General features: G+C 43.9%; 6 protein-coding genes across 9 annotated transcripts; 4 read left to right on the forward strand and 2 right to left on the reverse strand.

Annotated features, from left to right (window-relative positions):
- The first annotated feature begins 13,068 nt into the window (after positions 1-13,068).
- On the forward strand, positions 13,069-34,533 carry LOC124006991 (complement component C6-like). The gene is made up of 18 exons (XM_046317218.1): positions 13,069-13,225; positions 15,922-16,122; positions 26,141-26,297; positions 26,393-26,534; positions 26,638-26,779; positions 26,964-27,108; positions 27,201-27,410; positions 27,675-27,915; positions 28,024-28,146; positions 28,312-28,478; positions 28,701-28,926; positions 29,175-29,343; positions 31,810-31,924; positions 32,511-32,643; positions 32,855-33,049; positions 33,220-33,307; positions 33,524-33,765; positions 33,971-34,533. Exons 2-18 carry the CDS (start codon positions 15,977-15,979, stop codon positions 34,153-34,155), a joined length of 2,826 nt encoding a protein of 941 aa, XP_046173174.1. The 5' UTR covers positions 13,069-13,225; positions 15,922-15,976; the 3' UTR covers positions 34,156-34,533.
- Positions 34,534-54,823: 20,290 nt separating this feature from the next.
- Positions 54,824-65,336, reverse strand: LOC124007305 (succinyl-CoA:3-ketoacid coenzyme A transferase 1, mitochondrial-like). Its single transcript, XM_046317772.1, has 17 exons — positions 65,181-65,336; positions 63,101-63,227; positions 62,774-62,864; positions 62,502-62,637; positions 62,176-62,325; positions 61,897-62,003; positions 61,604-61,664; positions 61,370-61,477; positions 61,150-61,264; positions 56,454-56,548; positions 56,275-56,323; positions 56,055-56,127; positions 55,869-55,944; positions 55,689-55,778; positions 55,504-55,584; positions 55,310-55,411; positions 54,824-55,179 (listed from the first exon to the last, which is right to left on the reverse strand). Exons 1-17 carry the CDS (start codon positions 65,277-65,279, stop codon positions 55,144-55,146), a joined length of 1,596 nt encoding a protein of 531 aa, XP_046173728.1. The 5' UTR covers positions 65,280-65,336; the 3' UTR covers positions 54,824-55,143.
- Positions 65,337-67,709: 2,373 nt separating this feature from the next.
- LOC124006843 (growth hormone receptor-like) lies at positions 67,710-95,178 on the forward strand. 2 transcript variants are annotated; one of them, XM_046317034.1, is made up of 9 exons: positions 67,710-67,981; positions 81,634-81,726; positions 87,275-87,416; positions 87,593-87,762; positions 91,828-92,006; positions 92,828-92,972; positions 93,081-93,171; positions 93,291-93,360; positions 93,481-95,178. In XM_046317034.1, the coding sequence occupies exons 2-9, from the start codon at positions 81,636-81,638 to the stop codon at positions 94,387-94,389; spliced, it is 1,797 nt and encodes a 598-aa protein (XP_046172990.1). In that variant the 5' UTR covers positions 67,710-67,981; positions 81,634-81,635; the 3' UTR covers positions 94,390-95,178. The 2 variants fall into 2 exon arrangements, with proteins under 2 accessions (XP_046172990.1, XP_046172991.1); XM_046317035.1 differs by lacking the exon at positions 67,710-67,981 and adding an exon at positions 74,852-75,743.
- Positions 95,179-111,351: 16,173 nt separating this feature from the next.
- Positions 111,352-116,553, forward strand: LOC124007476 (serine/threonine-protein kinase NIM1-like). 3 transcript variants are annotated; one of them, XM_046318080.1, is made up of 4 exons: positions 111,352-111,712; positions 114,365-114,705; positions 114,876-115,144; positions 115,307-116,553. In XM_046318080.1, exons 2-4 carry the CDS (start codon positions 114,399-114,401, stop codon positions 116,060-116,062), a joined length of 1,332 nt encoding a protein of 443 aa, XP_046174036.1. In that variant the 5' UTR covers positions 111,352-111,712; positions 114,365-114,398; the 3' UTR covers positions 116,063-116,553. The 3 variants fall into 3 exon arrangements, with proteins under 3 accessions (XP_046174036.1, XP_046174037.1, XP_046174038.1); XM_046318081.1 differs by having other exon boundaries at positions 114,365-114,675; XM_046318082.1 differs by having other exon boundaries at positions 114,365-114,615.
- A 1,624-nt stretch (positions 116,554-118,177) lies between these two features.
- Positions 118,178-119,643, reverse strand: LOC124007199 (growth arrest and DNA damage-inducible protein GADD45 gamma-like). The gene is made up of 3 exons (XM_046317589.1): positions 119,442-119,643; positions 119,129-119,336; positions 118,178-119,011 (listed from the first exon to the last, which is right to left on the reverse strand). Exons 1-3 carry the CDS (start codon positions 119,582-119,584, stop codon positions 118,898-118,900), a joined length of 465 nt encoding a protein of 154 aa, XP_046173545.1. The 5' UTR covers positions 119,585-119,643; the 3' UTR covers positions 118,178-118,897.
- A 1,656-nt stretch (positions 119,644-121,299) lies between these two features.
- Positions 121,300-123,873, forward strand: LOC124006633 (growth arrest and DNA damage-inducible protein GADD45 gamma-like). Its single transcript, XM_046316683.1, has 4 exons — positions 121,300-121,351; positions 122,555-122,714; positions 122,848-123,055; positions 123,158-123,873. The coding sequence occupies exons 1-4, from the start codon at positions 121,300-121,302 to the stop codon at positions 123,269-123,271; spliced, it is 534 nt and encodes a 177-aa protein (XP_046172639.1). The 3' UTR covers positions 123,272-123,873.
- Positions 123,874-144,179: the final 20,306 nt, after the last annotated feature.

Below are 144,179 nucleotides of genomic sequence, written 5' to 3' on the forward strand. Positions count from 1 at the left end.
GAAACAACCCCTAGTCCCTACTGCCCAGTCTAGACACTTGTGTAGATCTGAGAGAGATTGATGGGTGGTGACATCAGTTACCCTCTGATAGGCTTGATGGAATTTTGGTGGTATTGCTTACACCTGTCCAATTCTCTCAGATCTCCACAAGTGTCTAGGGGTAGGGGCTTTGGTTTTATATAATGTTTCGATTTCTATTCAACAAGGAATAAACAGGTCGTTTTCGCGTTCCCGATTGTTCAGTTTTAACTCGGAAAACATTAGATCAAAATGTACACGAACCGTAATCTTACCTCGGGATTCTTGAGTAAACGTTGACATGATGTAGGCTAATTATCTTGACCACCTAATTATCTTGACCACCGTAACAACACGGACACCAAAATGTTCTGTCAATCTTCGAGATCAACATTCAGTCCCACACTGTTACGATCAACTAGGAGTGGTGGGTGAAATCAGGCGCAGAGAGCAGGGTTCAGTCTTTCTTTCAAATGTATTCCCCAGCGCAACAAAACAGTCACGCCAACACACAGGGCGTATATAAGTTGCCAGTCCAAACAACAGGACGAAATAGTCCGAAGAATAAATAGACAAATAACTCACACCATCAAACACAGACTAACACAAACAAGCCCGCACAAATACCCAGCGGGCCTAGTGCCCTTAAATACCCTACAAACAAACCCTAATACAAAACAGGTGTACCCAATTACCCAATAACCCAAAACAAACGGAAAGGGAATCGATGGTAGCTAATAGGCCAGCGACGACGACCGCCGAGCACCGTCTGAACAGGAAGAGGCACCATCTTCGGCAAGGTTCGTGACAGTACCCCCCCCCCTGACGCACGGCTCCCGCAGCGCGCTGACCCCGGCCTCGAGGACGACCCGGAGGATGTGGCGCAGGGCTTTCCGGGTGGAGGCGATGGAAATCCCTCAAGAGGGAAGGATCTAAAATGTCCCTCCCCGGTACCCAGCACCTCTCCTCCGGACCATACCCCTCCCAGTCCACAAGGTACTGCAGGCCCCTCACCCGGCGTCTCGAGTCCAGAATAGCTCGTACTGTGTATGCCGGGGACCCCTCGATGTCCAGAGGGGGTGGAGGGACCTCTGGTACCTCACTGTCTTGTAGGGGACCAGCTACCACCGGCCTGAGGAGAGACACATGAAACGAGGGGTTAATACGATAATAAGAGGGAAGCTGCAATCTATAACACACCTCGTTTATCCTCCTCAGGACTTTAAATGGCCCCACACACTGCGGCTCCAGCTTCCGGCAGGGCAGGCGGAGGGGCAGGTTTCGGGTCGAGAGCCAAACCCTGTCCCCTGGTGCGAACACCGGGGCCTCGCTGCGGTGGCGGTCAGCGTCTCTCTTCTGCTGTTCACTGGCCTGCCTGAGAGAATCCTGGACTGCCCGCCAGGTCTCTCTAGAGCGCTGTACCCACTCCTCCACCGCAGGTGCCTCGGTCTGACTCTGATGCCACGGAGCCAGGACCGGCTGGTAGCCCAGTACGCATTCGAATGGCGACATATTCGTGGATGAATGCCGAAGAGAGTTCTGGGCTAACTCTGCCCACGGGATGTACCTCGCCCATTCTCCTGGCCGGTCCTGGCAATACGACCTCAGAAACCTGCCCACTTCCTGGTTTACTCTTTCCACCTGCCCATTACTTTCGGAGTGATAACCAGAGGTAAGGCTGACCGAGATCCCCAGACGCTCCATAAACGCTTTCCAACCCCGAGACGTGAACTGGGGAACCCGATCGGAGACGATATCCTCTGGAACCCCATAGTGCCGGAAGACGTGGGTAAATAGAGCCTCTGCAGTCTGTAGGGCCGTAGGGAGACCAGGCAATGGGAGGAGACGGCAGGACTTAGGAGGAAGATCAGTAAGGAAATCTACCGAGAGATGGGACCATGGCCGTTGTGGAACCGGGAGGGGCTGTAACTTCCCTCTAGGAAGGTGCCTAGGAGCCTTACTCTGGGCGCATACCGAACAGGAAGAGACATAGAGCCTCACATCCCTAGCTAAGGTGGGCCACCAGTATTTCCCCCTACGACCCCGCACTGTCCTATCAATCCCCGGATGACCCACAGATGGTAGTGTGTGGGCCCACCGAATCAACTTATTTATTGAGATTTAAATGTTTTTTTAGAGTGAAGTACATCGAAAAAATCAAGAGAAAACTGCAAGACTCAATAGAAGACAAAACAAGGAACAAACTAAACAAGACAGGCTTTTGAAAAATTAACTATTTTTTTCATAAAATTGTACAGTTATCTTAGCTAGGTGAATTGCTAGCAGAATTGTTTACTTGTTGCTAAGCAGTTGCTAGGGACTCTCCTGGAAGAAGCTAGCTAGCTTACAAAGAATAACAACAAAAAATATCTAGTTAACAGAAGAAAGGAAGACAAAATAAGGACAAAAGAAGGACAGAAGAAAAAGGAAAAGAAAGAGGACAACAAAGTGAAACAGTCAGCACTTCTATTGCAACTTCGTATTTCGTCGTCCTAACGTAGTCTACACTGCTATCTGCCCAGCAGCTAGCCAGCTAGCAAACGTCCACCGTCTACCGAATAGCAGCACTGTAGAAACTATTACACTCAACTGAACGACTTGATTAGTGTAGTGTTAGCTAGCTACATAGTTGTCTTTGCTGTCTTCGTATCCAAAATAATTGTGTAGTTTAGAGCGTGTAGTCTTAGAGTGATTATCTTAATTTACCGAGGTTAGCTAGCCAGCTATTTGTCGTCCTTAACGTAGGAGACACTGCTAGCTAGCCAACAGCTAACCAACGTCTACTGAATAGAACTTCCGCACTCAACAACCCGGTCGCATTCCGCTTCGCTCCACAGGTAGTATCACATTTTTCATTTCATTTCATTACAGCACAACGGTTTGATTTGTTTGATCGTAGCTAGCTACATAGCTAGCTACATAGCCGTCTGTGTATCAAAGATAATTGTGTAGTTTAGAGCGATTTTCTAGGTTAGCTAGCCAGCTATTGTCGTTCTTTTAACGCAACGTAACGTAATCAACACTGCTAGCTAGCCAGCTAGCCCCCGAATAGCAGCACTGTAGAAACTACTACACTCAACGGAACGACTTGATTAGTGTAGTGTCAACAACGCAGCCACTGTCAGCTAGCCTACAAAGTCAACAACGCAGCCACTGCCAGCTAGCCTACTTCAGCAGTACTGTATCATTTTTAATAATTTTAGTCAATAAGATTCTTGCTACGTAAGCTTAACTTTCTGAACATTCGAGACGTGTAGTCCACTTGTCATCCCAATCTCCTTGCATTAGCGTAGCCTCTTCTGTAGCCTGTCAACTATGTGTCTGTCTATCCCTGTTCTCTCCTCTCTGCACAGACCATACAAACGCTCCACACCGCGTGGCCGCTGCCACCCTAATCTGGTGGTCCCAGCGCGCACGACCCACGTGGAGTTCCAGGTCTCCGGTAGCCTCTGGAACTGCCGATCTGCAGCCAACAAGGCAGAGTTCATCTCAGCCTATGCCTCCCTCCAGTCCCTCGACTTCTTGGCACTGACAGAAACATGGATCACCACAGATAACACTGCTACTCCTACTGCTCTCTCTTCGTCCGCCCACGTGTTCTCGCACACCCCGAGAGCTTCTGGTCAGCGGGGTGGTGGCATAGGGATCCTTATCTCTCCCATGTGGTCATTCTCTCTTTCTCCCCTTACCCATCTGTCTATCGCCTCCTTTGAATTTCATGCTGTCACAGTTACCAGCCCTTTCAAGCTTAACATCCTTATCATTTATCGCCCTCCAGGTCCCCTCGGAGAGTTCATCAATGAGCTTGATGCCTTGATAAGCTCCTTTCCTGAGGACGGCTCACCTCTCACAGTTCTGGGCGACTTTAACCTCCCCACGTCTACCTTTGACTCATTCCTCTCTGCCTCCTTCTTTCCACTCCTCTCCTCTTTTGACCTCACCCTCTCACCTTCCCCCCTACTCACAAGGCAGGCAATACGCTCGACCTCATCTTTACTAGATGCTGTTCTTCCACTAACCTCATTGCAACTCCCCTCCAAGTCTCCGACCACTACCTTGTATCCTTTTCCCTCTCGCTCTCATCCAACACTTCCCACACTGCCCCTACTCGGATGGTATCGCGCCGTCCCAACCTTCGCTCTCTCTCCCCCGCTACTCTCTCCTCTTCCATCCTATCATCTCTTCCCTCTGCTCAAACCTTCTCCAACCTATCTCCTGATTCTGCCTCCTCAACCCTCCTCTCCTCCCTTTCTGCATCCTTTGACTCTCTATGTCCCCTATCTTCCAGGCCGGCTCGGTCCTCCCCTCCCGCTCCGTGGCTTGACGACTCAATGCGAGCTCACAGAACAGGGCTCCGGAAGGCCGAGCGGAAATGGAGGAAAACTCGCCTCCCTGCGGACCTGGCATCCTTTCACTCCCTCCTCTCTACATTTTCCTCCTCTGTCTCTGCTGCTAAAGCCACTTTCTACCACTCTAAATTCCAAGCATCTGCCTCTAACCCTAGGAAGCTCTTTGCCACATTCTCCTCCCTCCTGAATCCTCCTCCCCCCCCTCCTCCCTCTCTGCAGATGACTTCGTCAACCATTTTGAAAAGAAGATCGACGACATCCGATCATCGTTTGCTAAGTCAAACAACACCGCTGGTTCTGCTCACACTGCCCTACCCTGTGCTCTGACCTCTTTCTCCCCTCTATCTCCAGATGAAATCTCGCGTCTTGTGACGGCCGGCCGCCCAACAACCTGCCCGCTCGACCCTATCCCCTCCTCTCTTCTCCAGACCATTTCCGGAGACCTTCTCCCTTACCTCACCTCGCTCATCAACTTATCCCTGACCGCTGGCTACGTCCCTTCCGTCTTCAAGAGAGCGAGAGTTGCACCCCTTCTGAAAAAACCTACATTCGATCCCTCCGATGTCAACAACTACAGACCAGTATCCCTTCTTTCTTTTCTCTCCAAAACTCTTGAACGTGCCGTCCTTGGTCAGCTCTCCCGCTATCTCTCTCAGAATGACCTTCTTGATCCAAATCAGTCAGGTTTCAAGACTAGTCATTCAACTGAGACTGCTCTTCTCTGTATCACGGAGGCGCTCCGCACCGCTAAAGCTAACTCTCTCTCCTCTGCTCTCATCCTTCTAGACCTATCGGCTGCCTTCGATACTGTGAACCATCAGATCCTCCTCTCCACCCTCTCCGAGTTGGGCATCTCCGGCGCGGCCCACGCTTGGATTGCGTCCTACCTGACAGGTCGCTCCTACCAGGTGGCGTGGCGAGAATCTGTCTCCTCACCACGCGCTCTCACCACTGGTGTCCCCCAGGGCTCTGTTCTAGGCCCTCTCCTATTCTCGCTATACACCAAGTCACTTGGCTCTGTCATAACCTCACATGGTCTCTCCTATCATTGCTATGCAGACGACACACAATTAATCTTCTCCTTTCCCCCTTCTGATGACCAGGTGGCGAATCGCATCTCTGCATGTCTGGCAGACATATCAGTGTGGATGACGGATCACCACCTCAAGCTGAACTTCGGCAAGACGGAGCTGCTCTTCCTCCCGGGGAAGGACTGCCCGTTCCATGATCTCGCCATCACGGTTGACAACTCCATTGTGTCCTCCTCCCAGAGCGCTAAGAACCTTGGCGTGATCCTGGACAACAAACTGTCGTTCTCAACTAACATCAAGGCGGTGGCCCGTTCCTGTAGGTTCATGCTCTACAACATCCGCAGAGTACGACCCTGCCTCACACAGGAAGCGGCGCAGGTCCTAATCCAGGCACTTGTCATCTCCCGTCTGGATTACTGCAACTCGCTGTTGGCTGGGCTCCCTGCCTGTGCCATTAAACCCCTACAACTCATCCAGAACGCCGCAGCCCGTCTAGTGTTCAACCTTCCCAAGTTCTCTCACGTCACCCCGCTCCTCCGCTCTCTCCACTGGCTTCCAGTTGAAGCTCGCATCCGCTACAAGACCATGGTGCTTGCCTACGGAGCTGTGAGGGGAACGGCACCTCAGTACCTCCAGGCTCTGATCAGGCCCTACACCCAAATAAGGGCACTGCGTTCATCCACCTCTGGCCTGCTCGCCTCCCTACCACTGAGGAAGTACAGTTCCCGCTCAGCTCAGTCAAAACTGTTCGCTGCTCTGGCTCCCCAATGGTGGAACAAACTCCCTCATGACGCCAGGACAGCGGAGTCAATCACCACCTTCCGGAGACACCTGAAACCCCACCTCTTTAAGGAATACCTAGGATAGGATAAAGTAATCCTTCTCACCCCCCTTAAAATATTTAGATGCACTATTGTAAAGTGGTTGTTCCACTGGATGTCATAAGGTGAATGCACCAATTTGTAAGTCGCTCTGGATAAGAGCGTCTGCTAAATGACTTAAATGTAAATGTAAATGTAACTTATCACGGACACCAAGCGGTACGTAACTTCTACCAGTCGGACACTGTGTAGGCGCAGGTTCAACCCTCAACGCCCGCTCGATGTCCGTGTCCACCTCCCATACCACTGGGGCCACCAGCCGAGAGGCTGGAAGGATGGGAGTGGGTTCGATGGATCGGTCCTCGGTGTCATAGAGACGGGACAGCGCGTCGGCCTTAGTGTTGAGGGAACCTGGTCTGTAAGAGATCGTAAATCTAAAACGTGTAAAGAACATGGCCCACGCTGTTCGAATATACTCCAGATTACGGTGGTCAGTCCAGATGAGAAAGGGGTGTTTAGCCCCCTCTAGCCAGTGTTTCCACACCTTCAGGGCTTTTACCATAGCTAGTAACTCTCGGTCCCCCACATCATAGTTCCGCTCCGCCGGACCCAGCTTCTTAGAAAAGAAAGCGCAGGGACAGAGCTTCCGTGGCGTGCCCGAGTGCTGAGACAGCACGGCTCCAACCCCAGCCTCGGACGCATCCACCTCCACTGTGAATGCTAACGAAGGGTCCGGATGCGCCAACACGGGAGCCCCAGTGAACAGTGCCTTCAACGGGTTGAAGGCTCCATCAGCCTCTGCTGACCACTGCAAACGCACCGGCCCCCCCTTCAGCAGTGAGGTAATGGGCGCCGCTACTTGGCCAAAACCCCGGATAAACCTCCGGTAGTAATTGGCAAACCCTAAAAACCGCTGCACCTCCTTTACCGTGGTCGGAGTCGGACAATTACGCACGGCGTTAACGCGGTCACACTCCATCATCATCCCCGAGCTGGAAATGCGATAACCCAGGAAGGAAACGGCTGGTTTGGAGAACACACATTTCTCAGCCTTGACGTATAGGTCATGCTCCAGCAGTCGCCCAAGAACCCTGCGCACCAGGGAAACATGCGCGGCGCGTGTGGTAGAATAAATCAAGATGACATCAATATAGACTATCACACCCTGCCTGTGCAAGTCCCTGAGAATCTCATCTACAAAGGATTGGAAGACGGCTGGAGCATTCTTCAACCCATACGGCATGACGAGGTACTCATAGTGGCCTGATGTGGTACTAAACGCTGTTTTCCACTCATCTCCTCCCCGAATACGCACCAGATTATACGCGTTCCTGAGGTCCCGTTTTGTGAAGAAACACGCTCCGTGGAATGATACCACCGCCGTAGCGATGAGAGGTAGCGGATAACTGAAACCCACTGTGATCGAATTGAGACCTCGATAATCAATGCACGGACGCAGACCTCCCTCCCTTTTCCTCACAAAAAAGAAACTCGAGGAGACGGGTGACATGGAGGGCCGAATGTACCTCTGTCTCAGAGCTTCCGTGACATATGTTTCCATAGCCAGCGTCTCCTCCTGTGACAGTGGGTACACATGACTCCGGGGAAGTGCAGCGTTCTCCTGGAGGTTTATCACGCAATCCCACCATCGATGGGGTGGTAATTTGGTCGCCCTCTACTAAAAGCGATAGCCAAATCGGCATTTTCTGGGGGAATGCGCACGGTGGAAACCTGGTCTGGACTCTCCACCGTTGTGGCACCGATGGAAACTCCTATATACCTCTCTGAACACTTGTCTGACCACCCCTTAAGAGCCCCCTGTTTCCAGGAAATAAGGGGATTGTGAATAGCCAGCCAGGAACCCTCAACACTACCGGAAACCCAGGTGAATCAATAAGGTAAAAACTGATCCTCTCCCTATGATTCCCCTGCGTTACCATGTCCAGCGGATTCGTGACCTCTCTGACCAGCCCTGACCCTAACGGTCGGCTATCTAAGGAGTGCACGGGGACAGGTGGGTCTATCTGCACTAACGGAATACCCAATTTAAGGGCGAGTCCACGATCCATAAAACTCCCAGCTGCGCCTGAATCGACTAGCGCCTTATGCTGAAGAGAGGGGAAAAACGCAATATTTTTTTTTTACAAAAACATGTGACCAACAGGGAGCTCTGGGTGAGTTTGGTGCTTACTCACCTGGGGTGGCCGAGGAGTGTTCCGCCGACCCTCTCGACTCCCAGAGGGACTCCTCCAACACCGGTCCGAAGTGTGTCCTCTCCGTCCACAATAGGAGCAGGAGGAGCCCCCTCTGATCCCCCTAGATGCAGCTCCTCCCAACTCCATCGGAGTGGGAGTGGGAGAGCTGGAAGGTGGAATTAACAGGACCCCTTCTGAACGCCCGCGGGCAGCTAGCAGGTTGTCCAATCGAATAGACATGTCTATTAGTCCATCCAGGGAGAGAGTTGTGTCCCTGCAAGCTAGCTCCCGGCGGACGTCTTCCCGGAGACTACACCGGTAATGGTCCATCAGGGCCCTGTCATTCCACCCAGCACCAGCAGCTAGGGTCCTAAAATCCAACACGAAGTCCTGTACGCTCCTCGTCTCCTGTCTGAGGTGGAACAGTCGCTCACCCGCCGCTTTAACCTCTGGTAGATGATCGAACACAGCTCGGAAACGGCGGGTGAACTCCAGGTAGTTGTCCCGAGCCGAGTCTGGACTGTTCCAGACCGTGTTAGCCTAGTCCAGGGCCCTGCCCGTTAAACAGGAGATGAGGAGGCTCACACTCTCCTCACCCGAGGGAGCCGGACGCACGGTAGCCAGGTAGAGCTCTAGCTGGAGCAAAACTCCCTGGCACCCAGCCACCGCTCCATCGTACTCCCTCGGGGGGGAGAGACGCAGTGCGCCGGACCCAGAGGACGACGTAGGTGGAGTAGGTGGTGTCGGCAGTGGGGGAGCTGGGGTAGACGTCGGTAGACCACTCCTCTCCCATCGTTAGATCCTCTCCATCATCTGGTCCATCGGGGTACCAATCCGATGGAGGACCACTGTGTGGTGATGGACGTGCTCCTCCATAGTGGGGAGAGGGGTGGTCGCTACTCCTGCTGATTCCATTTCTGAAGGTGCGGGCTTCTGTTACGATCAACTAGGAGTGGTGGGTGGAATCAGGCGCAGAGAGCAGGGTTCAGTCTTTCTTTCAAATGTATTCCCCAGCGCAACAAAACAGTCACGCCAACACACAGGGCGTATATAAGTTGCCAGTCCAAACAACAGGACAAAATAGTCCGGAGAATAAATACACGAATAACTCACACCATCAAACACAGAGTAACACAAACAAGCCCGCACAAATACCCAGCGGGCCTAGTGCCCTTAAATACCCTACAAACAAACCCTAATACAAAACAGGTGTACCCAATTACCCAATAACCCAAAACAAACGGAAAGGGAATCGATGGTAGCTAATAGGCCAGCGACGACGACAGCCGAGCAACGCCCGAACAGGAAGAGGCACCATCTTCGGCAAGATTCGTGACACACACATTGGCTGTTGTTAAATTGTGGGCGGTATCACACAAGCTCTTTATCCTTTAGTGAATCAGCTGATGTTGAGAGAAAATGTCCCCATGTAGCTGAACAGCTAGATATCAAATGCGCATCGAACAACTATTATCCAGTAATTATTGAAGAACCCCTTTAATTAAAGACAGTATTGATTTTTGTTTTATTAATCATGTTAAAGCTCCTCTTTATGTTAGAAGCATTGGATTTTGCAATCACATACAGTACATTATTTTGGATATGTCTGCCCATTAAAACTGTTTTCACACCGTAACATAGGGAAATAGAAAATGTTACGAGGTTACAGTACACTTCCGAGATCTCCGGACAAAAAAAAGAATCTGACAGCAATATCCAGAAATTTCATAGGATCAAGTTGAATGTGTAATTCATTTGTTAAATGCTTAGTATATGATGTAACATCAAATAACAGTATCATCAATGTAAGGAAAGAAAGGTAGTGTTTTATGTCACATGATTTTTGCCAAGACTGCAAGCATGAGAGGATTTCAACATAGGTTTGGATTCAAAGCATGAATTATATTGAATGTACTGTTGAAGTCATTAGCCAAATACATTAAAACTCAGTTTTACACAATTCCTGACATTTAATCCTACTAACAATTCCCTGTTTTAGGTCAGTTAGGATCACCACTTTATTTTAAGAATGTGAAATGTCAGAATAATAGTAGAGAGAATTATTTATTTCAGCTTTCATTTCTTTCATCACATTCACAGTGGGTCAGAAGTTTACATACACTAAATTAGTATTTGGTAGCATTGCCTATACATTTTTTAACTTGGGTCAAACGTTTTGGGTAACCTTCCACAAGCTTCCCACAATAAGTTGGGTGAATTTTGGCCCATTAATCCTGACAGAGCTGGTGTAACTGAGTCAGGTTTGTAGGCCTCCTTGCTCTCACACGCTTTTTCAGTTCTACCCACAAATTTTCTACGGGATTGAGGTCAGGGCTTTGTGATGGCCACTCCTATAACTTGACTTTGTTGTCCTTAAGCCATTTTTCCACAACTTTGGCAGTATGCTTGGGGTCATTGTCCATTTGGAAGACCCATTTGCGACCAAGCTTTAACTTCCTGACTAAGGTCTTGAGATGTTGCTTCAATATATCCACATAATTTTCTTACCTCATGATGCCATCTATTTTATGAGTACACCAGTCCCTCCTGCAGCAAAGCACCCCCACAACATGATGCTGCCACCGCTGTGCTTCACGGTTGGGATGGTGTTCCCCTTTTTCCTCCAAACATAACGATGGTCATTATGGCCAAACTGTTCTATTTTTGTTTCATCAGACCAGAGTACATTTCTCCAAAAAGTATGATCTTTGTCCACATGTGCAGTTGCAAACCGTAGTCTCGCTTTTTTATAACGGTTATGGAGCAGTGGATTCTTCCTTGCTGAGTGGCCTTTCAGGTTATGTTGATATAGGACTTGTTTTACTGTGGATATAGATAAGTTTGTACCTGTTCCCTCCAGCATCTTCACAAGGTCCTTTGCTGTTGTTCGGGATTGATTTGCACTTTTTGCACCAAAGTACATTCATCTCTAGGAGACTAATATCGCTCTTCCTGAGCGATATGATGGCTGCGTGGTCCCATGGTGTTTATACTTGCGTACTATTGTTTCTACAGATGAACGTGGTACCTTCAGGCGTTTGGAAATTGCTCCCAAGGAGGAATCAGACTTGTGGAGGTCTAAAACCTCCGACTTCAACTCTATCTATGTTCCCCTTTTGTATGTTAGTATATTCACATGACAAAAATTGCAAATGATTCATTAATGACTTTGTAACAGTTCCAAACAGTTGGCCACTACAATAAATGCTCACACTTACCCTAGTTTATATAAAGATCCATTTACTGTAGTGTTTTTGCATACTTTAGTATACTGTAGTATTTACTGCAGTGTTTTTGCAGACTGTAGTATACTGTAGTATTTTCTGTATTGGTTTTGCAGACAGCAGTATACTGCAGTATTTACTGTAGTGTTTATGCGGACTGTACTGTAGCGTACTGCAGTATTTACTGTAGTGCTTTTGCAGACATTTCTATAGTATTTACTATAGTAATATTGTTTTAATATATTTGACATAGAAGTGGATGCTTTCTCTTTGATTAAAACTACTGGAGAAATACTAAAAGAGCTAATTTTCGATAACCTGTAGGTAGGCAAGACTGGGTTCTGAATGGCTAGTTCAGAGCTTCTGCTCTTTATACAGTATAGTCTATACTTGGCACATAGATTTCTCACTTATGGGTGGCACAAATTGGGATATGGTGGACGGAAATGGGCAGGTATATGCAAATTAAATACTGTTGTATATACTATAGTTTTAAAAAACTGTTTACTTCAGTGTTTTTTGTGTGGATAATACTAGTATTTACTATAGTATTCTACAGTATACTACAAAATGTTGCAATAAGTACTACACATTATCAAGGGATACAACAGTGTGTATACAGTGTGTGTAGTGTTCTACAGTATATTCTACAGTACTGTAGTATTCTATAGTAAAGTGTTGTATTTTTCATGTGGGCAATGATGGAGAGAAATTGTGGATACTTACAGAGCTATAAAAATCATCACAGCATGAAACCCTTTTCATTTGTATCAGTGTTACAGGAATGCAGTGTCTGATTCATGAACTCTCTCTTTCGACACTCTTTCTAGGACTATGTGAAAGGGTGGGGTGTCAACAGGGGGAGAGTTAACCTTTTGCTGCAGTGGGCTAAATCAGTCTCACACAAAGTGATTGATGGTAGTCTTAAACAAATCTACATTGAAACAAAAGTACACACATGGTTATGGGCTTAAAGATATACAGAGAGTTAAATGTATTCAATTTTGAGGTTGCATTCCAATATTACACTTTATCTACATCACAGAACAATGAAATATATCAAAACTGTTTGACGTAGAAACACCAGATTTTTGTCAACAAAAAATGTGATCCTTAAGAGGGTTTTAAGAACATTCCACCCATGAGGCGAACGAGGACGCTTGAAGTCATTGACTGCGGGAAAGGGTTTACAAGGAGTTGTAGAGAGGACTTACAGCTGGTACTTATTACCGGAATCTGACATTTCCAGACACTTTTTCCAGTAACAGGACAGGATGGAGAGTTGCGAAAGGATGGTTTGGAAGACTTGAGATACAGAACTTTGAACTTTGTGTTGAAATTGCTTAGCCTTCAGTCTTTTCGGTGTATATTCCTAGGCTGGGTTCATGGCTGTTACAGGAAGGGGGTTTCCTGGTTAAGAGGTAGGCAAGTCAAATAACCAATCGTTTTCACAGTCCGATTCCCTTGGGAGATTATTTAGGGAGGTATATGAAGTAGTTCCCCTCAAGCTATTGAACATAAACATACTCACATGCACACACACTCTTGCAGAGCTCAGGATCTAGTGGCCGAGGAGTCAACACTGTGGTGAGTCAGAATTAGTTTGAATTGTATTGACAATCTGGGGACAGTATCTAGACCTCATAGTTTTGCAAAACTATGGATTATATATGAGGAGGAATTTAACCCTTGATGCCTACATTCTAATTTACTTTCAAGCAGATGCGGACTCGAGCCATATGACTTGGACTAGTGCTGAGCAATTAACCAACATTTCTGTTATTTTCGTTTTTTAATGAACGAATTGACAAAATTATTTGAATTCCATGTTGTTGTTCTGTGAGCTGGATGCACAGTTTCTGCAGAGATAAATCAGATCAAGCCCCGAACTGTGCGATGCAATATGGAGTTTTATTTTACAACAGGCCAATATTGTACATAGTTTAGCGCAGAAAACGTGGCAATTAACAATAATGTGCATAATCCACTGCGTGCCAGTTTACTTGTCCGGTCAGTTTACTTGTCCGGTCAGTTTACTTGTCCGGTGGAGCAGACATGGAGACGGATAGAAGAGAGAACTTGCAATCAAGAGGGATAGAAAGCAATTGCTTCGCTAGTTATCACTACCTGAAAATACATGATATAAGCGATTGATAGTTGGTATTAATCAGTCATAAAAGTATGCCTTATTTACTTTGAAGAACTACTAAAGTAGTGATTTTGTCAGACAGCACAGGCAGCAGCTCTATGAGATGATGACTTGGAAAGAAATAATGAAGTCATCAAACTAAACAAATATTTGATTAAAATAAAATAATGTGAATAAATGATGATTAACATGTGATAAGCCGTAATGGGTAGTCACTACCATCATGGGACTTTTATTAAATGTTTATTCTGTTCTTACAGCATTCAACCCACATAATGTAACAAAAAAAAAAGTATTGAAAACAAAAACGGATCATTTTTTAATAATCTAAACGAAACCAAACCGACCTCAAAAAGCACTAATCGCTCAGCACTAACTTGGACTCACAAATTTGTCGACTTGGGACTCGACTTGACAGAACATAAAATAACTTGAGACTTGACTTGGACTTGGAGCCTCAAGACTCAAGATTATCTGGCCTGGTATTGTAACGTTTTGTCACTCATTTTGTGGCACAGAGTTTCTGTGGATTACTCTCCAAGCAGCCAGAGACAATAGCTGCAGCATCGCCCTTGCAACAAAAAAACTGCAACAGACTGGCTCGTGAAATGTACACAGCCCTCTTATATGACCCCCCCGGGGGTTGGGGAGGGGGCTGGGGTATGCAGATTTAAAAAAATGTCCACGCTACATACATAAATATTAAAGGCCCAGTGCACTACTTTTGTAAAACTTTTTTTTTTAATTGGAGGGCTGAGGGTGCTGAGGGTTCACAGCACCCTCAGCAGCCCTACTTCCCACATCTATGCCATGTACTGTTTATTGTAACACTTAGAAATGTCTGTTTCATGTTTGATACTATACATTTTTATTTAAAAATGTTCTCTGACTGGGCTTGATGTTTATTGTGCACATGAAGGTTCACAAGACTCATGAGCTAGAAGTTATGTTTATTTAATTCATTGTATGGTTTCCTCATAGATTGAACACTCATCTTTATATCTGTGCCACTATAGCATCTGTGACAGCACCATTGAAGCTCAAACCAACAGGAATCCCTACCAAGTTTACTACTTAGACTACTTTAAAATGGCGGAAGCAGGGTGGAAGCCCTGAATGCACCGGCCATGCTAAAGCGGCTTTTTGGCCACTAGTGGCCCCTATCATTCTCTATGGGTTTTCTTTGTTCATATTTCCCAGGTTATGTCGGAATTTCATGTGTCTGTGTCCTATATCTCTGTCATTCTGGTTATGCTAATAGGAGCGCATGTGCCTCAGTCCATATATAAATAGGCTAGTATGTTGAATAAGAGAAAAGTGTTGTTCCAAGTATGAATTGTGATGAAATGTCATTAATAATAATGAAGTCTAATGTACCAATGTAATAATGGATGTGGAAATTGCCTTTTACATTGTAGAACCAGTTTAATGGTTGTAATTGCCAATTGGGTAATTGTATGGTCCTGGGAGGGGATAAGTGCTTATATGTACCTGTTTGAGCTCCTGTTAGACCCGTTCAATTTGGTTTCTCAAGGGGAGACTGTGCAGTCTTGCCATCTACCTGTGTCTGTTCAGATAGGACAGGCTAAGCTTGATACAGAGGCTATTTCTTTTGGGCCATGTACATTTGGTAAATCTACTTATATATTTTGTATAATATGAAGCTTTCACCATTGGATCACTAAGACCTGTAAATAAATCTACACTCTGAGCACGTCAACCTGCCTCGCCTTCTGCAGATGTCACACACTTGCGACTGCAACAAGGAACCTATTTTACAATTGCATCATCAATTACATTTTGTAGACAAAATAATGAAAAGGGTTGTCTGGTAACCTCAATAAATAGACAATGATTTGTAGTTGAACAAGTCATTGCATGTATAGATAATTTTTACATGTGACTCGACTCAGCTTAGAATGCACGACTTGCACTTGACTCGAGACTCTACTACTTGGGACTCGACTTGAGACTGATCTTGTGACTTGAGACTTGCTTGTGACTCGAATAATAGTTACTTATTCCCACCTCTGGTATCATGTGGGATGAAGTGCATGGATTTCATTGAGTGTGCCTGGATGTAAATCCTGCTCAACTATCTATTTCCTCCTCCACCTCATCTTTCTCCATCCAGTTCTTTCAGAAGTGTCCTGACCAGAGTGTGAGCTGTTCCTGGACCATCCTTCTCCATGGACCGTACCAACAGTCTCCTGGTACTGCTGCATGTCCTGGGTTCAGTTACGGTCAGCCTGGGCTGCTTCTGTGACCACTACGCCTGGAGCTCATGGTCCATCTGCACCAGAACCTGCAACTACGGGACCCAGGAGCGCCGCAGGTAAAATACACAACTTAGTATGAGCAGAGAGATAGCACAGAACTAAATGGTAACTTTACATGAAGTAAAGTTGTGGGGCTTGCTTTATCTCTGTCCAAGTATTTTTATGGTAGTGGAAGAAGCTGAAATGTTTTACTGTACTATTTAAAGTAAAGTAGTTGCATACTGTATAGTCAAAGTAACGTTTTGTTGGTTGGTCTGATTACTTTGATATACTACTATATAAACCTTATTACTTTGGATTGTTGGGAACTTAGATCACAAAAATGCATAAACTACAGTTGATGCGTTTGAACACTGAAAGAAGACATACAGATGCAGGATCTTAGTTTGCTACAGCATGAAAATAATTGTGCAGCAACAGCAAATGTGAATTATTATGTGGTTTCTAATTAATGGGCAATTTTTGTAGGGGTTGATACATTTTTCATTGAGGCAAATAATTACATTTTAAGTGGAAATGACAAACTTTAGGGATCCTTTTTAAACCTTGAATACAATGCAAGTTTGCTTTTCTGCTGTGCAGGAAAATTCTCTGCAACAAAAGAATAATCAAATTAAGATCCTACATCTATCTGTATGACAATGTGATCTTCTGTCAGAAGATGGGAATAATAGGCAGGATTATGTGCACAACACTCTTAGCAAAGCAACTCTGAATCATTAATGCTGTGGGTTTCAGATAAATAGATGCATGATTTACTTTTGTAAAACATTCAGTGTAAATGAAGTTTAATTTGAGTTCAAATCAAATCAACATTTATTTGTCACATACACATGGTTAGCAGATGTTAATGCGAGTGTAGCAAAATGCTTGTGCTTCTAGTTCCGACAATGCAGTCATATCCAACGAGTAATCTAACCTAACAGCGGTTGAATGACGATGTAATGATTAGAACTTTTTAGGCTATTTGGGGAGAGAAATATGATTGTTGCATCTAGTGATTATAGCTTTTTTAAAGTATTTTTGTGGTAGTTGAAGAACTGTGTACAATGGGTTGGTATGTAGACCTACTGATAGCTAGTTGTAGTTCTATCTAATAAATAAACTCTTTAGACTAACAGTGAAAAGTACATTTCCTGAAGAAAATGTGGTGTGCTTGCTAGCTTATGTTAAAGTATGCATGGTTTTGAAATGGTATAGTAGTGTTAGTGTCTGCAAGAGCAATGGTGGTGACTGTTTTTATTTTTTATTGAACCTTTATTTAACTAGGCAAGTCAGTTAAGAACAAACTATTATTTTGCAATGACGGCATACCGCGGCCAACCCCTCCCCACTGCGTCACTCGGGAGCCCAATAGTTGAAAAAGTAAGTTGACTAACATATTGATTGATTGATTGATTGATTGATTGATTGGTTGGTTGAGATGAATGGGCAGCCTGCACATGTGAAAGTTAGTTTGGTGTCTCTTGCTTGAACGGTTCAAGAGTTACAATTATTGTTCGTGGGTATTACAGTATATGCATGTGTATGCACACTGATGGTGGGAGGTTTATGACCCCCATAAATACCTTTCCACTTTTATCTCTCTCTCTACTTTATAGAGTTGACTCTTGTAAAGCCTTTGTTAACATAGAAAGAAAGAGTCTGGTGACATCAAAAGGTGGGAAACTGAACCATATTTCGGTAATCCAACCATTTGAAAATATACGTTGGTACTTAATGAATAGGATGTCAGATCAGTTGATGTCTGAGACATGATTACTGATGATAGGACGACATAAACTGTATCTTGGAAAATCAGATTCACATGGAATTGTAGTGCAATTTAAATGTTTAAATATAAAACTATTTGTGAAAAGAAGAAATGTAATTTTAGCTTCTGAAATGAGAGAATGGTTTGACACTCTGCTCACTCAGAGGCCTCGTCCAAGTGAACAGATATGGGTTGTAAAACAATGAAACACGCCCTTCTTTCACCACTATATAAACCCGTTGATGAAAATTCAACTTTCTGTTCCATGGACGTGCGGACTTGCGGTCCCCACGTTGAAGGAACAAAGGTCACATACAGAACTAAGTCAACCTCAGCGTGAGATCTGGTTGAACGAAAAGAACCTAACGAAATTAGGATCGAATTTCAACGTAAAGATGACGATCCACACGCCGAAAGGATGAATTTCGACTATACCAGCCAGAATATAGCATGAGCTTAAAAGTATGGCAACTTGGTATGAACTTTGAACTCTTATTCACTAAAGAAGTGATACCCTCTCCGCCCGTTAAACGTGGGCTAGGAGAGGACGGACAGAGTATCCATTCTACCACGCTCCAGTTCACCACTACACATTCTTCAGAGGACATGAGATCCATGCTGGACCATCCGGCCTTCCATCTACGAACAACCGATCGAAGCGCAGCTCAGAGAAAATATTTATTGCATTTTCCTTTTTCAAATGGGCGGTAATTTAGAATGCATGAGATACTGTATTTATGATAGCATAGCTGCCTACGGTCCGATAGAGACACAAAACCTTTTTGTTCCTCAGTCTTCCCGCTCTTTCACTCAAACCCAACTCCCTTTCTTAGTGTAACCAGCCTTCATATCTGTTCCGTCCGCTAGGGACGTTTTCCTTTATGACATAATTTGTAATCAACATATAATACATTCTGTGTATATGTAATTCTGTGTGATTATTTAGGTATTTAGTAAATAAATAATTAAACCAAATTTTGCATTGCTGAATCAACTTGTTAGCCAGGGTTCGTGAAGATAACCAAGAATTTACAACTTTCAGATGAGACTGAATAAAGTGACGATTAAATATTGACTGCTACTGATGTAAAGTAAAAGATTACTAGGTCTTTAAGAGTTTCTTCGGAAGATAACAGCTCTATAAACATTCTTTCATTGTTACTTCGACTTTCCAGTTAATTACATTTACATGATAAGCTTAATCAGGTAATATTAATTACAGAGAAATGATTTTATAGAATAGCATGTCATATCACTTAATCCGGCATAGCCAAAGACACGACAACATTTAAGAAGTTATAAATTATAGTGCAGATAAGAGCTAGACCAGAGCTAGCTAGCTACACCCAGGACCAGAACTGAATCTGATCTGCTAGCTTGTGACATGACTTACTTCATCTGTAATGAAAGCAGTTGATGGGGTACTAAAACAGCTTTACCTCTTGATTAGTAGAAGCGATTCCTGATATTTTCTCAGATTTGAAATGCAGAGAAGTTCAGGAAGAATTCATACGCTGCACATTTTTGTCTGTCTTGTTGGGGGAGTGGTCAAAACTGCAGTTGTTTGGAAAAAGTTAGGAAACAATTTTTTTAATGCAGTTACTAAAACAGATATGGTTAGATTGGTTAGATTGGTAGCAGATATTTTTGTTCTGACGACAGATTTTAATAGCAGAGAAGGAGACATACCCTTTAACTTTTTGTCTAACTTGTTGTGAAATTGGTCAACATTTCAGCTGTCTATAAAAAGTTACAGAAAATGTTGCTGATGCTGTTATTAAAACTGCTGTAACATTTGATCCATTCCAGATAATTCTGTTCTAATTTCAGATTTGAATAGCAGTGAAGGAGACCAAGATGTCATATCCTCAAACCTTTTGTCTACGTTTTTGGCAAAGTGGTAAAAGTAGCTGATTTGTATCAAAAGTTACATTTTTTAATTTACAGTGAATGGAATGTTGGAAGAGATGATGTCACAATGGGACCTTTAGAATGTTGAGGGAATCCCATGAAAGTGGATGGACAAAAAGAAAGATTTTAAAAATTCTGACTTAAAAGATATCAAAATGTTGTATGTCTGCACACTGGTCCAGACCAGTCTACACATAAAGTTAAACAGTGTTTCTAGCTTAACCCTTGTGTAGTCTTAACATTCTGTATACTCCCCTTGACATAAGGGTAAAAAATGACCCCCCCCTCACTAAACCCTAAAATATAGCAGCTTAATTTAATTTTAAACCCCAAATCTATTTTGCATGAAGAAACAACCTGTCATTCATCAAAACTTTGTGAATATCTGGGTTTTCCCTCTTCACAATGCAGAGACTGCATTTAATCAGTGAACATCACTTGTTTTTATTACAACACACCTGTCATGATTGTTTTCTCTACTAAAGTAGAGGTTTATTATTATTATTATAGCTAAAGGTACTGCATAGGTGTAAACATTTTTTTTTGCCAAAGATAGCACTTGTATAGCCTAAGAAAGTAGAAGAAATGTGCAGAAAGTAGTTTTGAATGCCTTTTATTGAAGGTAAACAATAACAGTCTTGAACGTTTTTGGCAACATAGTGATATATACTTATATACTGTACAATGAGGAATTAATCTGCAAAGTACTAGTCTTAATTTTTTTTAAACCATTGCTCCCACCCACAAGTGGTATAAACAACAACAATAAATAAGAATAAAATAAGATAATTGATACAAAACAAAACCATGAAGAACATAAATCAAGGACAGTATGCAAGTGTGTGTGCATGGACTTTGCAGATGTATTTCTCACATGTTCAGCACATAGTATTTATTATACAGTCCTTCTTTGGGGGGAAGAATTGGCATCTCCTCCTCTTGCTTGCCCCAGCTGCAACCTCAGGTGGATCAGGACAAGATTAATCCCCCTGAACAGCTTTCACAAGCGCTGCAGAGGCTGCTGTGTGGGGGAGGCGCTCCCTTCTTTGAATGTGTGGTGTTACAAGTGCCTTTCCCAGCTGCTCCAGGAACACCACCCTCTTGTTCTCCTTATCAGGCATCCAGGTAGCGTTGATTTTGTTCCATATTATGAAGGCATTGTATGAGGACACATCATGGTCCTTCTCTAGCTCAGTTGGTAGAGCATGGCGCTTGTAACGCCAGGGTAGTGGGTTCGATCCCCGGGACCACCCATACATAGAATGTATGCACACATGACTGTAAGTCGCTTTGGATAAAAGCATCTGCTAAATAGCATATATTATTATTATTATTATTATATTATTATTAATGAGGTTATGGAAGATGACCATGGGCCAGCTGGCAGTCATCCTCCTGCAGCTGTAAGATCCAATCACCTTGTCCAGGTTGTCCACGCCTCGTTTGTTGTGGTTACAATCCAGATTTGATGGCTGGCTTCCTGTCCTCGCGATCACTGATCTCAGCCATTTTGTGCAGTGTGCTCAGGAGGACCACATTCTTGTTCCTCTTTGGGAGATAAGACACTAGAGTGGTGGTGGGGTGAAGGCAAAATTTGAATTTTGAGACAACACAAGAGTAGTAGTGTATTAAATAACAACAATAATAATAATATTTATTAAAAAATCAGAGTATGATGAAGATTTACAGTTTAGCATGTCCCATCTAATAACAAATTCAGAGTTAGCCTACAATTATAAGACTTTTGTATTTGATTTTAAATAGCCTAGTAATTGGGCTTTTAAAAAATATGTTCATGATTAACAGGCTGACACATTGCCTTTAGCTACAGAATATCCCACCACCATGTATTTCCAGATCCTCCCCTCCCCAGGGGCCGTTTAATTAAATATTTTTTGCTGTAAAAATATGTTACTGTCGATGTTCACAAACAGATTTCATTTGGTTTCCCAAATTAAGCAGTGGGTAGTTGCAGGAACAGGGTTAGAGAGACCATAGGCGGAATATCACCTCACATCTGCAAAATAACCGAAGTAGCCTACCAACATGCCGGATGGACATGAGTGAAACGAACCCTGCGGGAAAGTGGCCTCCGTTGCAAAAGGATGACGTATTTTTTCTCTTGCTAATGGACCATTCTAAATCTAAACAAATTGTACATATTAGTAAAGACAAGATTAAATTTAAATTGAGAATAGTCTGATGGATGAAAATATGATCACTTGAGGAGAGAACAACGTGTGCAGCAAGGAACAAAGCACAAGCTGTTTTTTTCCGACTTTCTCAAATCATCGATAGCCTAGTCATAATGCAGCCCATATATCATAATTTATAAGGCATTCTATGGTTTGCAACATTCACAACTTAAGTTGCCAAATAACTCTAAATCTAGCATATAGATAGAACCTGTTTCAAATTATCACTTTCACGCTCAGGGAATGGAAAAAAAATATTATTTATATTTTATTCAGCTAAATTCATTTAAATTATTGATACTATAAAATCATATAATGTAAAATAATGTCAAAGGCACTTATAAGCATTTCTTGTCTGCTAAACAAGCCTATAGTATTCAGTGCATTCGGAAAGTATTCAGACCCCTTGACTGTGTCCACATTTGTTACATTACAGCCCTATTTTAAAATGTATTAAATAAATAAATAAATAAAAAATCCTCATCAATCTACGCACAATATCCTATAATGGCAAAAACAGGTTTTTAGACATTTTTGCAAATGTGTTAAAAATACATTTAAAAACTAAGAAAACTGAAGTATTCAGAACATTTCATATGAGACTCGAAATTGAGCTCAGCTGCATCCTGTTTCCATTGATCAACCTTGAGATGTTTCTACAACTTGATTGGAATCTACCTGTGGTGAATGTAATTGTTTTGACATGATTTGGAAAGGCACACAGCTGTCTATGTATACAGTTGAAATCGGAAGTTTACATACACTTAGGTTGGAGTCATTAAAACTCGTTTTTCAACCACTCCACAAATTTCTTTGTTAACAAGCTTTAGTTTTGGCAAGTCAGTTAGGACATCTACTTTGTGCATGACACAAGTAATTTTTCCAACAATTGTTTACAGACAGATTATTTCACTTATAATTCACTGTATCACATTTTCAGTGGGTCAGAAGTTTACATACACTAAGTTGACTGTCTTTAAACAGCTTGGAAAATTCCAGAAAATTATGTCATGGCTTTAGAAGCTTCTGATAGGCTAATTGGCATTATTTGAGTTAGTTTGAGATGTACCTGTGGATGTATTTCAAGGCCTACCTTCAAACTCAGTGCCTCTTTGCATGACATCATGGGAAAATCAAAAGAAATCAGCCAAGACCTCAGAAAAAAAATGTAGACCTCCACGTCTGGTTCATTTACATTTACATTTACATTTAAGTCATTTAGCAGACGCTCTTATCCAGAGCGACTTACAAATTGGTGCATGCACCTTATGACATCCAGTGGAACAGCCACTTTACAATAGTGCATCTAAATATTTTAAGGGGGGGAGGGAGGGGTGAGAAGGATTACTTTATCCTATCCTAGGTATTCCTTAAAGAGGTGGGGTTTCAGGTGTCTCCGGAAGGTGGTGATTGACTCCGCTGTCCTGGCGTCGTGAGGGAGTTTGTTCCACCATTGGGGAGCCAGAGCAGCGAACAGTTTTGACTGGGCTGAGCGGGAACTGTACTTCCTCAGTGGTAGGGAGGCGAGCAGGCCAGAGGTGGATGAACGCAGTGCCCTTATTTGGGTGTAGGGCCTGATCAGAGCCTGGAGGTACTGAGGTGCCGTTCCCCTCACAGCTCCGTAGGCAAGCACCATGGTCTTGTAGCGGATGCGAGCTTCAACTGGAAGCCAGTGGAGAGAGCGGAGGAGCGGGGTGACGTGAGAGAACTTGGGAAGGTTGAACACTAGACGGGCTGCGGCGTTCTGGATGAGTTGTAGGGGTTTAATGGCACAGGCAGGGAGCCCAGCCAACAGCGAGTTGCAGTAATCCAGACGGGAGATGACAAGTGCCTGGATTAGGACCTGCGCCGCTTCCTGTGTGAGGCAGGGTCGTACTCTGCGGATGTTGTAGAGCATGAACCTACAGGAACGGGCCACCGCCTTGATGTTAGTTGAGAACGACAGGGTGTTGTCCAGGATCACGCCAAGGTTCTTAGCGCTCTGGGAGGAGGACACAATGGAGTTGTCAACCGTGATGGCGAGATCATGGAACGGGCAGTCCTTCCCCGGGAGGAAGAGCAGCTCCGTCTTGCCGAAGTTCAGCTTGAGGTGGTGATCCGTCATCCACACTGATATGTCTGCCAGACATGCAGAGATGCGATTCGCCACCTGTGGAGCGAAGCGAAGCGTTCATCCTTGGGAGCAATTTCCAAATGCTTGAAGGTACCACGTTTATCTGTACAAACAATAGTATGCAAGTATAAACACCATGGGACCACGCAGCTGTCAAACCGCTCAGTAAGGAGACACATTCTGTGTCCTAGAGAAAAACATACTTTGGTGCAAAAAGTGCAAATCAATCTCAGAACAACAGCAAAGGACCTTGTGAAGATGCGGGAGGAAACAGGTACAAAAGTATCTGTATCCACAGTAAAACGAGTCCTATATCGACATAACCTGAGAGGCCACTCAGCAAGGCAGAAGCCACTGCTCCAAAACGGCCATAAAAAAGCCAGACTACAGTTTGCAACTGCATATGGGGACAAAGATCGTACTTTTTGTAGAAATGTCTTATTGTCTGATGAAACAAAAGTATAACTGTTTGGCCATAATGACCATCGTTATGTTTGGAGGAAAAAGGGGGAGGCTTGCAAGCCGAAAAACACCATCCCAACCGTGAAGCACGGGGGTGGCAGCATCATGTTGTGGGGATGCTTTGCTGCAGGAGGGACTGGTGCACTTCTCAAAATAGATGGCTTCATGAGGAAAGGAAATTATGTGGATTTATTGAAGCAAAACCTCAAGACATCAGTCAGGAAGTTAAAGCTTGGTCACAAATGGACAATGACCAATGTTGTGGCAAAATGGCTTAAGGACAACAAAGGTATTGGAGTGGCCATCACAAAGCCCTGACCTCAATTCCATGGAAAATTTGTGGGCAGGACTAAAAAGCGTGTGCGAGCAAGGATGCCTACAAACCTGACTCAGTTACACCAGCTCTGTCAGGATTAATGGGCCAAAATTCACCCAATTTATTGTCGGAAGCTTGTGCAAGGCTACCCAAAACATTTGACCAAAGTTTTTTTTTAAGTATAGGCAATGCTACCAAATACTAATTGAGTGTGTGTAAACTTCTGACCTATTGGGAATGTGATGAAAGAAATAAAAACTGAAAAAAATCATTCTCTCCTATTATTCTGACATTTCACATTCTTAAAATAAAGTGGTGATCCTAACTGACCTAAGACAGGGAATTGTTAGTAAGATTAAATGTCAGGAATTGTGAAAAACTCAGTTTAAATGTATTTGGCTAAGGTGTATGTAAACTTCCGACTTCAACTGTACGTTGTTACGGTAATGAGTGAAGAGGTGTGGAGTCAGGCGCAGAGAGCAAAAGATCTGGGAAAAACAACACGCTTTAATGTCCCGGAAACATAACATGTACAAAAGTGGAAACACAAATGAACAGAAATATAAACGGACAGCGTGAAACCCAAATGCCAACAAAATACACTCAACCAACAAAACAGACGAACAAGCCCGCACGAAACAGAAGCGGGCTAAACAGACTATATATAACCCTATCCTAACAACCAAACTAGAAACAGGTGCTACCAATTAGACAAAACTAAACGAACACAGAACAACGGATCGGCGATAGCTAGTAGACCGGCGACGACGACCGCCGAGCGCCACCCGAACAAGAAGGGGAGTCACCTTCGGTAATATTCGTGACATACGTGTTCGTGAGAGACTCAAGTTCCCACCGAGGGGTTAAGTTAGTGTGTAGCCCAAATGGTTCAGAAGTTGGTAGATCAGATGTACCGACTTCAGACGAGTCCTGCAGATCCGGACGGGCGACATCAGGGGATGTAGTGGATTGAGACGCAGCCCATGCAAAGAACCAGATATCTCTAGCTTTATTTTGGTATTATGTTAACTCGATTTCCACGGGGCCGCAGACATTGACTATTGTCATTGTTTTACTATAATAAGTCAGAAGTATGTCAAATATTTTAAAGTGGGATTTTTGCTTCACAAGCCCCATAAATGACATAAAGGAAGGATATTTTACTGTAAGTGATTTATGATTAATGTGTATAATTTTGAGGTCAGTTGGCCAAAAGCTCCTTTTGCGTTTCAGCGTTTCCATGACCATCTCAGTTTTAAACAAACCTCTTTTGAAATACAATAGAATACAACTTTCTGTGTTTTCACAATTCCCTCCTCTGCAGGAGTATCCGATATGATGACTATTACTGGAAGAATAGCTGTGAGCAGCTGTGCCAAAAGCATGAGAGTCGGGCATGTAACGTCCAGGCCTGCTTCATCCACTGTCAACTCACTGATTGGGCCAACTGGTCTGGGTGCTCCCCGTGTGCCAAAAAACAGGCAAGTGAAAGAATATACACACACAGAGACACACAGACAGAAATACACACACACACTTCCACCGTCTGTCTCTGACCAGTTTTCTGATGTTGTAGTTAAGGACTCGGTCACTGCTAAGGCCTTCCCAGTTTGGAGGCGTGGAGTGCGATGCTGTTCTGACAGAAGACAGAGCGTGTTACCCATCAAAAGAGTGCAAGATGGAAACACTCAACTGCAAAGAGTTTCAGTGTGGCAATGGTGAACAGTCACATATTAACCTACTACATATACGGTATAGACAAAATACTGCATGTGCACATTTAAACAAAACTCTGCTCATGTACATTTCCCCTTGTCGCAGGTCGCTGTATCAGCTCCAAACTAACATGCAATAAACAGAACGACTGTGGGGACAACTCGGATGAAAAGAACTGTGATGAATTCAAAATAGTGTGTCCTGTTGAGAAGAGAGTGGTCCCTGGAGCTGACCTCATAGGAAACGGGTAGGTTAAAGGTCAAAGGCCAGCATAAGACATTCCCTGGAGCAGTGGTCAATGTCACAGTAGATGTTTAGCAGTAGTCAGTGAATACAGAGCAGGACTGCTTCATGCAATTCTCTGATACTTTAAGAAAAGTAACGTAACTTCAGGGTTAATGCTGCTCGCTTCTGTTACTTTCCTATTTTAGGTTTGATGCCATGGCAGAGACTAAGAGGGGGGCGGTACTGGATAACATGTTCATGGGCGACACCTGCAACCTTAACAGGAGCAGAGGCAGCAGCTACAGGCTGTACTACCGCGTCCCAGCCAATGTAGAAAGCTTTGAGATCAAGGTACAGTACTAATGCATAGAGATCTCATCTTATTCTATTCCCCATGTTTGACTAGTCTGGGATCAGATCTAGTTGTGGTTCTGCTTCCACAGGTCGAGATCCCAGATGACTTTAAACAGGAACCCCAGCCAGTCTACAGTGAGACCGTCAACCTGGCCTCCCCACCAGTCTCTACCAGAAGTCATTCCTCCAGTGGTGACTCTAGTTCCATCTGGGTCCCGATCTTCTTCTTTCGTTCCAGACGCCACCACCAATCCAACACAGGCACATTCAAGCAGGCTATTTCAGCTTCAAAGAAGACGGCAAGCTGCATCTACAGTATATGCACTCTCACATATTCACAATCACACATACAAACATAAACACCCTGATCACAGTATTGCAACGTAGTGGTAGACCTTGAAGTAGAGGTTTCCCTCAATCACAGATCTAAGATCACATTACCATACCCTCTATCCAAGCAGTAGGACTGGCATTTACTGTGAGGCAGGCATACAATCACAGCGTTTCAAAGCTGGGAAGGTAACACTGACGTTATGATTACGTAATCTCACCCTGTTCTGCAGGACTCCCAGTTCTTCCGAGTGCACCAGGTGTTACCTGTATCCAGATTCAGGGTGAAGGATTCAGACCTGTACCTGACAGAGCCCTTCTTACAGTTTCTGACCAGCCTGCCCCTGGAGTACAACTATGCCCTCTACAGGGAGATCTTCAAGCACTTTGGGACCCACTACTTCGCCTCCGGAACCTTAGGGGGACACTATGATCTGCTTTACCAATACAGCAGACTGGAGCTTAAGAACAGTGGTACGAGAGCACAGCCTTGTAGTCAAAAGGAGGCACAATACCCACTGCTAGTGCATTGTTCTCTCTGATTTCATAAATTGTTCATTTTTTTGTGTTTCATTGTCACAGGTTTAACAGAAGAGCATACCAAAGGATGCCTAAAGTCTGAGTCGAGCATGTCTATAATAATATACTCGCAAAGTTCAAATGTTGTAAGATGCTCCGACAATACAATGACTCAAAAACATGAAGGTTGGTTTTTCTAATTACCGTTACAGACAAATTGAACATTCAAGATAGACCACCTAGCTCTAGTCGTCTTGACTTTTCACTTGTTCGGTTTCATTAAGTATCTCTCTCAATAGTTTTGTTGAGACCTGGCTCTTCACCCTTTGCTGTTACTTCTGTGTTGGTCAGGCTCTTTTGTGCAGTCGTCAGAGAAGTCTTTCTCCATGGTGCGTGGAGGCAGGGTCGGGGAGGCTGCAGCCCTGGCCTGGGAGCGGAAAGGGGCTGCCCCTGACAGCACCACTTATAAGAACTGGGCCAAATCACTCATAGACAACCCTGCTGTTGTGGAATACGAGGTCAGAACTCCCTCCGTGGAATATAATGAAATAGGATGGAAACAATGAATCCAGTTCATTCATTGATTGTGTATGATTGGCTGTGATATAGTGAATCCATACCGTCTTTTTGAGATACTGTCGGTTTATAACAGCTCTTTCCTAAGACATAAAACATGTCACTTCTTGTGAGAAATTGGTCACTTCTTGTGAGAAATTGGTCTCCTTCCTATCTGTCTCCAGCTGCTGCCCATCATCAATCTGGTCAAGGGGATCCCATGTGCTGCCACCAAAAGAAGGCACCTGACCAGAGCTCTGGTGGAGTACCTGGAGGACTTTGACTCCTGCAAGTGTGCCCCCTGCCCTAACAATGCCCGTGCCGTCCTTTCTGGCACAGACTGTCAGTGCATCTGCCAGACGGGCACCTATGGGCCCAACTGTGAGCAACGGGCACAAGACTACACCTCAGGTACACAGCAGCACCCACTCACTCACTGATATACACATTTTTATACAGGATGAGGATTGTGTATAGTCCCTGTTGTGTATTGCACAGTCATTTGACAGTGCTCAGTATGGTTGACTGACACCAGACACTGCTGAATGTGGTTTGACTCCTGGTGATTAGTACACACCAAACAGTGCTGAATGTGGTTTGGCTTCTGGTCTGTAAACACCAGGCAGGTCTGAGTGTGGTTTGCTGTGTGGTTTCCTCAGAGGCAGTAGATGGTTACTGGAGCTGCTGGGGGACATGGAGTGCCTGTGATGCATCCATGAAGAGACATCGTACCAGAGAGTGCAACAACCCCGCTCCCCTGAGGGGGGGAAAACTCTGCCAGGGACCGGCCAGACAGGAGGAGGGATGCTTCATCTCCATTTTCCAAGAGTAAGAGAGACTGACATGTTTAAGCCTTGAGACAATTGAGATGTGGATTGTGTATTTGTGCTTTCATAGTGAGAATGGGCAAGACAAAAGATTTAAGTTCCTTTGAACGGGGTATGGACGTGAGCTGCCCAGTGACGCGAACCTACCAGACGAGCTAAATGCCTTTTATGCTCACTTAGAGGCAAGCAACACTGAAGCAGGCACGAGAGCTGGATGACTGTGTGATAACGCTCTTGGTAGCCAATATGAATGCTCTTGGTAGCCGATGTGAACAAAACCTTTAAACAAGTCAACATTCACAAAGGCTATGGGCCAGACGGATCACCAGGACATGTACTCAAAGCATGCCTGGACCAACTGTCAGGTTTCTTCACTGACATTTTCAATCTATCCTTGACCGAGTTTGTAATACCTACATGTTTCAAGCAGACCACCATAGTCCCTGTGCCAAAGGAAGCGAAGGTAACCTGCCTAAATGAATACCGCCCCGTGGCACTCACGTCGTTAGCCATGAAGTGCTTTGAAAGGCTGGTCATGGCTCACATCAACAGCATCCTCCCAGACACCCTAGACCCACTCCAATTTGCATACCGCCCCAACAGATCCACAGATGATGCAATCTCAATCGCACTCCACACTGCCCTTTCTCACCTGGACAAAAGGAACACCTATGTGAGAATGCTGTTCATTGACTACAGCTCAGATTTCAACACCATAGTGCCCACGAAGCTCATCACTAAGCTATGGACTCTGGGACTAAACACCTCCCTCTGCAACTGGATTCTGTTCTTCCTGATGGGCTGCCCCCAGGTGGTAAGAGCCCATCAACAACACATCTGCCACGCTGATCCTTAACACTGGGGTTTCTCAGGGGTGTGTACTTAGTCCCCTCCTGTATTCCCTGTTCACCCACAACTGCGTGGCCAAACACGACACCATCATTAAGTTTTCTGACGACACAACAGTGGTAGGCCTGATCACCGACAACAATGAGACGGCCTATAGGGAGAAGGTCAGAGAACTGGCAGTGTTGTGCCAGGACAACAACCTCTCCCTCAATGTGAGCAAGACAAAGGAGTTGATTGTGGACTACAGGAAAAGGCGGGCTGAACAGGCCTCCATTAACATCGAAGGGGCTGGAGTGGAGCGGGTCAAGAGTTTCAAGTTCCTTGGTGTCCACTTCACCAATGAACTATCATGGTCCAAACATACCAAGACAGTCATGAAGAGGGCACAACAAAACCTTTTCCCCATCAGGAGACTGAAAAGATTTGGCATGGGTGCCCAGATCCTCAAAAGGTTCTACAGCTGCACCATCGAGAGTAAACACCAGGCAGGTCTGAGTGTGGTTGCATCACTGACTGGTTGCATCACCGCCTGGTATGAGAACTGCTCGGCATCTGACCGTTAGGAGCTACAGAGGGTAGTGCGAACGGCCCAATACATCACTGGGGCCAAGCTTCCTGCCATCCAGGACCTATATAATAGGCAGTGTCAGAGGAAAGCCCATAAAATTGTCAGAGACTCCAGTCACCCAAGTTATAGACCTGTTTTTTCTGCTACCGCACGGCAAGCGGTACCGGAGCGCAAAGTCTAGGACCAAAAGGCTCCTCAACAGCTTTTACCCCCAAGTCATAAGACTGCTGAACAATTCAATTCATAGAATCGCCACCAGACAATTTACATTGACCTCCCCCACCCCCCCTCCCTTTTGTACACTCACTGTTTGTTTGTTACCTATGCATAGTCACTTCGCCCCCACCTACATGTACAGATAACCTTAACTAGCCTCTACCCCTGCACACTAACTCTGTACCAGTACCCACTGTATATTGGGTTATTGTTATTCTTATTGTGTTACTTTTATTATTACTTTTTATTTTAGTCTACTTGGTCAATATTTTATTCTTGAACTGCACTGTTAGTTAAGGGTTTGTAAGTAAGCATTTCACGGTAAAGTCTAGTTGTTGGATTTGGTAGTAGGTGCCAGGCGCACCGGTTTGTGTCAAGAATTGCAACGCTGCTGGGTATTTCACGCTCAACAGTTTCCCGTGTGTATCAAAATGATCCACCACCCAAAGGACATCCAGCCAACTTGACGCCTGTGGGAAGCATTGGAGTCAACATGGACCAGCATCCCCGTGGAATGCTTTCGACAGCTTGTAGAATCCATGCCCCGGCGAATTGAGGCCGTTTTGAGGGAAAAAAGGCAGGGTGCAACTCAATATTAGAAAGGTGTTCCTAATGTTTGGTATACCCAGTGTATATTGAAAGCAGGTGTGGTTCCAGTGTTCATTAATACACGTTATGTTAGTGTTTCCTTTATTTTGGCAGTTACCTGTACATACCACTCCAGTAAAATAGAATTGATCAGGAAGAGTGTTGGTCTTCTAGATAAAAACGTACTGTTGATTTATATACCTTAGTGCATTTCTGATTTTCTGTTGGTCTGTCTTTTCTCCGCAGGCAAAATGTATGTGTTAATGATGAGGACTTTGCCACAGAGGGGCGGGCGGAGGGCTTGCCTCCCGGCGTGGAGGGCTGTCCAAGACCCAAGCGTCCTGCCAACAGTCACCTCAGGGTAGACACAAGCTAACAACACTAGCTGCTAACAAAGCTAACAGAGACAGAGCTCACTAAAGATCTCTGAAAGAGTGATATTTCCAAAGACTCTGGGCCAGCTCTCAGTGATGTCACAGTCGTAGTGACCTTTACCTGTTTATACCCTTATTAACATCTTCTTTTTCTTCATTTCGTCTCTCTCTCTCTCTCTCTCAGGGGCTTTATTGGCATGGTAAAGAATTACATTGCCAAAGAAAGTGAAATAAACAATGATAAATAAACAATAAGCATTACACACACAAACATTTTCAAAGAAATGTTTGACATGTTATATTGTTAACTACAGTGTTGTAACAATGTGCAAATAGCTTTTCTTAGTTTGGGGTCAGTCACAGTGGTCAGATATTCTGCCACTGTGTACTCTTAATTCTTTCCCTCATGATTTGGTTGGGTCTAATTATCCTGGGGCTCTGTGGTATCTGTTTGGATTTTTTAACAGAGCCCCAGAACCAGCTGGCTGAGGGGCCTCTTCTCTAGGTTCATCTCTCTGCAGGTTAGGGCTTTATGATGGAAGGTTTGGTCTCTCTCTGTCTTCTCAATGTCAGAAAGATAAGCGTTACTATGAGTTTGGCGACATGGAGGAGTTCCTGTGCTTCACAGGGTTTGAAATGGAAGGTTACCAGTTCATCAACTGTCGCCCTGACGGGACCTGGACCCCTCCCACAGGGATGTGCATCAGTAAGTCTGTCCTCTTAGGAACAATCCCTGCATAGTATGCAGACAGAAGGAATAACACTCTGTCCATAGCAAACCTCTTTTGTATGGAAAGACTTTGGAATCCATGTTTTGCCAATAGTATAATATATATATATATATATATATATATATATATTTATTTATTTATTTTCATGTCAAACCAGTCTTGTTGAGTATTTGTCCTCCATCTTAGGGAAGGTGTGCTCCCCGCCTGCCGTGCCTGAGGGTATGACTCTGTACCCCTCCAAGAAGGAGTACAAGGTGGACCACTCCGTGGGACTTGAATGCACGGAGAGAGGCATGGTTCCGTCAGAACAGGGCTTCTACACCTGTGCCAAGAGTCTAACCTGGGAGCCTCCACTTCCTAAAGACCTGCACTGCAAAATAGGTAGTCTGTCTCAAATGGACTTTGAAGAAACATTAGAGGGATGTTGTTGGAAAGTTGGCATCCTTTTAAAGACCTCATAGAGTTTTTCGACAATCAAGTGGAGATCACATGATTGACAATATAATTCAATTACGTAATTGGATGTTTGTCCTGTCAATGTGTCTGTCCAGATAAGCCATTTGTTCCTGACAATCAATGTGGGAGAGGAGAGAGGCACGTTGGTTCCAAATGTATCTGCGTGGCACGTGAGACATGCCAGTGAGCACTTTTACCTATCAATCATAATTAAGTCATGAACAATTGAATATTAATGGATTTTTAATTGCCTTTTAACATTAGCTAAACACATGCATCTGAAGGCCACCATAATAATTTGGTTCCCGAATCAGTCTGTTCATCTAGATTTGTCCTCTTCTTGGACTGACTAATGATTTCCATGTCTGCGTGTGCTCCACCTGTGTGTGTGTATTGCAGCCCATACAAAACTGAGTTCTGCATCTTCAATGCTGAAGTTGGCAGTGGTGTGATGATGTCTTACTGTGGTTTCCACTCGGGCCGTTGCCATGGTGACCAGCTCTTCTTCATGAATGTGGGCCCGTGTGACGAGGATGTGGTCAGCCTGGACTGGGCCAAGTTCAGGGTCAGCATGGCTGCCAAGAGCTCAGTCCAGGAGCCCTGCGACTCTGACACCTGCTATGAGTGGGAGAGCTGCACTGGTATGACTGACTGACCACAGATTCCCTCTCAGATTTAGATAGCACTTGACCACTTCATCTGAAATAACCTAATCTGCAAAGAGTTAACTAGTTTACATGCAATAAAATTAATTATGTTTCAAGGATGAATGTGTCGATAGGGTTTCAACATAGCAAAATCATTTCATATACCTGTGCTCTTTCCCTTTTGTCTTTGTGCAATCAGAGTCCAAACAGTGTCTGTGTAAAGTTCCCCGGGACTGTCCAAAGGAGGGAGAACACATGTTCTGTGTGAAGCTGCTGAAGACCCAGAGCAAGAGGAGTGTGAATCTGTGTTTCATGGCTGCCATCAAGTGTAGAAAGATGGAGTTTGAGATTCTCAACGAAGGCCTGTGTGAAGAGTCCACATAACCAGGTCCTAGTGTAGCTTTCCTCTTCCTGTATTCTATCACTCTCTCCCTCTGCATTATATCATACAGCACAACTGTAAAGATGGACGTTCTGAAGGAGCTGATTTTTGTCCCGTTTGAATTGCAGCTTTGTTCAACTTAATTTGTTTTACAATCTAGTTTGAAGTTCATTTCTTTGCATGTTATTTTGTACTTGTATGTCTTTTTTATAGCATTTTATGACTATTTGCTTGTGTTGTTATGATATCAAATATACTTTGGCAAAATGTGGTGTTTAAATTAAGTTAACAAAAACAAATATGTTTGTATCCAATATTTTATTTACAACAAGTTGCAACTACATGTAACTGCCAAAAATAAAGGAAACACCAACATAGTGTCTTAATAGTGTCACGTGTGTTCCCTCTCAGGCCTCTAGGTCACCAGGCTGCTCTTTTGGGCGAACACCTGTTAAGCACATAATACACTAACCTGGACTCCATCACCTCCTTGATTACCTGCCCTTTATATGTCACTCCCGTTGGTTTCTTCCCCAGTCGGCATTGTTCCTGTTTCATGTCGGTGCGCTGTTTGTGGTTCTTGTTTTGTTCATTTATTTATTAACTGTATTCACTCCCTGAACTTGCTTCCCGACTCTCAGCATACATCGTTACCAATAGAGTGTCGGGTCACCAGAACGGCTTCAATGCGCATTAACATAGGTTCTGGAACTCTATTGGGGGGACACCATTCTTCAATGAGAAATTCCATTATTTTGTGTTTTGTAGATGGTGGTGGAAAGCCCTGCCTCAGCGACTGCGCCAGAATCTCCGTAAAATGGGCATGATACACGAGCACAGGATGCCGTGTGGTGAAACATTGCTTGCCTTCCATTGGAATGAATGGGAAGCAATGAGAAGAGGGGACCTGTGGGCGGTGCGGTGAAAAATATACACTTTTCTCAACTTTATGCAAATCACAAGCGGCGACCGCTGGGCGATGACCAATCATATCGAGTGGTTCCCGTGACAAATTTGACCCTATGTGACCCAAGGCTGGAGACTTTTTTTCAACAAAGATGGATGACAAAAATACTAGGATGGAAGCAAATGTAAGTGATTATAATGTCATAACGAATCATATGAGAAATGTACAGTTGACAGGTATGTGTTAATGTAGAGACAAACGATTATAATAATAATATAATAATAATAATAATATATGCCATTTAGCAGACGCTTTTATCCAAAGCGACTTACAGTCATGTGTGCATACATTCTACGTATGGGTGGTCCCGGGATCGAACCCACTACCCTGGCGTTACAAGCGCCATGCTCTACCAACTGAGCTACAGAAGGACCCCATTTTTTTATCATGAAGTTAAATTGACGAAAATCGTGATTTAGCAAGCTAGCTGACTTGCTAACATTAGCTAGCTGGCTAGCTTTATGGGTGTTGTTTTAGGGAATCCTGAAACAACCAGCAAACCAGGCTTTCATCTTGTGACATTGGAGGTATAGAATCTAGCTAGCTAAAGCATTTACTGCAAATTGAATGTACAATTTTGTAAGCTTGCCTTGCTGATATTTGCCATGCAATGCAGATAGATGAAATAATCTAGCTTGCTATGTTCTTGCTTTTTGAGCAGTGCAGGATAAAAATGTCTGTATGCCTATGGATGTGTAGCTATCTATCTAGCTGATCTGTGTATGGACACAAACGTTTGGTATACCTAGCAATGAACCTCAGCTTTCGTAGCCAGATGTATCAACTTCAAAACAGTCTGAATGACATTAATGAAGCCTATGGATTGAGTAGAATATAATATAACTTTGTGAAAGGATGCAAGTCGCATATACATGTAGTTATTACCATGCATGATATCGGCACATTGTAGCCTGTACATTTAATATATTCACCTAACCGACTTTGTCGGACATCTACTTTGTGCATGACACAAGTCATTTTTCCAACAATTGTTTACAGACATTATTTCACTTATAATTCACTGTATCACAATTCTAGTGGGTCAGATGTTTACATACACTAAGTTGACTGTGACTTTAAGCAGCTTGGAAAATTCCAGAAAATGGCATCATGGCTTTAGAAGCTTCTGATAGGCTTCTAAAAGTTACTTAACAAGAAATTTGTGGAGTGGTTGAAAAACGACTTTAATGACTCCAACCTAAGTGCATGTAAACTTCCAACTTCAACGGTATGTATTACAATTCCACACTTCAACAATGTTTACCAATCTTGGTCCTGGGACATCAATGATTACATATTGTAACTAATAGACTAGAAACAGGATTTAACTAGTTAAGTGAACATTTACTCCTGAACCTATTTAGGATAGATATAACAACGGGGTTAAACTCTGATTGACTCAAGACATTTCAGCTTTAAAAAAATAAATAGTTATTTGAAAAGAATTCTAAAAACACTATTCCACTTTGACATTATGGGGTATTGTGTGAAGATCAGTGACACTGACACTCCATTTAAAGTTCAGGCTGTAACACAAAATGTGGAAAAAGTCAAGGGGTGTGAATACTTTCTGAAGGTACTGTCCATAGAATAAATGTTTTCTTTGGCATCACCTTCCATTAAAAAAGGATCAAATACATTCTCACATCATACACATTTAATCCAGTCAGTCCATGTTGCATACACATAAAAACAGAGGACTCTAATACATTCACTCACAACCGACCGCTGTCCCAAGATCATAGGAAATCCCAGAACGTAGTGTCTATACTGTAATAAACTCACAGTTGCTGTCAAACTCCAACCGCCCCACAGTTGTTACTGACTAGTTAGATATTAATTTTCCAGTGACCATACAATTTCTGTACTTACAGCATTTATATAAAATCATTTCAGGTTTTTGCTTTGGCTGACCTTATTTTTTTCATTGACATTTGTCAATAAAACTAATGAATGCAACTATATCGGTCAAATAGTTTCTATTCTGCTTGTGGCCCTGGAACGAAAAACTGTGAGACACTTTATTGTCAGGATAAATACGGGCTGGACATGTAGATAAATTAGTCAGTTCACGGCTTGAGCGGAGGGAGCTGGTCAAATGGTAGCGATGGAGTCTGCTGCTGATATTGTAAAGGGCAAGTCTGGGAACCAGCCGGAGTCATATAGCCACTGGACTTCTCGCCTTCCACTCTGTGAAGCACACACTTGGGGGATGCCTCAGCGGCTCTTGGCTACAGAAATGTCACCACACAATTCATAATAGTGTCCAGTTGTCTATGAGCCTTATGCCTCAGCACTGTATTACTCCAACTCCCATTCCTCTTATGCTTCAAGAGAGTGTCATGATTGTCGTAAGCATTCTCAGACCAAAGCGCAGCGCGATATGGGTTCCACGTATTTTATTCTAAGTGAACCGCACAACAAAACAATAAAAAATTAACTAAACTTGACGTTCTGGAGTGCTCACAGGCAACAACACAAAAACAAGATCCCACAAAAAAAACAGTGGGGAAATGGCTGCCTAAATATGATCCCCAATCAGAGACGACGCTAAACAGCTGCCTCTGATTGGGAACCATACCAAGCCAACATAGAAATAAATAACCTAGATTACCCACCCTAGTCACACCCCGAACTAACCAAAATAGAGAATAAAAAGGCTCTCTATGTTCAGGGGGTGACAGCGAGTCCTCACATGACTGATAAGTTTATCAAATTCGATGACAGCTGCTAGGTCAGGTTTCCTCACTGTAAATGTTGTAGGTCTGGCACTTAACAGGACCTGTGTTCTGTGGGCAGCCCACACAAGGGAGGCCCCCCCTCGTCTTAACATTTGACCCTGAGAACAGGATCCCCATGACAACCAGCAGCTACAGCTCCCATGGATCACCCCTTATAAAACCAATAGCCAAAATATCACAATTACAATCATTATGCATAAATGTACAACTACATACATTGATCTGAAATCCTGCTGGCCAAGTGTCAGGTGGAAGTGGCGATAGGAACAATAGTGCCAGTGAACAAAATATGAAACAACCCTAAATTACATGAAGTGTGCAATTTGGCTGCTCTCTGAGTGCAACTTTCACAGCCAGGGCCTGAGGTGCCAGACCTGCAGACACATTTAGAATGTGCTGGCCTTCCGAGTGGCGCAGCGGTCTAAGGCATTGCATCGCAGTGCTAGATGCGCCACTACAGTTCCTGGTTCGATCCTGGGCGGCTGTGCTGCAACCGGCCGTGACTGGGATACGGCGCACAATTGGCCCAACGTTTTCTAGGTTAGGGGAGGGTTTGGCCGGCTGGGATGTCCTTGTCCCATCGCACTCTAGCGACTCCTTGTGGCGGCCAGGCGCATGGACACTGACTTCAGGTCGCAAGCTGTACGGTGGGCATACATTGGTGGGCTGGCTTCAGGGTTAAGCGAGCAGTGTGTCAAGAAGCAGTGCGGCTTGGCGTGGTTGTGTTTTTCGGAGGACACATGGCTCTCAACCTTCGCCTCTCCAGAGTCCGTACAGGAGTTGCAGCGATGGGCCAAGACTAACTACCAATTGGATATCACGAAATTGGGGATGAAAACAAAAAAGGGGTTAAAAAGTACAATAATAATCAAATGTACACTGTTCCAGTTATAGCAGGGGCTGCCCGTTGTTGTGGCAGGGCGGCAGTGGCAGGGATGTTCTTCTGCCAGGTACTCCGCTGTAGCTCTCATGAGAAGGAGCTTCTTCAGCCCAGCATAATGCACCTCCTTCTCCAGCTCATACATAGGTTGTAGCTACGCTCGTAAAAATAAAGGTGCAAGTTGGAACCAAATAAAGGTTATTGAGAGCGATGTCATAGGGGAACCATTTTAGAGTGAGGGTGTCTGAAGAACCATAAACCATCAAAAAACAGAAATGTTTCAGACCTTCAAAACCAGAATTTAATAGCCCTGCTGTAGGGTTTTAAGCATTATTTGCATATTTCCCAGGGTGCCTTTCAAGTGAATTTGAGTTACCAGTACCATCCATGACTGTGCTCGCTAGTGTCAGAGACATGGTTGTTGTATTCATTTTCAGTCCTATGGCCTTCATCACGTGAAATCCTAGGTTAGTTATATCATTCAAATTAAATTCTTTAAGACAAGACATGTTTCAACAAGGCCTTCTTTTGAGATGATAGTTTTACCTTAATACAGTGGTCCGATTTGAATCCAGACAGTCTTAATGATTGCCAGGGTTGGAAAGACTAAAATATGCTACTACCTTAAACATCAAAACTGGAAAAACCATTTCAGTAACAGTTGCAATAAGTCCAACAGATGGGAATAGTTAAATAAAAATGTGTATGGTTAATTAATCAATGTACATACAAAAACATAGACATTGAAACAAAACAAAAATAATCTGCAATAGAGCATGCTGGAAAATATAACGATGGGCATGGCTTTGGTTCAACTCTGGTTATTAACACCAACACTGTTGTTATTTTACACCACTGAGTGTTAATTGAACTCTTGAATCAACACTATAAATGTTACACTGAAAACATTAGTTAACACTGGTAAATGTATGTGTGCTATGAAAGAGACATCTGCAGGCATCTACAGTATGTATTTCAAGAATTCTGAAGAACAAATGCCATGTCAAGAATCCCACACTTAATGCAAAGTTTCTTTATTGGGCAAAAGTTCCTTAAAAGCTGGGAAGAATCTTTATATTTATTTTAAGTTTACAATATGGGTGGACATGATATAGTATAACATGTCATCCCGTCAAAAGTTTGTTTATTTATATATATATATATATATATATAAACAAACAATGACAAAAAAGGTTAGAATGATAGGAGATGGATGCTCGTTGGATACGGCAGGGCTTGCAAACCATTACAGACTACAAAGGGAAGCACAGCTGAGAGCTGCCCAGTGACACGAGCCAACCAGATGAGCAAAACTACTTCTAAGCTGGCTTCGAGGCAAATAACACTAACATGCATGAGAGCACCAGCTGTTCTGGAAGACTGTGTGATCACGCTCTCTGCAGCCGATGTGAGTAAGACCTTCAAACAGGTTAACATTCACAAGGCCGCAGGATCAGACGGATTACCCGGAGGTGTACTGCGAGCATGCGCTGACCAACTGGAAAGTGTCTTCACTGACATTGTCAATCTCTCCCTGTCCGAGTCTGTAATACCAACATATTTTAAGCAGACAACCATAGTCTCTGTGCCCAAGAAAACTAAGGTAACCTGCCTAAACGTCTACCGACCTGTAGCACTCACATCTGTAGCCATGAAATGCTTTGAAAGGCTGGTCATTGGCTCACATCAACACCATTACCCCAGAAACCCTAGACGCACTCCAATTTACATTCTGCTCCAACAGATCCACAGATGGTGCAATCTCTATTGTACTCCACCCTGCCCTTTCCCACCTGGACAAAAGGAACACTTATTTGAGAATGCTATTAATTGACTACACCTCAACATTTCAATACCATAGTGCCCTCAAAGATCATCAATAAGCTGAGGTCCCTGGGACTAAACACCTCCCTCTCTAACTGGATCCTGGACTTCCTGACGTGCCGCCCCCAGGTGGTAAGGGTAGGGAACAACATCCGCCACACTGATCCTCAACACAGGGGCCCTCAGGGGTGCGTGCTCAGTCCCCTCCTGTACTCCCTGTTCACTCATGACTGCACGGCCAATCACGACTCCAACACCATCATTACATTTGCCGATGACACAACAGTGATAGGCCTGATCACCGGCAACGACGAGACGGCTTATAGGGAGGAGGTCAGAGACCTGGCCGTGTGGTGCCAGGACAACAACAGCTCCCTCAAGGTGAACAAGGCAAAGGAGATTATTGTGGACTCCAGGAAAGAGGCCCGAGCACTCTCCCATTCTCATTGATGGGGCTGCAGTGGAGCAGGTTGAGAGCCTCCAGTTCCTTGGTGTCCACATCACCAACAAACTAACATGGTCCAAGCACACCAAGACAGTATTGAAGAGGGCACGACAAAACCTATTCCCCCTCAGGAGATTTGGCATGGGTCCTCAGATCCACAAAAGGTTCTACAGCTGCACCGTCGAGAGCATCCTGACTGGTTGCATCACTGCCTGGTATGGCAACTGCTCGGCCTCCGACCGCAAGGCACTACAGAGGGTAGTGCGAACGGCCCAGTACATCACTAGGGCCTAGCTTCCTGCGATCCAGGACCTCTATACCAGGCCGTGTCAGAGGAAGGACCTAAAAATTGTCAAAGATTCCAGCCACCCTAGTCATAGACTGTTCTCTCTGCTACCACACAGCAAGCAGTACCGGAGTGCCAAGTCTCGGTCCAAGAGGCTTCTAAACAGATTCTACCCCAAGCCATAAGACTTCTGAACACCTGCATGTACATTCTACCTCAAATAACCGGTGCCCCCGCACTGTGACTCTGTATCGGTACCCCCCCCTGTAAATGGTCTCGCTATTGTTATTTCACTGCTACTCTTTAAATTACTTGTTACTTTTATCTGTATTTTTTTTAACTGCATTGATGGTTAGGGGCTCATAAGTTAGCATTTCACTAAGGTCTACACCTGTTGTATTCGGTGCATGTGACCAATAAAATTGTATTTGATTATGCTACCTTCATGTTGATGACCCAAGGGATGTACTAGACAGAGCAGACCCACTGGTCTGTCCATTGGCCTCTGGGTCCTCCAGGTCCAGGACCCTCTGACCAGCTATGGAGGACGTGTCTCCACCGATGACATAGGTCTTAACTTCTTGGTGACAGGGGGGCAGTATTAAGGAGCTTGGATGAATAAGGTGCCCAGAGTAAACTGCCTGCTACTCTGTCCCAGATGCTAATATATGCATATTATTAGTAGTATTGGATAGAAAACTCTGAAGTTTCTAAAACTGTTTGAATGATGTCTGTGAGTATAACAGCACTCATGTGGCAGGCGAAAACCTGAGAAAAATCCAACCAGGAAGTGGGAAATCTGAGGTTTGTAGTTTTTCAACTCTTTACCATTCCAATATACAGTGTAAATGGGGTCATATTGCACTTCCTAAGGCTTCCACTAGATGTCAACAGTCTTTAGAACTTTCTTTCAGGCTTCTACTATGAAGGGGGAGAGAATGAGAGGGGATTGAGCCATGTGTCTGGAAGAGTGCCACAGGCTCGTGAGGTGTGGTCACGAGAGAGTTCGCTCTCGTTCCATTGCTTTTCTGCAGACAATGGAATTCTCCAGTTGGAACATTATTGAAGATTTATGATAAAAACATCTTAAAGATTGATTCTATACTTAGTTTGACAAGTTTCTATGACCTGTAATATAACTCTTTGAACTTTTCGTCCGACTGGACCTGAACGCGCATTTGGATTTGTTTACCAAACGCCCTAACAAAAGAAGCTATTTGGATATAAATTATGAACTTTATCGAACAAATCAAACATTTATTGTGGAACTGGGATTCCTGGGAGTGCATTCTGATGAAGATCATCAAAGGTAAGTGAATATTTATAATGCTATTTCTGACTTCTTTTGACTACACAATATCTAATATATATAATGTAATATAATGGCGGGTATCTTTTTGGCTGCTTTGTTGTCTGAACGCTGAACTCAGATTATTGCATGGTTTGCTTTTTCAGTAATACTTTTTTGAAATCTGACACAGCAGTTGCATTAACTTCATGCGTTGAGCAATCCCGTATCCGGGAGAGTGATCATAGCCTCAAGCTCATTACCATAACGCAACGTTAACTATTCATGAAAATCGCAAATTAAATGAAAGAAATATATTCACTCACAAGCTTAGCCTTTTGTTAACAACACTGTCATCTCAGATTTTCAAAATCTGCTAGCATAGCATTAAGCCTAGCATTCAGCAGGCAACATTTTCACAAAAACAAGAAAAGCATTCAAATAAAATAATTTACCTTTGAAGAACTTCAGATGTTTTCAATGAGGAGACTCTCAGTTAGATAGCAAATGTTATTATTGTTAATATTATTTGTGTAGGAGAAACTCACATTTGGCTAAGAAAAATCCCAGAAAATTCAGTCATTACAACGCCAAAGTATTTTCCAAATTAACTCCTATTCTCGCTATACACCAAGTCACTTGGCTCTGTCATAACCTCACATGGTCTCTCCTATCATTGCTATGCAGACGACACACAATTAATCTTCTCCTTTCCCCCTTCTGATGACCAGGTGGCGAATCGCATCTCTGCATGTCTGGCAGACATATCAGTGTGGATGACGGATCACCACCTCAAGCTGAACTTCGGCAAGACGGAGCTGCTCTTCCTCCCGGGGAAGGACTGCCCGTTCCATGATCTCGCCATCACGGTTGACAACTCCATTGTGTCCTCCTCCCAGAGCGCTAAGAACCTTGGCGTGATCCTGGACAACACCCTGTCGTTCTCAACTAACATCAAGGCGGTGGCCCGTTCCTGTAGGTTCATGCTCTACAACATCCGCAGAGTACGACCCTGCCTCACACAGGAAGCGGCACAGGTCCTAATCCAGGCACTTGTCATCTCCCGTCTGGATTACTGCAACTCGCTGTTGGCTGGGCTCCCTGCCTGTGCCATTAAACCCCTACAACTCATCCAGAACGCCGCAGCCCGTCTAGTGTTCAACCTTCCCAAGTTCTCTCACGTCACCCCGCTCCTCCGCTCTCTCCACTGGCTTCCAGTTGAAGCTCGCATCCGCTACAAGACCATGGTGCTTGCCTACGGAGCTGTGAGGGGAACGGCACCTCAGTACCTCCAGGCTCTGATCAGGCCCTACACCCAAATAAGGGCACTGCGTTCATCCACCTCTGGCCTGCTCGCCTCCCTACCACTGAGGAAGTACAGTTCCCGCTCAGCCCAGTCAAAACTGTTCGCTGCTCTGGCTCCCCAATGGTGGAACAAACTCCCTCACGACGCCAGGACAGCGGAGTCAATCACCACCTTCCGGAGACACCTGAAACCCCACCTCTTTAAGGAATACCTAGGATAGGATAAAGTAATCCTTCTCACCCCCCCCTCCCCCCCTTAAAATATTTAGATGCACTATTGTAAAGTGGTTGTTCCACTGGATGTCATAAGGTGAATGCACCAATTTGTAAGTCGCTCTGGATAAGAGCGTCTGCTAAATGACTTAAATGTAAAATGTAAATGTAAACTCCATAATATCGATAGAAACATGGCAAACGTTGTTTAGAATCAATCCTCAAGGTGTTTTTCACATATCTATTCGATGATAAATCATTCGTGGCAGTTGGGTTTCTCCTCGGAAGCAAATGGAAAAATACACGCAGCTGGAGATTACGCAATAATTGCGACAGAGGACACCAAGCGAGCACCTGGTCGATGTAGTGTAAAATGGTAAATCTTCCAATGATATGCCTACAAATACGTCACAATGCTGCAGACGCCTTGGGGAAACGACAGAAAGTATAAGCTCATTCCTGGCGCATTCACAGCCATATAAGGAGACATTGGAACACAGCGCCTTCAAAATCTGGGGCACTTCCTGTTTGAAATTTCATCTTGGTTTCGCCTGTAGGATCAGTTCTGTGGCACTCACAGATAATATCTTTGCAGTTTTGGAAACGTCAGAGTGTTTTCTTTCCAAAGCTGTCAATTATATGCATAGTCGAGCATCTTTTCGTGACAAAATATCTTGTTTAAAACGGGAACGTTTTTTTATCCAAAAATTAAAAGAGCGCCCCCTATATCGAAGAAGTTAAGGAGTATATCTCTAATTCCATGTATAACACTTTTATTTTCATCAACATTTATGAGTATATCTGTAAATATATGTGGCTCTCTGTTATGCAGGTGAATGAGGACCCAAAAGCGACTTAACAGAAACAGAGTCTTTATTCCAGTCTTTAACAAAAACGATAATCCTGGAATCTCTCAGGTAAAGTCAAAACAGGAAAACTGAAATCCTCTAGTCAGTAGAGGGGAACAAATGGAGATGCGACCACAGACTGCAGGTCGCTTCGGGAAGGCGCAGGCCTTAGCTGAACTAGACACCTGCTCACACGCAGCATCTGAAGAAGGCAAAAACACGACGGAACAAGAACACAGCACAGCAAACATCAAACAAGGATCCGACAAGGACAGAAGCGGAAAACAGAGGGAGAAATAGGGACTCTAATCAGAGGGCAAAATAGGGGACAGGTGTGAAAGAGTAAATGAGGTAGTTAGGAGAATGAGGAACAGCTGGGAGCAGGAACGGAACGATAGAGAGAGAGAGCGAGAGAGGGAGAGAGGGAGGGGGAGAGAGAGGGATAGAAAGAGGGAAAGAACCTAATAAGACCAGCAGAGGGAAACGAATAGAAGGGGAAGCACAAGGACAAGACATGACAATATATGACAAAACATGACAGTACCCCCCCACTCACCGAGCGCCTCCTGGCGCACTCGAGGAGGAACCCTGGCGGCAACGGAGGAAATCATTGATCAACAAACGGTCCAGCACGTCCCGAGAAAGAACCCAACTCCTCTCCTCAGGACCGTAACGGGAGACGATGAAGAGGGAATCTAGGGCTATTACTCTTATAAAATGAGACACGGGTAGAGAACTGTAAGCGTTAGAGCAATCAGGACCAAACAGGCCAGGAGAGTAACAACTAGGGACAGACTGAGACACAGCAAGGCTAAGACCAGGAACAGGAGAGAGGCGGTGGCTGTGGACAGACTGAGACACAGCAAGTGCAGGAGCAGGACCAGGAGAGATGCGGTGGCAGGGGACAGACCGAGACCCAGCAAGGCCAGGAGCAGAAGCAGAAAAAAAGTTACCGGACTTATTCTGTGCGCAGTCCGAACAAGCAGCCACGAAACGGCGCATGTCACGCTCCTCAGTAGGCCACCAAAACCGCTGGCGAATAGAAGCAAGCGTACCCCGAACGCCGGGGTGGCCAGCTAACTTGGCAGAGGGAGCCCACTGAAGAACAGCCAGACGAGTAGAGACAGGAACGAAAAGAAGGTTACTAGGACAAGCGCGCGGCGACGGAGTGTGAGTGAGTGCTTGCTTGACCTGTCTCTCAATTCCCCAGACATTCAACCCGACAACACGCCCCTCAGGGAGAATCCCCTCGGGGTCGGTAGACGCTACAGAAGAACTGAAGAGACGGAATAAAGTATCAGGCTTGGTGTTCTTAGTACCCGGGCGATAAGAAATCACGAACTCGAAACGATCGAAAAACAACGCCCAACGAGCTTGACGCGCATTGAGTCGTTTGGCAGAACGGATGTACTCAAGGTTCTTTTGGTCAGTCCAAACGACAAAAGGAACGGTCGCCCCCTCCAACCACTGTCGCCATTCGCCTAGGGCTAAACGGATGGCGAGCAGTTCGCGGTTAGCCACATCATAGTTACGTTCCGACGGCGACAGGCGATGAGAAAAATACGCGCAAGGGTGGACTCCATCGTCAGTATGGGAGCGCTGGGACAGAATGGCTCCCACGCCCACCCCGACGCGTCTACCTCGACAATGAACTGTTTAGTGACGTCAGGTGCAACAAGGATAGGAGCGGATGCAAAACGCTTCTTGAGGAGATCAGTACAACAATCATACGACCGGTGAGGAGGAAGGGAGGTGGCTCTAGACCGACTGAAGACCGTGCGCAGATCATGATATTCCTCCGGCCCTCCTGTCAAATCACCAGGTTCCTCCTGTGAAGAGGGAGCAGAAGAAACAGGAGGAATAGCAGACATTAAACATTTCACATGACAAGAAACGTTCCAGGAAAGGATAGAATTACTAGACCAATCAAAAGAAGGATTATGACACACTAGCCAGGGATGACCCAAAACAACAGGTGTAAAAGGTGAACAAAAAATCAAAAAAGAAATGGTCTCACTATGGTTACCAGATACTGTGAGGGTTAAAGGTAGTGTTTCACATAATATACTGGGGAAAGGACTACCATCCAAGGCGAACATGACCGTGGGCTCCCCTAACTGTCTGAGAGGAATGTCATGTTCCCGAGCCCAGGCTTCGTCCATAAAACAGCCCTCCGCCCCAGAGTCTATTAATGCACAGCAGGAAGCTGCCGATCCGGTCCAGCGTAGATGGACCGGCAAGGTAGTACAGGTACTTGACGGAGAGGACAGAGTAGTAGCGCTTATCAGTCGCCCTCCGCTTACTGATGAGCTCTGGCCTTTAACTGGACATGAAATGACAAAATGACCAGCGGAACCGCAATAGAGACAGAGGTGGTTGGTGATTCTTCGTTCCCTCTCCTTAGTCGAGATGCGAATACCCCCCAGCTGCATGGGCTCAACACCTGAGTCAGTGGGGAAAGATGGTAGTGTCGGGGAGAGGGGGGACACAGTTAACGCGAGCTCTCTTCCATGAGCTCGGTGACGAAGATCTACCCGTCGTTCAATGCGAATAGCGAGTTCAATCAAAGAATCCACGCTGGATGGAACCTCCCGGGAGAGAATCTCATCCTTAACCTTAGCGTGGAGTCCCTCCAGAAAACGAGCGAGCAACGCCTGCTCGTTCCAGTTACTGGAGGCAGCAAGAGTGCGAAACTCTATAGAGTAATCCGTTATGGATCGATTACCTTGACATAGGGAAGACAGGGACCAGGAAGCTTCTTTCCCAAAAACAGAACGATCAAAAACCCGTATCATCTCCTCTTTAAAGTTCTGATACTCGTTAGTACACTCAGCCCTTGCCTCCCAGATAGCTGTGCCCCACTCCCGAGCCCGTCCAGTAAGGAGTGATATGACGTAGGCGATCCGAGCAATACCCCTGGAGTACGTGTGGGGCTGGAGAGAGAACACTATATCACACTGGGTAAGGAACGAGCGACATTCAGTAGGCTCCCCAGAGTAGCACGGTGGGTTATTAATTCTGGGCTCCGGAGACCCGGAAGCCCAGGAGGTAACCGGTGGATCGAGGCGGAGATTGTGAATCTCCTCCGAGAGGCCGGAGACTTGGGCGGCCAGGGTCTCAACGGCATGTCGAGCAGCAGACAATTCCTGTTCGTGTCTGCCTAGCATCGCTCCCTGGAACTCGACAGCAGAGTAGAGAGAATGCGTAGTCGCTGGGTCCATTCTTGGTCGGATCCTTCTGTAATGCTGGTGAATGAGGACCCAAAAGCGACTTAACAGAAACAGAGTCTTTATTCCAGTCTTTAACAAAAACGATAATCCTGGAATCTCTCAGGTAAAGTCAAAACAGGAAAACTGAAATCCTCTAGTCAGTAGAGGGGAACAAATGGAGATGCGACCACAGACTGCAGGTCGCTTCGGGAAGGCGCAGGCCGTAGCTGAACTAGACACCTGCTCACACGCAGCATCTGAAGAAGGCAAAAACACGACGGAACAAGAACACAGCATAGCAAACATCAAACAAGGATCCGACAAGGACAGAAGCGGAAAACAGAGGGAGAAATAGGGACTCTAATCAGAGGGCAAAATAGGGGACAGGTGCGAAAGAGTAAATGAGGTAGTTAGGAGAATGAGGAACAGCTGGGAGCAGGAACGGAACGATAGAGAGAGAGAGAGCGAGAGGGAGAGAGGGAGGGGGGAGAGAGAGGGATAGAAAGAGGGAAAGAACCTAATAAGACCAGCAGAGGGAAACGAATAGAAGGGGAAGCACAAGGACAAGACATGACAATATATGACAAAACATGACACTCTCTGCACAATCACCGCAAGTTTTAGAACTACTGAACGTAACGCGCCAATGCAAAATTATAAATATGCACTTTAGCGAACAAAACATACATGTATTGTGTAACATGAAGTCCTATGAGTGTCATCTGATGAAGATCATCAAAGGTTAGTGATTAATTTAATATCTTTGTGCTTTTTGTGACTCCTCTGTTTTTCTGTGACTTGGTGGTGACCTAACATAATTGTTTGTGGTGCTTTCACTGTAAAGCTTTTTTGAAATCAGACACTGTGGCTGGATTAATGAGAATTTTATCTTTAAAATGGTGTAAAATACTTGTGTGCTTGAGGAATTTTAATTATGAGATTTTTGTTGTTTTGAATTTGGCACCCTGCACATTCACTGGCTATTGGCGAGGTGGGACGCTACCGTCCTCTGAAGACAGGATCATGGTATGCTAGGCTCTACTTGCAGAAGGCAACATTTTCACTGAAAATAAGAAAAGCAATCTAATTAAATAATTTACCTTTGAAGAACTTCGGATGTTTTCACTCAGGAGACTCCCAGTTAGATAGCAAATGTTCCTTTTTTCCAAAAATATTATTTTTGTAGGCGAAATAGCTCCCGTTTGTTCATCATGCTTGGCTGAGAAATCGACCGGAAAATGCTATCACTACAACGCCAAACTTTTTTCAAAATTAGCTCCATAATATCGACAGAAACATGGCAAACGTTGTTTAGAATCAATCCTCAAGGTGTTTTTAACATATATATTCGATAATATATCCGTCGAGGCAATTGGTTTCTCATAAGAAGCGATTGGAAAAATGGCTACCTCAGTATTTTACGCAAGATTTTCTGCGGGAGACATCAGGTGACCACTTGCTAAATGTGGTCCCTTACAGCTATTCTTCAACAGAAATGCGTAAAAAGACGTCACAATGCTGTAGACACCTTGGGGAATACGTAGAAAACATAAGCTCATTCGTAGGAGTCATTGGCATGAGGCGGTTTCAAAAAATGTGGCACTTCCTGATTGGATTTTTCTGGGTTTCGCCTGTAACATCAGTTCTTTTGCACTCACAGACAATATCTTTGCAGTTTTGGAAACGTCAGAGTGTTTTCTATCCAAGGCCACAAGGCATATGAACTAACAGGTTGTAGAGTAAAACAATGTAACTATCACAACACATAGGGTGTAATAAAGCTTTTATTCTGGCTTGGCTTCTCCAGTGATTTTACCCACGCACCACTACTTCTCAGTACATACTGAATGTGAGGGAGACAGAAGAGTAACCAAATCAGACAGAGCAGAGTCACATCAAAGTTCAACTTGGAGAAATAATGACATTAAACACAGTCAGAGTGATAGTAATATATGCTGTTGAGAGTATATAGTAACGTTTACTGTATAGGTCAGCTCCTTACCTTCATGAGGCACATGACAGAGACAGACAGGTGTTTTCAACTGGCCCATCTCATATAGCCAGTAAGGAGAGAGAACTCAATAGCACTCCGAGTTCAGGAATTTCCTCAATGGAGAAATCTATTTCCCCCACATGTCCTTGATGCGTAATGAATGAGATACCTTGTGTGGCCCTGTACCCGCAACAAAACAAAATTGAATATTGATATCCATTTTGCCATTAGCTTTTATTCCTTTCTAGTAAAAGTATTGGTGGTGTGTTGAAGACCACTCCTCTGCAGATTAACTAATTGGTCCAGGCCACACCCCTTCCCTCTATAAGTGTTCCCACATCTGTTGTCAATCCCAAATCACCACTCCTCAGCCTTTTTCTCACACCTCACTTTGCCATAAAACACCCTTTCCACTCCTGAACACAGCATATCCTTTCATAGCATAGTTTATTTCCTTCCCTTTTGTGTGTGAAACAATCAGTAAGTGCCTTGTTATATTAGCAGAATGTTTATATGGAAGTGCTATTGCTAAATATATATTATTAGGCTTTCTGAAGGATTCGGCACTTTCAAATTGTGTTAATCTGTTCATTTTTTAAACGTAGATGCAGGGAGTCAGGAAGCAAGTGCAGTTAGAGCTTAATGACTAAGAACATTGAACTATACGAAACTAGAATGGCGTCTAAGCATGGAAGCAAACAGAATGTGCCTGGTGGGAGATAACAATAGAGTGCTATATAAAGAGGAAGTAATCGGGGAGGTCCAGTTGTGCCTAATAAGGTGCAGGTGTGCATAAGGATGGGTTGCCAGGACTGGCGGTTAGTAAACCGGCGATGCCGAGCGCCGAAGAGGGGGATCGGGAGTGTACGTGACAGTACCCCAGGCTCCAGCAGCAGAACGACGATGGATGAGAAATGTGCCGGTCCAGAAGGAAATCTCGGATGATGTTGGGCTCAAGAATGTCATCCACTGGAACCCAACACCGGACCATACCCCTCCCAGTCCAACAGGTACTGGAACCAACCCCCACAACGTCTGGAGTTGCTATATAGAGGGGAAGTAATCAGGGAAATTAAGTCCAAGTGCTAGAAAATTCTAGCCCCTTTGGGTGCTGCCATAGTTACATTTAGAAGTGCCAATCCAAGAAGGCTCAAGGTCATTGGCCACAGATAAAATTACATCAAATCACATATGTAAAGTAGCTTTGCTTGGACTGATCACATCAACATCGTACTTTCAAAATCTTAGCTATCAGTCATGAATCAAGTCGACAACCTACTGGCAAATCCTTTTTAATCCTTGTCATATGAAGAGAAATTAAAGCTAAAATGTATCCGTGCTCATCAGCCATTGGGCAAACATTACACAAGTTGGAAATTGCAAATTCAACAGTGGTTTGGAAGGAATCAGTGTCAGTGGCTAACTGCAAGCAAAGCAATCACTAGCCTGCTATTCAGTGGAGTGGCTGTGTGGTCCCAAATTTGGGACGTTAAAATGGTAAACATTCAACATTGGCCATGCTGTCAATGAAGCATGATTTGTGCCGCGCTCAAAACAATTTTAACTCGGAACTGAGAGAACTTGACCTCAGTGAGTTCAAGACCACTGGGAAGTTGGGAATGAACGAGCTCCGATTGGGAAAATACGTTTTGAATGGTCATCCATTTCGGAATTGTAAATCCAGCCTCTCTATCTAGAGCTATGAGCTGAAGATTAATGACATCATGATTCGACCTTGTTTTTTCAGAGTTACCAGTTGTTTTGAAAGCACCATAAATCCAGAGAATGCCAGACTTTGACAATTTGCCCACGAAGGACCACTGTGCCACCTTCCTGTGAGCACAGCACAACCAGGTGAGTGCAAAATAGTATTGTATGCTGCTGTATAAATTATTCAATTTACCAGGGAGATATGTATATACTGTAGCTAAGAAAGTCATACAAAGTGTGGTGGTGCGCAGGTAGTTTTAGAGAAACGTAATCATCGAATATTGTACGAGCGTTCATTGTCTGCTTATATGCCCCACTCCTCAATTTCGCAATTTGGTTGTGCATCAGCAGTTATACTCTTGTCACTGGCAGCCACTTAAGTTTGATCTAAACTTGAAGTAATCATGTCCGACTAGCGACTGGGCACACAGGGCACGTGTCCAGGGGCCCTGACTTTCCCTATTGACTAACAGAATCCTTCTCACTCAGATATTCTATTAACGTGGCATAAATCATGTCTGGAAAAAGCATAACATTTGTTATAAAATTGCAAGGTTTCTCTGCCCCATGGCAAAGGTGTAGAATTGCAGGAAATTCATTTTTTAAAACACATTATCCCCACTTTTAAGAGGGGGGGCCACTAAAACTAATGTTTTGCTGCAAAGGGGCAACCAAATCTCGCATGGAGCCCCCAAAAGGATAATCGGCTCTCAGTTGATTACATATTTACTTCCTGTTTATTCACCTGGCACTACTTGGTTCATGCACTTTGATGTTGCTTTGCCCCTGACATGTACACTGCTCAAAAAAATAAAGGGACCACTAAAATAACACATCCTAGATCTGAATGAATGAAATATTCATATTAAATACTTTTTTTACATAGTTGAATGTGCTGACAACAAAATCACACAAATTATCAATGGAAATCAAATGTATCAACCCATGGAGGTCTGGATTTGGAGTCACACTCAAAATTAAAGTGGAAAACCACACTACAGGCTGATCCAACTTTGATGTAATGTCCTTAAAACAAGTCAAAATGAGGCTCAGTAGTGTGTGTGGCCTCCACGTGCCTGTATGACCTCCCTACAATGCCTGGACATGCTCCTGATGAGGTGGCGGATGGTCTCCTGAGGGATCTCCTCCCAGACCTGGACTAAAGCATCCGCCAACTCCTGGACAGTCTGTGGTGCAACGTGGCGTTGGTGGATGGAGCTCAATGATGTGCTCAATTGGATTCAGGTCTGGGGAACGGGGGGCCAGTCCATAGCATCAATGCCTTCCTCTTGCAGGAACTGCTGACACACTCCAGCCACATGAGGTCTAGCATTGTCTTGCATTAGGAGGAACCCAGGGCCAACCGCACCAGCATATGGTCTCACAAGGGGTCTGAGGATCTCATCTCTGTACCTAACGGCAGTCATGCTACCTCTGGCGAGCACATGGAGGGCTGTGCGGCCCCCCAAAGAAATGCCACCCCACACCATGACTGACGCACCGCCAAACCAGTCATGCTGGAGGATGTTGCAGGCAGCAGACCGTTCTCCATGGCGTCTCCAGACTGTCACGTCTGTCACATGTGCTCAGTGTGAACCTGCTTTCATCTGTCAAGAGCACAGGGCGCCAGTGGCGAATTTGCCAATCTTGGTGTTCTCTGGCAAATGCCAAACCTCCTGCACGGTGTTGGGCTGTAAGCACAACCCCCACCTGTGGACGTCGGGCCCTCATGGAGTCTGTTTCTGACCGTTTGAGCAGACACATGCACATTTGTGGCCTGCTGGAGGTCATTTTGCAGGGCTCTGGCAGTGCTCCTCCTGCTCCTACGTGCACAAAGGCGGAGGTAGCGGTCCTGCTGCTGGGTTGTTGCCCTCCTACGGCCTCCTCCACGTCTCCTGATGTACTGGCCTGTTTCCTGGTAGGGCCTCCATGCTCTGGACACTACGCTGACAGACACAGCAAACCTTCTTGTCACATCTCGCATTGATGTGCCATCCTGGATGAGCTGCACTACCTGAGCCTGTTGTGTGGGTTGTAGACTCCGTCTCATACTACCACTAGAGTGAAAGCACCGCCAGCATTCGAAAGTGACCAAAACATCAGCCAGGAAGCATAGGAACTGAGAAGTGGTCTGTGGTCCCACCTGCAGAACCACTTCTTTATTGGGGGTGTCTTGCTAAATGCCTATAATTTACACCTGTTGTATATTTCATTTGCACAACAGCATGTGAAATTTATTGTCAATCAGTGTTGCTTCCTAAGTGGACAGTTTGATTTCACAGAAGTGTGATTGATTTGGAGTTACATTGTGTTGTTTAAGTGTTCCCTTTATTTTTTTGAGCAGTGTATTTTCTCTCTTCCTCCTAGATCCTACCTACCGGCCTTACATTCCAACAGAACCCAGGCGCAAATCACCACCCCGCTTTTCTGAGTAGGGAACAGGTTGCGTAACAATTGTTTTTCCTGGTTGAGCCTCTCTGCGCCGCACCATTAGTGCAAAGGTCACAATCCTGAATTTACCCAAGTTAGACACATTGTATGAGTTTGACTACCCCAGATGCTCTCAATTGTATATAACGTATGATATCATGCAGACAATACATCCCTGTGCCATCTGCTGCTGTAGCCACTTTAAACTATGCCACTTTGTTTACATACCCTACATTTACTCATCTCATATGTATATACTGTACTCGATACCATCTTCTGCATCTTGCCTATGCCGTTCTGTACCATCACTCATTCATATCTTTATGTACATATTCTTTATCCCTTTACACTTGTGTGTATAAGGTAGTAGTTTTGGAATTGTTAGATTACTCGTTGGTTATTACTGCATTGTCGGGACTAGAAGCACAAGCATTTCGCTACACTCGCATTAACATCTGCTAACCATGTGTATGTGACAAATGAATTTGATATCATCCCATCCTGAACCAAAAAAAACACTTAGCACTTGAGTGTCTCTGTAAAATTATGAAACTCAAACAAATTTAGTTATGCCATTTTAAGAGTAAAACAATCTGCCATGGATCATACCATATACAGCTTGGAATGACCAGTCATTGCATTGTAGACCTAGACTTCAGCAAGCTGATTCTATTGTAAGTCGCAGGCACGTTGTAGCCGACTGACTCTTAACTGTCAATACCTTCAAGTCTGCTGGTCTATTTATACCTCTCTCCCAGAGTTGATGTATGCATGCATTTGTAGCACTATGGTCACGTGGAATGTTAAAAGAAGGATTCTGTGCAATGCAGAAAGATTTGGAGTCACTGGGTTCAGATCTGCTGCATTGGTCTTAGATTTGGGGACACCTATCAAGAAACACAAACAGTGATCAGAGTTGAGTCATTATAATGGAAGCACAGAACATTCAGTGTTGAGTTAATGAGTCAGTAGTTATTCCATTATTCATCTGAGCTATGATGGGTTTGTCAAACTCACAGCAAAATATGTGCCAGTGCAAGCTGTGATGTCATCAGGAGTCAGCCCCTCCCAGATCTCTATGAGAGTGAGGCCGCTGGCCTTGTCAACATCAAAAACTGCCTGGGGGGGAGAGAGTGTAAGCCACTGCATACAGGGAGAGGAGATTGACACTGCCTGCAGCTGACAAGCCAAACTTTATTTAAAAAGCTCACCTTTTCAGTGATGATCCTATCCACACACTGCTTCCCGGTCAGTGGGAGAGTACAACTCTCCAGGATTTTGTGTTTGTCCCCCTTAAGTTTGTAAGGAGAAAAGGTTTACTATAGGGTACACTCCTATAGTGTAGTAAGGTCTAAAACCATATGTAGGAAGCACCAGAGGTAGTGTCATTTTGTACCTTAGCAGAATGCTCCATGGTCACCACCACTTTGGTTCCTGCACTTGCCACTAGGTCCATAGCCCCTCCCATTCCTTTCACCATCTTTCCCTTTGGAAGTCAATGAAGAGAGCATACACATGTTGAAACATTATATACACGTATTCCTACGATCGGCCAGGGTGAGAGACATGATCATACCGGGATCATCCAGTTGGCCAGGTCCCCATACTTAGACACCTGCATGGCCCCCAACATGGTCAGGTCAATGTGGCCACTGAAAGTAGAGTTGGTTCATGTTACCTTCAGCTACTCCAAAGGAAAAAGTGATACAACGGTTAGTGGAGCTAAAGATCGGGGAGTACAGTAGGTTGTTTGAGCACTCACCCCCTGATCATAGCAAATGATTCATCACTGGAGAAAAACGCGGCTCCAGGAACCACCGTTACAACCTCTTTACCTAAATAACACAAACAGAGACTGGGTAGGAGGGTAAAGGCCAGGAAAGATGTTCCCAGAAAGCTTTGATTTGAGGATAGCATGTCCAACCAAAGACTTTCTACAACTTTGTAGGTGTGGTGTTGACGTATGTGCTTGCTGTACGCACCTGCATTGATAAGGTCTGGGTCTACCTCACTTTCGGTGGGATAAGGACCCTTTTTATAATTCACAGACAAAACAACAAAATGACACACACACACAGGGCTTTGTCAAAGAGAGGGTGCCCACTTTCCTGAATGCACTTTCTACTTGTATCTGTAAATCTAACAGTTTAATATGGCTCACCAGGCCCAGAAGTCCATTCTCACTCTGTAGGTGCACAGTGATGTCAGAGTTGATGAAGTTGCTGGCCAGCATCGGGATCCCAATACCGAGGTTTGCTGAAGATGCTGTAGTCAAGGGACCTATTAATAACCAATCACATCCACCACGTCTACATATTGTATATACCTAGGGCTGTTTGGTGACCACACCGGCAGCCATGAGTCATGAAGGCAGTCAAATTCCACGTTTAGTCATGGTAATTAGGCTGCCCCAAGCTCTGATGCTGCTAATGGTCATTAGTAGTCTACCAAACTTGCTAACTGCCTGGTACTTTGAACTCTACTGTTCCTCTAATCGCTCTGACATCAATGCAAATGTAATCAAAGATATAATAAAACTTCATGTGAGCCCATGAGCTCATGTTGCGCAACATTTCTATAGGCTATGCAATTGCATGAGAAAACAGGAGTGATGGCCTCAGCTTTCTATATTTATTTCCCAACTTTCCCTCTATTAAGCACATTGGCTACCTGGCTGGCATGAAAATGAACCACGGGAAAAAGTGTCCTAAATTCGATGTTTAAGTGCATAGATTACATGTATCCCTATGTAGCCTATCACTTGTGAATGATATATTTTCACTTGTGAATTTTACATTTACATTTAAGTCATTTAGCAGACGCTCTTATCCAGAGCGACTTACAAATTGGTGCATTCACCTTATGACATCCAGTGGAACAGCCACTTTACAATAGTGCATCTAAATATTTTAAGGGGGGGGGGGGGGGTTTCAGGTGTCTCCGGAAGGTGGTGATTGACTCCGCTGTCCTGGCGTCGTGAGGGAGTTTGTTCCACCATTGGGGAGCCAGAGCAGCGAACAGTTTTGACTGGGCTGAGCGGGAACTGTACTTCATCAGTGGTAGGGAGGCGAGCAGGCCAGAGGTGGATGAACGCAGTGCCCTTATTTGGGTGTAGGGCCTGATCAGAGCCTGGAGGTACTGAGGTGCCGTTCCTCTCACAGCTCCGTAGGCAAGCACCATGGTCTTGTAGCGGATGCGAGCTTCAACTGGAAGCCAGTGGAGAGAGCGGAGGAGCGGGGTGACGTGAGAGAACTTGGGAAGGTTGAACACTAGACGGGCTGCGGCGTTCTGGATGAGTTGTAGGGGTTTAATGGCACAGGCAGGGAGCCCAGCCAACAGCGAGTTGCAGTAATCCAGACGGGAGATGATAAGTGCCTGGATTAGGACCTGCGCCGCTTCCTGTGTGAGGCAGGGTCGTACTCTGCGGATGTTGTAGAGCATGAACCTACAGGAACGGGCCACCGCCTTGATGTTAGTTGAGAACGACAGGGTGTTGTCCAGGATCACGCCAAGGTTCTTAGCGCTCTGGGAGGAGGACACAATGAAGTTGTCAACCGTGATGGCGAGATCATGGAACGGGCAGTCCTTCCCCGGGAGGAAGAGCAGCTCCGTCTTGCCGAAGTTCAGCTTGAGGTGGTGATCCGTCATCCACACTGATATGTCTGCCAGACATGCAGAGATGCGATTCGCCACCTGGTCATCAGAAGGGGGAAAGGAGAAGATTAATTGTGTGTCGTCAGCATAGCAATGATAGGAGAGACCATGTGAGGTTATGACAGAGCCAAGTGACTTGGTGTATAGCGAGAATAGGAGAGGGCCTAGAACAGAGCCCTGGGGGACACCAGTGGTGAGAGCGCGTGGTGAGGAGACAGATTCTCGCCACGCCACCTGGTAGGAGCGACCTGTCAGGTAGGATGCAATCCAAGCGTGGGCCGCGCCGGAGATGCCCAACTCGGAGAGGGTGGAGAGGAGGATCTGATGGTTTACAGTATCGAAGGCAGCCGATAGGTCTAGAAGGATGAGAGCAGAGGAGAGAGAGTTAGCTTTAGCGGTGCGGAGCGCCTCCGTGATACAGAGAAGAGCAGTCTCAGTTGAATGACTAGTCTTGAAACCTGACTGATTTGGATCAAGAAGGTCATTCTGAGAGAGATAGTGAATGATGCCCAGCTTAAGGCAAGAAACAATGCTTTTTTTTGCGACTTCTTCGAATCATATACGCACACCTCATGTCGCCTAATTTTGAAAAGGTTTGTATCACAACTAAAGAGTTTCAAGTTTGGAGAAGAATTTACCTTAAAAATGCACTTTTTAGTATAATAAAAGCATTATATGCATAATCGCATTTGCGGAAACCTCTCACTAAACATCAACAAAACTAAGAAGATGATTGTGGACTCGCAGTGGAGAAGGTGGAAAGCGTACACATCACTGACAAACTGAAAATGTCCACCCACACAGACAGTGTGGTGAAGAAGGCGCAACAGCGCGTCTGGGTGAAGAAGGCGCAAGAGCGCCTCTTCAACAGCAGGAGGCTAAAGAAATTTGGCTTAACACCTAAAACCCTCTCAAACTTTTACAGATGCACAATTGAGAGTGTCCTGTCGGGCTGTATCACCACCTCGTAAGGCAACTGCACCGCCCACAACTGCAAAACTCCAGCTGATGGTGCGATCTGCCCAACGCATCACCGGGGGCAAACGCCCTGCACTCCAGGACACCTACAGCACCCGATGCCATAGTAAGGCAAAAAAAAATCATCAAGGACATCAACCACCCGAGCTACTGCCTGTTCACCCCACTATCATCCAGAAGGTGAGGTCAGTACAGGTGTATCAAAGCTGGGACCGAGAGACTGAAAAACAGCTTCTATCTCAAGGCCATCAGACTGCTAAACAGCCATCACTAGCATATTAGAGGCGGCTGCCTATAGACATATGTATTAGGAATCACTGGTCACTTTTAGAAATGGATCACTAGCCACTTTAATAATGTTCCGTATCTAGCATTACTCAGCTTATATGTATAAACTGCACTCCACATTTTTCTACGGTATCTTAGTCACTTAAAAACAAAATGCATATTGCATCACCCATCTCATATGTATATACTGTATTGTATTCTATACTACACCGCTCTCCAGCACATCCGAGGCTGCTGCCTATAGACATAGATTAGGGATCACTGGCCACTTTTAGAAATGGATCACTAGCAACTTTAATGTCTCCGTATCTTGCATTACTCATCTCATATGTATAAACTGTACTCTGTACTATTCTACGGTATCTTAGTCACTTTAATTGTATGTAAATATTGTGTCACCCATCTCATACTGTATTCTATACTACGCCACTGTATCTTAGTCCAATGTCACTCTGACATATATGTATATATGCTTAATCCATTCCTTACTTAGATTTACATGTATTTTGGGGTATATGTTGTGAAACTGTTAGACATTAGTTGTTAGATATTACTGCACTGTTGGAGCTAGAAGCACAAGCATTTCACTACACCCACAATAATATCTGCTAAACACGTGTATGTGACCAATAAATTTGATTTTGATAAGGGTGTTTTCGCGCTAATGGAACATTCGAGCATATAGCCTACTTGCCGTGTGAGCATTGCTGCGCTTATAATGTGAAGAAATAGCCTAATAGTTTATCAACATTTTCTGCCACGTTCTGATCTGTTTGGTCCACCACATTGTGTAATTTTTTATTTAATTTATTTAGGATCTATTGCATTTTACAGCTGTTCCAGACTATCTTTGGAATATTTATTTCTCACACAGAATAGGTCAACATTTGTACTATGGGGGATAGTCAATTGACATAGGCTAGTGCTTTTGCTGTTTAGTTAGGCCTTTCTCATCTTGTTGGCTGCTGAAAAGTAAATGTGGACAGTTATTCCAATATGAATCTCAGAATTGGATAAGGACGTGCACAGTTGCGTCCCTGATGTATCCGTCTTCAATTGTAGCCTGTATGAAAGACCCGATCAGTGATGGAGAGCCATGTGAGTGAGAGGTGCTTCAGAGCATGCAGCACTCAGGGAGAAGAGCACGCAGCACTCAGGGAGAAGGGCACAACGGCCACTGGCCACAAAAGGCATGGATTTGTTTAGGATGCATTACTGCCACAAAGGGGATGACGCCGGGAAATTCAAGGCATCGTCAAATTGTGAATGAGAGACTGAAGTGTGAACAGCCTGCGCAAATAAACAGAGCAGAGGTCATGAGCTCATGTCTTTCAAAATTAAGCATATAGATACCTATTTCTTTGTTAACCGCTCAACACAGAATAGCCGCATGTGCACACTCCCTGAATCGTTTGGAGAAAATATCCTTTCAATGTAATCCAGCTATGTTCAATTGTATTCTTCATACTATAAAATAATGCCACGGAAATCTAAGCTAATCTTGTCTGCTAAATGAACTAGCGTAGCCCACAGCTATATCGAATAGCCAGATCAGGACCTACCATAAGGACAACTCAGAGTATGCTATTCTGTTCTTCTGAAATAGAACATTTTCTTCATATCCTGTTTCTTTAGAACTGTCTAAAATAAAGAATGGATTTATTGTGAAGGTATAGGCTATATTACATGGCTTTATTAGACTTTTTCCAAATGTATATTTGCTAAAGGTCTGCATCAGTGGCTTGTAGGCTGTGTGCAAGCCAGGAGATGCTAAATGTGTTTGCTAATTAACTGTCAATTACCGTGAGACCGACCATTTATTTGCTTGACAATTACCGTCTGAGGAAATTTTGTGACCGCCATAGCCCTATATGTACCTCACGTTTCAATATCAATCCACACTGTTCCCTCCAGCCCTGATCCTGTGTAAAGGATACCATACATCCCATCCTGGAACTCCAGTGCTGCCCTCCTGATGATCCTCTCTCGGAGCAGGTCTGCCTTCCTCTTGGGTTTGGGTGTCTCCATAGAGCCTTTCTGGACCGTTCTCTTCTGCACAGTGAACAGGGATTATTGCCAATCAATTGTACAGAGAAAACAACCGATTCCTCGTTACCTACCACCAACAGACTGACAGACACAGACAGGCAGGCTTACCTCTATCCTCTTCTCATAGACTGCCCCCTTCACAATCCTGTCAACATAGATGCTGGGGACATGGATATCTTCTGGAGCAAAGGTCCCCACATCTACAATCTCTTCTACCTAAGGCAGTAGTAACCGAAGACGCAGGTTGGGTATAAAAGTCTGGTGTAAGGTTCTGTAAACTCTTAGGCCACACATGATAGTTGAACAAGCTGTTAATTGAAACTGGTTCATTGACATGCTAACCTCCACTACGGTGACTTTAGCTGCTTTACACATGGGCTGGTTGAAGTTTCGTGCTGTTTTTCTATAGAAAGACAAAGACAGTATCATGAACTGTTTATTGTATGCTGATATGCTAAGTAGAGTCAGTGCATTAACTATATAATCATTCACAGTGGCAGTCGTTGTCCGTTGTAATTGATTTTGAATGTTAGCACAAGCAGTGGCGCAACATCATGCTAGGAAATGCTGACCTCTTGTGGAGTTTGAATATAACACGTTCTTATGATTGTTGTTGAAAAATCAGCCATCCCCACCTGAACACAATGTTACCGGCTCGATCAGCTTTCCAGGCCTTGATCAAAGCAAAGTCCCCTGTGATTGCTCTCTCCATGACATAGTGGATGCCATTGAACTCCCTCACCTGTGAGATAATGACATCACATGTGTCAGGGTCAGGAGTAAAAGCTGAGCTGACCCCATAGTGTCCACCTCTATCTCTCTAATATTACCCGGTCTTTCTTGGAGGGAAAAAGTCAATTATTCTGGGTAAATAAAGGTTCAATATGAATATATGTGTTTGTGTTTTTGCATACCTCTCTCTTCTTGCTAGCGATGGCCACACTGCCGTCTGTGTTGTATTTGATGGGTGAGCCTCCCTCCTGGATCAGTGTGCCATACCCAGTGGGCGTGAAGAAGGCAGGGACCCCAGCACCGCCGGCACGTACCCTCTCTGCCAGGGTACCCTTCAGTAGATGTATGGTATAAGAAAGTCATAACACGATCTAACACGAAGGCTATAACAAGATACAAAAATGTTATAACAAACGTGTTATAGCGAGAATGACAGGCAAATCTATTTTTCATTACAAACCAGATGGAGAAAATACTTTAGAGTGACACACAGTCATTCGAGTCTAACCTGAGGCGTTAGCTCCACCTCCAGTTCCCCTGAAAGGTACTGTCTCTCAAACTCTGCATTCTCCCCAACGTAGGAGGAAATCATCCGCTTGATCTGCTTGGTCCTCAGCAGCAGACCAAGACCAAAATTATCCACACTGCACACACACACGAGAGTTTCATCCACACGAGAATAACACAAACACATTTCTATCTTGCTTAGATACACATGCACAAAAACAAATATACTCAAAGGCACTCGCACACACACTCATTTTGTAGTAGCCTAATTACCCAGCGTTGTTGCTGACTGCTGTGATATCTTTCACTCCAGTCTTCAATAAACTCCCAATCAGATTCTCGGGTATTCCACACAAACCAAACCCTGGAAAACATTCAGAAGAATACATTAAACTCTGAATGATCCTATACATTACCCAAACTAATGTACAAACGCAAACATGGAATGTTAATGATTAGCGCTTAAACAAATATGACATATTATTTTCCCAGAAGCAGAAGATATTTATGAGGTTTGAAATGCAAAACGTTTGAATTTGACATTTGACTAAAGCATAACTATGTGATGAAAAAGGCCTGAGAGTAGGTACAGTATGCTACCTCCGACTAGTAGAGTGGAGCCATCTGGGATGTCTTTCACTGCCTCTGTGGGATCGGTAAAGAAGCGGGCATTCCTGGGGCAGGAGGTGGAGAAGCAACAGCCACACACCCGAGGGTGAGGAACACACTGAAATAACCACATGACAATTTGGACAAGGACATCACAGTAAACCTGGATTTTTACCAGTGAATCAATAGAGTTAGTTCAATCCCCCTCAATGAAATGGATACAAATTTGCATGTTGTTATTTCGTGCCCCCATTTTGTCAGGGGAAAAAGGTATGTTAGAGTTGTGTCAAAAATGGTTAATTCAAAGTGATTCATGTAGCACTGTGCCTGGTTTCTCTCATGGACTAGGATTCATTCTAGAATAAAAACTTGTAAAAAATCTTGTAGGTTTCCTACTTGATTTATTCTAATGCTCTCCACTTGAAAGTTCTCATCCATAAGAACTCTGAGTGACCCATCCACAGTATTATAGCACTCAAATCAAGTTTCTTTGTCACGTGCGGAGAATCCAACAGGTGTAGACCTTACAGTGAAATGCTTACTTACAGGCTCTAACCAATAGTGCGAAAAAAAGGTGTGTCTGTGTGTGTGTGTGTTTAGGTAAGTAAAGTAAAGAAAGAAAAAAAGATAAATAAAACACTCCCACATACAGAGCATTCGGAAAGTATTCAGACCCCTTGACTTTTTTAAAATTCTAAAATGGATGGAGGATGGATGGAGGATGGAGTCCTATAGGTTCCTTTAGGCAAACTCTAAGCGGGCTGTCATGAGCCTTTTACTAAGAAATGTTTTTTGTCTGGCCACTCTACCATAAAGGCCTGATTGATGGAGTGCTGGAGAAATGGTTGTCCTTCTGGAAGGTTCTCCCATCTCCAAAGAGGAACTCTGGAGCTCTGTCAGAGTGACCATCGGATTCTTGGTCACCTCCCTGACCAAGGCCCTTCTCCCGATTGCTCAGTTTGGCCGGGCAGCCATCTCTAGGAAGAGTATTGGTGGTTCCAAACTTCTTCCATTAAGAATGATGTAGGCCACTGTGTTCTTGGGGACCTTCAATGCTGCATAAATGTTTTGGTACCCTTCCCCAGATCTGTGCCTCGACACAATCCTGTCTCGGAGCTCCACGGACAATTCCTTTGACCTCATGGCTTGGTTTTTGCTCCGACATGCACTGTCAACTGTGGGACCTTATATAGACAGGTGTGTGCCTTTCCAATTTTATTTTTTTATTTAATATTTAACCTTTTTAACTAGAAAAGTCCGTTAAGAACACATTGTTATTTACAATGAAGGCCTACAAAAAGGCAAAGGCCACCTGCGGGGACTGGGGCCTGGGATTAAAAATACAAATATAAATATAGGACAAAACACACATCACAACGAGACAACACAACACTACATGAAGAGAGAACTAAGACAACAACATAGCAAGGCAGCAACACATGATGACACAGCATGGTAGCAACACAACATAACAACAACATGGTAGCAACACAACATGGTAGCAGCACAAAACATGGTACAAACATTATTGGACACAGACAACAGCACAAAGGGCAATAAGGTAGAGACAATACACACAAAGCAGCCACAACGGTCAGTAAGAGTGTCCATGATTGAATGTAGAGATTGAGATAACTGTCCAGTTTGAGTGTTTGTTGCAGCTCGTTCCAGTCGCTAGCTGGGAAAATAATCTAATGTGCAACAATTTCTAAAAACCTGTTTTCACTTCGTCATTATGGGGTATTGTGTGTAGATTGATGACGGGAAGGGAAAAAAATATTTAATCAATTTTAGAATAAGGCTGTAAGGTAACCAAATGTGGAAAAGGGGAAGGGGTCCAAAATCTTTCCATATGTACTTCAGAGACAAGAATAAAACATTTGAGGTTCAGAACAGTTCCACACCATTAAAGAGTATAAATAGTCACAATTTAGCACACAATCGTTACATTGTATATGGAGCAATACAATACTAGCTTGATATACTGGATTAATAAACAACATTTTACCTAATGTTCAGGTTTATTATACACATAACACAAATTGTGTTAAAATTATAAAGTTATTCCTACCTTGCCATACTGCATAGACAGTACTCCTTTTTGTCTTCTCACTGAAGATATATTTCTATGAAATTGCTCTGATTTTGACAGAATTCTGAAGGACGCCATTTTCGGAATCTGTCTGTCAGTCCTTCAGAAAACTGAGTGTTGGAGGTTTGCAGTACAGGTCATTCCCCCTGGGCCCAGTCAACAATCAGGCCAGGAGGGGTGGGGGCATCCCTGGAGTGACTGAGAAATTGACCAATTAAAAGTGATACTGCTTATTAGTACCATACTGACCAAAAGTTTTAAATGTAGGCTTTCAAAGCACCTCGCGAAAGGGTAAGTCCCTGTTTCCCCCACATTCAAGTGAAAACCTAAAAAGGCATGAGACCAGGTAGCATAATCACAGGATCAACATGGAAGACCACATTTTGAGAAGAATTTCAAGCTTTCAATTCCAAACTTTGTTAGAGAGAGAGACTGTCTATTTATAAGAGCATGTGCATGGAGGGTTGTCACATCCTGACCATAGAAAGCCTTTATTTTCTATGATAGAGTAGGTCAAGTTTTGTCTAGTTTATATTTTCTATGTGGGGTTCTAGTTTGTATTTTCTATGTTGGTGTATTGGTATGATTCCCAATTAGAGGCAGCTGGCTATCGTTGTCTCTTGTGGGGGATCATATTTAAGTGTCATTTTTTCCACCCATGTGTTATGGGATATTGTTTGGAGCACTTTGCACCTCTGTAGTCACGGTTTGTTTATTGTTTTGTTAAGTTTCACTATTAATAAAGCATGTGGAACTCTACATTCGCTGCGCCTTGGTCCGACCATTATTACGAACATTGTGACAAGGGTAGGGAGTCTCACTTGACAGACTTCAGAGAATGAGTTGAGTCAGGGGCTCACATGCCAAACACTCTCTCTAGAGCCAATGAGATAATGACTCTGAACAGTGGGGGCAGATTTGTGAAGGAATACATCTTTAGACCCTATCTTTTAGATAATAGAACCTCTCCCAGGGCTGAGTGCCATGAAAGGAGAATGTATTCCATCTACCGTAATTTGAGGAACCTAGACATAGACTTACCACAGCTGCTGTGATTTGTTTGTTAAAGGGAAAAAAAGTCAAAACCATATGTTACTTTCAATAACATAATCCCTCAACCAACCAACCAACATAGAAAAACATGGAAACCATTTCAAGTTGTATGAACAAAATACACATGGTATACACTTCCTGCTAAATGTTTGTCTTGCAGTTGTGAGTGCACTTCAGTGTGCCGGCTATGCCCACTCTAGTAGGTGAGACTGGGGGTTCAAAAATATGGACTCATCCCCTCCTTATAACCTAACATTGAATAGGTAAAAGTGAGTATTCCACTTCATTGAACTCTTCAATCCATACTGCGAGGAAAATGTACATGGAAATAGGGTCCTAAAATCAATGGATGGGCCTTACATGCCCCATAGCCACCACATGTGCGTCTGTGAGAGCGGACATTGAAGAGGTCATAGACTACTTACAGACGAACAAGAAAAACAACTTGCACAATCTCGAAAGGCGGTTCCGTAAAATAATGCAGGACAATTGTCAACGGGTGTAAATTATGACAAAGGTTTATTTTCATGACTGAACTGTAGGGTATGTAATTTTTGTGCGTAAAATGCGTAAACAACTTCTCCGAAATTATGGTCTTGCCTGTTATGTTAAATATTTACCAGCTGGTGGCGCTTTCACGATGCCACAGAGTGGTAGATTCGATTATGCTGAGCAGTGGGGCACCCGTTTATGGACCGGACTAATGCAGGATTTTGTAGGGAGCCGTAGTCTGAAAAAAAGTACAGCTATCGTAAAAATATATATTATTTTACTGCAACCAACCACAGGAGCCTGCTCACAATATTCAAAATACACCGGAGAGCATATTTTTTTCCCCACAGATTATCAATAGTTTTAAAAGAAACATGGCTGTGGTATAAAACAAGCAGACACTGTATTCCTAGTCGGCAGGGCCACAATTTGGGCAGCATGCGGGCCAAATATAGAACGGCTTGTTGTGGCCATAGACATATAATCGATTGAAGGGTTTTGGAACCTCTTTACCTGCCAATTTGACTGTTAAACTAACGGGTACACTTGCAATGGCTGCCATTGATATATCTTAATCTGGTTTTGGACTCGTGAAAACATGTTGAGGGAGGCACTCCCTTCTCAAATCGAACACTAGCATAATCTGCACAGCTCGGTTGTGTTGTCAACAAAGCAGCATGGTGCATAGTCCAGAAACATACATCTGTTTGAATTTTCAAACTAGTTTTCATTGGGGGACGTTATCAAAAGCATTCACTTTTGCATGTGAAAACACTGAATCCTACTCATTACTGCACGTGATTAAATAGGCCTATATCACTTATGTTGTAGGGCCACATCCCGTTTGTTTTTAACCAATTTCGCCTGCTTTGAACTGGACACCTGGCTCACGAACGAATACAATTTACTTTCAACCGGTGCCTCATACGTTTACCCGGCCAGATTAATCGAATCCCCTTAATGGCAGCAGTAAATGCTCGCAGAGCGCGCAGCCACAGATTGACAGAATTGATTCAAGGGGAAGAGTGTACGAGAAAGAGAAAGCTATGCGTCTTGCTACAATATGTCATTTTTGGAATATAGTAACGTTTAAATGTTGAGTTTGGGGATTTTTTTCCACCAAGGCGTGACCGTTTTTGGTGATGGTCTAGTAGATTGCAGTCCGTGGTTGAGACGAGTGTTCCGCTTGATCAAGTCTTGAAGAAACCAGCAGCGTTTTACAACTCGCTTATACAGTGAGTAGACACCAGCCGCACTATTGTTCTTTGCTAACCGGGCTAGTACAGTGATTTCTCAAACATATCTGCCATAGAACTACACAGCTGATTCAAATAACCAACTTGTCTTCAAGCTTTGATGATTTGAATCAGCTGTGTAGTTACAGGGCAAAAGAACATAACGTGCACCAGGAGGGCCCCAGGGCCGAGTTTGGGAAACCCTGGTCTACTAGGCCTATCCTACTGTTAAGATTATAATATTTTGTTCTTCACGGTAGGCTATATACAATCTTTACTGCATATGTGCACGTTCTGTTAATTTAAAGGCAAATGGCTAAATTTCAAAACAATATCTCAATGTAATAAGCATATGAACTGGTCAATTCAATTATTCCAAAGTCAAAATGGTCCTGTGTAGCTCAGTTGGTAGAGCATGGCGCTTGTAACGCCAGGGTAGTGGGTTCGATCCCCGGGACCACCCATACGTAGAATGTATGCACACATGACTGTAAGTCGCTTTGGATAAAAGCGTCTGCTAAATGGCATATATTATTATATTATTATTATAAAATCCTGTAGACCTACGTATAAAATGTGTGCAAAAAAGTAAATAGGTGAAGCAATGACAAGTCACGTTTTGTATTCATAATTGTAGCCTACACCAAACGAAATCAAATAACACATGTGGAGGCCTCACAAGAAGAGTTGACACTGCCAAAGTAAATGATGAGTATTAGGACTTTTCCACAACAGTATTCACCTATTACACTGTCTTCATTTATATCCATTGATAAATGGTAACGCTCTGATTCAGCTTTGCATGTAATACCTTGAACTCCTCAGATGGAGACTGAAACACATGACTGTCCTCATATAAAACTAAGAAAGTAATGTTTGTTGAAGAAGTAAGATATCAACAATCTGTCTAAATGATCATTTACCTCATGTGTATGTATTAAGGAAATAAGATGTGCCATCTCAAACATACTAAAATATCAATAGAATATGAATGTGTCCATTAAAATCATCAAATTCACTCTGATTGACATAATTACTTTTCTAATCAAAAGGTCTTATCCACTTTTGAACATGTGTTATTGTCTGCCACCCTCTTTAGTGTAATTGTCCATTGGGCCCTTTGCCAGACAGTTAAAAATAAATTAAAACACTCATTGGTGTTATTACTAAGGATTTGTACTGGTGTTTATTGTTTACCCATTCTGTCTCCTGTGGGATTCTAGATTGAGGAGAGAGAGTACAGCATGCAATGGCTCACACTGTCTGTTGATGAATACAGAAAATAAACACATCCAAATTTAAGTTTTCTGCTTATGGTCACCATGAAGGGAGTTATATTTACCATTAGTTCACATGACAGGTAATTGTGTGTAGTATGTATTAGGGGTTTCTGACTTGTTGTGAATAAAAGTCTGAGCGTGATGATGTAGTTCACCGTTGTGGGTCTGATTCCCCGGTGGGACCAATATGGGAAGAAGTACAAACATGTATATACTCACTACTGTGAGGCCCTCTGGATAAGAGTGAATGCTAAATTACTAAAACATATTTTTTGTATTTTTATGGATAGGCATTTACAATAGTAAAACATATTACTTATTGAGTTTCTATTGTTATTATACAACAAGAAGACAACAAGAAGTGTCATAGTACACCACACCTAAAATATGTACGCTATTTAGACCATTGTGTTATTGTGGCGTTAGTGCCCCATTCTCCTTTCCTTCCCCACGCCCCTCCCATATCCTCTCCCCCTCGATCGGACCCTGTTTCCCAGATAGTCTTTCAGTGAAAACAAACACATACAAATCTATTTGTCGTTTAAGATTAACATCTTCCACTCTGCGGCAGTTTCTTAAAGACTGATATGTTTTGGTTGGCATACAGCAATAGTGATTGAAGAATAATGAGAGGATTGTTGTTTAAGAAGAACGCCTATATTTTCCATAGAGCGGGGGAAATAACTTGAATCGGGCCAGGATGTAGGATGGTTTTATTTCACAAAACAAGTGCTGGACACAACCCAGCCCAGAGTCTTTGGCTGCAGATCTTGAATGTCATGTTCAGCAGTGGACTGTTGACTTTGTCAAGTTTCGTAACGCGACCGAACGGTCAAACTCAATACCCCCAGGAAAACCAGGAATTGTGGACAACGCTCACACTACTGAGTCACTCGTTGTCCGTGACATCAGATAGGCGTGTGCCCCTTCGCTAAGCCCGGCGTCTAAATGTTTCTGCAACCAACCGCAGCACTCCCAGTGGATAGCAACGGTCGTCGAGTTCAACGCCTCCGACATGTTGATGTTTAAATCCCATGAAAGCCAGTGAGGGCTATAAAAGAGTTTTGCTTTGACTTTTTTTTTGTTGCTTTGATTGACTTCAGAGCCATTCAGCTAGCTACACTGTTACAGATTTTAACCAGGTTCCGGTGAAGCAATTGTAATGACAGTCCACATTTAACATTTACATTTAAGTCATTTAGCAGATGCTCTTATCCAGAGCGACTTACAAATTGGTGCATTCACCTTATGACATCCAGTGGAACAACCACTTTACAATAGTGCATCTAAATATTTCAAGGGGGGGGAGGGGGGGTGAGAAGGATTACTTTATCCTATCCTAGGTATTCCTTAAAGAGGTGGGGTTTCAGGTCCACCACAAGATACCCAAGAGTTTCTTGATCAGCCAGGGGTAGTTGTGTTGAATTTAGATGTGTATTAGACACACCGTTTTTGTGATCATTGTGAAGGTATTTCGCCAGCGGTTGAATGGAATTGGGCATTCCGGGAAAATGTTGTCGGAGGTTGCAACAGTAACTAAGGGGGGGCTGGGCTTAGCGAAGGGTACATTTAAAATACCTCAACTGTGTTCGAATACCAATATACTAGCATACTGTATACTACATACTATATACAACTAGTTAATTTGAGTATACCATAAACAAACAGTATTCTTTCAGTTGAGTATACCTGTGCTTCATCTGTCTACCGGAAGTTTATGCTGTTGCTATGCAACTTCTTGCTAGTTTGTTAGCATAAGAAATACTAGCTAGACATCTTATGACTTCATTGTAGTAACAATGTCCATTGAGAATGCACAACACATATACCGCTAAGAATGACGTGAATAATCAAGTCAATAAATGTTGGGTAGTTTAGTTGGATAGCATATTGTAATGAAACAGCAGGGAGCCGGTCTCGAACCCTGGACCTTCGAGCCCAAGGTCCGGCGTACTATCGACTGTGCTGCAAAAGCATGCTTGTGCGGCAGGGTTGATTTTCACGCTTATAAACCCAGGGTCCTTACAATATAGTTAATATACTGGCAAGTTTGATGTGTTAGTGGCCAACTAACGTTACCCGTACATACAAGCAACTGCTGTAATGCTATGCGGTTCATAAGGCTGGCGACTGTGGCGTAGCTAACAAATTAACATAAAGTGTAACTTAATTTATTTAAAAAGTAATTACTTTATTACGTTGCTCAACATTTTCTTGACATTTGTCATAAAATACATTTTATAGTAAAAGCAATTTGTATCCACTGTAGGTTCTCTTTAACCCTAATCAAGCGCACCTGATACTAATAATTACCTGGTTGATAAGCTGAATCAGGTTAGTTACAAGTGGGGTTGGAGCGAAAACCTACAGGAAGGTAGCTCTCCAGGAACAGGGTTGGAGAGCCCTGGTTTAAAGTGACTAGAGATCCATTTATTGATATGATCAGTGACTGGGTCTCAATGTAGGCAGCAGCCTCTCTGAGTTAGTGATGGCTGTTTATCAGTCTGATGGCTATGAGATAGGGGCTGTTTTTCAGTCTCTCGGTCCCAGCTTTGATGCACCTGTACTGACCTCGCCATACGGATGGTAGCGGTGTGAACAGGCAGTGGCTCGGGTGGTTGTTGTCCTTGATTAAAATGTTGTCCTTCCTATGGCATCGGGTGCTGTAGGCGTCATGGAGGGCAGGTAGTTTTCCCCTGGTGATCAAATCAAATGTATTTATATAGCCCTTTGTACATCAGCTGATATCTCCAGAGTGCTGTACAGAAACCCAGCCTAAAACCCCAAACAGCAAGCAATGCAGGTGTAGAAGCACGGTGGCTAGGAAAAACTCCCTAGGAAGGACAAAACCTAGGAAGAAACCTAGAGAGGAACCAGGCTATGAGGGGTGGCCAGTCCTCTTCTGGCTGTGCCGGGTGGAGATTATAACAGAACATGGCCAAGATGTTCAAATGCTGGTGCTTGCCTACGGAGCTGTGAGGGGAACGGCACCTCAGTACCTCCAGGCTCTGATCAGGCCCTACACCCAAACAAGGGCACTGCGTTCATCCACCTCTGGCCTGCTCGCCTCCCTACCACTGAGGAAGTACAGCTCCCGCTCAGCCCAGTCAAAACTGTTCGCTGCCCTGGCCCCCCCAATGGTGGAACAAACTCCCTCACGACGCCAGGACAGCAGAGTCAATCACCACCTTCCGGAGACACCTGAAACCCCACCTCTTTAAGGAATACCTAGGATAGGATAAGTAATCCCTCTCACCCCCCCCCCTTAAGATTTAGATGCACTATTGTAAAGTGACTGTTCCACTGGATGTCATAAGGTGAATGCACCAATTTGTAAGTCGCTCTGGATAAGAGCGTCTGCTAAATGATTTAAATGTAAATGTAAATGTTCATAAATGACCAGTGTAACAGTATAATTTTAAACCGTCCCCTCGCCCATACCCGGGGCGCGAACCAGGGACCTTCTGCACACATCAACAACAGTCACCCACGAAGCATCGTTACCCATCACTCCATAAAAGCCGCGGCCCTTGCAGAGCAAGGGGAACTACTACTTCAAGGTCTCAGAGCAAGTGACGTAACTGATTGAAACGCTATTTTAGCGCGCACCGCTAACTAAGCCAGCCATTTCACATCCGTTACATTACATTTACATTTAAGTCATTTAGCAGACGCTACACCAGCATGGTCAAATAATAATAATCACAGTAGTTGTCGAGGGTGCAGCAAGTCAGCACCTTAGGAGTAAAATGTCAGTTGGCTTTTCATAGCTGATCATTAAGAGTATCTCTACCACTCCTGCTGTCTCTAGAGAGTTGAAAACAGCAGGTCTGGGACAGGTAGCATGTCCGGTGAACAGGTCAGGATTCCATAGCCACAGGCAGAACAGTTGAAACTGGAGCAGCAGCACGGCCAGGTGGACTGGGGACAGCAAGGAGTCATCATGCCAGGTAGTCCTGAGACATGGTCCTAGGTCTCAGGTCCTCCGAGATTGAGAAAGAAAAAGAGAATTAGAGAGAGCATACTTAAATTCACACAGGACACCGGATAAGACAGGAGAAGTACTCCAGATATAACAAACTGACCCTATCCTCCAGACACATGAACTACTGCAGCATAAATACTGGAGGCTGAGACAGGAGGGGTCAGGAGACACTGTGGCCCCATCCGATGATACCCCCAGACAGGGCCAAACAGGAAGGATATAAACCCACCCATTTTGCCAAAGCATAGCCCCCACACCACTAGAGGGATATCTTCAACCACCAACTTACCATCCTGAGACAGGGCTGAGTATATCCCACAAAGATCTCCGCAGAGATCAGAGGACAAATCATTCACAGAGACAAACTGATTTCTTTCCGACAGATAAGATCTAAACCAGGTCAGAACTTGTAGACCAATTTGGGTTTCCAATCTCTCCAAAAGAATGTGGTGATCGATGGTATCAAACGCAGCACTAAGGTCTAGGAGCACGAGGACAGATACAGAGCCTCGGTCTGATGCCATTAAAAGGTCATTTACCACCTTCACAAGTGCAGTCTCAGTGCTATGATGGGGTCTAAAACCAGACTAAAGCATTTCATATACATTGTTTGTCTTCAGGATGGCAGTGAGTTGCTGCCAACAGCTGCCAACAGCTTTTTCTAAAAGTATTTAGAGGAATGGAAGATTCGATATAGGCTGATTTCTGGGTCAAGGTTTGGCTTTTTCAAGAGAGGCTTGGTGATGCATTGTGCGGACCTCACAAACCTCTGGAGAGCCTTGCGGTTGAGGGCGGTGCAGTTGCCGTGATACAGCTCGACAGGATGCTCTCAATTGTGCATCTGTAGAAATTTGTCAGGGTTTTGGGTGATGAGACAAATTTCTTCAGCCTCCTAAGGTTGAAGATGCGCTGTTGTGCCTTCTTCACCACCCTGCCTGTGGAGGTGGACCATTTCAGTTTGTCTGTGATGTGTACGCAGAGGAACTTAAAACTTTCCACCTTCTTTACTGCTGTCCCTTCGATGTGGATAGGGGGGTGCTCCCTCTGCTGTTTCCTGAAGTCCACAATCTTCTCCTTTGTTTTGTTGACGTTGAGTGAGAGGTTATTTTCCTGACACCACACTCCGAGTGCCCTCACCTCCTCCCTGTAGGCTGTCTCGTCGTTGTTGGTAATCAAGTCCACTACTGTTGTCGTCTGCAAACTTGATGATTGAGTTGGAGTCGTGCATGGCCACGCAGTCGTGTGTGAACAGGGAGTACAGGAGGGGGCTGAACACGCACCCTTGTTGGGGCCCCAGTGTTGAGGGTCAGCGAAGTGGAGATGTTGTTTCCTACCTTCACCACCTGTGGGGCGGCCCGTCAAATTCCAGGACCCAATTGCACAGGGTGGGGTTGAGACCCAGGACCTCCAGCTTGATGATGAGCTTGAAGGGTACTATGGTATTGAATGCTGAGCTGTCATCAATGAACAGCATTCTTACATAGGTATTCCTCTTGTCCAGATGGGATAGGGCAGTGTGCAGTGTGAAGGAGATTACATCGTCTGTGGACCTGTTGGGGCGGTATGCAAACTGAAGTGGGTCTAGGATGGCCGGTAAGATGGAGGTGATATGATCCTTGACTAGTCTCTCAAAGCACTTCATGATGACAGAAGTGAGTGCTAGTCATTTAGTTCAGTTATCTTTGCCTTCTTGGGTTCAGGAACAATGCTGTGACTGTGGCCCTGTATTATCCTCAAAGCGGGCAAAAAAGGTGTTTAGTTTGTCTGGAAGCGTGATGTCGGTGTCCGTCACTACAGACTGGGGTTCAATCCCAGACTGTTTCACAGCTGGCCGGGAGTCCCGTAGGGCGGCGCACAATTGGCCCAGCTTCGCCCGGTTTGGCCGGGGGTTTTTCTTGGCTCAATGTGCTCTAGCAAATCCTAACTTCAGTCATCAGTTAAATTGTTTATCCTCCTACACATTGATGCGTCTGGCTTCCGGGTTAAGCGAGCAGGTTTTAAGAAGCACCGCGGCTTGGCGTGTCATGTTTCAGAGAATGCATGACTCGACCTTAGCCTCTTTCGAGCCCGTTGGTGAGTTGCAGCAATGAGACAAGATCGTACCTACCAATTGGATATCACGAAGAAAAAAAACAACCTAGTTTGTATAATTTTGTATTAATTATTGTGTAGTTTGTATAACTTCTTCGGCATGATATACTCCTCTGTTTATATTCACATTTACTATCAGGCAGAATACCAAGGAAAAATGTGAACTGCTTTTCTTTTTCGGATCTCCCTTGGAGTTTCCAGTTACTATATACACTGAGTTTTCCAAACCGTAGGAACAACTTTTGCCTTCAGAACAGCCTCATTTCTACAGGCATGGACACTACAAGATGTTAAAAGCGTTCAACAGGGATGCTGCTTCCCACAGTTCCGTCAAGTCGGATGGATGTCCTTTGGGTGGTGGACCATTCTTGATACACACAGGAAACTGTTGACTGAAAAAACCCAGGTTGGCATCTGCTACCATACCATGTTCAAAGGCACTTAAGTATTTTCTTGCCCATTCACCCTCTGAATGGCACACATACACAATCCATGTCTCAAATCTTAAAAATCCTTATTTAGCATGTCTCCTCCCCTTCATCTACACTGATTGAAGTGGATTGAACAAGTGACATCAATAAGGGATTATAGCTTTCACCTGGTCAGTCTATGTCATTGAAAGAGCAGGTGTTCTCAATGCTTTGTATACTCTGTGTATAGTGGGAGAGCAGTCTGTTTCATGGAAGCTCGGAGTTCAAACTTCAAGAATGTAACATAATATTTAGACGGAACAATGGGCTCAAATTCAGCAAATGATATGTTGAGACCTAGAAGAATAGTGTCATGCAGGTGAAAGAGGACCCAAAAGCGACTTGGCGAAAACAGAGTCTTTAATCCAGTAAAGTAAATACAAACAAAAAACACAACTTTCACTCGAAATGACGAGGACAAACTGGAGACTCGATCTTGAACAGCAGGTGAACAGCAGGTTGCCTCGGGAAGGCACTTGAACCAGACAGACTCAGACACCTGCTCACCACGCAGCATCTGAGGAAAACACGACACGACAGGGCGATACACAAACACAGCACGGTGAATTCTAGACAAGGAACCGACAGGACAGGAACGGAACACAAAGGAAGAAATAGGGACTCTAATCAGGGGAAAGGATCGGGAACAGGTGTGGGAAGACTAAATGATTGATTAGGGGAATAGGAACAGCTGGGAGCAGGAACAGAACGATAGAGAGAAGAGAGAGCGAGAGAGTGAGAGAGGGAGGGGAGAGAGAGGGATAGAAAGAGGGAAAGAACCTAATAAGACCAGCAGAGGGAAACGAATAGAATGGGAAGCACAGGGACAAGACAAGATAATAAATGACAAAACATGACAGTACCCCCACTCACCGAGCGCCTCCTGGCGCACTCGAGGAGGAATCCTGGCGGCAACGGAGGAAATCATCAATGAGTGAACGGTCCAGCACGTCCCGAGACGGAACCCAACTCCTCTCCTCAGGACCGTAACCCTCCCAATCCACTAAGTATTGGTGACCCCGTCCCCGAGAACGCATGTCCATGATCTTATGTACCTTGTAAATAGGTGCGCTCTCGACAAGGACGGGAGGGGGAGGAAGACGAACGGGGTGCGAAGAAAGGGCTTGACACAGGAGACATGGAAGACAGGATGGACGCGACGAAGATGTCGCGGAAGAAGCAGTCGCACAGCGACAGGATTGACGACCTGGGAGACACGGAACGGACCAATGAACCGCGGAGTCAACTTACGAGAAGCTGTCGTAAGAGGAAGGTTGCGAGTGGAAAGCCACACTCTCTGGCCGCAACAATACCTTGGACTCTTAATCCTGCGTTTATTGGCGGCTCTCACAGTCTGTGCCCTGTAACGGCAAAGTGCAGACCTCACCCTCCTCCAGGTGCGCTCACAACGTTGGACAAACGCTTGAGCGGAGGGAACGCTGGACTCGGCAAGCTGGGATGAGAACAGAGGAGGCTGGTAACCCAGACTACTCTGAAACGGAGATAACCCGGTAGCAGACGAAGGAAGCGAATTGTGAGCGTATTCTGCCCAGGGGAGCTGTTCTGCCCAAGACGCAGGGTTTCTGAAAGAAAGGCTGCGTAGTATGCGACCAATCGTCTGATTGGCCCTCTCTGCTTGACCGTTAGACTGGGGATGAAACCCGGAAGAGAGACTGACGGACGCACCAATCAAACGACAGAACTCCCTCCAAAACTGTGACGTGAATTGCGGGCCTCTGTCTGAAACGGCGTCTAACGGGAGGCCATGAATTCTGAATACATTCTCGATAATGATTTGTGCCGTCTCCTTAGCGGAAGGAAGTTTAGCGAGGGGAATGAAATGTGCCGCCTTAGAGAACCTATCGACAACCGTAAGAATCACAGTCTTCCCCGCAGACAAAGGCAGACCGGTAATGAAGTCTAGGGCGATGTGAGACCATGGTCGAGAAGGAATGGGGAGCGGTCTGAGACGACCGGCAGGAGGAGAGTTACCCGACTTAGTCTGCGCGCAGTCCGAACAAGCAGCCACGAAACGGCGCGTGTCACGCTCCTGAGTCGGCCACCAAAAGCGCTGGCGAATAGACGCAAGAGTGCCTCGAACACCGGGATGACCAGCTAACTTGGCAGAGTGAGCCCACTGAAGAACAGCCAGACGAGTGGAAACAGGAACGAAAAGGAGGTTACTAGGAAAAGCGCGCGGCGACGCAGTGTGCGTGAGTGCTTGCTTAACCTGTCTTTCAATTCCCCAGACTGTTAACCCGACAACACGCCCATAAGGAAGAATCCCCTCGGGATCAGTAGAAGCCACAGAAGAACTAAACAGACGGGATAAGGCATCAGGCTTGGTGTTCTTGCTACCCGGACGGTAAGAAATCACAAACTCGAAACGAGCGAAAAACAACGCCCAACGAGCTTGACGGGCATTAAGTCGTTTGGCAGAACGGATGTACTCAAGGTTCTTATGGTCTGTCCAAACGACAAAAGGAACGGTCGCCCCCTCCAACCACTGTCGCCATTCGCCTAGGGCTAAGCGGATGGCGAGCAGTTCACGGTTACCCACATCATAGTTGCGCTCAGATGGCGACAGGCGATGAGAAAAATAAGCGCAAGGATGAACCTTATCGTCAGACTGGAAGCGCTGGGATAGAATGGCTCCCACGCCTACCTCTGAAGCGTCAACCTCGACAATGAATTGTCTAGTGACGTCAGGAGTAACGAGGATAGGAGCGGACGTAAAACGTTCTTTTAGAAGATCAAAAGCTCCCTGGGCGGAACCGGACCACTTAAAACACGTCTTGACAGAAGTAAGAGCTGTGAGAGGGGCAGCAACTTGACCGAAATTACGAATGAAACGCCGATAGAAATTAGCGAAACCTAAAAAGCGCTGCAACTCGACACGTGACCTTGGAACGGGCCAATCACTGACAGCTTGGACCTTAGCGGAATCCATCTGAATGCCTTCAGCGGAAATAACGGAACCGAGAAAAGTAACGGAGGAGACATGAAAAGAGCACTTCTCAGACTTTACGTAGAGACAATTCTCTAAAAGGCGCTGTAGAACACGTCGAACGTGCTGAACATGAATCTCGAGTGACGGAGAAAAAATCAGGATATCGTCAAGATAGACAAAAACAAAGATGTTCAGCATGTCTCTCAGAACATCATTAACTAATGCCTGAAAAACAGCTGGCGCATTGGCGAGACCAAACGGCAGAACCCGGTACTCAAAATGCCCTAACGGAGTGTTAAACGCCGTTTTCCACTCGTCCCCCTCTCTGATGCGCACGAGATGGTAAGCGTTACGAAGGTCCAACTTAGTAAAGCACCTGGCTCCCTGCAGAATCTCGAAGGCTGATGACATAAGGGGAAGCGGATAACGATTCTTAACCGTTATGTCATTCAGCCCTCGATAATCCACGCAGGGGCGCAGAGTACCGTCCTTCTTCTTAACAAAAAAGAACCCCGCCCCGGCCGGAGAGGAAGAAGGCACTATGGTACCGGCGTCAAGAGACACAGACAAATAATCCTCGAGAGCCTTACGTTCGGGAGCCGACAGAGAGTATAGTCTACCCCGAGGAGGAGTGGTCCCCGGAAGGAGATCAATACTACAATCATACGACCGGTGAGGAGGAAGGGAGTTGGCTCGGGACCGACTGAAGACCGTGCGCAGATCATGATATTCCTCCGGCACTCCTGTCAAATCGCCAGGTTCCTCCTGAGAAGTAGGGACAGAAGAAACACTTCACATGACAAGAAACGTTCCAGGATAGGATAGAATTACTAGACCAATTAATAGAAGGATTATGACATACTAGCCAGGGATGACCCAAAACAACAGGTGTAAACGGTGAACGAAAAATCAAAAAAGAAATAGTCTCACTGTGGTTACCAGATACTGTGAGGGTTAAAGGTAGTGTCTCAAATCTGATACTGGGAAGATGACTACCATCTAAGGCGAACATGGGCGTAGGCTTCTCTAACTCTCTGAAAGGAATGTCATGTTTCCGAACCCATGCTTCGTCCATGAAACAACCCTCAGCCCCAGAGTCTATCAAGGCACTACATGTAGCACCCGAACCGGTCCAGCGTAGATGGACCGACAAAGTAGTACAGGATCTTGATGGAGAGACTTGAGTAGTTGCGCTCACCTGTAGCCCTCCGCTTACAGATGAGCTCTGGCTTTTACTGGACATGAATTAACAAAATGTCCAGCAACTCCGCAATAGAGGCACAGGCGGTTGGTGATCCTCCGTTCCCTCTCCTTAGTCGAGATGCGAATCCCTCCCAGCTGCATGGGCTCAGACTCTGAGCCAGAGGAGGGAGATGGTTGCGATGCGGAGCAGGGAAACACCGTTGATGCGAGCTCTCTTCCACGAGCCCGGTGACGAAGATCTACCCGTCGTTCTATGCGGATGGCGAGAGCAATCAAAGAGTCCACATCTGAAGGAACCTCCCGGGAGAGAATCTCATCCTTAACCACTGCGTGGAGTCCCTCCAGAAAACGAGCGAGCAGCGCCGGCTCGTTCCACTCACTAGAGGCAGCAAGAGTGCGAAACTCAATAGAATAATCCGTTATGGACCGTTCACCTTGGCATAAGGAAGCCAGGGCCCTAGAAGCCTCCCTACCAAAAACTGAACGGTCAAAAACCCGAATCATCTCCTCTTTAAAGTTCTGGAACCTGTTAGAGCAATCAGCCCTTGCCTCCCAGATAGCTGTGCCCCATTCTCGAGCCCGGCCAGTAAGGAGTGAAATGACGTAAGCAACCCGAGCTCTCTCTCTAGAGTATGTGTTGGGTTGAGAGAGAACACAATCTCACACTGCGTGAGAAAGGAGCGGCACTCAGTGGGCTGCCCGGAGTAGCAAGGTGGGTTATTAACCCTAGGTTCTGGAGGCTCGGCAGGCCAGGAAGTAACAGGTGGCACGAGACGTAGACTCTGGAACTGTCCAGAGAGGTCGGAAACCTGAGCGGCCAGGTTCTCCACGGCATGGCGAGCAGCAGACAATTCCTGCTCGTGTCTGCCGAGCATGGCTCCTTGGATCTCGACGGCAGTGTAACGAGCGTCTGAAGTCGCTGGGTCCATTCCTTGGTCGGTTCCTTCTGTCATGCAGGTGAAAGAGGACCCAAAAGCGACTTGGCGAAAACAGAGTCTTTAATCCAGTAAAGTAAATACAAACAAAAAACACAACTTTCACTCGAAATGACGAGGACAAACTGGAGACTCGATCTTGAACAGCAGGTGAACAGCAGGTTGCCTCGGGAAGGCACTTGAACCAGACAGACTCAGACACCTGCTCACCACGCAGCATCTGAGGAAAACACGACACGACAGGGCGATACACAAACACAGCACGGTGAATTCTAGACAAGGAACCGACAGGACAGGAACGGAACACAAAGGAAGAAATAGGGACTCTAATCAGGGGAAAGGATCGGGAACAGGTGTGGGAAGACTAAATGATTGATTAGGGGAATAGGAACAGCTGGGAGCAGGAACGGAACGATAGAGAGAAGAGAGAGCGAGAGAGTGAGAGAGGGAGGGGGAGAGAGAGGGATAGAAAGAGGGAAAGAACCTAATAAGACCAGCAGAGGGAAACGAATAGAATGGGAAGCACAGGGACAAGACAAGATAATAAATGACAAAACATGACAAATAGATAAGCTACTATGAATACATATACAATACACAGGCAATGGTGGGGATCGCAGTACCAGACTCTGGACTTATACTGTATGTTTCGGTTTGTAAGCACACCCTACTTAATGGCAGCGGGCCAGCTTTAGGGTGATGTTCAGTGGGGTTAACTCTTCTCTCATGTCTTTCTAGGGATGAACAGCATGGCAACCTCCCACATTCTCTTCATCTGCCTTCTCCTCATCCTAACAGTTGTGTCGCAGGAGCCGCCAACTTCTGAACAAGGTACTTTTGATTAATGATGAACCAGACCAAACCAGAGGGGCTTTCCTTTCACTGGACAATCAATAGAGACCTATCAGATTCCTAGAAGTACTTCCTATGCATGTATAGTTCGTAGTAAGGACAGTCTTGTATGTACACTATGTAGTATTATATACATAGGGGAGAACCAGGATGAAAGTAACACTTCGTTTTTCCCCTAATTACTTAGATCGATAAAGCTAGTGACACCATATTTTATGACAAACAACACTTGTCATGACAAACAACTTACAGTATATATGTCCTCTACCATAAGCAACTATAATTTCTTCTTTAGGGTAAATGAGTTTAAATGAAATAGACCAAGACCAGAACTACTGCAACGTTACTTTTGTAACCTCCAGCGGGGAGAGTAACACAGCCTTGGGGTGGAAGTGACAGCTTGTGAAAAGTGCACAATATCTGTCTCATCCCCATGTTTCTGGTTTGTAATGCTCATTACTTTCGACAAATGTACTATCAGACATCATTTAATGTGTCGATTTGATTAATTCATGTTAAAGGTTAGAAGTGTATGAAAATGAACCTTGCGACAACATCTCAATGTTGCGCAATCATAACATTTTTGACGTACAATATTAATCAGACTAAAAGGAATCACATAATGGCTGTATTAACCATCATTTCCTAATCTCACTTTAATGGGAATGTAGAAAGATATGTGTTTCACCATTTTAAATGACTATTCATGCATAGCCCTACCAATCAGGTGTGCTCCAGCTATCCTTGTCATGTGCACTCCTCGTGTCTTGATAGAATAAAACATTTTTATTTTCTTCACAAAATGGCAAACTCATCATGCTTATCACATTTCCATGGCTTGACACAAGGTAATTGACCCACATAATCATAAATATATGTATATATTTTTAACCACTAACTTGTTGATTTAAAGCTTGTGAGAAGTGGATCCATCCAGTCAATTTATTAAGGCATAATTCTAATGTCATATAATGTTCAAACATTCAGTCACTTGTTGATATCTTGCTAACATTATAAAAGCAATATGAACTGTGCTTAAACGGTTTATTCTATTTTATTCCAGGTTCATCAGTTAACATTGTTACTTTGGTCCCACCCCTTTCTCCTGCAACTTCTCCCAGGCTAACACCCAAGACTAGCTGGCATGACACTTGAAATCTATACTGTCATTTATCCACTAGATGGTTTAAGAAAGTGACATGTTTGGAACCTTAACAACCTCTCAATGTTGTTTTTCCTCATTTGAAGTGAAGTATTTAATAAATGGCCTCCCAAATAAGGGGGCGGCAGGGTAGCCTAGTGGTTAGAGCGTTGGACTTGTAACCGGAGCTGACAAGGTACACATCTGTCATTCTGCCCCTGAACAGGCAGTTAACCCACTGTTCCTAGGCCGTCATTGAAAATAAGAATTTGTTCTTAACTGACTTGCCTGGTTAAATAAAGGTAAAACATAAAATTAAAAATTAAAAAAGAACATGGAGGCCAGTGGTTATTTAGAGAGAGTTACATGTTCAAGCTTCATCAATCCGCTGTCAGGGGAGCACGCTTTGTCCCCCTCCCCATTAAAACAGCCATTTCCTATCTCCGTCCCTACTATTACCCAGCAGCTGTGCAAACACAACCCTCTCTTCCCCTTTGATTAAAGTCTTGATGAATGTTTGGACTTTTCAGTCCTAACGTGAGAGAGTAATTCATGATAGTTTCCCAAAATAAATGTGTGTCTAAAATAAATATACAGCAAGCATTTACCTGTTCTGTTCTGTTTTGTCCAAGAAATGAAGTGAATTACATGTGCAATGTGCCATTTCCCCATTTATGGTAGAGGAAAGCTTGAGTGAAGGACATATGATATATATTGTACTTATGTGGGCACTTTAAAGCAGTAGCTGCAACCAAGGTATTCTCCTTCAATTGAACAGATTTAAAGCACTGAGGTAAAACCTTGGATTATAAAGCTTTTCTTTCGGTTTGTGTCTGCACCTCCCACCCAATTGACAAAATGTGTCAATTATATTTTTGTCTGGGATCTTAAATTCTTTCAACTATTCTGACAGTGAAGTAACACTTACTGGAAACAGAGGAACTTTGTCGAAGAAGCAGCACAGTCAAAGCCTACACAAATCAGACAAAACAGACTCACGGTAGAGGGAAAGCCTCTGCTCAATCAGTCATCGCTAAAGAGCTCTAATATAAAGTGTATAATGTTACGTAACATGAAGAAACACTTATGAAAGTGTGACTTCACTCACCATAAAGGCCTGAACCACCTAGGAATAAAACTTCCTGCACTCAAACTTTGTTCATTCAACACTCTTGAATGAAGGGACCTCTGAATATCTAAACCGTTTCCCACAGTGCACTACTCACTGCTCCCACACTGCCCCTTCAGAATTCCTGGGAATCCAGTTCCTGGAAAGCACTCAATGTGCAGTGTGCCTAGTGCAACACTATGTGCCCATACGTGCAAGCTTGTTTAAAGAACATGTTCTAACTTATTGTATTAGTCTGTATAATACACTAAACACAGTGCCATTGCATTATCATAAAACATGTTGCGTTTTCACAAATAACTGCTATATTCAATTATTTATGTAACATTTAAACCAGAGTGTGTAATTAAATCATTCATACTGTATATCTGTGATCTAGTCCTCTTGAGAGTTGTTAACTGTGTGCCAGACAGTTACAGTATGATGATACCCCCTGGTGTGTAGTGGAGAACCGGGACAAAGGTAACACACATTTTCTCAGAGAACTATGTCATTCTAACTTCTGCGTTAAGTCGGCATGTTCCTAAAGTGGAGGACGAGCTCCCTGTTAAAAAAACAGCCCAGCCCAACCATGATTCACAGAGTTAAACAAAGTGGTTTTGAGCCATTGAAGGAGTAAAAAAAACAGACCCGGAAGGGTTTTTCATTGGTAGAGTTTAAGGCAATAGCACCATCCCTTTCATCTGTATAGATGTGACTGTGTATATGGGATATGTCAGTGACATTGTAGAGAGATAATAGGGAATTTGCCTCTGTACAGCATCCAGTTCTAGCACTCCTTGCATGTGTACACTACAGGGAATTACATTAAAAGGTACATGTGCATTTAGAAGCCCCTTGATTAAAATAGACATTTCCTCCCACCGTACCTCCTATTTGACAGCAGCCGATCAAACACAACGCTCTCTTTCCTTTGATTAGTCAGGATGAATGTTTTGACATTTCAGTCCTAATGTGAGAGATTTTACGAGATAAATGAGCACGTTTTGTATCTTTATTAAAGGCAATTAAATGTACTCTGCACTGCAGGGATGTCAGAGTAAACGGGTTGTAATGGAAAAGAGTTCACATTCCAGTGACTGGAAATACTAGAATAACTGGAACTCGAAAGTGTATGTTTTCTTGGAAAGTGTGTTTTGAAGTTAGAGCTTCAACGTTTTGTTGGAGCCAGTGATATCTGCTGCCCACTTTTGCTTCTGTGAAAACTAGCGACCTGAACTTGGCGAACACGAATCAAACAGCACTCACTCACATCCACACTCACTCACATCCACACTCACTCACATCCACACTCACTCACATCCACATTCACTCACATCCACACTCACTCACATCCACACTCACTCACATCCACATTCACTCACATCCACACTCACTCACATCCACACTCACTCACATCCACACTCACTCACATCCACACTCACTCACATCCACACTCACTCACATCCACACTCACTCACATCCACACTCACTCACATCCACATTCACTCACATCCACACTCACTCACATCCACACTCACTCACATCCACATTCACTCACATCCACACTCACTCACATCCACACTCACTCACATCCACACTCACTCACATCCACACTCACTCACATCCACACTCACTCACATCCACACTCACTCACATCCACACTCACTCACATCCACACTCACTCACATCCACACTCACTCACATCCACACTCACTCACATCCACACTCACTCACATCCACACTCACTCACATCCACACATCACTCACATCCACACTCACTCACATCCACACTCACTCACATCCACACTCACTCACATCCACACTCACTCACATCCACACTCACTCACATCCACACTCACTCACATCCACACTCACTCACATCCACACTCACTCACATCCACACTCACTCACATCCACACTCACTCACATCCACACTCACTCACATCCACACTCACTCACATCCACACTCACTCACATCCACACTCACTCACATCCACACTCACTCACATCCACACTCACTCACATCCACACTCACTCACATCCACACTCACTCACATCCACACTCACTCACATCCACACTCAAGAACATTCACAAGTACTCACATATATATTTACACGTGCACATTTACATTCAGAAAATATTGGGTAAGTCAAAATGGGGACTGGATGTAGAGTCTCAATTTCTGCATAGCACGCACACACAAACGCACGCACGCACACACACACCACTAGTCCCCGAATCCTAATCAGTCACAGGAAATGTACCTAGTATGAAACCCTTAAGCGTTGCCAGGTGTTGGATAGATTTTTCCTCTTAATTCTAAGGGCTTTCCTGGGAGGAAAGGATCTGGTAAACAGGTTATTTTTAACCTCTGCGCCCCCTTCCCCCCTTGTTGAGCTGCTAACCAAGCCAGTGGTATGCATCACTCCTCAGAAGAGCAATACACTGTTGAAGCTGCCATCTCCCTAGGCGCCAGGGCCCTTCAATCAGCTGTTGTGCTGTCCCACTCATCGGTGTTGATGTGGCAGACTGACAGCTCTTGCCAGTGTCATTATGGGAGATGGTACTTAAAGTCACTCCTCAGGGCTGTGAACAGACAAGAGTGTTTACCTTAAGCACCCCTCTCCCCGAGGACACATTAGTATGATAATTTAATATAGCACAGACAGACCAAGACAGCACTTACCTGTTATAAACAAGATAGAATGATAATTTACCATTCCTACAGCTTATTTATTGGTTCCTTTATAATCTCAATGAGCAGAAGGTAACAAGATAAGCAATACTACAGTGTTTTCATGTGTAGAGGTAGTAATTGGCTTCTGAGGAAATCATTCCAATTGAGCAATTTAATTAGGAATTTCATTGTCCGCTCTCATTTCCTGCAGAAACAGAAGATATCTGAACAGTAGTGTCCATTACTGTGAGTAGAGGTTTCACACCTTGTACTATGTAGTTCTGAGAACCGGTAACGGAGAGGATTTACCAGAAAGTCCCGTGGGCAGTATAGTCTGGCTGACCATTTGAAGGTCTATGGATACTTCCAGGAAAACACAGCTGTCCGCCCTGTGGCTATTACACATGAAGAGCAGCTCTGCCCCGTAAATGGTCTCTATATACAGCAACGGGCGTAGTTCAACTTGACTGGGTGTGTGTCATTTTAGGATAATTAAAAATGGGCGCAAAGTTCATGTTTAAGTTAGAGTTTTGACTGTTTGCAAGCCTTATAGACTGTGTGTGCTCACATCTCTCTTTCTCACGCTCTCCCTCTCAGCCCTGCCCCAGATCCGCCCCCAGATCACTGGCTGTGTCTCCCATGACATGAACACGTTCCGCTGCAGATGGAATGTCGGAACATTCCAGAACCTCACAGAGCCCAGAGACCTGCGGATGTTCTACTACATCAATAACAAGAAGTGAGAGAAAGAAGAGTTTGTTCACTGATAGGCCAATTCATTTTTCTTGAAATCGTTTGTAAGTTATTAGCCGTATGTGAGTCTCTTCCTCTTACCTACATGTCAGGTGCATGATGTTAGTCTTTCTTCCAATCAGCACAGTATTAAACCCCCCATGTTGTCTCCCATGCCTGCAGCATATCTCCCAAAGAGTGGAGTGAGTGTCCTAACTACATGGCTGACAGGATAGACGAGTGCTTCTTCAATGAAAGCTACACGAAGGTCTGGATAACCTACAGTGTCCAACTCCGCTCTGGAGTTCAGGATATTCTCTATGACGAGGTCATCTTCACTGTGGAAGACATCGGTGAGCCTGGCCTCTGACCTCCTAAACCATAGTTACCTATACAGTGCTTTCAGAAAGGGTTCACAACCCCTTGACTTTTTCCACTTTTTGTTGCGTTACAGCCTGAATTTGAAAAATGAAATACTGAATTTTATATATCACTATTATTAGACAAAATAAAGAAAAACCTTTGAATGAGTAGGTGTTCTAAAACTCTTGACTGGTTGTGTGTGTGTGTGTGTGTGTGTGTGTGTGTGTGTGTGTGTGTGTGTGTGTGTGTGTGTGTGTGGTGTGTGTGTATATATATATTTCAGAACACCTACTCGTTCAAGGGATTTGCTTTATTTTTTACTATTTTCTACATTGTAGAATAATAGTGAAGACATGAAAACCATGAAATAACACATTTGGAATCATGTAGTAACCCAAAAAGTTAATCAAAAAGTAAATATTTTTGTAGTAACCAAAAAACAAATCAAGATATCTTATGAGATTCTTCAAATAGCCAACCTTTGCCTTGGTGACAGCTTTGCACACTCTTGGCATTGAAGTCATAAACAGCTCAATGCTTGAAGCACAGCGACGAGCTGCTGTCAAAACGCACTAAAGTGCTGTTTGAATGAATGCTTACGAGCCTGCTGGTGCCTACCATCACTCAGTCAGACTGCTCTATCAAATCATAGACTTAATTATAACAGAATAACACACGGAAATACTATCCTTAGTTTCCGGATTCGACCATATTAATGACCTATCATCTCGAAAACAAGACGTTTATTCTTTCAGTGAAATACAGAACCGTTCTGTATTTTATCTAACGGGTGGCATCCATAAGTCTAAATATTCCTGTTACATTGCACAACTTTCAATGTTATGTCATAATTACGTAAAATTCTGGCAAATTAGGCAGCCCAAACTTTTTCATATACACTGACTCTGCGTGCAATGAACACAAGAGAAGTGAGACAATTTCACCTGGTTAATATTGCCTGCTAACCTGGATTTCTTTTAGCAAAATATGCAGGTTTAAAAATCTATACTTCTGTGTATTGATTTTAAGAAAGGAATTGATGTTTATGGTTAGGTACAGTCGTGCAACGATTGTGCTTTTTTCGCAAATGAGCTTTTGTTAAATCATCCCCCGTTTGGCGAAGTTGGCTGTCTTTGTTAGGAAGAAATAGTCTTCACAGAGTTCGCAAGGAGCCAGGTTAGCAGACAATATTAACTAAATATGCAGGTTTAAAAATATATACTTGTGTATTGATTTTAAGAATACGCATCGATTGTATGCAACACAGGACGCGCTAGATAAACTCGTAATATCATCAAACATGTGTAGTTAACTAGTGATTATGATTGATTGATTGTTTTTTATAAGATAAGTTTAATGCTAGCTAGCAACTTACCTTGGCTTCTTACTGCATTTGCGTAACAGGCAGCCTCCTCGTGGAGTGCAATGTAATCAGGTGGTTAGAGCGTTGGACTAGTTAACTGTAAGGTTGGAAGATTGAATCCCCGAGCTGACAAGGTACACATCTGTCATTCTGCCCCTGAACAAGGCAGTTAACCCACCGTTCCTAGGCCTTCATTGAAAATAAGAATGTGTTCTTAACTGACTTGCCTATTTAAATAAAGCATAAATAAATGTGTATAAAATAATAATAACAACAAAAATAAAAAATCGGTGTCCAAAAATACTTGAAATTGGCCATTCCGATTAATCAGTCGACCTCTAGTTAAGACACTTGCCAGTTGGTCCGCGCATGCTTTGAGTACACATCCTGGTAATCCGTCTGGCCCCACGGCTTTGTGAATGTTGACCTGTTTGTGAATGTCGACTGGATTTCCCTTTGTAGTCCTTAATAGTTTTTAAACCCTGCCACATCTGACGAGAGTCAGAGCCGGTGTAGTGGGATTCAGTCTTAATCCTGTATTGAAGCTTTGCATGTTTGATGGTTCGTCTGAGGGCGCTGCGGGATTTCTTATAAGCATCTGGATTAGTGTCCCGTCTCCTTGAAAGTGGCAGCTCTAACTTGTAGCTTGATGCGGATGTTGTCTGTAATCCAAGGCTTCTGGTTGGGATATGTACAGTACGTACAGTCACTGTGGGGACAACGTCGTCGATGCACTTATTGATGAAGCCGATGATTGAGGTGGTATACTCCTCAATGTCCTTGGATGAATCTTGGAATATATTCCAGTATTCCAGGCAAATAAAACAGTCCTGTAGCGTAGCATCTGCGACATCTGACCACTTCTGTATTGAGCGAGTCACTGTTACTTCCTGAGCGAGTCACTGTTATTTTTGCTTGTAAGCAGGAATCACGAGGATAGAATTATGGTCAGATGTGCCAAATGGAGGGCGGAGGAGAGCTTTGTATGCGTCTCTGTGTGTGGAGAAAGGTGGTCTAGAGTTTCTAGAGTTTTCTCCATCTTTTCTTCACGCAAATGACGGGGATTTGGGCCTGTTCCCAAGAAAGCAGTATATCCTTTGTGTCAGACTCGTTAAAGAAAAAAATCTTTGTCTAGTTCCAGGTGAGTAATCGCCGTTCTGATGTCCAGAAGTTATTTTCAGTCGTAAGAGACAGTAGCAGCAACATTATGTACAAAATAGCACAGTTGGTTAGGAGCCCGTAAAACGGCAGCCATCCCCTCCGGCGCCATTCTTAAGATCTTGGCTTGCATTTTGACTCAAAGTGATCTTGACTCAGAAAAGGTTGGTGACTACTGATCTATGCTAATTGAAGTAGATTTAACAAGTGACATCAATGAGGGATCATTGCTTTCACCTGGATTCCCCTGGCTTCCTATGTTATGGAAAGAGCAGGTGTTCTTAATGATTTGTTGCTGACAGGTGTATGAAATCGAGCACACAGCCATGCAATCTCCAAAGACAAACATTGGCAGTATATTGGCCTTACTGAAGAACTTGTGACTTTTAGCATGGCACCGTCCTAGGATGCCACCTTTCCAACAAGTCAATTCATCAAATTTCTGCTCTGCGAGAGCTGCCCCAGTCAACCGTAAGTGCTGTGCTGTTATTGTGAAGTGGAACATCTAGGGCCAACAATGGCTCAGCCGTGATGTGGTAGGCCACACAAGCTCACAGAACAGGACCGCTGAGTGCTGTGCATAGAGTGTAAAAATGGTCTGTCCTCGGTTGCAACACTCACTACGGAGTTCCAAACTGCCTCTGGAAGCAACGTCAGCACAATAACTGTTCTTTGGGAGCTTCGTAAAATGGGTTTCCATGGCCGAGCAGCTGCACACAATCCTAAGATCACCATGCGCAATCCCAGGTGTCGGCTGAAGTGGTGTAAAGCTTGCTGCCATTGGACTCTGGAGCAGTGGAAACGCATTCTCTGGAGTGATGAATCACGCTTCACCATCTGGCTGTCAGACGAATCTGGGTTTGGCGGATGCCAGAAGAACGCTAACCTGCCCGAATGCATTGTGCCAACTGTAAAGTTTGGTGGAGGAGGAGTAATAGTATGGGCTGCTTTTCATGGTTCAGGCCCCTTAGTTCCAGTGAAGGAACAACTTAACTCTACAGCATACAATGACATTCTAGACGATTCTGTGCTTCCAAATTTGTGGCAACAGTTTGGTGTAGGCCCTTTCCTGTTTTAGCATGACAATGCCCCATGCACAAAGCGAGGTCCATACAGGAATGGTTTGTCGAGATCGGTGTGGAATAACTTTACTGCCCTGCACATAGCCCTGACCTCAACCCCATCAAACACCTTTGGGATGAATTGGAACGCTGACTGCGAGCCAGGCCTAATTGCCCGACCTCACTAATGCTCTTGTGGCTGAATAGAAGCAAGCCACTGCATCAATGTTTCAACATCTAGTGGAAAGTCTTCCCAAAAGAGTGGAGGCTGTTATAGCAGCCAAGCGGGGACCAAATCCATATTAATGCCCATGATTTTGGAATGAGATGTTCGACGAGCTGGTGTCCACATATTTTTGGTCATGCAGTGTGTATGTACAGTATATACAATATATTGCCTAGTTGTGTAGATATATTGAATTTTGTATGTGCCATTCAGCATTTGAAGTGATGAACCAACTAATGTTTTCCAGTGGAACCAGACCCTCCAATAGCGCTGAACTGGACCCTGCTGAATGTGGGTCTAACCGGGAGCCACTTTGACATCATGGTGAGCTGGGAGCCGCCACACTCTGCAGACGTGTCTACGGGCTGGATGACGCTACAATACGAGGTGCAGTACCGTGAGGTCAATTCAACACTGTGGAGGATGGTGAGTCTACACCCTAGCAGTTAGCTGACCAGTGGTGGCTTTTCTGCATGATAAATTAGCGAGACATTCTACTGCACTGATGGATAAAGTTACACAAGCATTTCACTGCACCTGCCAAAAGACCTGCAAATCTGTGTATGCATTCAATTAACTTTGATTTGATTACCCTTCCATGAGGACTCTGACTCTTTTGGTGAAACTGTTGCAGATCCCACCATTGTGACATTTCAGAATCTTTACATAGGGCTCTATTCAATCCGTATCGAGGAAGTTCAGCATTACAGCATGGTTTAAATTCCTGCGTTAGCGGAGACTGCATTCACGGTAAACGGTGTATATTGTCAGCTAAATCCTAAATGACCTTACCATTTCTATCACGCAATCTGCAACGCTTCAGCGACACAGATTGAATAGATTCCTAAATGTAGTTTTCAGTGCTCATATACACCTTCATCTGGACAGACCTGCTAAGACTGCTGTCCATGTCATTTTGACATGACCAAGTTTTACTGCACTATTTTAAAAGTAACTAATAATCAAGTCTTATGCCTCCTTCTCCCATGTTGTAATTTAGAACAGACCGCCTCTTTTCCACTCTGGCCTCATTCTCACCCTTTTATGTTATCTCCCTCCATGCAAGGGAACATGAGTCTAATCTTGGGGGTAATCTACCAAAGTGACATACCAAGGCTCTACTGCTTTCGTTGATTCAGGTCCTTATATGGATGAAGCATGCCGGTGTAAGTTGTCTCGCCTGCTGTGTGGGTGCTATTCACCAACTTACTGTTGTGTAATCTTCCTGTTTTGACTGCACCCCCTAGGTGAACCTTGAGAAGGGGAGGCAGCGGTCGCTGTACGGGCTGCGCACCAACACAGATCACGAGGTCAGGGTGAGGTGCAAGACGCTGGCATCACGTAATTTTGGGGAATTCAGCGACCCCATAGTCATACACATCCCCACTACAGGTACTGACATGTATAGTTTGTATATACTGTCATATAGAATGTAGCATGTTATAATATGATGTCTCTGTTTTGAATCATATTAATTGCCTTCTATATCCGTGTGCTCAGAGTCCCGATTTCCAGCTACTGTCCTGCTTGTCTTTGCTGCCTTGGGTTTAGCAGTCATCCTATTACTGGTCATCTATTCCCAGCAACAGAAGTAAGATATTTACTTTTCCCTGTTACTCTGTCTTAAAATAATATGTTCAACCTCTTCAGATAAATATGAAGTCTTATGCAACATGTGTGCCTGTTAATAACTATTCCTCTATCTTCAAGGTTGATGTTGATTCTCCTGCCTCCAATTCCTGGTCCCAAAATCAAAGGAATCGACCCTGAGCTCTTCAAGGTATTAATTTGACACAATTTTTTTTTTAAACGGGGAGACAATATGAAGTACCAGCGAGGTTGTAATAGATGTATGTTTCCCCTTTAAACTAACTCTGAGGTATTATGTCTTTGTCCATAGAAAGGTAAGTTGGCTGAGCTGACCTCCATCCTGGGCGACCACCCTGACCTGAGGCCAGAGCTGTACGGTGAAGACTCCTGGGTGGAGTTCATCGAGCTGGACATGGAGGAGCCCAACGACAGGCTGACTGAGCTGGACACACAGTGCTTGATGGACCGCTCGCTCTCCTCAGACTGTCCCCCTCTCACCATTGGCTTCGGAGATGACGACTCTGGCCGGGCCAGCTGCTGTGACCCTGATCTGCCTGAACCAGAGGCCTTCCCCTTCCATCCCCTCCTCTCCATCACCAGCCCCAGCCTGGAGCCCTCTGGTGCCAGCACTGAGGCCAGCTCCCCAGTCCAGACCCCCACCACAGGGATGACTCTCTGGGCTGTCCCTGGCAGGGAAGACCTCTATACCCAGGTGAGCGAGGTGAGACCCACTGGCGAAGTGCTGCTGATGCCTGAGGAGCAGAGCAAGGTTGAGAAGGATGCAGAGGAGAAGGCTAAGGAGGGAAAGGAGAAAGAGAAGCAGAGGAAGGAGTTTCAGCTACTGGTGGTGAATGCTGACGGGGGAGGTTACACCACAGAGTTAGACGCTGGGAAGATGAGTGCCAAACTCCCCACTGGGAGAGGCAGCCAGCCTGCTCCAACAGAGGATAGTAGGCTTGTGCAGGGACAGCCCTCTGGGGAGTACCAGAGCCTGTACTTTGAGGCTGAAATGCCCCCCATCCCACCTGCCTCGCCCGTCTCCCCACTGCTCCCTCTCTCTGTCTACACCATGGTGGAGGGAGTGGACAGGCAGAACAGCCTCCTTCTGAAGCCCAGCCCCCCACCTGCACCCCAGCCAGTCCTAACCAAGCTGCCCCTTCCTACACCTACACCAGAGGGGTACCTGACCCCTGACCTACTGGGAAATATTACACCATAACTCAGAGGTGTAGAGACTATGCTATTGCACACATATCAGAGGTGGCATTGGAATTCAGTGACTATAAATCAAAGAGTAGGTTGCCAAATGGTATACCTCCAAAAATGAGGGGGGTTCCCCTGCCTGCCCCACCTCTTATCATTCCTTCTCCCAACATGACCGCTACAGACATTTTGAGGTTTGGTAAGAAGGATGGGGAGGTCATTAGAGGGGTTTGTTCTTCAAGGTCTGAACTGATGTGCCACACCTGTCTGCTAACACCTTAACTGTGAAAACAAAGGATATAGAAGGACAAGAAGGGATTATGGTCTCTCATAGGAGCTGGCCGTATGAAATATCTTAACATATTACTAATATTTTTGAAGAACATTATCTATAAGTGACTTTAATTGCCAGCACAAGATACATATAGTTAACTTAGTGGTGTTGATAACAATCATTTACAATAATCCCAATTATTGGTTCTTACAACTGAAAAGTAGTTACAGATCGGAATATTGTCAAAAGGGAAACATTTGGTAAACAAGTGGGAATACACCATTTGTGTTCTGCCGATTGACTGTGGCTTCTCAACCAGTCTATAAGAGTAGGTCATTGTGTTGTTTTTCCATATATACACAAATGTGTTTTATCAAAAATTATATATATTTTTCCTGCTTACTATGATGTACGCTTACAAAAAATGGACTATGAAATAAGTGTCAGATGATCTTTCTGGGGAACTGGAAATGGTAATGGTTCTTCACTGTACAGATATAATGTTATAAATAAACATATTTCACATTAAAACTACTGATTCCATTCATTTCATGTAGTACTATTGCTTTGAGTTGTAGCCATTGGACAAGGCTCCATTTGATTTCACAGCGTCAAATGAATCTAAGATCCGTAGAATTTAAATTAATTTTAAAGTAGCCACCCACCAGGATTGTGTTATCTTTAGTGATAGAGGGAGAGAGACCAGTCATGAGCAGATGAACATGAATGACAGACCTCATTCACCTGCACACCCTAATTGACAAACAAACAAACCAAAACAAGGGTAAAGTCTTCTCATGCTTTGTTGATTTCAAAAAAGCCTTCAACTCAATTTGGCATGCGGGTCTGCTATACAAATTGATGGAAAGTGGTGTTGGGGGAAAAACATACGACATTATAAAATCCATGTCCACAAACAAGTCTGCGGTTAATATTTTTTTCACAGGGCTGTGGGGTGAGACAGGGATGCAACTTAAGCCCCACCCTCTTCAACATATATATCAACGAATTGGCGAGGGCACTAGAACAGTCTGCAGCCCCCGGCCTCACCCTACTAGAACCTTAAGTCTAATGTCTACTGTTTGCTGATGATCTGGTGCTTCTGTCACCAACCAGTTATGGCCTACAGCAGCACCTAGATCTTCTGCACAGATTCTGCCAGATCTGGGCCCTGACAGTAAATCTCAGTGAGACCAAAATAATGGTGTTCCAAAAAAGGTCCAGTCGCCAGGACCACAAATACAAATTACATCTAGACGCCGTTGCCCTAGAGCACACGAAAAACTATACATACCTCGGCTTAAAGATCAGCGCCACAAGTAACTTCCACAAAGCTGCGAACGATCGATCTGAGAGACAAGGAAAGAAGGGCCATCTATGCCATCAAAAGGAACATAAAATTCGACATACCAATAAGGATCTGGCTAAAAAATACTTGAATCAGTTATAGAACCCATTGCCCTTTTTTCATTGTGAGGTCTGGGGTCCGCTCACCAACCAAGAATTCACAAAATGGGACAAACACCAAATTGAGACTGCATGCAGAATTCTGCAACAATATCCCCACGCAACAATATCCCCACGCAAAACACCAAATAATGCATGCAGAACAGAATTAGGCCGATACCCTCTAATGATCAAAATCCAGAAAAGAGCCATTAAATTATACAACCACTTAAAAGGAAGTGATTCCTAAACCTTCCACAACAAAGCCATCACTTACTGGTCCTGGGGCTCTGTTCACAAACACGAACAGACCCCACAGAGCCCCAGGACAGCAACACAATTAGACACAACCAAATCATAAGAAAATATTGGAAAGAATTATCAAAAACAGCCAACTAGAATGTTATTTGACAATTTGTAAGTCGCTCTGGATAAGAGCGTCTGCTAAATGACTTAAATGTAATGTAAATGTAAATTTGACCCTAAACAGAGAGTACACAGTGGCAGAATACCTGACCAAACTTAAGGAAAGCTTTGACTATGTACAGATTCAGTGAGCATAGCCTTGCTATTGAGATAGGCCGCCGTAGGCAGCCCTGGCTCTCAAGAGAAGACAGGCTGTGTGCACACTGCCCACAAAATGGTGGAAACTGAGCTGCACTTCCTAACCTCCTGCAAATGTATGACCATATTAGAGACACATATTTCCCTCAAATTACACATATCCACAAAGAATTCGAAAAACAAACCCAATTTAGAAAAATTCCATATCTACTGGGTGAGATGTTGCAACAAGAAAAGGGCAACCAGCGAAGAACAAACACCATTGTAAATACAACCCATATTTATGTTTATTTATTTAACCATTTGCACCTTGTTACAACACTGTATACATACATAATATGACATTTGAAATGTCTTTATTCCTTTGGAACTTCTGTGATTGTAATGTTTACTATTCATTTTTATAGTTTATTTCACTTTTGTTTATTATCTACTTCACCTGCTTTGGCAATGTTAACATATGTTTCCCATGCCAATAAAGCCCTGTGAATTGAATTGAATTGATAGCTCTTTGGTCTGGTGTGAATAGTCAACAAAGTGACCAATACTAGGAATGTTGGTATTTACATTAGTATTTTTACCAAAGTCCAGTTGCAATCAAACATGAACTTGTATTGGAGCTGTCCTTTTCAAAGTAAGGTAAATAGACCTCAATGATAAACGCTATTTTAAAAACTAGTTTAAAAACTATATTTACAGTCTGTGTCTCCCTCTGGTGGTACTGTAAAGTAACATCAGTTCACCTGAATATGTCCTGCAGAGAGAGGTCTAGAAGTGAGGGGACTACAGCAGCAGTGTGAGCTGAGGGAATAGTCTCATCTGTTAGATACAGTACTTCATCTATTGTCTAATTCTAAGCTGTCTTGTAAAGGTTGGAATAAAATTAAATGGTCAAATTAAAAAGCTGCTTTTCAGCTTTGAATTATCCTCTGTAAGATAGTGTCAGATGTGACAAAAGCATCATGAGAAGACCGTAGAGGTGAGGGCAGAAGGATTAAATTAACTGAATCGAACAATTATATTCTTGCATAATTAAATAGTTTGTATTTAAAATTGACATGACAAAACAGAGAAACAAAATGTGTTGCCTCTGCTTCCCCCTTTTGGCCGGGTGTCGTCAGGAGCGGGTGGCTGAAGTTCAGAGGCTGGTGGCAGAGATTGTTGCTGTGGGACAGAAACACCAGAGGGAGCTCAAGATTGTGACAGCAGCACAGGAGAGAGGTGGAAAGCTCTCACAGAGCAAACATAAGCACATATTACACAAACACACTGAGTGACTGATGGTGATCCTCATTTCTGCTCATGGAGAGCTGCAGTGTTTCATGTTTATATCCCAGCTTAGTGCAACCACCCCTGATTCAATTTATACTCAACACACCTTGATACGCTGAAGCAAGTATTTCATCATTGCGTACGTGTAGGAGTTCAGGAGTTCAGTGGGTCAAATCGGAGGGCCTGTTGTCCGGACCTCTGGCAGTCTCTATGGGGGTGCCACGGGGTTCAATTCTCAGGCCGACTATTTTCTCTGTATATATCAATGATGTCGCTCTTGCTGCTTGTGATTCTCTGATCCACCTCTATGCAGACGACACCATTCTGTATACATCTGGTCCTTCTTTGGACACTGTGTTAACAAACCTCCAAACGAGCTTCAATGCCATACAACACTCCTTCCGTGGCCTCCAACTGCTTTTAAATGCTAGTAAAACTAAATGCATGCTCTTCAACCGATTGCTGCCCGCACTCGCTCGTCCGACTAGCATTACTACTCTGGACTGTTCTGACCTAGAATATGTGGACAACTACAAATACCTAGGTGTCTGGTTAGACTGTAACCTCTCCTTCCAGACTCACATTAATCATCTCCAATCCAAAATGAAATCTAGAATCTGCTTCCTATTTTGCAACAAAGGCTCCTTCACTCATGCTGCCAAACATACCAAACATACCATTGTAAAACTGACCATCTTACCGATCCTTGACTTCGGCAATGTCATTTTCCATATAGCCTCCAACACTCTACTCAGCAAATTGGATGTAGTCTATCACAGTGCCGTTTTGTCACCAAAGTCCCATATACTACCCAACACTGCGACCTGTATGCTCTTGTTGGCTGGCCCTCGCTACATATCGTCGCCAAACCCACTGGCTCCAGGTCATCTATAAGTCTTTGATAGCTAAAGCCCTGCCTTATCTCAGCTCACTGGTCACCATACCAACAGCCACCCGTAGCACGCGCTCCAGCAGGTATATTTCACTGGTCATCCCCATAGCCAACACTTCCTTTGGCCGCCTTTCCTTCCAGTTCTCCGCTGCCAATGACTGGAACGAACTGAAAAAATAACCTGAATCTCTAACTTTAAGAATCAGCTGTCAGAGCAGCTTACTGATCACTGTACCTGTACACAGCCAATCTGTAAATAGCACACCCAACTACCTCATATCCATATTGTTCTTAATATTTTTTCTATTTTGCACCCCAGTTTCTCTACTTGCACATTATCAGCTGCACATCTATCACTCCAGTGTTAATTCTAAATTGTAATTATTTTTGCCTCTATGGGCTATTTATCGCCTTAACTCCCTTATCTTCTACATTTGCACACTGTACATAGATTTTTCTATTGTGTTATTGACTGTACATTTGTTTATGTGTCACTCTGTGTTGTTTTTGTCACACTGCGTTGATTTATCTTGGCCAGGTCGCAGTTGTAAATGAGAACTTGTTCTCAACTGGCCTACCTGGTTAAGTAAAGGTGAAATAATAAATAAATAAATAAAACGCAGGAAGCTAGTGAAGAGAGCCTAGCACTGGAGTAATATGAATATTTTGGGGGGTTTTAGTCCAGATTCTTGCAGCTGTGTTTAGCACTAACTGAAGTTTATTTTAGTGCTTTATCCAGATAGCTGGAAAGTAGAGTGTTGCGGTAGTCTAATATAAGTGACAAAAGCATGGATACATTTTTCTGTTTCATTTTTGGCCAGAAGATTTCAGATTTTTTTCAATGTTATGTAGTTGGAAAAAAGCTGTACCTGAAACGGTCTTAACATGTTCGTCAACAGAGAGATCAGGGTCCAGAGTAACGCAGAGGTCCTTCACAGTTTTATTTGAGACAACTGTACAACCATCAAGATTAATTGTCAGATCCAACAGAAGATCTCTTTGTTTCTTGGGACCTAGAACTAGCATTTCTGTTTTGTCCAAGTTTAAAAGTAAAACATTTGCCGCCATCCACTTCCTTATGTCTGAAACACAGGCATCCAGTGAGGGATCGGCAGTGAAAGTTAACATTATGTTTCTGTATGACATCACCAAGGATCAAATTTATAGTGAAAACAATAGAGGTCCTGAAACGGAACCTTGGGGAACACCGAAATGTATAGTTAATTGTCAGAGGACAAACCATCTGCAGAGACAAACTGATATATTTTTCAGACAGATAAGATCTAAACCAGGCCATAACTTGTCCGTGTAGACCAATTTGGGTCCCAATCTCGCCAAAAGAATGTGGTGATTGATGGTATCAAAAGCAGCATTGTGGTCTAGGAGCACGGGGACAGATGCAGAGCCTTGGTCTGACACCATTAAAAGGTAATTAACCACCTTCACGAGTTCAGTCTCAGTGCTATGGTGGGAGGGCCAAGCAACATAGGAGGGCCAAGCAAAGGAATCAGTTTGTTCATTAGTTTAGTTGGAATAGGGTCCAGTATGCAGCTTGAAGCTTTAGAGGCCGTGACTATTTCATCAATGTGTCAAGAGATATAATATTTAAAAACTTGTGTGTCTCCCTTGATTTAAAGAGGAATCTGTCATTTGCTTTCTAATGATCATGATCTTCTCATCAAAGAAGTTCATGCATTTATCACTGCTGAAGTGAAAGACATCCTCTTGGGGAATGCTGCTTTTTAGTTGGCTTTGCAACCGTATCAATAAGATATTTTGGATTGTTCTTATTCTCCTCAGAAAAAAATTGGATGATCGAGCAGCAGTGAGGGCTCTTAGATAGTGCACGGTACTGTCTTTCCAAGCTCGTCGGTAGACTTCCAATTTGATGTAGCGCCATTTCCTTTCCAATTTTCTGGAAGCTTGCTTCAGGGCTTGGGTATTTTCTGTATACCATGGAGCTAGTTTCTTATGACAAATGTTTTTTGTTTTTAGGGGTGTGATGGCATCTAGGGTATTACGCAAGGTTAAATTAAGTTCCTCAGTTAGGTGGTTAAACGATTGTTGTACTCTGACATCCTTGGGTAGGTGGAGGGAGTCTGGAAGGGCATCTAGGAATCTTTGGGTTGTCCTAGAATTTATAGCACGGCTTTTGATGATCCTTGGTTGTGGTCTGAGCAGATGATTTGTTGCGATTGCAAACGCATTAAAATAGTGGTGCAATAGTCCAGGTTTATGAGGAAAAACATTAAGATCCACAATATTTACTCCACGGGACAAAACTAGGTCCAGACTATGACTGTGGCAGTGAGTAGGTCCGGAGACATGTTGGACAAAACCCACTGAGTCGATGATGGCTCCAAAAGCCTTTTGGAATGAGTTTGTGGACTTTTCCATGTGAATATTAGAGTCACCAAAAAATGTAATATTATCTGCCATGACTACAAGGTCCGATAGGAATTCAGGGAACTCAGTGAGAAAAAGAAAACAGTCATTTTGGGGGGGTAAATTGAAATTTGGTATCGTAAATGTTAGCAACACCTCCGCCTTAGCAGGATGCGCTGGGGATATAGTCACTAGCGTAACTAGGATTAGAGGCCTCATTTAACACAGTCAATTAATCAGGCTTAAGCCATGTTTCAGTTAGGCCAATCACATCAACATTATGATCAGTGATTAGTTAATTGAATATTAACTACCTTGGAAGTGAGGGATCTAACATTAAGTAGCCCTATTTTGAGATGTGAGATATCACAATCTCTTTCAATAATGACAGGAATGGAGAAGGTCTTTATTCCAGTGAGATTGATAAGGCAAACAACCATGTTTAGTTTTGCCCAACCTAGATCGAGGCACACACACACAGTCTGAATGGGGATAGCTGAGCTGACTGCACTGACTGTGCTAGTGACTAAAATGGCAGGCTGGCTGACAGCCTGGCCTGCACCCTATCTCATTGTGGAGCTAGAGGAGTTAGACAGGGTTCTATGTTCATAGATAAGATGAGAGCACCTCTCCAGCTAGGATGGAGTATGTCACTCCTCAACAGGCCAGGCTTGGTCCTGTTGTGTATGGGTGAGTCCCAGAAAGAGGGCTAATTATCTACAAATTCTATATTTTGGGAGGGGCAGAAAACCGTTTTCAACCAGTGATTGAGTTGTGAGACTTCACTCCCCCTAACTGGGAGGGAAACAGAGACAAGTACTCGATGCCGACATCTTTCTAGCTGATTTACACGCTGAGGTTATGTTGCGCTTGGAGACCTCTGACTGTTTCATCCTAACATTGTTGGTGCCGACGTGGATAACAATATCCCTATACTCTCTTCACTCGCTATTTTTAACCTTAGCCAGCACCATCTTCAGATTAGCCTCAACGTCTGTAGCCCTGCCCCCTGGTAAACAGTGTATGAACGCTGGATGATTCGTTTTAAGTCTAATACTGCGGGTAATGGAGTTGCCAATGACTATGGTTTTCAATATGTCTGAGCTAATGGTGGGATGCTTTGGCATCTCAGACCACGTAACGGGTGGAGAAGAGACCAGAGAAGGCTCGGCCTCTGACTCCGACTCGTTGCTTAATGGGGAGAACTGGTTGAATGTTTCTGTAGGCTGAATGAGTGAAACCGGTTGAGCATTCCTACAGCATTTCCTTTCAGAAGCTATGAGAAAATTGTCCCCTGCGGGGACTGTGGGAGGTGATTTATATTACTATATGTACTTATTTGTGGCACAGACCCTGTTTCATCCTTTCATACACTTAAATGACCCTTGCCTAATGATTGCATCTGAAGCTGGGCTTGATGCATGGCTATCCTCACCATACTGCGTTCTCCTGTATATTATGAGTACAGCGACTGCATTTAGAAGGCATAATGTTACTACTTGGTTTCGGCAGGTCTTATAGAACCATGTCCAGATATAGCGTCCAGGGTGACAAAGTTGAATGAAAATAGTTGAGCGAGGGGGAAAAAATGTAAATTGAAAATGGCAATTGAAAAGTAAAGACCGTAAAGTTGGCAGGTAGCAAAGTAATCCTAGCAACAAAACGTACAGCACGTGAACAAGTACAGAGTTGCAGCTCTTTAGTTTTAGTTGACTGTGTTTTGTGGATATTTATGTTTGTCTGTGTTTTTTATATATTTTTATATATTTATTTAAAATATTTTTTATGAAATTGTATATCCAGTACTCCCTCATAAAAGAGACACTGGCGTCAATGGTGCCTCTGGTACATTGAGAACCACTGGACTGTAGCTTTCCATCTCTGAAACCGAATTTCATACAAAAAAAATGCCACACATATAACAAAATATATATTTAGAGTCCCCTGTTTGCCTTATATTGTGTTTTTTGTGGGCAGTTGAGGCTAAAGATGCAGAGCAGAACAGAAAGTAGTCAGATATGGAGGAGAAGAGAAAGAGGGACCAGAAGAGAGAGAGGCAGTTTGAAATATTGAAGATACAAACGGTGGGATATAAACTGGCAGTACAGAGCTAAGCAATAACGACTAACTTGTTTTTGTCGTACATACCTACACGTACGCTACGGTCACAAGATTCAGGCCTCCTTACTGTCCCTAGAATTTCTAAGAAAACAGCTGGAGGCAGGGCTTTCTCCTATAGAGCTACATTTTTATGGAATTGTCTGCCTATCCATGTGAGAGAGGCAAACTCGGTCTCAACCTTTAAGTCTTTATTGAAGACTCATCTCTTCAGTAGGTCCTATTACTGAGTGTAGTCTGGCCCAGGAGTGTGAAGGTGAACGGAAAGGCACTGGAGCAACCAACCGCCCTTTCTGTCTCTGCCTGGCCGGTTCCCCTCTCTCCACTGGGATTGTCTGCCTCAAACTCTATTACAGGAGCTGAGTCACTGGCTTACTGGTGCTCTTCCATGCCGTCCCTAGGAGGGGTGCGCCACTTGAGTGAGTTGAGTCACTTACGTGATCTTCCTGTCTGGGTTGACTCCCCTCCTTGGGTTCGTGCCGTGGGGGAGATCTTCGCGGGCCATACTCGGCCTTGTCTCAGGATAGTAAGATGGTGGTTGAAGATATCCCTCTAGTGGTGTCGGGGCTGTGCTTTGGCAAAGTCGGTGGGGTTATATCCTGCCTGTTTGGCCCTGTCCGGGGCTACAGCAGGAGACAGCAGGAGCGGTAGAGATTCTCTGAATGATCGGCTATGAAAAGCCAACTGACAGTTACTCCTGAGGTGCTGACCTGTTGCACCCTCTACAACCACTGTGATTATTATTATTTGACCCTGGTGGTCATCTATGAACATTGAACATCTTGGCCATGTGCTGTTATAATCTCCACCTGGCACAACTGGAAGAGGACTGGCCACCACTCATAGCCTGGTCCCTCTCTAGGTTCTGGCCTTTCTAGGGAGTTTTTCCTAGCCACCGAGCTTCTGCACCTAGGATGCCTGCTGATTAGGATTTAATGCTGGGTTTCTGTACAGCACTTTGTGACATCAGCTGATGTAAGAAGGGCTTAATTAATACATTTGATTGATTTAAATAAATTCGATTTTTGATTGACAGAGGAGCAAATATACCTTTATTTGTAACTGGTTTGATAGTAATAGGCAAATCTGCTCCATGTAAAGATGACTGCTATTTTAGTCATCTGACACATACAGTTGAAGTCGGAAGTTTACATACACCTTAGCCAAATACATTTAAACTCAGTTTGCACAGTTCCTGACATTTAATCCTAATAAAAATTTCATGCCTTTGGGTCAGTTAGGATCACCACATAATTTTAAGAATGTGAAATGTTAGTATAATAGTAGAGAGAATGATTTATTTCAGTTTTTATTTCTTTCATCACATTCCCAGTGGATCAGAGGTTTACATACACTCAATTAGTATTTGGTAGCATTGTCATTAAATTGTTTAACTTGGGTCAAATGTTTCGGGTAGCCTTCCACAAGCTTCCCACAATAAGTTGGGTGAATTTTGTCCCATTCCTCCTGTCAGAGTTGGTGTAACTGAGTCGGGTTTGTAGGCCTCCTTGATCACACACACTTTTTTTAGTTCTGCCAACCGATTTTCTATAGGATTGAGGTCAGGACCTTGTGATGGCAATTCCAATACCTTGACTTTGTTGTCCTTATGCCTTTTTGCCACAACTTTGGAAGTATGCTTGGGGTCATTGTCCATTTGGAAGACCCATTTATGACCAAGCTTTAACTTCTTGACTGATGTCTTGAGATGTTGCTTCAATATATCCACACAATTTTCCTACCTCATGATGCCATAATATTATTTTGTGAAGTGCACCAGTCCCTCCTGCAGCAAAGCACCGCCACAACACGATGCTGCCACCCCCATGCCTCACGGTTGGGATGGTGTTCTTCGGCTTACAAGCCTCCCCCTTTTTCCTCCAAACATAACAATGGTCATTACGGCCAAACAGTTACATTTTTGTTTCATCAGACCAGAGGACATTTCTCCAAAAAGTACGATCTTTGTCCCCATGTGCAGTTGCAAACCGTAGTCTGGCTCTTTTATGGCGGTTTTAGAGCAGTTGCTTCTTCCTTGCTGAGCGGCAATATAGGACTCGTTTTACTGTGGATATTGATACTTTTCTATCTGTTTCCTCCAGCATCTTCACAAGGTCCTTTGCTGTTGTTCTGGGATTGATTTGCACTTTTTGCACCAAAGTACGTTTATCTCTAGGAGACAGAAACGCATCTCCTTCCTGAGCAGTATGACAGCTGCGTGTCCCCATGGTTTTTATACTTGCTTGCTATTGTTTGTACAGATAAACATGGAAATTGCTCCCAAGGATGAACCAGACTTGTGGAGGTCTACAATTTTTTTCTGAGGTCTTGGCTGATTTCTTTTGATTTTCCCATGATGTCAAGCAAAGAGGCACTGAGTTTGAAGGTAGGCCTTGAAACACATCCACAGCTACACCTCCTATCAGAAGCTTCTAAAGCCATGACATCATTTTCTGGAATTTTCCAAGCTGTTTAAAGGCACAGTCTAGTTAGTGTTTGTAAACTTCTGACCCACTGGAATTATGATACAGTGAATTATACGTGAAATAATCTGTCTGTAAACAATTGTTGGAAAAATGTATTGTGTCATGCATAAAGTAGAGATCCTAACCGACTTGCCAAAACTATAGTTTGTTAACAAGAAATTTGTGGAGTGGTTGAAAAACAAGTTTTAATGACTCCAACCTAAGTGTATGTAAACTTCCGACTTCAACTGTATAGTAGGTAGGCTAGCTTTCACAATAATTAACTTCGTTTTTTTTACTGGCAGGATAGTGCAAAGGTACATCTGGTTTGATTTGCTGCTCTAGGTAAAGATATGCATGGCTGAGTTTGATGGACAGATCAATCCTAACACGGTTTCTTCTGCTGTCAGTTTGGTGCTAAACTTACCAGTGTGCAAAGTACACAACAGAGGATGCAGCAGCAGTCCCAGGGCTCAGGAATTTACCTCAAAACATCTATTTTTTTAAGGAAAGGTTACAGAGGCATAAATATCATACCCCCCAAGAAATGAAACCTCCCCTGTTATTGTAATGGTGAGAGGTTAGGATGTCTTGGGGGTATGATATTGGTGCATCTGTAACTTTCTCACTCATCATTATTCACGATTCATTCAGGATTATCTGTAATCATGGTAGCATTCACATTAATGTAGACGTGTTAGAAACATATTATATTCTTATTTACAATAAAAGTGACTCCAAAATGACACAATACATTATATACTATTAATTTCTATTTTCCACAAAATAATCTGAAACAACCAAAACAAACAGCAAATGCATTCCAAAGAATTGGGTCACAAGCTTGATGTATACATTGCGTGCTAGGAATATGGGATTAAATACTTCACTTTTTACTACTTTAATACACATAAGTGAATTTGTCCCAATACTTTTGGTCCCTTAAAATGGTGGGGCTATGTACAAAAAGTGCTATAATTCCTAAACGGTTCGCCCGATATGGATGAAAATACCCTGAAATTTAAGCTGGCAGTCTGCACTATAACCTCATAGTCATTGTATCATTTCAAATCCAAAACAACAACAAATGTGTCATTGTCACAATACTTTTTTTTACAACACTATTCATGTGACAGAACAAGACTGGGTCATGCATGTGACAGACCAACACCTCACAATGTCACGATCTTTTAGAGATGGATTGGACCAAGGCGCAACGTGGTAGGCATACATTTTTCTTTTATTTAAATGACACTGAAAATCCAACAAAATACAAAAATGAACGTAAAGCTACATGCAGTGCAAAAAGCAACTACACACAAACAAGATCCCACAATCTAAGGTGGGAAAAAGGGCTGCCTAAGTATGATCCCCAGTCAGAGACAATGATAAACAGCTGCCTCTGATTGGAAACCATACTAGGCCAACAAACAAATAGAAACATAGAATTGCCCACCCAAGTCACGCCCACCCAAGTCACACCCAAGTGACGTAACCAAATAGAGAATAAAAATGGCTCTCTAAGGTTCTTCACAAGGCTTCTTCTCTCTAAGCTGAGACCTTGAAACTGAGATATCCCTTTTTCTAAACAAGGTTCTGGGTGTACTGCCAAATTCCAGACCCTGATAGTGAGGATTTGTTCAATCAGTCACTTGCATGAGCACAGAAAATGGTTATTCGAAGAAATTTATAAAATAGAAAAGCCAACATAAAATTTTCCATCACAATATTTTCATGACGGCAGTTATATATGAAAGATCATTGTCTTCTAACTATATTTGAAAGTGCATTTGTTATTTGAGTTTAATTTCACAGAGAATGAGGGTTAAAAGTATCACAGCAATTCTCACAAATTCATGCATTTATTTTAGAACTAATCCTTTAATCAAATAATGGTAATTTCCTGCAGAAGAGTGTTGTCATTGCTGGAGTCTGCTGTCTACACTGCCAACCGTATGCCCTTTCTGGTGACGTATGGGCAACCGGCATGTGTGTTTTAACACAGGTCCTCTACCCAGGTAAACAAAGCCTGTGTCTATTCAAGCCCTTAATCCAATAGATAGATGTCTGCCCCCCCCCCCCTGCGCACCAGTCATCCCCAGAGAGAGAAAGGAAGCTAACTGTTCCTTTACGTAAGATACCAGGAAGACTCGCACATTCAAGGAATTAAGACGCTGCCCCCCCCAGCCAAGGCAATACGTAAATGATTGTGTATTGATTGACCTCATTAATTTGGTTCATAAACAATAGTTAATCGTCTCCCTCATAGAGACTTGAATAACATGTAGGGCACCTTGGGTAGCAGGTATCTGTATGTAGGGGTTAAATTGAGATGGGTTAAGTAGTAGAACTGTTATGAACCTTGTTGCTTTTGTGTCAAATAAATAAATGGCTAAATCCATGAACATCAAGCATGTTGCTTTCCATTTAGCACATAAAACCTATACCAGAAGACACAGTATAGATGTCACTTAACTACTTATCACTAGACTGCGAACAGCTGGTAGGAGTCCCATTGTATTTCTCTCTCGCACAGGGGCAAGTTCAGTACACCTGAAAATGAGGGGCTGCATTTTAGCCACTTGTTGTTGTTAGATTTACTGTAATCTCTTTATCTGTGGTGTGCTGTGTCTATGAAGGGAATAGGCCAAGCTAATCTCTCTCTGGGAACATTGAGTAACAGTGTTACATGACGTCTGATCCTCAACGTCTGGTCCTCACCGTCACTCGCTGCAATCAACAGGTCAACTTTGTGTGGCATGGCAGGAAGCCCTTTGGTTGCATAGCACAGGTGTTCTCTACAGTCAAGGCCAAAGGGTCCACAAATGCACGTTCCTTTACCTTCCTAAAACCCTATGCAGGGCATAGTATTTGCCATTTTCACATTTTCTCTAATTTTTGCGTATTTTTGATACTGAATGTTACTGAATGTTAGATCTTCAACCAAAACCTAATATTATATAAAGGGAACCTGAGTGAACAAATAACACAAAAATGACATACTTATTTCATTCATTTCATAAACAAAGTTATGCAACACCCTGTGTGAAAAGTCATATTCCCCTTACACTCAATAACTGGTTGTGCCACCATTAGCTGCAATGACTCCAACCAAACGCTTCCTGTAGTTGTTGTTCAGTCTCTCAAATCGCGGTGGAGGAATTTTGGACAACTCTTCCAGGCAGACCCGCTTTAACTCAGCAACATTTGTGGATTTTCAAGCATGAATTGCTAATTTCAAGTCCTGCCACAACATCTCGATTGGAATTAGGTCTGGACATTCCAAAGCTTCAAATATGTTACCTTTGAACCATTTTTATGTAGACTTGATTGTGTGTTTTGGATCTTTTGTCTTGCTGCACTTCAGATTCAGCTCACAGACTGATGGCCTGACATTCTCCTGTAGAATTATCCGATACAGAGCAGAATTCATTGTTCCTTCTATTAAGGCAAGTCATCCAGGTCCTGAGGCAGCAAAGCATCCCCAAACCATCACACTACCACCACCATGCTTGACCGATGGTATAAGGTTCTTACTGTGGAATGCAATGCTTGGTTTTGCCAGGTGTAATCAAATCAAAGATCTAATCAAATTGTATTAGTCACACGCGCCGAATACAAGAGATGTAGACCTTACCGGGAAATGCTTACTTGCAAGCCCCTAACCAACAATGCAGTTTAAAAAATATGAATAATAAATAGAAGGAACAAGTAATTAAACAGCTACAGTAAAATAACAATAGCAAGACTATATACAGCGGGTACAGTACAGAGTCAATATGCGGATGCAACGATTAGTCAAGGTAATTGAGGTAATATGTACATATAGGTAGAGTTAGAGTTATTAAAGTGACTATGCATAGATAATAACAGAGAGTAGCAGCGTAGAAGGAGGGGGCAATACAAATAGTCTGTGTAGCAATTTGATTAGCTGTTGAGGAGTTTTATGACTTGGGGGTAGAAGCTGTTTAGAAGCCTCTTGGACCTAGACTTGCCGATCCAGGACCGCTTGTCGTGTGGTAGTAGAGAGAACAGTCTATGACTAGGGTGGCTGGAGTCTTTTGCAATTTTAAGGGCCTTCCTCTGACACCGCCTGGTTTAGAGGTCCTGGATAGCAGAAAGTTTGAGGAGGGGACTGAGCATGCACCCCTGAGGGGCCCCTGTGTTACGAATCATCGAGACGGATGTGTTGTTACCTACCCTTACCACCCGGGGGCGGCCCTTCAGGAAATCCAGGATCCAGTTGCAGAGGGAGGTGTTTAGCCCCAGGGTCCTCAGCTTATTGATGAGCTTTGAGGGCACTATGGTGTTTTAGTCAGTGAATAGCATTCTCACATAGGTGTTCCTTTTCTCCAGGTGGAAAAGGGCAGTGTGGAGTGCAATAGAGATTGCATCATCTGTGGATCTGTTAGGGCAGGATGCAAATTGGAGTGGGTCTAGGGTTTCTGGGATAATGATGTTGATGTGGGTCATGACCAGCCTTTCAAAGCACTTCATGGCTACAGACGTGAGTGCTATGGGTTGTTAGTCATTTAGGCAGGTTACCTTAGTGTTCTTGGGCACAGGGACTATGGTGGTCTGCTTAAAACATGTTGGTATTACAGACTCGGTCAGGGAGAGGTGGAAAATGTCAATGAAGACATTTGCCAGTTGGTCAGCGTATGCTTGCAGTACACGTCCTGGTAATCCATCTGGCCCTGCAACCTGGTGAATGTTGAACTGTTTAAAGGTTTTACTCACATTGGCTGCGGAGAGAGTGATCACACAGTCATCCGGAACAGCTGGTGCTCTTATGCATGTTTGAGTGTTATATGCCTCGAAGCGAGCATGGAAGTAGTTTAGCTCGTCTGGTAGGCTCGTGTCACTGGGCAGCTCTCGGATGGTCAACAACTACATGAAGCATTTGGTTGCAGTCATTGCTGCTAAAGGTGCCAAACCAGTTATTGAGTGTATGGGGGCAATATTTTTTCACACCGGTGAATTGGGTGTTGCATAACTTTGTTCATTAAATAAATAAAATAAGCATCCAATTGTTTTTTGGTATTTGTAAACTCAGGTTCCCTTTATCTAATATTAGGGTTTGGTTGAAGATCTGCTAACATTCAGTATCAAAAATAGAGAAAATCAGAAAGTGGGCAAATACTTTTTCACCGCGCTGTATATATATTTTTTTTTGAATGTAACCTTTATTTAACTAGGCAAGTCAGTTTTAAGAACAAATTCTTATTTGCAATGACAACCTACCGGGGAACAGTGGGTTAACTGCCTTGTTCACGGGCAGAATGCCAGATTTTTACATTGTCAGTTCAGGGATTTGATCTATCAACCATTCGGTTACTGGCCCAATGCTCTAAACACTAGGGTACCTGCCGCCCCAAAACAGCTGAGTTGGCCGGGAATACTGTACATGTTATGATCCCATCTACCCTTATTCTGCATGCTCTGTAGCCTTTCACATTAGCAACTTGAGGAGATTGGGATACATCTAAATAGAGCTTGGGGATTAGAGTGCATGACACCAACTTGATCCCTTATTTGCGAGGGGAGGGGATAGAAGGAGACACCGTCAGAGGTGAGGAGAGTTAATTTTACATTGACTCTGCAGCTTGAATAAGCTGATGCTCTCCAGGACCATTACCAGGCATACAGATCAGAGCTGGGGAAACCTGGGAGAACAGCTAGAGACATATTCCGAGACCGTCAGTGGAAGTCAGAACCTAATAGCTAAATGGAGTTGGATATTTGTATTTCAGAGTTTAAAAGACATTGAGGAGGATTGGAGATCTCCCGCTTGCTCCATAGAAAGGATTTGATGGATTTTACCATGACTTCGGAAGCTGCTGTTTGGGTATCCAAAGGTGCTGAGAGTCATGAAAATGTCTGACATGGGATAAAAGCAGAGCGACAGCTTTCAAACTTGAAGGTGAGATATGCAAAAAGATGTTCTCTCTTCTCAAGCAGGTATTATTGTATAAATCATTGCAAAACACTGACAATAACTTTCTTTCAAAAAAATGTGGTCTTTTACCAAATAGGGCTATTTTCTGTATACCCCCCTACCTTGTCACAACACAACTGACTGTCTAAAAGGCATTAAGAAGGAAAGTAATTCCACAAATTAACTTTTAAGAAGCTGTTAATTGAAATGCATTCCAGGTGACTACCTCATTAATCTGGTTAAGAGAATGCCAAGAGTGTGCAAAGCCGTCATCAAGGCAAAGGGTGGCTATTTGAAGAATCTCAAATGTAAAATATATTTTCATTTGTTTAACACTTCTTTGGTTACTACGTGATCCCATATGTGTTATTTCATAGTTCTGATGTCTTAGTAGTAAATAGTAATAAAAAAAATTAAAAAACCCTTGAATGAGTTGGTGTTCTAAAAATTTTGACCGGTAGTGTACTTTTAAAAAAAGTATTCATATATACATATATTAGAAAATTGTTATATCTGTGTCCTTAAGTTTTTAGTAGATAGACCATATCTATCTGTTCAAGAGCAAATAGCCTACTTAATGAAAAAAGCATATGCACAAAAATCTGATTTCTCTCATATGTGGTGCACAAATTTGTTTACATCCCTGTTAGTGAGCATTTATCCTTTGCCAAGATAATCCATCCACCTGACAGGTGTGGCATATCAAGAAGCTGATTACACAGGTGAAACTTGTGCTGGGGACAATAGAATGTGCAGTTTTGTCACAAACCACAATGTCAAAGATGTCTCAAGTTTTGAGGGAGGGTGCAATTGTCATGCTGTCTGCAAGACTGTCTACCAGAGCTGTTGCAAGAGAATCAAATGTTAATTTCTTTACCATAAGCCGCTTCCCATGTTGTTTTAGAGAATTTGGCAGTAAGTCCAACCGGCCTCACAAACGCAGACCACATGTAACCACGCCAGCCCAGGGCCTCCACATCCGGCTTCTTCACCTGCAGGATCATCTGAGACCAGCCACCCGGACAGCTGATGAAACTGTAGGTTTGAACATCCGAAGAATTTCTGCACAAACTGTCAGAAACCATCTCAGGGAAGCTCGTCGTCCTCAGGGTCTTGACCGACTGCAGTGCGACGTCGTAACCGACTTCATTGAGCAAATGCTCACTTTCGATGGTCACTGGCACACTGGAGAAGTGTGCTCTTCACAGACGAATATCGGTTTCAACTGTACTGGGCAGATGGCAGACAGAATGTATGGCGTTGTGTGGGCAAGCACTTTTCTGATGTCAGTGTTGTGAACAGAGTGTTCATGGTGGCGGTGGGGTTATGATATGGGCAGTCATAAGTTACGGACAACGAACACAATTGCATTTTATCAATGGCAATTTCCATGCACAGAGATATTGTGATGAGATCCTGAGGCCCATTGTCGTGCCATTCATCAGCTGCAATCTACTCATGTTTCAGCATGATAATACACGGCCCCATGTCGTAAGGATCTGTACACAATTCCTGAAGGCTGAAAATGTCTCAGTTCTTCCATGGCCTGCATACTCACCAGACGTCACCCATTGAGCATGTTTAGGATGCTCTCGATCGACGTGTACGACAGCGTGTTCCAGTTCCCGCCAATATCCAGCAACTTTGCACAGGCATTGAAGAGAAGTGGGACAACATTCCACAGGCCACAATCAACAGCCTGATCAATTATATGCGAAGGAGATGTGTCATGCTGCATGAGGCAAATGGTGGTCACACCAGATACTGACTGGTTTTCAGATCCAAGCCACTACCTTTTTTTAAGGTATCTGTGACCAACAGATGCATATGTGTATTCCCAGTCATGAAATCCATAGATTAGAGCCTCATTTATTCATTTCAATTGACTGTCTTCCTTATGTGAACTGTATCTCAGTAAAAACTTTGAAATGGTTGCGTTTATATTTTTGTTCAGTGTATTTTACATGTCATAATCCCAGAAAGAGGGCCAGAGATAATTACAGACATCCGTGATAATCTGAAGTACCCAAAAGGGCCACTAGAAGTCTTTGATATATTATATAAAATCCTTGAATGATAACAATATTCTGGTATTTTACTTCTAAACTTTGGAAAGTTTCAGTAAAATACCCTCCCTTTGCAACTATAGGCCTGACGTACTGTATGTTAAAAGTGTTTGTTAGGTATTAAGCCTGTGTTAAAAGATGCTTACAATTGTTCAAATACAAAAAAAGATTGTGTTAAATTGTGTTTGGGAAATTAGGATAGACATGTTTTTTTTAAAGGTTGTAAGATTTAATTCAATACAGAAATGTATAGGTGGTTTAACCCAGGGTAATTTGTGGCAAGCGACCACTTTTTCTGTACAAACTATGCTTACAAAACTGTGATGTTTACATGATTTCTGATTATTTCCAAGAATACACAACATCCTGAAATATATGTAGATACTGTACCTTTGTTAGAAAGAATACTATATTTCCCATGGCTGAATGATGCTGAATGTTGGAAAAAATGCTCAACTTACCCCACTCTCCTATATATAATTACATTCATAGTAACTGTCTAGGAAATCCATCATACTATTGACTATTGGGTTCTCAAGATGACTGTATATAATTTATTTCCTGTCCACAGTCCATAACCTGCCATGACCTGAGCAGTAGTAAAGATGCCAGGGGGGGAGTACCAGGTGTCCACCAGGAGGAGGACTCTCCACAGCCGCTATAGCCTGTCAGTCAGCTCATTAGGTCGGCAGGATGAGGAGGAGGATACCCCGCCACCATGCCTCAGCCCTCTGGAGAAGCTCACCACCAAAATGTGTCAGGATGAGCAGACCATCCAGGAGCTGATCGTGGGCCGTAGGATTGGCTTCTACAAGGTCCGAGGTGAGATCGGCTCTGGAACCTTCTCCCACGTCAAAATGGCCTTCCACTCCCTCACCAAAGGCAAGGGCCACATTGCTGACCGTGCAAAATGTAATCAATAATTAATCAGTGCAGCTGGTATCATCATCCATGCAATGATGCTAACAGCATAGCAATTCGTTAGTGTGACTGTGAAACCACCACAGTAAAGCATGTTGAATATGAACTGAGAAAAACACCTGTCTCAAGTGATCCAACACCTCTCACCTTCTCTCCCCCAGACAAGGTGGCCATCAAGGTGCTGGATAAGATGCGGCTGGATGTTCAGGCCCAGAGGCTGCTCTCCAGGGAGATCTCCAGCATGGAGGCCCTGCAGCATGCCAATGTGGTGCGTCTGTACGAGGTGGTGGAGTCACACAGCCGACTCTACCTGGTGCTGGAGTATGCCGGGGGAGGGGACCTCCACACACACATCTGCTCTGATGGCAAGCTGTCAGAAGCCGAGGCCAAGATCACCTTCGCACAAATCCTATCCGCCATCAAACACATGGTCCGTAACATTCAATTGAATACACATCTACTGTAGAATCAGCCATGTGATCCCAGGTCTTATTACAGTCCAATACAGAGATTCTTGATATAAAGATATTATTTTTGTCAATTTCAATCATCAAATTATTTCATACCGTATGTTTATTGTTTTTATTTGCAGCACGACAAAAACATAATCCACCGGGACCTGAAGGCTGAGAATGTACTGTACACCTGTAATGGCTGTGTGAAGGTGGCTGACTTTGGCTTCAGCACCAGGGTCACCAACTGCAGTGACACCCTGGACACCTTTTGTGGCTCTCCCCCCTATGCCGCGCCTGAACTCTTCAGGGACGAGTGCTATGTGGGGCCGCCAGTGGACGTATGGGCCATGGGCGTCCTGCTCTTCTTCATGGTGACTGGCACCATGCCCTTCCGAGCCGAAACCATGGGCAAGCTGAGGCTCGCTGTTATAGAGGGAGTCTACACCCTCCCACCCTGGCTGCCAGGCCCATGCCAGCGGCTGATTCGGGGCATCCTGAAGCCTGTGCCAGTGGAACGCTATGCGGTGGACCAGATGCTGGGTTGTGACTGGCTGCTCCCTGTGGAATACCCATGGACTGTGGTGCCACCGGTCCCCCTCAACCCTCTGCGCCTGGCGGATGCAGAGCCTGGGGAGCTGGATGAGGAGGAGGAGGAGATCAGGGCCTCCCTGGAGGAGCTGGGTGTCAACATGGAACACATACGCAACAATGAGGGCAAGGACAGCCGCAGCCCCATCACCGGACTTTACCGCATCCTCTTACACCGTGCCCAGAAAAGGCGTGGCGCTGAGACTGTGCCTGTGGTCGGAGGGTTGGTCCGGGACCCTAAAAGAGAGGGCCTCCGAGCTTACAGAAGTCTGATGCACTCCTCCAGGTTATGTGTCCTTCAGTAAGTGACCAGCCTGGACGTGGGTCCTTGTTAACCTGCTTTAATCCATTGAAAATTCACTCAGGGTCATACAGCTACAAATGTTTTATTGCACTTTGGGATGAAAGTGAAAATGTGTTTTGTGTGAATGTAACACAGGAACCTCTGTAGATTAACAGTTGTGGTAACACACAGATACTGAAACATTGGACTGCTGGTCATGATGTCTCTAACAAAGTAAAATTGTTATTGGTAATCTTTTGTGAAGCTGAAATAGAGATGTAAAAGTGCCTGATGAAATAATGAGTCCCGTCAAAATGAATTTAAGAAGCACCCTTTTTAGTATAGAAGTGATACTTATGGGGGCCTCCCGGGTGATGCAGTGGTGAAGGGCACTGTACTGCAGCGCCAGCTGTGCCACCAGAGACCCTGGGTTCGCGCCCAGGCTCTGTCATAACCGGCCGCGACCGGGAGGTCCCTGGGGCAACGCACAATTGGCCTAGCGTCGTCCGGGTTAGGGAGGTTTTGGCCGCTACGGAAATCCTTGTCTCATCGCGCACAAGCGACTCCTGTGGCGGGCAAAGCGCAGTGCGCGCTAACCAAGGTTGCCAGGTGCATGGTGTTTCCTCCGACACATTGGTGCGGCTGGCTTCCGGGTTGGATGGCGCTGTGTTAAGAAGTGCGGCTTGGTTGGGTTGTGTATCGGAGGACGCATGACTTTCAACCTTCATCTCTCCCGAACCCGTACGGGAGTTGTAGCGATGAGACAAGATAGTAGCTACTAAACAATTGGATACCACGAAATTGGGGAGAAAAAGGGGTCAAAATTCCACACACAAAAAAAGAAGTGATACTTATATACTTTTATTCATAGCACAATAGAGTGCATGAAATATGAAGAATGTGCTGAAAGAGCATTGCTTTTAGACAACTCCTTGGTTGTTTGATGAAACATCGATAGTCTCTGAAATCAGTATGCTTGTTTGTCTTTGTGATTTTTCTTGCCCTTAGAGAAGACTGATTTTGTGCAGGTGATTGTCTCTGTATTATATACGACCACCAACTGGAACTTTTACCATTGTGACTTATTGATGCTCTAAATAAAGCGCAATAAAGACTTAATTGACAGTCATGCAGTTTCTTTTTTAAGCAGGTGGAGGTCAAATATAAACCTCATGAAAGCAAATTTAGGGCTGCTATTCTTTGTATTAAGTGTTTACAAAAGTTTCACCAGTGTCCTGCTAGACACCATGTAAACAATAGCTCACAGCAGCTGGCAGAGCACCAGATGATAGTCAGCCCCCTATTTAAACCCCCAAACCCAATAGTGTGCAACTGCAGCCCCCCACACAGACACACACTTTTGAATGTGGGTCAAAAGGAAAATCTAAGTATATGAGTTTTTTTTTGCCTTTAGACACTGTCCTTCGCTCCCACCTGCCGAACACCTGCCCTCACCATTGTTAACAGAACTGCAGGAAAGCAGTGCCTGAAAGGCGGGGCAAAGTGCACTGTTGACCGGTGGCCCCACCTCCCGCTAATACAGCAGGTGGGAGGATGGAGCCACACTGGGTGCTAACCAGCTTGCTAGTTAGTGACACTGTGTGCTAGCTTGCTAGCTAGCGAACACATGGTGTCGCCCCCACGCCTAATATAAGTATAAAGAGGGGTTGCTGTAGAGGCAGGAATGCCCACATGTAGGAATGCCCCGAATTGTGGGCTGCAGTTGCACCCTTCTCCCCAAACCAGTCTACTTCGGACCCTTAGGCACCCAAAACACCCTCAACTCCTCCCCTGTCTGGCCTCACCTGCAGAAAGCGGCAGATGGCACAGCGTGGCTACACAGACATCTGCCGGTCAGACAATAATCCCTCTGTGTGGACTGCTGGATGTGACAACAGAGTGCATTCTGCTATTGTGCGCCCCCATACACATGCAGATCAGCCAAGAAGGGAGGAAGGGACAGAACAGACTTTTACTGGTGGGACAACAGCGAGCAGTTGACACCCTTAAGCGCCTGCTGAGCACATTTTCTTTTGTCAACCCAATTACCTCCCCATTTTAGTAGGCATAGACTACTCTCCAAACTTAATAAGGAGAGTGAAAACACATGACGACAAATACGATATTCATTCAATTTATTAGGGTAGTCGTTTATAAACATTTAAATAATTATTCATTTTTCCCCTTTAATGTTTAACAATGAAATCTTATCAAGCATAAACATGTATAAAATAGATAACATAAGTAAAAAAATATATTTTTGAAAAGTTAGGCAAAACATTCTAAAGTGAAACCTTTAAGAGCATTATAAGTGTAATATTTATTATCTTTTTTATGTTCATTTTTTGTCATTATTACATTTCTAAAGTTAAACCTTTAGAGAATTAAGACAATTCTGGAAAGTGGGAAACATTTCGCTGAATGTAACGGTTGTTATTGCCGCTCAGCAAGAAGACATTTTTAAAAAGTCAGTTTTTAAGAATGCTTCTTCTTGGCACCGCTTCTTCTCCTACTGCGCGTGCTTCAACGTGCGACGTTCACTCTGTGGAACACAGGATGCAGAACTCGCTCCTCCTTTCTCTCCAAACCTCATCCACACAAAGAATGAGGGCCGTTTTGTCGCTCTTGTGGCATACCTGACCTCATTCACATAAAGAATGGAAGTCATCTTGGCATGGACGGGACAAGAGACGACGAAATCACGGGGGCCCATTCGGGCCGGCCACGCGATGCCTGGATCAGAATCCTCCTCAGGAGTATCCAGGGATGAGAAACAGTGTCATCCTGTAAAAGGATGAGTATTTCCTTATAGGTTGACGGTTTACAGCATCTCAAGAGAGAAGAGTAAAGTCCCAAATCAGCGTTTAGGGAGGGTGATCTCTGGAACCCAGTCGTTCAGACTGCGGCTCTCCTCACAGAACAAGTGCAGCTTCTCCAAAGCAGGGTCCTCCCAAGAACCATCAGCTGAGTTCTGTTGACAAACAAGAGGGGAAAGAAACATTAGTCACATGGACACAATGAACAGTTAAAACCATGATATATTATTGCATGTTTTAATAAATTCAGCTTGGGTTGAAATAGTACACACCATGATAAGACAGCAGTGGGCATCTTCAAGCTGGCCAGTCTTGTCACGAACAATTTCGGCCAGTTGCTGCATGTTGTTCACCCTGACGATGCTGATGTCATTGTCAAAACAGTAAGACTGGATGAGGGTGAAGTGGATCTGGAGAGCAATGTCACACTCCCACTCCTCATCGGTTGCCAGGACACAGAAACACACATTGTCTGGGTCACTGCAAAGAAAACATAGAAGAACCATAAGTACATGCAAAATGACTTCAAAATAAGCAAACATAGAAGTTAAGTTTACATATGCATTTCAAGAAACTCATACTTACACATTCATAACTTTAGCAGACTCATAGACACCGACAGTCAGGCAGTTGTTGTCTTTAGCGGAGAGCAGAACTTCCTCCAGTGCTTTGCCGGTGCACTGGGCACGTTCAACGGGCTTCTGGATCAGAACTTCCTCAAGAGTCATGATGATGCAGAATATTCCAAAACTTCCTGAGTGGGAGTTAGTTTAGCCGGAGAGTAAATCCGAAAAGATTAGTGATTCTGAAGAGAATGCGCTGCGCTTTTATACCTTTGGGCTAGTGGCGCCTGTGAATACGCAGCGCCCTGATTGGTTGATCTGAATGGCGCAATAGTATGCTAATTGTATTGTCTCACTGCTCGTGGCAGATTGATAAGAGGCATAATGGCACGTCTTTTTCTGTGCCGGGCATGCTCCGACCGAAAACAGAAATGTTTATATTTATTTCAGATGGATTTAGATAATGTTCTCTCCAAGTTTGAACTCAATAAATTGAGATTCTGTCATATTTTGCTTGAGTTTTGATTGTTTCACATGACACGCTAATTAATGCCAATAGCCTCAAAATATGCTTTCGGGGATGCATTTGATAATTTATTAAATCAGTCTAAAAACCTACTGAAACAAAAAATCGAAAGATAATAAAACTTTGTAAAGTGCTTAAAAGTGCCCAAATGGTCTCTGATTGAGATTCTGTATGTTTCAGTTTTAGGTGAAAGTATGTCCAAACACAAACAATAATATAGTGAAAGCAAAGTGCGCAGAAGGGCACCATCTCCCCGTTATTAGAGGGCAGGTGGAGGCTGGCCATCTGTAGAGCCTGACCAAAAACGGCCCCTATTGTGCTCGCAGAAACTCCTATTATCACCCTCTCAATACAAATGTAAATTACCAGCGCGTGCCAGGAGACCGTGCGTGCTGCACAATATACTGACCACGTGATCGCTATCAGCTGTCCGAACTTTTATTTATTTACTTTTGCCACATAGACCAATGAAGATTATAGCCATGCTTTACCATACAATTAATTACAAAGTTGAGCAGCTGGCACGGTTAACCATTAAGGCCAAGTTATATTTGCAGGGTAAAGCCTAATAGCCTACGCACAAATTCGAATATTACGCAGTTTGGCCAAATTGTATCCACTTAGGTGGCATTTAAGGTGTATAAAATAATCTAGAATAGGACTGCTGCATGCGTAATTAGAGGGTCGAGATAACAGGTTCGTGGTGATTGATTCAGCTCCATTGTTTGGTGGATAGCAGCGCGGCAGATGGTGGACTATTGCTATGAGGACACCCCCTCATCCCGGCAGAGCCCCCCCCCTCCCCTTCTCCAACCCGGTGGCGCGCCGCTCCTATTGTCCGCGAGTCTTTACATTCGCTGGAAGAAAAAGTCTGTTGTCTGAGATTTTATCCAATTTAAATGTAAATAAAGCGAGCGTATGGTCAAAACTCACGACTATGAATCTTTGATAGGCGTAGTCTTATCTTTAACATAGGCCACGCGCATGAGTTGCAGCCCAATAATTAATCATTCATAAACACACCCAATAAATGCTGTTTTGATTAAATCATGTTATTTTGCTACACAACATAACAGACGAAATGATTAGAGGAATTAGAATAGTTAATTATCATTGGTTTATTATTAGGCAATCATTAGTTGAGAGGTTTAAATGTTGCAGGCAACAACAATCCATGTTTTTTTTATACAGTAACTTAGTCTAATGCACAACAGTTTACAAAGTTAACAGATAGGGTTCCTTGGATTGATTCATCCGATAGCAGCTCAAAGACTATGCTATTTTTGGAAGGCTCAACCTAACCTAGCTTGGCAACAGGGCAGGCGCGTGCAAGTCGATATAGGACGCATTGTTCATGAAGAAGCACATCTGCCAGACGGGGCCCCCTCCCCAGCAGCGCGTGACAGGTGTTTCTGGCTCAAGCCATAGCTCGCTCTGGCGAATGACAGCCTACTGCACATTGACCCATGGCTCAAAAGTTCTTTGTGCAGATGCAAATTAGCCAAACAACCAGATAACTTCAACTAGACTACTTTCCATTAGCAACGTTCTATTCATTTAGTAGTAGCAATCATGTTGGTTCAGATCCTAATAATAAAATGGGTCATGCACGATGAAGTTGGAGTTGCAACTTGCAAGTTGAAACAGTGCGGTCACAGGTTAGGACACTTTGGGTATATTATGCAATCAAATAACATAGGAAAAGCTGCGAGACTTCTACAATATTGTAATGTCCAAACTATTGTGCTTGCCTCTGTTCGTTTTACCAGTCAAGGCTACTAATGCACTCTAGTACAATGTATTATTTACAGACACACGTTTTATGTTGGCTATACACAATATCTGTGGCAGTCATTGGCCATTATGCACTGCATGTGCCGACTTATCTCTGCTTGTATCGTGCAGCAGAAGTTTTCTTTGTTGACCCCTTCACCTTCCCCCACCCCCACGGACAGATGGGCTCTTGTTGCTATGGAGAGAGATACAGGCATCTCCAGATGCCACGCGCCTGAAGTCAGCCATGGTTTTACAAATGCAAAACAGCGGCGCGTGCCATTATCGTTTGCAAATAGGAACTTTGCGCCAATTCTGTTCTCCAATACTTGCCTAATCAGCAAAATTGTATAGGCCTACAAGTTGTGAGTTATCTAGATATTGAAGTAACACAATAATATTGAGTTTTTCCAGAAATATTTATTTAATACATAAAGGTGTATGCTAAATGTATGCTAAATCTACTTGATATATCATGCATTTACTCTATTTAAATCATGAAGTGTGCACCAGAAAAGTTGACCAGATTTCGATAGTATAGTTTGGAAGCCTTAAATGTGCCACTTGGATATGGTTGGTAATTACGGATATTATAGTAGGCTAATAATCTTATCATTCAAACCGACCCTGCACAAATCTGAATGAATTAATTCATAAACGTCAGGGAGTTCTGCATTTGCATCCATTCAATCGAACGGAAACTGCCCTGTCCTTTCTTCTGAAATTGTCTATAGGCACGAGCCTGCTAGGGGTCGCATGTGCATTGTCTCCCAGCAGCCAATCACAAAACGCGCGTGTGCCACGTCCTCCCTATAAATACTAGCTGTTTCTTACAGCTAGCACAAACACACTTCTGTTGAAACCTTGTCAGCATTTCCTAGAACTAGGCTCTACAATGGAAACGATTGGCAAATCTCTGAAGGAAGCTCTCAAGTCTGCCCAGTGTGAGGATCGCCTCACTGTTGGTGTCTATGAAAGTGCCAAAATAATGAATGAGTAAGTATTTATGTACTGAATTTGAACTTTATTTAGATTTTTTTAAATATGTATATTTACTCATTACTGAAGACACTGTGTTATTGTATGATAATATTGACTAATGCATTTTTATTTTATTTTATCTCAACAGTGACCCAGACAGTGTATCTTTCTGTGTCCTGGCAACCGATGAGGAGTGGGAGTGTAATATTGCTCTCCAGATCCACTTCACCCTCATCCAGTCTTACTGTTTTGACAACGACATCAGCATTGTCAGAGTGAATGACATGCAGCGCCTGGCCGAGATTGTTGGTGACAAGGCTGGCCAGCTTGAAGATGCCCACTGCTGTCTCATCACGGTATGTACTAATTCAACTCAAACCTACTTTATTGAACTCTTTAATAAACCATTAATTGTGTCCATGTGACTAATGTTTCTTTCCCCTCTTGTTTGTCAACAGAACTCAGCTGATGGTTCTTGGGAGGACCCTGCTTTGGAGAAGCTGCACTTGTTCTGTGAGGAGAGCCGCAGTCTGAACGACTGGGTTCCAGAGATCACCCTCCCTAAACGCTGATTTGGGATTTTACTCTTCTCTCTTGAGATGCTGTAAACCTTCAACCTATAAGGAAATACTCATCCTTTTACAGGATGACACTGTTTCTCATCCCTGGATACTCCTGAGGAGGATTCTGATCCAGGCATCGCGTGGCCGGCCCGAATGGGCCCCCGTGATTTCGTCGTCTCTTGTCCCGTCCATGCCAAGATGACTTCCATTCTTTATGTGAATGAGGTCAGGTATGCCACAAGAGCGACAAAACGGCCCTCATTCTTTGTGTGGATGAGGTTTGGAGAGAAAGGAGGAGCGAGTTCTGCATCCTGTGTTCCACAGAGTGAACGTCGCACGTTGAAGCACGCGCAGTAGGAGAAGAAGCGGTGCCAAGAAGAAGCATTCTTAAAAACTGACTTTTTAAAAATGTCTTCTTGCTGAGCGGCAATAACAACCGTTACATTCAGCGATATACTTCCAACTTTCCGGAATTGTCTTAATTCTCTGAAGGTTTCACTTTAGATGATTTGAATATGACAAAAACTCAAAAAACAAAGGAAACAAGAAATGTACTGTAATGCTCTGAAGGTTTTACTTTAGACATTCAATATGAGCATTTATTATCGAAAATGCTACAATGTTGAACTCCTGATTGCATAAAAAAAAAAAAAGATTTATTGTTCAATGAAATGTTTTACTGTTGAATTCCTGATTGTCAAACTAAGAAAGAAGATAAATGAAAGAATATATCTGTTATTTTCTAAAGGTTTCACTTTATAAATGACATGTATGATGAAATGATCAATAAAATGTTGAGCGTAAATTTAATTTTGGATCTTGAATGTTCTCTCCAGACTAAATCAACTCAGCTCCCAACAATAATTCTGAAATAACCGTTGGCACTTGCACAGTGTTTGGTGCTCTTACCACTACCCAACACTTGTACATCCCATAGGCCTGATGTACTGTGTTCTATCCTAATTGACCTATCATCATGGCCTGTTATATCCATGTTTATGCAGTGTCTTTGTTTACAAACTACTGCCCTTGCAGGTTCATATCTATTCTGACCGCCTGTGAGGTCTATCTTGGTATTTGTTTTTTTTATTGCTATTTTATTAGGATCCCCATTAGCTGTTGCGAAAGCAGCAGCTACTCTTCCTGGGGTCACACACAACACGTGAAACATGACATAATACAGAACAGTAATAGGCAAGAACAGAACGACATCAATTAAAAAATATATACTATGACTACAAGACAGCGGATTGTAGTGTGTTTTTACTGAATTCAACTGAATTCAGCTGAATTGACTCCCATATCTGCAAGCCCTAACAGACCTCTCTTCCACACATACCCACAACATACAGAGAATGAGCCGGTGCCTTATCACACAGCAGTACAGGAGAACAATTGTCTGTCACTAATCAGATGGCAAGTAACCAGATTGATTGATCAATAATACATTGATGATTAATTGTCACTTTATGTCCTCAGTTACTTAAGAGTTGAGATTTGGTTGAATGACGTAATTACTCCCTTGTATGGTAATTAGGCACACCTATACACATTGATCAAATGCCCCTATAGTGTTTATGACCATTGTGCACATCATGCACACCGACTTCCAATTGCATGTTGCAGCAGGATTAGGAGAGAGTTTTCTTTGGTTACTTTGAGTTTGCACCTGATTCTAACTTCTATTTTCAAGGTGTGTATTTATAGGTGTTGTTCACTGAGGACTGCCTCTAAACAGTCCTGTGGGTGCATATTGCATGTGGTAGCTTTAGTGGCAGTGGTGGAGGATAGTGGTGTTGTTAATGTCTCTTATGGCTGTTTAAGACCCACTCAGATCCAGGGTTCTACTTTTTTACGAGAGTGGTAGTGTGTGATAGAGGAACTACCTTTGGTTGTTATGTGGACCATTGATTTTGTGGCAATTATTTCACCTAAAGATGACAAACGCGTGTCACAGCCGAACAAAACAAAGAATAAATGTATCCAGCTTTTCACTGTGCTCTTTTGCTCTTGGAACACACAGTTTGTGAATAGCCGCCATTCATTGGAAATTCAGAACTTTCCGGGGCTTTTGTGCTTTTAGAAACAAACTCCAATGTCATTCTGGGCCAGTATGCTTCATGTCATTCTTAAGCATTGTGCCTGTATGTACTATTCAACAGCTGCCCCAGCCCTCATGCCCCAACTCTGACACTCTATCTCTGAATACCCCCCTCTCCATCTCCTCCCCCCTCAGTAGCAGTCGTATCTGACCTCCAGATCTGCGGCCCTGCACTGAGCTGCCAAACGCTTCCATAAAATCAGCCCCCAAGAATGGTTTGTTTAATTAGTGGCCCAGTGCAGCGTGTATGGCGGGGTGCAGCCGGGGATATTGTTCCCCGTCAGACAGAAAGCGCCTGCAGACCCAACCAAACCCCCAAAAATCTACAACCAACCCCCCTAAATCTACCCGGCAACTGGCCCACAAACACTGACTCCCCCTGCTGCCCCACGTAATGAGACAGAGGAGAGGAGGAGGAAGGGAGGAAGAGGAGGAGGGGGAGAAAGAGGAGAGCACTGTGCCTGGCACAAGCCAGGACCCCCCCCAGTAATTGGAGTAGTAGGACTCTTTATTCACTTATCTGCACAAAGAGAGAGATTGAAGCCTAATGCAATGTTAGTAGTAATACCCCCATGAGGTTCATGCACTGATATGAAAGCATGTGCTCTGCAGCTGTGCATCCCAAAAGGGCGTGTGTTCTCTCGATCGCTCTATCTCTGCACTTCACAGCTGCTCTGATATGTGCAGTGTCTAATGTGCAAAGGTGGGCAGCAGAGGCTGCTTTAATTGCCCTGTGTCACAATATTTCATTATCTGTACCCCCTCAAACAACCCCGGTTGCCCCCGTCTCAACCCGTTTTATAAAGGCTCTGTTCCAGCCACATGGCTCTTCTCAAGTGTCTTTTCAACACTAATGCCCCCCTCCCTCTGCACAATGAGCTGACGACGCCCCAGGAGCAGCAGCAGCAGCAGATGGTGCTGAGGGAAGAGGATGTGATGGGTGGTCAGATTGGGCTTCTGTTCTAGGCCGCCCTGTTGCCCAGGCTACAGCCATCGGAATCCTCCATTACCACTAGTCTGCAGGAAGTCTGTGTTTCTATTTGGTTCTATTTTTAGGGGACAGTCAATCAAGTGAGTCGATTGGTATGATTAAATGGTCAGTGAATGGCCACCTTTTTACTTGATCATCTTAATCCCATAAACTGCAGCTATCTCATTGCACATGATTACAGTGGTGTAAAGTACTTATGTAAAAAATACTTTAATGTACTACTTAAGTAATTTTGGGGGGGTATCTGTACTTTACTATTTATATTTTTTTACTTTTACTCCACTACATTCCTAAAGAAAATAATGTACTTTTTACTTCTTACATTTTCCCAGACACCCAAATGTTCTCGTTACATTTTGAATGCTTAGCAGGACAGGAAAATTGTCTAATTCACACTTATCAAGAGAACATCCCTGGTGATCCCTACTGTCTCTGATCTGGCGGACTGACTAAACACAAATGCTTTGTTTGTAAATTATGTCGGTGCCCATGGTTATCGTAAAAACCTATATTTTTTAATTGTGCTGTCTGGTTTGCTTAATTTAAGGAATTTTAAATGATTTATACTTTTACTTTTGATACTTAAGTATATTTTAGCGATTACATTTACTTTTGTATATTTAAGTATATTTAAAACTAAATTCTTTTAGACTTTTACTCAAGTATTATTTTACTGGAGTCATTTACTTTTAAGGTATCTTTACTTTTACTCAAGTATGATAATTGGGTTCTTTTTCTTTTTCTTTGGGCATTGCTTCTGCTCGCCATATGCATTTATAGCATCCCAACAAAGTGTAAACATTGCATCCTCTTGTCAAGTTGTTTTATCTGGATTGAACTATGTGGGTAAAGCTTTTCATAGAATCTAAAGTTGTGCTTGGGAAGTGTCAAAGGAATAATTGTCACGTTCTGAACTTAGTTCCTTTGTTTTGTCTTTGTTTTTATATGGTCAGGGCGTGAGTTGGGGTGGGCAGTCTATGTTTGTTTTTCTATGTTGGTTTTTGTGTTCGGCCTAGTATGGTTCTCAATCAGAGGCAGGTGTCGTTAGTTGTCTCTGATTGAGAATTATACTTAGGTAGCCTTTTTCCACCTTAGTTTTGTGGGTGTTGTCTTTCTGTCTTTGTGTTACGTGTATGTCACCAGACAGGACTGTTTCGGTCGTGCATTCATTTTGTAATTTTTTTTAGTGATTCAGTGTTCAGTGCTTTCTTTAATTAAAATTATGAACACTTGCTGCGCTTTGGTCCTCCTCTCTTTCTCCCGAAGACGATCGTTACAATAATGTTGTTTCTGAAGTGTTACCTTAGGAATCCATGTGTTATTGCTGCTATGGTGGTGGTTCGGATGAAACTAACAATGGGGCAAAAACTGGTCAAGTCAACATTGTTTCCGCATAATTTCAATCAAAAGAATCCATTGGATTTGCAAAAAAAAAATCAAAGGGCATTTAGTCTTTCTTTCACCCAACTTTGAACTAAAATCCAATGACATGGTGACATTTTTTGTTGAGTCCACATTGAATTCACATTAGTTTCAAACTCAAATGTAAATCAAAGCTAGATGTTGAACTGACGTGCCCAGTGGGTAGTTGTGTCTGGAGGGATGTAAGGCTCAGCTGGCTGTGTCTGTAGTGATATGTTGTCCTCTAGTCTGTTGGTTATGCTAATATCACTTATTACCATGAACCTGCTGCTGGGCTCAGAGGACCAGAGGTCAGGACCCTTACCAATAAACGTGTGCACACATACACTCACACACACACACACATTTCCACTCCTTCTCAGCTGCTCATATGCAAATCACCAGTGGATGGCTTTATCCTGTTTGAATTCATAATTAATCTGATAACTAATTATCATATGTTTCACAACATAAAGATATGGTAATTTCTCTGATTATGTAAATAATTAAGGTCAGCTCCATGACTGCATCACTATCATTTCATCAAATCGTTACAATTTGCTCTTCAGTTCCATCCTTGCGTGCCTGTACTTGAAATTCTTCCTTGTTTACTCTACCACTATCTCCCACACAGAGCAGGTACAATCAGGTGTGGTGATGTTTTTTAGCTTTGTCATGTCTAGTGCTGTAACCATGGAGCTCAGTTGCTGACTACGGTTGCAAAGCTACCGGTAACTACTCATGCAGATCCAGGATTCCTTTCAGCCAGGGTTTGTTTGCGTTTCACTAATGCTTCATAGCACAGATAAGGGTACTAAATGCTCCAGGATCTGGATCATAGGAGAATATGTGAAAGAACCCCAATTAATAAAAAAAACATTGACAACAAATCCTTATTTACATAGCAAAATAAATAAAAGTGTGTAAAATAAATGTAACGCTGAAACCCTCATATTAAACACCAATGGTATTCACTAAATCGATGGTTATATTTAGGATGTTTTACAGCTTTTTATTTTAGTATTATTATTTCATATACAGTATTTGACATGTGATAAGACCAGAAAGGGGGCAAGAGATAATTACAGACACCTGTGATAATCTGAAGTACCCCAAAGAGCCACAAGAAGTATTTTGATAGATTACATAAAATCCTTTAAAGATACAAAAATTCTGGTAGGTTACTGGTTGGCAGGTAGCCTAGTTGGGCCTATAATCAAAAGGTTGCTAGATCAAATCCCTGAGCTGACAAGGAAAACAATCTGTTGCTTACCCCTGAACAAGGCAGGGGTAAATATGAATTTGTTCTTAACTGACTTGCCTAGTTAAATAAAGGTCAAATAAAAACTTGTGACCTGAAAAGTTGCCACTAGAATGCCCTCCCTTTGCAACCCTAGTGCTGACGCACGTCAACTTTTACCAAAACACGGCTCAACCAGACGATGCTGAGGCAGATCTCCCCCCACACACATCTCTCTCCTCAGCTCTATATCATTGTTGTGTGTGTGTGTGTGTGTGTGGGGGGGGGCTATGGAGGCTATGCTCGCTAGCAGTGCTCTGAGTGCTGCCAACAGGCTGAGCCAGGGCCCCGAGGGGCCTACGAGGGCCCCATGGAGGGGAGGCGCTGGTCTAGGCACTGATCAGATGGCTAATGTGGTTGTGTGGTCATGTGGAGCCCCCCCCCCATGTGGAGCCCCCCCCCCACACACAACTCTTACACTCCTGTCAAAGGGTGGGGTGTGTAGTGTAGGAGGGGCACAACACAAAGGTTCACTGAGACCCCCCTTTTGTTTCGGCCCTGAAAGAGTGGTGAGGTCCAGGAGCAGCTGCCGCGGCTGCAGAGGACATTTGAGACGGTCCTTTTCACAAACACAAAGTCTGGACCAGAGAGTGTGCAGGGTGGAGGGGTGCAGGGGAGGAGGGGGGATAGAGTAGAGGGCGGGTGGGGCATTTGTGTACAAAACGAAAGGCACACTTTGACAGGACAATGTGGGCTCTCCTTTGAAAGGAGAGAGCAGAGGGATGGGTGGAGCTGCTACTATGGGTTGGGTTGGAAGAGAAAGAGCTCATAAAGTTCACAGGCATTAACGCGAGCCCATCAGTCACAGCACAAAGGAGTCCCAGAGGGCAGCCATATGGGCGAAGGAATCTCATCTTTTCAGGGATCACTATCACCAGCCTAGTAGAGGCAGGCCTTTACTAAGCAACAGCAGCTCAGTCCTGGCTCTGCACTCATTGCACTCCCCAACCATAACAAAGATCATTGCTTCTGATTGGATACATTTACATTTAAGTCATTTAGCAGACGCTCTTATCCAGAGCGACTTACAAATTGGCGCATTCACCTTATGACATCCAGTGGAACAGTCACTTTACAATAGTGCATCTAAATCTTAAAGGGGGGGGGGAATACTTATCCTATCCTAGGTGTTCCTTAAAGAGGTGGGGTTTCAGGTGTCTCCGGAAGGTGGTGATTGACTCCGCTGTCCTGGCGTCGTGAGGGAGTTTGTTCCACCATTGGGGGGCCAGAGCAGCGAACAGTTTTGACTGGGCTGAGCGGGAGCTGTACTTCCTCAGTGGTAGGGAGGCGAGCAGGCCAGAGGTGGATGAACGCAGTGCCCTTGTTTGGGTGTAGGGCCTGATCAGAGCCTGGAGGTACTGAGGTGCCGTTCCCCTCACAGCTCCGTAGGCAAGCACCATGGTCTTGTAGCGGATGCGAGCTTCAACTGGAAGCCAGTGGAGAGAACGGAGGAGCGGGGTGACGTGAGAGAACTTGGGAAGGTTGAACACCAGACGGGCTGCGGCGTTCTGGATGAGTTGAAGGGGTTTAATGGCACAGGCAGGGAGCCCAGCCAACAGCGAGTTGCAGTAATCCAGACGGGAGATGACAAGTGCCTGGATTAGGACCTGCGCCGCTTCCTGTGTGAGGCAGGGTCGTACTCTGCGGATGTTGTAGAGCATGAACCTACAGGAACGGGCCACCGCCTTGATGTTGGTTGAGAACGACAGGGTGTTGTCCAGGATCACACCAAGGTTCTTAGCGCTCTGGGAGGAGGACACAATGGAGTTGTCAACCGTGATGGCGAGATCATGGAACGGGCAGTCCTTCCCGGGAGGAAGAGCAGCTCCGTCTTGCCGAGGTTCAGCTTGAGGTGGTGATCCGTCATCCACACTGATATGTCTGCCAGACATGCAGAGATGCGATTCGCCACCTGGTCATCAGAAGGGGGAAAGGAGAAGATTAGTTGTGTGTCGTCTGCATAGCAATGATAGGAGAGACCATGTGAGGTTATGACAGAGCCAAGTGACTTGGTTTATAGCGAGAATAGGAGAGGGCCTAGAACAGAGCCCTGGGGGACACCAGTGGTGAGAGCGCGTGGTGAGGAGACAGATTCTCGCCACGCCACCTGGTAGGAGCGACCTGTCAGGTAGGACGCAATCCAAGCGTGGGCCGCGCCGGAGATGCCCAACTCGGAGAGGGTGGAGAGGAGGATCTGATGGTTCACAGTATCGAAGGCAGCCGATAGATCTAGAAGGATGAGAGCAGAGGAGAGAGAGTTAGCTTTAGCAGTGCGGAGCGCCTCCGTGATACAGAGGAGAGCAGTCTCAGTTGAATGACTAGTCTTGAAACCTGACTGATTTGGATCAAGAAGGTCATTCAGAGAGAGATAGCGGGAGAGCTGGCCAAGGACGGCACGTTCAAGAGTTTTGGAGAGAAAAGAAAGAAGGGATACTGGTCTGTAATTGTTGACATCGGAGGGATCGAGTGTAGGTTTTTTCAGAAGGGGTGCAACTCTCGCTCTCTTGAAGACGGAAGGGACGTAGCCAGCGGTCAGTGATGAGTTGATGAGCGAGGTGAGGTAAGGGAGAAGGTCTCCGGAAATGGTCTGGAGAAGAGGGGAGGGGATAGGGTCAAGCGGGCAGGTTGTTGGGCGGCCGGCCGTCACAAGACGCGAGATTTCATCTGGAGAGAGAGGGGAGAAAGAGGTCAGAGCACAGGGTAGGGCAATGTGAGCAGAACCAGCGGTATCGTTTGACTTAGCAAACGAGGATCGGATGTCGTCGACCTTCTTTTCAAAATGGTTGACGAAGTCGTCTGCAGAGAGGGAGGAGGGGGGGGAGGATTCAGGAGGGAGGAGAAGGTGGCAAAGAGCTTCCTAGGGTTAGAGGCAGATGCTTGGAATTTAGCGTGGTAGAAAGTGGCTTTAGCAGCAGAGACAGAGGAGGAAAATGTAGAGAGGAGGGAGTGAAAGGATGCCAGGTCCGCAGGGAGGCGAGGTTTCCTCCATTTCCGCTCGGCTGCCCGGAGCCCTGTTCTGTGAGCTCGCAATGAGTCATCGAGCCACGGAGCGGGAGGGGAGGACCGAGCCGGCCTGGAGGATAGGGGACATAGAGAGTCAAAGGATGCAGAGAGGGAGGAGAGGAGGGTTGAGGAGGCAGAATCAGGAGATAGGTTGGAGAAGGTTTGAGCAGAGGGAAGAGATGATAGGATGGAAGAGGAGAGAGTAGCGGGGAGAGAGCGAAGGTTGGGACGGCGCGATACCATCCGAGTAGGGGCAGTGTGGGAGGTGTTGGATGAGAGCGAGAGGGAAAAGGATACAAGGTAGTGGTCGGAGACTTGGAGGGGAGTTGCAATGAGGTTAGTGGAAGAACAGCATCTAGTAAAGATGAGGTCGAGCGTATTGCCTGCCTTGTGAGTAGGGGGAAGGTGAGAGGGTGAGGTCAAAAGAGGAGAGGAGTGGAAAGAAGGAGGCAGAGAGGAAAGAGTCAAAGGTAGACGTGGGGAGGTTAAAGTCGCCCAGAACTGTGAGAGGTGAGCCGTCCTCAGGAAAGGAGCTTATCAAGGCATCAAGCTCATTGATGAACTCTCCGAGGGAACCTGGAGGGCGATAAATGATAAGGATGTTAAGCTTGAAAGGGCTGGTAACTGTGACAGCATGGAATTCAAAGGAGGCGATAGACAGATGGGTAAGGGGAGAAAGAGAGAATGACCACTTGGGAGAGATGAGGATCCGGTGCCACCACCCCGCTGACCAGAAGCTCTCGGGGTGTGCGAGAACACGTGGGCGGACGAAGAGAGAGCAGTAGGAGTAGCAGTGTTGTCTGTGGTGATCCATGTTTCCGTTAGTGCCAAGAAGTCGAGGGACTGGAGGGAGGCATAGGCTGAGATGAACTCTGCCTTGTTGACCGCAGATCGGCAGTTCCAGAGGCTACCGGAGACCTGGAACTCCACGTGGGTCGTGCGCGCTGGGACCACCAGATTAGGGTGGCCGCGGCCACGCGGTGTGGAGCGTTTGTATGGTCTGTGCAGAGAGGAGAGAACAGGGATAAACAGACACATAGTTGACAGGCTACAGAAGAGGCTACGCTAATGCAAAGGAGATTGGAATGACAAGTGGACTACACGTCTCGAATGTTCAGAAAGTTAAGCTACGTAGCAAGAATCTTATTGACTAAAATGATTAAAATGATACAGTACTGCTGAAGTAGGCTAGCTGGCAGTGGGTGCGTTGTTGACACTACACTAATCAAGTCGTTCCGTTGAGTGTAATAGTTTCTACAGTGCTGCTATTCGGGGGCTAGCTGGCTAGCTAGTAGTGTTGTTTACGTTACGTTGCGTTAAAAGAACGACAATAGCTGGCTAGCTAACCTAGAAAATCGCTCTAGACTACACAATTATCTTTGATACAAAGACGGCTATGTAGCTAGCTATGTAGCTAGCTACGATCAAACAAATCAAACCGTTGTACTGTAATGAAATGAAATGAAAATGTGATACTACCTGTGAATGCGACCGGGTTGTTGAGTTCTATTCAGTAGACGTTGGCTAGCGTTGGCTAGCTGTTGGCTAGCTAGCAGAGTCTCCTACGTTAAGGACGACAAATAGCTGGCTAGCTAACCTCTGTAAATTAAGATAATCACTCTAAGACTACACACTCTAAACCTAAACAACACAATTATCTTGGAACGAAGATACGAAGACAGCAAAGACAGCTATGTAGCTAGCTAACACTACACTAATCAAGTCGTTCAGTTGAGTGTAATAGTTTTCCCAGTGCAGCTAATCAGTGGACGTTAGCTAGCTGGCTAGTGAAGACTACGTTAGGACGGCGAAATACGATAATTACGCAATTATCTTTGATACAAAGACGGCTATGTAGCTAGATGAGAAGAAATTGCTAAGATTAGACAAATCAAACCGTTGTGCTATAATGAAATATAATGAAATGTAAAAGTTATACTACCTGCGGGAGCGCCGATGCGACCACTCGCTCCAAACCGGATGTGGATGGAGTGTTTCTATGCTCTTAGTGAAGCTTCTCTTCAATAAGTTGAGTGTAGCTATGATAGGGCATTTATTGTTTTAATGGTCCTCCTTTTGAATTAGTTGAAATGAGCTTGTAGTCTTCTTTAAAAAAGTAATGGAAGTAGTTGTAGTTTTTCCTATTTAGCCATTTTAAAGTTGCATACCCCATGCAGATCTATCCAGTAGATCATATTAGCTCTATTGTGATACTGTTGGCTGTACCTCAGTTTGTGACATTGATTTGAATCTTTAGATTGTAGTGTCTCCATTTCACTATTAGGAATACATTGAGGAATGGCTTATCTGTTTCCTGAGTTTATAACGTTTTCTTTTCAGTATACTGCTCGAACAAACTCAATAATATGCAGGTGGATGTTGAAACCTCTGTTCTATTTGCACAATAAACTGGCCACATATTTATCTATTTAACTAGATGAGTCAGTTAAGAACAAATTCTTATTTATAATGATGGCCTAAGAACAGTGGGTTAACTGCCTTGTTCAGGGGTAGAATGACAGATGGTTTACCTTGTCAGCTCGGGGATTCGATCTAGCAACCTTTCAGTTACTGGCCCAACACTCTAACCACTAGGGTACCTACCACCCCATACTGTGAGATCCGACTGAGAAAACACACCACAATTCAGATGATTGTTCACCTCCCTTGCTGATTATATCTGAGTTGTGTGAGAGTCCACTCTGCTGCTTCCCTCTGGTGTTGAATCAGAGAACTGTCTGCTTCAACTGACTATGGGGCAACAGTGTCACCTATTGGACAAAAATAACACAGACACTATAATTACATTACTGCTCAGCTAAACCCCTATAATTGTACTGCATTTACACAGCTTTGGTTTGTTTTACAGAACATTGACGCCCAAATAAAAGCTAAGCATTTTAAGTCATTCCATTAGAAATGATTGATTTTAGCACCAGTTATCCATGCATACTGTGTATACCAGATGTTGTTGAGTGGGGGTAATTTTAATGTGACCATGAGCTCATGAGCTCAGAGATGTAAGGAGAAGAAGAGTCTCATTTCAATAAGTCGTCAGTAATATCAGACTGGCTTAAGGTACATTAGACAGGAAATGGCAGACCCGGAATCTTCCCGTGTCAAATGAATCACCATCAGTGTGGAAGAAGACTGGATGGATTTTCCACACTGCTGTTTACAGAGACAAGACTACAGGCCTGTGGTTGTAGCTCTGAGAGACCTGCTGAGACATCATGAGGTTGCCATCTATATTACAGTCTGCTGAAGACAGAGGGTAAACCTCGCAGCAGAGTCGCTTGGCTGGATGAAAACTGGCGATGAGTTTAGGAGAAGATGGACTAATTTGAATATTGATGAGAGCTATACCTGGGCAAATATATTTATACAGATTAGTTCAAGGCAGAGGATACAGTTGAAGTCGGAAGTTTACATACACCTTAGCCAAATACATGTAAACTCAGTTTTTCACAATTCCTGACATTTAATCCTAGTAAATATTCCCTGTCTTAGGTCAGTTAGGATCACCACTTAATTTTAAGAATGTGAAATGTCAGAATAATAGTAGAGAGAATTATTTATTTACGCTTTAATTTCTTTCATCACATTCCCAGTGGGTCAGATGTTTACATACACTCAATTCGTATTTGGTAGCATTGTCTTTAAATTTGGGTCAAACATTTTAGGTAGCCTTCCACAAGCGTCCCACAATAAGTTGGGTGAATTTTGGCCCATTCCTCATGACAGAGTGGATGTAACTGAGTCAGGTTTGTAGGCCTCCTTGCTCACACACGCTTTTTCCGTTCTGCCCACAGATTTTCTATAGGATTGAGGTCAGGGCTTTGTGATGGCCACTCCAATACCTTGACTTTGTTGCCCTTAAGCCATTTTGCCACAACTTTGGAAGTATGCTTGGGAACATTGTCCATTTGGAAGACCCATTTGCGACCAAGCTTAAACTTCCTGACTGATGTCTTGAGATGTTGCTTCAATATATATACATCATTTTCTTTCCTCATGAAGCCCTCTATTTTGTGAAGTGCACCAGTCCCTCCTGCAGCAGAACACCCCCACAACATGATGCGGCCACCCCCGTGCTTCACGGTCGGGATGATGTTCTTCAGCTTGCAAGCTTCCCCCTTTTTCCTCCAAACATAACGATGGTCATTATGACCAAACAGCTCTATTTTTGTTTCATCAGACCAGAGGACATTTCTACAAAAAGTACAATTTTTGTCCCCGTGTGCAGTTGCAAACCGTAGTCTGGCTTTTTTATGACGATTTCAGAGCAGTGGCTTCGGCCTTTCAGGTTATGTCAATATAGGACTCGTTTTACTGTGGATATAGATACTTTTGGACCTGTTTCTATCAGCATCTTCACAAGGTCCTTTGCTGTTGTTCTGGGATTGATTTGCACTTTTCACACCGAAGTACGTTCATTTCTAGGAGACAGAACAAGTTTCCTTCCTGAGCAGTATGACAGCTGCATGGTCCCATGGTGTTTATACTTGCTTGCTATTGTTTTACAGATGAACGTGGTACCTTCAGGTGTTTGGAAATTGCTGCCAAGGATGAACCAGACTTGTGGAGGTCTACAAAAAATGTTCTGAGGTCTTGGCTGATTTCTCTTTTGATTTTCCCATGATGTCAAGAAAAGAGGCACTGAGTTTGAAGGTAGGCCTTGAAATACATCCACAGGTACACCTCCAATTGACTCAAAGCATGTCAATTAGCCTATCAGAAGCTTCTAAAGCCATGACATCATTTTCTGGAATTTTCCAAGCAGTTTAAAGGCACAGTCAACTTAGTGTATGTTAACATCTGACCCACTGGAATTGTGATACAGTGAATTATAAATGAAATAATATGTCTTGTAAAAAATTGTTGGAAAAATGACTTGTGTCATGCACAAAGTAGATGTCCTATCCGACTTGCCAAATCTTGACAATAAATTTTTGGGGTGGTTGAAAAACTAGTTTTAATGACTCCAACTAAAGTGTATGTAAACCTCCGACTTCAACTGTATATGTGATTGATGTGTTTGATGGCTTAATCCCACAAATGACTAGAAGTCAAGTTTAACTCTTCACCTGTGCCACATAAATGGACAGACTCTGCCTAACATGAAAGCCTCAAATGTGGTTGACTAACTTTCCTATTATTTATCTGTCAACAATTCTTCTGAAGTGAGTCCAAGAGCATATCTCCTTGGAAATGTATGTGTATGCGTGCAGCTAAGACACACATGAAAGCATGTTACGTCAATGTGTGTGTCATTACAATCATGCTTTTAGCATGTTTTTGGGCTGTTCAAGGCATTCCAATGCTCTGACTACGATGCTACAGAAACGAGAGAACATCAGTAATTCATCACATTCATCATCACTGCACTAGGAGGAGAAGACAACCCAAGGTTGCTCTTAGGGGTGTTTCGGTGTCTGAACTGGTGACCACTGGATGCATTTATTTCATGCTGGGCTTATGTCCACCCCAGTTCCCATGCCAACACAAGGCTCAGTAGCAGCCCCCTCCTCCCTCACAGTCTCTCCGCTCAGCAGATAGATCCAATGGAAGTCATTTCAGAGAGAATTAACACAGGAGGCTAATACTTCCACAGAGCAAATTGGATTTCTGCGCTCGGCTGCCTCCAGAGGATCACGGTATTACACCGGACCAAAGTCTCTGCCTTCCAGGTCTGAAAACGATGTGAATGGCACACATGGGACTGGAGCATGGCATTTCACCACAATTTGACACCTACTGTACTGATGGCCTCAGGCTGTACATATGGTTTACAAGATGTACGTGTAGACTGGCCAAACCAGCCATGTCAGCAAATCAGCAGTCTTAGTGTACAGTATTGTCATTCTGTCTTTATTTAGTGGGAACAGAAGCCTCTGGCCCTCATAACACTGTGTGTGTGTGTGTGTGTGTGTGTGTGTGTGTGTGTGTGTGTGTGTGTGTGTGTGTGTGTGTGTGTGTGTGTGTGTGTGTGTGTGTGTGTGTGTGTGTGTGTGTGTGTGTGTGTGTGTGTGTGTGTGTGTGTGTGTGTGTGTGTGTGTGTGTGTGTGTGTGTGTGTGTGTGTGCATGCGTGCGTGCGTACGTTTGCGCGCGTGTGTGTGTGCGTGTACATGTGTGTATGCTCGCGCTAACTGTACATCAGTGTGTGTCTGTTTAAGTCCGTAAATGATCCTCTGTCAAGTCATTTGTCAAAAATCCTCCCAGTCATTGTCATTCACTTCTATCATTCTCAAAATTCACGCATAATCTAACAAATTGGACTTTATGCTAATTCCTTATGACTCAATTATGTTAAAAGCCTGGTTTGACTGACAGACATAATTACAGTCATAACGTTGGCTGAGATATTACCAGCAAATTACTCTGTAATGAATATCAAAGCCTGGTTCCCGCTTGATGAAGGCAGGCTGGGATGAGTAAATAAACATTCATGTGTTTGCAGCGATGAGCTGCATGTGCCCCGAAGCAGTACTAGGACACCAGAGAGGTCCATGCTGAATGAATTAGCTGAAATTGTTCAAACTAAGGATTTGATTTGATGTGTACAGAAAGACAGGGAAGATAATTTACCCTAAAAGTCAGTCCACTGTTTTCCTGTGTTAGGTAATACTGAGTCATCATAATAATTGTGTCTATATCAACATATATCGTTTATTTGTTTACATAATTCTACACATGTAAAGGACAAAATGATCCGTACTTACTGTTACTACTTGTGTCAGTCCATTCATTCAGATGACAACTCATGTATAAATGTTTCTCTTACATATAATTCCACATCAAAGATCAAACTGATGTTACCAATGTAGAATAAGACCAATGTTACAACAACCTATTTATAAAGTATTTCTGGTTAAGGGCTTTCAGAGTCTTTTGCAGTAAAGTTCCTTCTCCCTTCTCCATTATAATATCTAACATTGTTCTGTCGATATGCTGTGGTGTTCTGGGCAGAGCATTGAGACCTATGATGAATGTATTCAAAAGAAATTTAAAGTCGTTGCATATTTTATGCTCCTCAGATTAATTATACAGTGATGGTCTATTGTTATGATAGTGAAACACAGTCTGTCCTTTGCAGTGAGAAATGTTGCTCAACACTGCTATTTGCACAGCTGCAGGGGTCATAAATTAATCCAGAAACACAAACACATTAGCTCAACTCTTTCATCACATTCTCAAACAAGGTAGCGTGATATCCTCCTCTCCCGTAGTGGATGAGAATAATACCTCTCTCTCTCTCTCTGTCTGTGCAATGGGAGATACCTGTCTCAGCATATCTCATTTGTGTGTGTGTGTGTGTGTGTGTGTGTGTGTGTGTGTGTGTGTGTGTGTGTGTGTGTGTGTGTGTGTGTGTGTGTGTGTGTGTGTGTGTGTGTGTGTGTGTGTGTGTGTGTGTGTGTGTGTGTGTGTGTGTGTGTGTGTGTGTGTGTGTGTGTGTGTACATGTGCAGACATGAATAAACAGTTGATACTATGCTGCTGCTGCCTTGCTCCTGATAACAAGGGCCGGCCCTAGCCTTTTGGAGGTCCTAAGCGAGATTTGGTTGGGGGGCCCCCCACCCCGCAGGCAAATTTCTATACATTTTGCCTTGGGGTGTAGAGAAAACGTTGCAGTTTTAAAGCAAGCTTTCTGCCGTTCTACACATTTTGCTACGACTTATGTCATGTTAATGTGATATCTGTGTGAGAGTGACTAAAAAAAATCAAGGGGAACCCCACGGAGGTCGGGTCCCCTGGGCACATGCCCTAAGTGGCCGGTCAGTATTCGGCAACGGTTACTACAGGTTTAGATAGCTGGCTAGATGAATTTACCAATCTAAAAATTGTCAGCAGATATGGGTAATTGAGTGACTGACAGTGACTGACATTTAAAGAGAAAAACTGTTGTTGCACAACCAAATATCACAATTGCAACTTGTGTATTCTACTATTGTAATTTTCAACAGTAGGTTGAGACCCCGACTGAGTCGCTAATATATATATATATATATATATATATATATATATATATATATATATATATATATATATAGCGGACCAAAATGCAGCGTGGTGGTTATTCATGTTCTTTAATAAAGGAACTAGACATGAAATAACTAACAAAACAATAAATGTGCGAAAACCTAAACAGTCCTATCTGGTGCAAACACAGAGACAGGAACAATCACCCACAAACACACAGTGAAACCCAGGCTACCTAAGTATGATTCTCAATCAGGGACAACTAATGACACCTGCCTCTGATTGAGAACCATACTTGGCCGAAACATAGAAATACCCAAAACCTAGAAAAACAAACATAGACTGCCCACCCAACTCACGCCCTGACCATAGTAAATAAATACAAAACAAAGGAAATGAAGGTCAGAATGTGACACAATTAAACTAGCCTTCTTTAGACTAATTGAGTATCTGGAGCATCAACATTTATGGAATCGATTACAGGCTCAATATGGCCAGAAACAAAGGACTTTCTTCTGAAACTCGTCAGTCTATACTTGTTCTGAGAAATGAAGACTATTCCATGTGAGAAATTGCCAAGAAACTGAAGATCTCGTACAACGCTGTGCAGTACTCCCTTCACAGAACTGCGCAAACTGCCTCGAACCAGAATAGAAAGATTAGTGTAAGGCCCCGGTGCACAACTGAGCAAGAGGACAAGTACATTAGAGTGTCTAATTTGAGAAACAGATGCCTCATAAGTCCTCAACTGGCAGCTTCATTAAATAGTACCCGCAAAACACCAGTCTCAACGTCAACAGTGAAGATGCGACTCTGGGATGCTGGCCTTCTAGGCAGAGTTCTAGACAGAGGAACTCTGCCTAGAATGACAGCATCCCAGAGACACCGCTTCACTGTTGACATTGAGACTGGTGTTTTGCGGGTACTATTTAATAAAGCTAGCAGTGAAACGTTTGGACACACCTACTCACTCAAGGGTTTTTCTTTATTTTGAATAATGGTGAATACATCAAAACTATGAAATAACACATATGGAATCATGTAGTAACCAAGAAAGTGTTAAACAAATCAAAATATATTTTGGCTTCTTCAAAGTAGCCACCCTTTGCCTAGATGACAACTTTGCACACTCTTGGCATTCTCTCAACCAGCTTCATGAGGAAGTCACCTGGAAAGATTTTACAACAGCCGTGAAGAAGTTCCCACATATGCCGAGCACTTGTTGGCTGCTTTTCCTTCTCTCTGTTGTCCTCTTCATCCCATACCATCTCCATTGGGTTGAGGTCGGTTGATTGTGGAGGCCAGGTCATCTGATGTAGCAATCCACCACTCTCCTTCTTGGTCAAATAGCCCTTACACAGCTTGAAGGTGTAGCACTTGATGTTTTTTGTGACTGAACTTGAAGAAACGTTCAAAGCTCTTGAAATTTTCCAGATTGACTGACCATCATGTTTTAATGTAATGATGGACTGTCGTTTCTCTTTGCTTATTTGAGCTGGGTGCTCTCTGCGGTATATCACTCATACCTTGTCACAACACAACTGATTGGCTCAAATGCCTTAATAAGAAGGAAAGAAATTCCACAAATTAACTTTTAACAAGGCACACCTTTTCATTGAAATACATTCCAGGTGACTACCTCATGAAGCTTGTTGAGAGAATGCCAAGAGTGTGCAAAGCTGTCATCAAGGCAAAGGGTGGCTACTTTGAAGCATCTCAAATATAAAAAAAAAAATGTTTAACACTTTTTTGGTTACTATGTGATTCCGTATGTGTTATTTAATCATTTTGATGTCTACACTATTATTCTACAATGTTGAAAATAGTCAAAATAAAGAAAAACTCTGGAATGAGTAGGTGTGTCTAAACCTTTGACTGGTACTGTATACATAACTATAGGACTGTTTTATAGAGGAATTACCTTGGGATATTCAAGAGAAATGCAGATGTTAGTTGCCTTTATTATTTGCTTATGGCTCTCATAGGTGCGGGGGGTTACGATGCTAGCTGTTTAAAATGATCTTGCTCTCTCCCTCTCTCTCTTTCCCACCTTATAAAAATGTGTACTGCATTCCTCCAATGGGGGTGGCCATGGAGTTGCACTTGTGGAGTCCATGTGTGGTGTGTAAAAACCACCCATAGACAATTAAAACTTCAAGCCCTGGTATGTGTGGATATGTGTGGGTGACTACATGAGGCGTAGACAGAGAGAGAGAGAGAGAGAGGTCTGCCAAAGGATACATAGGGTGTTCAGTTACTGTGTTTAGTTGTACAGCAGCTAGTAAGATAATCAGTGGACTCACAGTGTGAGGCCATACTCACTGCCAGATTCCTTAACACACAAGTGAATGTGGAACATAACACAACAGTACACAGAAAACAGAATCCTCAAAACATAGTAGGTATGAAATGATGTCGTTCCATAAATCATCAAGGACCACACAGAACTGAAAACACACAAGAGACACAGAAGCCCCAGCGTATACACTTTTATATGTAAGATCTGCATGCTTCTCAATGAGCCATGAGACAGAATAACACACACTATGTGGTCCTCCCTGCGGCCACAGCGCTCAAACTATTCTAGTGTTTTTGTGGACTTTGACTCTCCTTGTTTCCTTATTTTAACTGGGATTAGAGAATCCACGACATACACTTTTATTGGCTTATATTAGAACACTGGCAGAGAAGGGGGGCTTATTGTACTCTCTGAACTCTAAAGCTTGTCCCATGCTTCCCAGTCAGAACAGTTTGGCATATATTATGAAGACGTGTGATGTTTTTGTTATTTTGGTGTTCGGCAGGTTTTATGAAAGGCAGTTCGTGCACACAGAATGTTTTCTTGTGCAGGGCTTGGTGTGGGCTAACCTGTGTTGGTCTTGGTCTGGGCTGGCCCATGTTGGTTTGGGGTGCGCTGGTCAATGTTGGTTTGGTGCCCTCTACCCTGTGTTGGATAGATGTAGGCTAGCCCGTCTTGGGCTTGGTTGTGTTATTAACTGTTTTTGTATTTTAATGTGTGATGTACTACATTTACAATCATTTAAAAGTATGTGGACACGTGCTCGTGGAACATCTCATTCCAAAATCATGTGCATTAATATGGAGTTGGTCCCCAATTTGCTGATAGGTTTGCACAACCAAATAATTTCTGTGCAAACTGTCAGAAACCATCTCAGGGAAGCTCATCTGCATGCTTGTCGTCCTCACCAGGGTCTTGACTGACTGACTGCAGTTCGACGTTGTAACCAGCTTCAGTGGGCAAATGCTCACCTTCGATGGGCACTGGCACGCTGGAGAAGTGTGCTCTTCAAGGATTAATCATTAATCATCATACTGTACTGTACTCTACATCATCGATCCTTATGTAACACATGTATCACTAGCCACTTTAACCATGCCACTTTGTTTACTTTGTCTACACACTCATCTCATATGTATATACTGTACTCGATACCATCTACTGTATGCTGCTCTGTACCATCACTCATTCATATATCCTTATGTACATGTTCCTTATCTACTTACACTGTGTATAAGACAGTAGTTTTGGAATTGTTAGTTAGATTACTTGTTGGTTATCACTGCATTGTCGGAACTAGAAGCACAAGCATTTCGCTACACTCGCATTCAACATCTGCTAACCATGTGTATGTGACAAATAAAATTTGATTTGATTTGATTTGATTGGTTTCAACTGTACCGGGCAGATAGCAGACAGTGTGTATGACATTGTGTGGGCGAGCGATTTGCTGATGTCAACATTGTGAACAGAGTGCCCCATGGTATCTGTGGGGTTATGGTATGGGCAAGCATAAACTACAGACAATGATGGCAATTTCAATGCACAGAGGTGGTGGTGGTGATGAGATCCTAAGGCCCATTGTCGTGCCATTCATCAGCCACCATCACCTTATGTTTCAGCATGATAATGCACGGCCCCATGTCGCAAGGTTCTGTACACAATTCCTGGAAGCTGAAAATGTCCCAGTTCTTCCATGGCCTGCATGCTCACCAGACATGTCACCCATTGAGCATGTTTGGAATGCTCTTGATCACCGGGTACAACAGCAATATCCAGAAACTTCGCACAGTAATTGAAGAGAAGTGGGACAACATTCCACAGGCCACAATCAACAGCCTG

Source organism: Oncorhynchus gorbuscha, linkage group LG20 (assembly GCF_021184085.1).
Source record: "Oncorhynchus gorbuscha isolate QuinsamMale2020 ecotype Even-year linkage group LG20, OgorEven_v1.0, whole genome shotgun sequence".
NCBI classification, from domain to species: domain Eukaryota; kingdom Metazoa; phylum Chordata; class Actinopteri; order Salmoniformes; family Salmonidae; genus Oncorhynchus; species Oncorhynchus gorbuscha.

Bases quoted from the DNA above. Each gene is read 5' to 3' on its own strand.
- LOC124006991 (XM_046317218.1), top strand. From the start codon at position 15,977: ATGGACCGTACCAACAGTCTCCTGGTACTGCTGCATGTCCTGGGTTCA. The intron at 28,147-28,311 runs GTTGGTTTTTCT...TGTGTTGGTCAG, and splicing joins AATGACTCAAAAACATGAAG to GCTCTTTTGTGCAGTCGTCA. The intron at 33,766-33,970 runs GTATGACTGACT...TTGTGCAATCAG, and splicing joins TGAGTGGGAGAGCTGCACTG to AGTCCAAACAGTGTCTGTGT.
- LOC124006843 (XM_046317034.1), top strand. From the start codon at position 81,636: ATGAACAGCATGGCAACCTCCCACATTCTCTTCATCTGCCTTCTCCTC. The intron at 92,007-92,827 runs GTGAGTCTACAC...TGCACCCCCTAG, and splicing joins ATTCAACACTGTGGAGGATG to GTGAACCTTGAGAAGGGGAG. The intron at 93,361-93,480 runs GTATTAATTTGA...CTTTGTCCATAG, and splicing joins TCGACCCTGAGCTCTTCAAG to AAAGGTAAGTTGGCTGAGCT.
- LOC124007476 (XM_046318080.1), top strand. From the start codon at position 114,399: ATGCCAGGGGGGGAGTACCAGGTGTCCACCAGGAGGAGGACTCTCCAC. The intron at 114,706-114,875 runs GTAATCAATAAT...TCTCTCCCCCAG, and splicing joins CATTGCTGACCGTGCAAAAT to ACAAGGTGGCCATCAAGGTG. The intron at 115,145-115,306 runs GTCCGTAACATT...TTTTATTTGCAG, and splicing joins TATCCGCCATCAAACACATG to CACGACAAAAACATAATCCA.
- LOC124006633 (XM_046316683.1), top strand. From the start codon at position 121,300: ATGAAGAAGCACATCTGCCAGACGGGGCCCCCTCCCCAGCAGCGCGTG. The intron at 121,352-122,554 runs GTGTTTCTGGCT...TGTTTCTTACAG, and splicing joins TCCCCAGCAGCGCGTGACAG to CTAGCACAAACACACTTCTG. The intron at 123,056-123,157 runs GTATGTACTAAT...GTTTGTCAACAG, and splicing joins CCCACTGCTGTCTCATCACG to AACTCAGCTGATGGTTCTTG.
- LOC124007305 (XM_046317772.1), bottom strand. From the start codon at position 65,279: ATGGCGTCCTTCAGAATTCTGTCAAAATCAGAGCAATTTCATAGAAAT. The intron at 61,265-61,369 runs GTAAGCCTGCCT...TTCACTGTGCAG, and splicing joins TCTATGAGAAGAGGATAGAG to AAGAGAACGGTCCAGAAAGG. The intron at 56,549-61,149 runs GTATCCTTTACA...CAGCATCTTCAG, and splicing joins GTTCCAGGATGGGATGTATG to CAAACCTCGGTATTGGGATC.
- LOC124007199 (XM_046317589.1), bottom strand. From the start codon at position 119,584: ATGACTCTTGAGGAAGTTCTGATCCAGAAGCCCGTTGAACGTGCCCAG. The intron at 119,337-119,441 runs GTAAGTATGAGT...TTTTCTTTGCAG, and splicing joins TCTGCTAAAGTTATGAATGT to TGACCCAGACAATGTGTGTT. The intron at 119,012-119,128 runs GTGTGTACTATT...GTTTGTCAACAG, and splicing joins CCCACTGCTGTCTTATCATG to AACTCAGCTGATGGTTCTTG.